We start from the raw sequence: 144,179 nt of genomic DNA on the forward strand, positions 1-144,179 counted from the left end.
GTGTACTCCAATAAGCTAAGCTAGCAAATGCATTAACTTGCAATCTTGGGGCTTCTTTGCAGCCATAAAGGATACAACTTTTGCCAGGTGTGATGGCACACGCCTTTAATCCTAGCACTCGGGAGGCAGAGGTAGGAGGATCCTTGTGAGTTCGAGGCCATCCTGAGACTATATAGTGAATTCCAGGTCAGCCTGGGCTAGAGTGAAACCCTACCTTGAAAAACCAAATAATAATAATAATAATAATAATAATAATAATAATAATAAAAAATAATAATAATAATAATAAATACAACTTTGAAAATGGTCATAAAATGATGTGATGCTTCTTCTAATCTCCTGAGTATCTGAGGGTAGGAGAGATGGGTCAGTGGTTAAGGCACTTGCCTACAAAGCCCACCGACCTGAGTGTGATTCCCAGTACTGATTGAAAGATGCACAGAGGTGAATGCCTCTGCAGTTCACTTGCAATGGCTAGCAGCCCTGGCATGCCCATTCTCTCTCTCTCCTTATATATAGTTAAAAAAAAAAAGAATATCTGAGACTGGGTACTCAGGTCAGAAAACCCAATGTTTATAAGTCCCTGCTCAAAGTGTGTACCTTTGTGACTTAAAGCTAATAACCTCTGTGAACTTCGTTTCATCTTCAGAAGTAGATCTTCCCCAATAAACCCGTCTGTCAAAGATGTTCCCATGGTATTGAGAGGCTGCAGCAGAAGGGTCTTGTCCCACCTCCCCTCCATGACAGACCTGATGCCATCACAGGGAAACCAGTGTGACTGTGGCACCTGGAACTCTTCCTGGGCGCTCAGGAGGCAGTCAGCAGTTGCTTAGCTCACGCGCTAGACTGGGGAAGCCAGGTAGGAATGTGTCTTGTGAGAAGACAAAGTTTATGGGAGAGCATGGGGCAGTAAAGCAAGTGCAGGATGTTGGCACTCTGAGGACAGAAGCATGTAACGGATGGCAAGGTCTTGCTGGGCAGCCAGTGGCACTATGAGTTCTGTGAGGTATGACCGTCCCAGGGGTTGAAGATGACTGGGAAGCAGGGAGGACCCCGTCTCCTGCCTCCCAGAGTTTACATCCGGGGAGGGAGCAGGTTAACTAGCAAAGAGCCGCTCAAGAAAAGTGCAAAGTGAAGAGGAGAGGCTCTGTGCACGTCAGCACTCCTGGGGAGGAGGAGAGCCACATTGGCCTTAGAGGAAATTGTCAGCAAAGGCCTACAGGGCAAGGAACTGGCTCTGAAGCCTTACAGAGGGTGACGGAGGCCGGCACAGCTGGGGCTCAGTGAGTAGCAGCCGTGTTGGGAGACGCCTTGAGAGGCAGGGGATGAAGGGCTTCCAGGGAACATGGGGCTGTGGTTCACAGAACTCTGCTTTCGGTAAAAAGGTAATTCTAGAGCTCAGAGCATCCCAGGGACGAAACAACTGCCTCAGCCGAGGGAGCTGCTGAAGGGGATGAGGTCAAGTCACCCAAATCTAGGCTTTCAGCCAAATGTTGAGGTAAATAAGCTGTGATTTACTGAAATGAAGAAAGTCAGAAAGAAACAGGTGTGAGGCTGATAGGGAGCCAGAAGTTTGGAATACTCATTCGATAACACCATGGACACATAAACCTGGAGCCCAGAGAGGTGAAGACTGAGGGACAGGAGGCCCCAGCAGCTGGAAAGGTGACCTGGAACCGTGGTCCTGGAACCTGGCCCATCAGACACACCACTGATGGATTCAGCCAGTGGTTTCAGTTACTGAGCAGTGATGATGGACTTAGGCGTCAAGTGCTCACATCCAACTGCTTTGAAAACCTAAGTATCACATTTCCAAGACAAGGAGGCATAAAATGGCAGATCTACAAAAAGAAAAAATAGCCATTTTAAAGTTGTTTAAAAAAAAAAAAAAAAAACACCTACTACCCTTCCTAACAGAAATGAACAGCCCAGCCCTTAGGGTTTGAGGAAAACATTTCAAAACATGCACTGCTCTTCAAAGTTTTGAAGCCTGGGCTGGAGAGACAGCTCAGTAGTTAAAGGCTCTTGCTTGCACAGCCAGACAGGGGCCCAGGTTTGATTCCCCAGAACCGACGTAAAGCCAGCCAGATTCACAAAGTGACACATGTCTGGAGTTTGTTTGCAGTGCCAGGAGGCCCTGGTGCACCCATACTCCCTCTCTTCCTCTTACTGTCTAAATAAAAGTATTTTAAACCATTTTGAAGTTGAATGTGGTCAAATACACATTCAAATGTGAAGTCATGTTACATTCAAAATCTACAATAAGGGCTGGAGAGATGGCTTAGCAGTTCAGGCGCTTGCCTGCTAAGCCTGATGACCCATGTTTGACTCTCCAGGTCCCACATAAGCCAGACACCAGGTGACACAAGTGCACAAGGCTGCACATGCCCACTAGGTGGCGCATGCACCTGGAGTTTCGATTACAGTGGCTGGTGATCCTGGAACAGCCATTCTCTCTCTCTCTTGCTCCCATTTTGGCTCTCTCACATAAAAAAGGGGGCAGTCTATTGTGCTTGCCTCAAAAATAAATAAATAAAAGAAAATCTAGAATAAGTTAGATATCAGGAAAAGCACCTCCTCCTTAACTTATGAAAAATTGACTGCTTTTTTTTTTTTTTTTGAGACAGAATCTCAGCCCAGGCTGGCTTCAAATTCATGGCAATCCTCCTGCCTCATCAGCCTTCCAAGTGCTGGAATTACACATGAACCATTATACTACTGATTTCTGCAACTCTGATTTCTAAGGAATAATTTCTAGGCAAGGAAATAATTAGAATTGATTTGCTTTCCTATCAAATTCACGATCATTTATTTAACTGTGGCTGGACAGAGGTTGTCCAGGTTGCTTCCTCCAAGCCTGAAGCCTTCCAATAATGCTACCCAGCTGAATCCCATGATCATCAACACCCATGACGAGGGCATGTGTGGCTGCTGAGAAGGCTGTTAGCTGGGCCTGTGACCACACCTCAGCAGGCACACCAGTGACTATCCCAGAAGCACTCACTCACCCATTCTGCCTTCCCAAACTAAGAACGTGCTGCATGCCTCTCAACTGTGTCCGATCCAAGAGCAGCTGTCCTGTCCAGCTTTTATGATGACAGTAAATGACAACTGAAAACCCACTAGCCTCTCCATTGTCTTTACACAGGATACAAGCTCTACTCTGGACAATCAGCTGTCAGACAGACGGAGGAGAGGAGGAATTTCTTAAGGGTCGAAAATTGTGTAATGGAAAAGAAAAAAATCACACCACAAACTCAGACACTTGGAGGCAATTAGCAGGATAAAGCAAGATTCTGCTATTTATACATATAACGGTAAGTTCAGTGAAAAATTCAGTTTATTTCTTAACATATCACATTAAAATATATGTTATATTTATTCAGAAAGTCATAATCAATGCAAAAATAGAATTCTCTTTTGTGTAAAAGTTAATACAATGTAGTGAGCTAGATACATGATATTTTGGTCAGGGCTTCAGGATTAACTTCTCAAAAAAATCTACAGTTATATACACAAAACTGATCATACAAAATATGTACAATAGTGTAATTTTGAGCCGGGCGTGGTGGCGCACGCCTTTAATCCCAGCACTCGGGAGGCAGAGGTAGGAGGATCGCCGAGTGTTCGAGGCCACCCTGAGACTCCATAGTGAATTCCAGGTCAGCCTGAGCCAGAGTGAGACCCTACCTCGAAAAACAAAAAAAACAAACAAACAACAAAAAAAAGTGTAATTTTGATGTAGAAAAATGAAGGTGCCAAAAAGAAACTAACTTGTAATTTACAAAAAAAGTGTATTAGAGTTGACTTTTTTCAAGGGCTTCACCAATTAGTCGGACCGCAATACTCTTGCCTTCATCTGTGTGAATGACAAGCAGAGCTGCAAATCTGCCTGCCGCCTCTGGTCTGAAGTGCACGGGGATGTGGATGTAGTGCCGGGCTCTGTGGAGAGAGGAGAATGGTGACAAGAAGTGACAGCAACAAGGGGTCACCCGCACAGCACAATGCTGACAAAGGCTTGAGGAAAGAATCAAGGCACCGCCCTAGCATCTATCAGTCATTTTGGTGATACTATTCAAGCCTGGAACAAAGGACACACAGATCCTAAATGGCCATGTTCCAGCGCAGAGCATTTGCCCAGCACACCTTAGTGCGGGGGTTCCATCTCCAGAGTTGTAAAACCAAACGACAATGGCCATAACCAAAATTACTCAACTAAACAACTTTTTATCTTTTGGGTCAGAGTCTCATGTAGCCTAAGACACTTCTAACTTGCTATCTACACAAAGATGACCTAGAACTTGAGTGCCCTACCTTCACCTCTTGAGCAGGACTACAGACACATTTATGGGTATGGGCAGGGCTTCCTGCATGATGAAGAAAGGCACAATACCAGCTGGGCTCCATCCCTAGCACCTCCAAACCTCAAATAGATTGGTATAGTATTGAAACTACATCCCTGGTTACCCAATACAAATGGAAAAGAGGAAATGAGAGGTCGAACCTACTGCACACAGGGTTCTGTGCTCATATCTGTAAGTGCAGACTGCTCTCCTTCTAAGAAACGTGGACCTTAAATGTCATGACTTCTCTCAACTAACTCAGCACTGCTACCAATCCTAAAGCAACTTGTGCAGTTTGTGGTGCGAGTAAAGGTGTGCGCCACCACACCTGGCTTGTAATACCTACTTTTGCAAAAATACTCTGTGCTTTAGAGCTGATAAACACCCATAGCCATGTAGCAGGACACAAAATAGACAGAAATCAGTAGGCTTCCTATATGCTAACAACAAACACACAGAGGATGAAATCAGAGAATCACTCCCATTCACAACTGCATCAAAAAAATAATAATAAAATAAGACTAGAGGGATGGCTTAGCGGTTAAGGCATTTGCAAAGCCAAAGACCCAGGTTTGATTCTCCAGGACCCACATTAGCCAGATACACATGGGGGTGCATGTATCTGGAGTTTGTTTGCAGTGGCTGGAGGCCCTGGTGCACCATTCTCTCCCTCTTTCTCTTTCAAATAAATACTAAATAAAGTACCTTGGAATAAAACTAACCAAGGAAGTGAAAGATCTCTACAATGAAAACTTTAAAACACTCATGCGACAAATTGCAGAAGACACTAGGAAATGGAAAGACATCTCTTGTTCTTGAATTCGAAAAATCAATATTGTGAAAATGGCAATCTTACCAAAGCAATCTACACAATTATTATTATTATTATATCATCATCATTATTATTATTTTGGTTTATTTTGAGGTAGGGTCTCACTCTGGTCCAGGCTGACCTGGAATTAACTCTGTAGTCTCAGGGTGGCCTTGAACTCATGGCGATCCTCCTACCTCTGCCTCCCAAGTGCTGGGATTAAAGGCATGCGCCACCAGCCCAGCCAATCTACACATTTAATGCAAACCCATTAAAATTCCAATGGCATTCATCATGGATATAGAAAAAAAAAACAAAAATTCATTTGGAAGCACAAAAAAAAATTTTTTTGAGCAACAAAAATAAGGCTGGTGGTATCACCCTATCTGATTTTAACCTATATTACAGAGCTATAGTAATAAAAACAGCATGGTACTAGCACAAAAACAGACATGTAGACCAATGGAACAGAGTAGAGGACCCAGAGGTAAGTCCAGATAGCTATAGCCACCTGATCTTCAACAAAAATGCCAAAAATACTCATTGGAGAAAAGTCAGCCTCTTCAGCAAATGGTGCTGAGAAAACTGTAGAAGAATGAAAGTAGATCATTATCTCTTTCCAAGCACAATAATTAAGACCAAATAGATCAAAGACCTTATGATTAGACCTGAAATTCTGAAACTGCTAGAGGAAAAAGTAGGGGAAATCCTTCAACATATTAGTCTTGGCAAAGGCTTTCTGAATATAATCCAATTGATCAGGAAATATCACCACAGATCAAACGCTGGGACCTCATGGAATTACAAAGCTTTTGTACAGCAAAGGACACTGTGAATACAGCAAAGAGGCAACCTACAGAATGGGAGAAAATCTTTGCCAGCTATACATCTGAAAGATGATTAATATCTAGGATATACAAAGAACTCAGAAAACTAAATAATAAAAAAAATCAAACAACCCAGTTAAAAAATAGGCTATGGAACTAAATAGAGTTTTCTTAAAAGAAGAACTATAGATAGTATGTAAACATCTAAAAAAAATGGTTCTACATCCCTAGCCATTAGGGAAATACAGATTAAAACTACACTGAGATTACAATTCACTCCTGTCAGATTGGCTACCATCATGAAAACAAATGACCATAAATGCTAGCAAGCATGCAGAAAAAGAGGAACCCTTCTACACTGTTGGTAGGAATGCAATCTGGTCTAGCCATGGTGGAAATCAGTGTGGAAGTTCCTGAGATAGCAAAAAAAAAAAAAAAAAAAAAAAAGATTTGCCATATGACCCAGCTACACCACTCCTAGGCATATATCCTAAGGACTCGTCTCACTACCTCAGAGATACTTGCTCAACCATGTTTATTGCCGCTCTACTCACAATAGCTAGGAAATGGAACCAGCCTAGATGCCCCTCAACTGATGAGTAGATAATGAAGATGTGGCATATTTACACAATGAAGTTCTACTGAGCAATAAAGAAAAAATGAAATTATGAAATTTTCAAGAAAATGGATAGATCTAGAAAGGATTATACTTAGTGAGGTAACACAGGAAAGCCAAACGTCACATGTTCTTTCTCATATGTGGAACCTAGCTACAAATGATTGGACTTCTATGTGAGTAGGAATAAAACTCAGTAGCAGAGGCCAGTAAGCTAGAAAGGGGATATAAAGGGAATAGAAAGGGAGGGAGGGGGGACTTAATAAGATGGTATTGTATATATGTAAGTAGAAGAACAGATTAATGGGGGTAAAAGGCATAAGTGCAGTCAAGGGAAGAGACTGAGTAAAGGAGAGATGGAGGGAGGGCTAATCAAATTCTAAAAGGATATAAGTAAGTCATATGGAAAACTACCTTTTTTGACAATGGAACAGCCAGAAGCCATAGATTATTATTAGAAAATTTTCAGTGCCAGGGATGGGATACCTTCCAGTAAGTTGTTGGCCAGGGAGGTCCCTGATGCCCCCTGAACACTACAGGCCATTACCAACGTTCTTGGTTTCCCACCAGGAACAGATAGTAAGACCCTATTGCTGAAGACTCCACATACTTGGGCTACAAGGTCACTGAGAAACCCTGCTGGAACTGAGCTGAAAACCTCCTCCATGTACACCAGCTGACAGAAAGCCGGAAAAAGCTATGTTGCATGCAGTTAAATGGGAGAGAGGGAAATAACCAGTAGAAGAACTCAACAGTGGACACTGCAAGCCTTAAATTTGGCCAGTCAGGCCAAATGAGCCAATGGGTGCAATAGTGGCATATCTGTTATGGGGGAAACCAACTGCTCTCTAATTGGACTGGAGGTCTGCTCCATGGGAGGGAATACATTCCTGATACTGAAAACCTACAACAGGGATAGCCATGAGCTCTAGGGGTTTAATGTCTGCTGCTGTCTGGCTAAATGTATATACTATGCTCACCAAACTGCCTGGTAAGCACTTCTCTTAATGTTCATACCCTATATTAATGCTACTCTCACTATGGTTAGAGAAGCTTCTCTTTTCAGATGGCAGTGACCTTGGGATGACTCAGAAGGCACCATAGTGCTGAGAAGAAGTGACAGAGGAATGCTCAGCACTGAAGTATCTCTATCATACCTTCCAAGGCTCAGGGTCCACTGCAGAAGAGGTGGCAAAAAGAATGTAAGAGACAAAGGAAGGGTAGGACTCCTTACAACGTGCTCCTCCAGACACAAAATGGCCTGGATATCCATGACCTCACAGTGCCTGACACTACCTGCACAAGACCATCATAATAGGAGGAAAAGATCAGGACATCAAAATAAGACAGACTGACTTAGAGGGGGAGGGGATATGATGGAAAGTAGAGTTTCAATGAGGAAAAATGAGGAGAGGGAGGCAATTGTCTATAATTATGGTAACTGCCAATTTAAAAAATTAATTTAAAAAAATATGTCCCCAGAACATACCTTTATGGCCATGGTAAATGATTTCTGCATATATCTTATGCAAAGCCTTATACATCATCATCAACTTTAGGTCTTTATCTTTTTTTGTGGGGGGGGGCATCCAGGCTGACCTGGAATTCACTATGGAGTCTCAGGGTGGCCTCAAACTTATGGCAATCCTCCTACCTCTCCCTCTCTAGTACTGGTATTAAAGGTGTGCACCACCACGCCCAGCCTTGGTCTTTACTATTTTAAAGTCGAAGTTCAGAACTTTGAGGTTTCTTGTCCTCATAGAGAAGGAAAGGACCTTCATCTCTTAGCCTCTTCTCACAGCAACACGATTTAAGGTGTAATTACTTACTGTGATATGTACTTCTTATTTTAAGTTTAGGGTTTTCTTTCATTTCTTCACTTTCTTTTTTAGGAATGGTCTCCCTCTAGCCCAGGCTGACCTGACACTATAGCCTGGCTGGCCTCAAACTCAGTGATCCTCTTAGCCCAACTTCTCAACTGCTAAGATTAAAGGTGTGAGCCACCATTTCCAGCTTGACATATACTCTTGTTTTTTAAATCTAATGTCTTTCTTGAAACCCAATCTTGGCTTATGGATGCATAAAGTATGTTGGGCTACAGATTTAGAAAAAGGTTTAGGTGTCTAAAGTCCTTTACTTGAATATAATTGATAAGAGTTTGTAGATCTTGGGCTGGAGAGATGGCTTAGCGGTTAAGCGCTTGCCTGTGAAGCCTAAGGACCCCGGTTCGAGGCTTGGTTCCCCAGGTCCCACGTTAGCCAGATGCACAAGGGGGCGCACGTGTCTGGAGTTCGTTTGCAGCGGCTGGAAGCCCTGGTGCGCCCATTCTCTCTCTCTTCGTCTATCTGTCTTTCTCTCTGTGTCTGTCGCTCTCAAATAAATAAATTTAAAAAAAATTTTAAAAAATAAAAATAAAATTTAAAAAAGAATATAAACACAATGTACTTTCTCATGCTATCTAAACTTGCCTACAGTGTTGAAATATTTTAATTTATAAACATTCTCTATGTTTCTAAGTTCCTTCAGAAGCAATGAGCATGACCCAGTGTGATGGGCTATCAGTATAATTAGCAAGCTTTCAAATCACCTAGGAGACAAGCCTCTGGGCATGCTTGTGGGGGAGTTTCTATCTATACTGTATTAACTGAGATGTAGAAGACCCACCACATCTGTGTACAGTACCATTCCATGGACTGAGGCACTAGACTGAGTAAAAAGGAGAAAGCTAGCTAATCACCAGCATGAAAATTCGTCTGTTTCCTGACTATGGACACAATGTCATCATCTGCTTCAGGCTCCTCCTGTCTTAACTTCCCCACGATCATGGATTGTACCCTCAACCTGTGAGTCAAAAGCAACTTTTCTTCCTTAAGCTGCCTTTTTCCTTTTTTTTTTTTTTTTTTTTTTTGTTACAGAAATGAGAAAAGTACCTGATAGCTCAGGCTACATACAAATACAGGAGTACCAGGTGTGGTGGCACACACCTTTAATCCCAGCACTTGAGAGGCAGAGATAGGAGGATAACTGTGCATCTGAGACCAGCCTGGACTAGAGCTAGAGTGAGAACTTACCTTGCCCATGTTGTTGCCCTGTTCCCCCGCCCCAAATTTTGTTTTTTTAAGGTAGAATCTCTCCAAGCTAACCTGGAACTCACTCTCTAGCCTGAGGATGGCATTGAACTCATGGCAATCCTCCCCTCCTGTGTGCTGGGAATAAAGGTGTACACTACCACGCCCAGCCCAGGGGCAAGTTTTTTACCCCAGAATGACACTCATTTATGATACACTCACCTCAAAGAATATTTGGAATGTTTGATGTAGAAAGGCTCTCTGGGACTTGAAAACTTCAGCTGGAATTTAACAGAAAATACTTAGTAAAGGCAGGAAAACGATACTTGTCACATATAAAACTTTGCATTAAAGATATAATGTATAAATTAAAGTATAGCCAAAAATAAAATAGGACAACTGCTCATATAATGAAAATCTATATAAAGGAGTTTTAACTACGTTTGCTTCAGTTTCAGCTAAGGTAAACACTATTCAGAAATACATGTATGAAGCTGGGCGTGGTGGCACACATCTTTAATCCCAGCACTCAGGAGGATCACAGGAGGGCACCCTGAAATCCAGGTCAGCCTAAGCTGACCCTACCTCAAAAAAAAAAAAAAAAAACACCAACAAAAAGAAAAAAACAACAACAAGGAAAGAAATACATGTGTGAAAGATACAAGAGAAAGAAAAAAAGTGTTAAAAATTAAAAATTTGTTTTTCCCAAGGTGTGGTGGCACACACCTTTAATTCCAGCACTTGTGAGGCCAAGGTAGAAGGAGAGCTGTGAGTATGAGGCTAGCCTGAGACGACATGGTGAGTTCCGGGTCAGCCTGGACTAAAATGAGACCCTTCTTTGGGGGGAAAGAAAGAAAGAAAAAAATTGATTTTCAAATAAAGGATCATGAACTTCCACTTCCAAGGAATTTCTTTCCAAATACAGTATTAAGGCACCTACATTTTTTTTTTCATTTTACAATGTAAATATAATCTAGAGAATATATTATTAATCAAAAAATGTTGGGCTGGAGAGATGGCTTAGCGGTTAAGCGCTTGCCTATGAAACCTAAGGACCCCGGTTGGAGGCTCGGTTCCCCAGGTCCCACATTAGCCAGATGCACAAGGGGGCGCACGCGTCTGGAGTTCGTTTGCAGAGGCTGGAAGCCCTGGCGCGCCCATTCTCTCTCTCTCCCTCTATCTGTCTTTCTCTCTGTGTCTGTTGCTCTCAAATAAATAAATAAAAATTAAAAAAAAAAAAGTTTATGAAAGTTGAATGGATTTACTCTTTGAAACCCCATAGCAACATTTTCAACTTACCAAGTGTGTATAAAAAGAATTGTTTCTCAAATTGACTTTCAACATCCTGGATTCCCCAACTTTGGTTGGCAGGAACATGTAGACATCTTTTGGGGCATATACTCCTCGTTGATTCAAATCATGCTGTCTGGTTTGAGAACAGGTTTACAATGAAGGACAACTATTTATAAAGTCTATGACAGGACACTATTTTTACATATCAAACTATATGGTACTGCTTTCATTTGTTTTCTCTCACAATTTACTGTGAAAACTCATACTATACCACTGCCTATCTATTCTATGTGAACGATGTCAGCAGGGAGGCTATTCCAGACTTGAAAGCATTGAGTGTGGCCTTCATCTTCTTTAAAGCCTGGCTTATAGCTTGTATTAGAGTGGCCTTTCTACGTCAGTTCTTGTCACTGGACTACACACACTGTGGTCCAAGCATTCTGAACTGTCCCGAGGAGGCTGAGCTCTTGGAGGACCTTGGCCTCAGCCTGTGGAGATAAGGCTTACTGAGTCAGCTGATCCACACAAGGCCCCTTTCTGCCACTCTGCTCCTTCACCTCTCTGCTGCTTTCTTCCAAGAGCTCAGCCTGGGACTTCCGAATAGCTTTCACAGCACTCTCCCCAGGCAGCCTTAACTGGGGGTGGGGGTGGGTGCCACAATACCCTACTTTCTGTGTTAGCTCATACTTTGCTCCTGGGCAATATACCCCATCTTAGTGAGGGTACAACTACCTGTCTCTGATATCTACAAGACACTCATAAGCCACAAACACTAAGTAAGCCTGTGGGCTTTCTCACACAGATCCTCCCCTTGTACTTGTGTTGCAGAGAATGGTCTGCGAACCCTGGTGACAATCTCTTCCCTCTCTCTCTCATCTCCTTCTCAACATCTAGTAGCTTTCAGGCTTTCTTCCTATACACCTTTCAGATCTCCAGTGTTTTCATGGGTCCTGACAATGTTTCTCACCTGGATTACTGAAGCCCCAGCTATGACTATCACCAGCTTGCGCAGACACTGGCTAAGGCCTGTGCAGGAATCTCCCAGAGCCCCTCCCTGACACATGTGTCTAAATGGCCAGCGCAGCTCGTCTCCTCTTCTGCCTCCCTCATACCACCTGACCCTTCCAGGTAGGGCTCTAGAGGCCACAGTCTCTGACACGTAGTCCTTTGAAGAGCTGGGAGCTTTCCTTACCCACCGCCTGGCCTGTGTCCACTATCCTTTACTTAATGTGTGAATGTTCTTCCCAGATACCACAGACCAAGCTCATTTGTCACATTTCCTGGTTACTTCTCCTAGTCCCTTCCAGGGCTTGTGACGAAGCATTCCAGTGTGAACATGGGAGTGCCAGGGCTCCTCTGTGAGAAGCCTGTGGAGGCAGGGCCAGGGCAATCTGCCACCCCTTCCCCTCCACCTCCGGCGCCCACTGGACTGTGAGTGAGTGTTAAGTAATAAGAGATGGACAGTGAGGGACAGCAGGGAGTGCCAAGAACACATATTCTTTAACAGCTTCTAATTTCTTCAAAACAGAACACATTGCTCCTACTGCTAGAAACTAAATGAACTAAACTAGACTATTCATTAGGTAGGATAAATATCATCATTAAAACAGTATAAACTGGCAGCATAAAATTTCATTTAAAACTGCTAAGATTTTTCAGGTGTGATGGCTCAAGGCTTTAATCCCAGCACTTAGGAGGTAGAGGCGGAGGATAATTCCTAGCTACTACGAGCAAGTTAAAGGCCAGCATTGGCTACACGAGACTCTGTCTCAAGAAACTAGAAAGACTTTATTTTCATGTGTTATTTGTGAGGATATAAAATGCTACAACCACTTTGGGAAAACAATTTGGCAGCTTACTTAATTTTTTTTGGCAGCTTATTTTTTAAAAGTTAAAAACATGCTTATGACTTTGACCAGCAATTTTATGTAAAATTGGGCATTTTTACACAAACTAAATGAAAAAATATATCCACAGAAATGTTCACAGCACCTTAATTCCTAATAGTCTCAGTTTTACCACACGTGAATGTCAATGGGAAGAAACCTGGTGTGGTGATGGCACACTGAACAGTGAAAGAACAAGACGTGAAGACATTAGAGAAAGAAGCCAGCCACAGTCATGACGAGCGCATATGCACATGAATTTAAAACTAATCCATGATGACAGACACCACCAGAATAGAAGAACTCCAAGGGTCACACCAGAACTTCCTAGAGCAAAGTCATGGTTGGAGTGGTAGTGGCCCAAGAAACACAGGCAGTCACTGAGTGTGTTAATGCCACAGCTACACCTCAACAACATTGGGGGCAAGCTCTCATGTGTAATACCAACAGTATACACACCCAGTATGCGCAGAGGCTTCAAGCACAGCATGCCTACGGGGCATCACAGCAGGATCTACTTTAATGAGGGTGTCCTTGGAAGAGTGTGCATCTTCAGGCCCATTTCCTGCTCTGATGCTCTGTATAGAAAAATCACAAGGTGGGGAGGAGAAATGAAAGGTCCAAAAAGCATTCAGACATTTACTTTTAGAATTCTATTTCCTTTCAAACAAAATTGAAAAGAGACATGGTTGTTAAATCCCCTCAATTGCAAACCCTATTCTGAGTACTCTCTCGTTATCCCTCCCCCAATACAATATGTGTGCATGCACATACACACAGACATTGACTTACATAATTAGGTCAACATTGATTCATGAGGTAGATATGCAATAGATCCAAAGGCAGATTACAAGAGATGGGGCTACACAGCAATTAGTAAAAGTGAAGTAATACTAGGAAATTCCTAGGTATTTTCAGATTTTTTTCACTTGAGCTTTTTAAAAAATATTTGCAGAAAAGAAAACTAATAAATTAAATTAAAAAAATATTTTTTACTTATTTATTTGAGAGAGAATGGGCACACCAGAGCCTCCAGCCACTGCAAACGAACTTCAGATGCATGCGCCCCCTTGTGCATCTGGCTTACATGAGTCCTAAAGAGTCAAACCAGGATCCTTTAGCTTGCAGGCAAACGCCTTAACCGCTAAGCCATCTCTCCAGCCCACTTGGGCTTTTTAATATACACACAATGGGAGCTAGGGAAATGGCTTAGCAGTTAAAGGTTGTTGCTTACACACAATAACTTGCTTGCATCTAGGACAACACTCACCTGACCAGACAGCTGGAATCTCAATGTGTGTTTCATGTGAGGCTCTTTCACTGGGTGGCATTCAACATCCCAAAACTGGGCATAATCTCCTCTATCTCTGGGCAGAAACATGATGGAGACCTACAAAATACACCAACTAGAGACATGAGGGCCTCTACATTATACATGTGCAGCTAGATTACAAATTCAAAGGTTTAACATGAGAAAAGTAAAGGTGGTCCTTTTATGGGTTTGTAAGTGTGATGACTGGGTGTCCACACATGGCATGTGCCTCCCACAAGCCTTGATACTAGTCAGCACATTATTTGTCTGTAAAGGAACAAATGCTTTTGCATTGGCTGGTTTTACTTCCAGCTGAAAAAGAAGCTGAACAATTTATTTTTAGTATCTCACAGTATACCAGATCCAAAATAGACTTCTGCATAAACATGTATGTAATTTACTCCCCAAAATACACAGTAAATGCTGTTTGGAGGAAAAAAGTTTTCAAAATACTGGAGCTCTCAAACACAAGGCCCCATGAGGAAAGTTCCTTCACAGAAACAAGCCAGACTTTCAGCCCATGCCTATGGCCTCCTGTGCTGGCCTCACAGTGCAGATGATGGTACAGAGATGGAAGAGTGAAGGAGGGTGAGGATGACAGGTGAAACACAGGTGTTAAATTATTATAGTTCCTATCACAATTCAAAATGCTGATCAGACCTGCTACCCTACCTACACAGGTCAGGTACATGCACAGCTTGCATGTGTACAACCTGGGAAAACTTCAATGATAAAGAAGATAATATTTTTAAAGTGCTCTGTAAAAGCTGAGCGTGAGGCTGGAGAGATGGATTAGCGGTTAAGCGCTTGTCTGTGAAGTGCAAGGACCGTGGTTCGAGGCTCAATTCCCCAGAAAACAAGTTAGCCAGATGCACAAGGGGATGCATGCATCTGGAGTTCATTTGCAGTGGCTGGAGGCCCTGGCGCAACAATATTCTCTCTCTCTCTTTCTCTCTGCCTCTTTCCCTGTTGCTCTCAAATAAATAAAAATTAAAAAAAAAAAAAAAAAAAAAAAAAAGCTGAGCGGGGTGGTGCACACCTTTAACCCCAGCACTTGGAAGGCAGAGGTAGGAGGCTGCAAGTTCGAGGCCACCCTGAGACTACATAGTGAATTCCAGGTCAGCCTGGACTAGAGTGACACCCTACTTTGGAAAAAAAAAATCCCTATAATACTAATGTTACAAAGCCTTATCAAAGGACTAAGAACAATGACCACTAATTAGCTTAATGAGTATATCTAACTCTGGCTTCAAAGTTAAAACAAGGAACTTTCTGCCCCTCTCCCAGCAGCAGGCGCACTGGTGGTGTGATTGACACCACATGTTTACTTTTGGAAATCAAGCTCAATATTCAAAACAAGACCCTAGGGAGATGCTTTGGCAGTTAAAGGTGCTTGCTTGTAAAACCTGACTGCATAGGTTTAATTCCCCAGTACCCACATAAACCCAGATATACAAAATGATGCATGTGTTTGGAGTTCATTTGCATTCTTTCTCTCTTTTCTTGCAAGTAAATAATCAACAAAAATATTTTTTAGGGCTGGGTGTCACGGCACACACCTTTAATCCCAGCACTCAGGAGGCCCAAGATAGAGGGATCACTGTGAGTTTGAGGAAAACCTAAGACTACATAGTGAATTCTAAGTCAGACTGGGCTAGAGTGAGACCCTACCTTGAAAAACCAAACAAAAATATAAATATATTTTTAGAGGCTGAAAGGATGGTTTAGCAGCTAAAGGCATTTGCTAGCAAAGCCTGAAGGCCTGGGTTCAGTTCCCAAGTGCCCATTTAAAGCCAGATGCAGGGCTACAGGGATAGCTTAGTGGTTAAGGCGTTTGCCAGCAAAGCCAGGACCTAGGTTCGATTCCCCAGGACCCACATTAGCCAGATGCACAAGGGGGCACATGTATCTGGAGTTCGTTTGCAGTGGCCAGAGGCCCTGGTGTGCCCATTCTCTCTCTCTCTCTGCCTCTTTCTCTCTCTCTGTCACTCTTAAATAAAAATAAACAACAACAATTTAAAAAAAAAAAAACACAGTGGAAGCATCACTGGAAGCCTAAATCAAGCAAAAAGTAAAGGTTTAGGAAATATTGTAGCCACAGACATTAATAAAAAGCTTGGTCACAATATCCAAGAGCTCAGGGACACAATCAAGGGACCAAATAAAAGAATTCAAGATGGGCTGGAGAGATGGCTCAGCAATTAAGGTGCTTGCCTTCAAAGCCTAAGGACCCAGATTCAGTTCCCCAGTACACATATAAAGCCAGATGCACAAGATGGCACATGCAACAGGAGGCCCTAACATGCCCATTCTCTCACAGTGCCCGACACTACCTACACAGGACCATCATAACAGAAGGGAAAGATGATGACATCAAAATAAGAGAGACTGATTAGGGTGGGGGGAAAGTATAATGGAGAGTAGAGTTGCAAAGGGGAAAGTAGGAGGAGGAGGAGGGGCTATTGTCTATAATTATGGAAGTTGTCAATGAAAAAAATTTAACTTTAAATTAAAAAATAAAAGAGAAGAAATGGGCACTTACACGGTCTTTCATAATTATATAAGTCCCTTTTCTACTCTGGAACTCTGCCATGGGGTTTCAAGATGCTGTGTGCAGTGCCCTGCTCTCTGCCTGAAGGATGAACTTTAGCATTGCCTAAGTGAGTCTGCCTCTACAACAAACTCTCATCTTTGTCTAAGAACGTTTTCCACTTCACCTTCACTTCTGAAAAACACTTTTATGCATGAGACTTTGGACTGTTGCACACGCACACAAAGTTTTGCTGGATACAAAATTTTTGGTTGACAGATTTAAACCTTTTTTAGCCAAATCAACGTTATCCCACTGTCTTCTGGCCTTCATTGTTTCTCGGGAGAGCTAGCTGTTACTCTTAGTGGTGCTGCCTTGCAGGGAAAGTTATTATCATTTAATTTGTCTCTTAAATCTTTCTTTGCTGTTTTTTTGTTGTTGTTTTTTGCATTTTCACCATGATGTACCTGTTTCCTGATCTGTTGGCATTTATCTTACTTGCCATTTGTGGAGAACTGTGGATATATAGATTAATGTTGTAAAATAAAGTGGGGACATTTTCAACCATTAAAAAAATAAGAAACATCTTAAAAAATGTTCAATATCCTTAGCCATCACTAAAATGCAAGTTATAACTACACTGAATCATAATATGTTGTCTACATATATGGAGGCTATCAATAAAACTACAATGAGATTCCATCTTGCCCAAGTTAGAATTGTTACCATAAAGAAAACAAAAGACAGGCCAGGTGTGGTGGCGCACATCTTTAATCCCACAACTCTGGGAGCAGACATAGGAGTGTCACTATGAGTCCGAAGCCAGCCTGAGTCTACAGAGTGAGTTCCAGTTCAGTCTGGGCTAAAGTGAGATCCTACCTGGAAAAGAGAGTGGGAAGAAAGGAAGAGAGAGAGGGAGGAAGGGAGGAAAGGAAGATTACCACGTTGTTAAGTATATCACTTCTGCACATGTACACCAAGAAAACTAAGCACACCACAGATACTTGCACGTCCATGCTTATTGAAGTAATAGTCATAATAGCTAAAATATATAACCATTCTAAATGCCCTTTACCAGGTACCAGATAAAGAAAATGTGGTATATTATACCAGCAATCACGTTTTATTCCACTAAGAATGAAATAATGTCATTTTCGGAGAAATCGACATGAAGATTATTATTAATCGATATGAAGATTATCCTATCAATAATAAAGTAAGCCAGACTCAAGATGAATACTGCATTTTCCCCTCTCGTAAGTAGAATCTAGATTTAAATGCACACATGTACACATACATACTTAGAAGGGGGACTACATGGAGACAAAGAAGGGGTCTAACAGGTGGAAGGACTAGTAAACACATGAGAGGGCATTATGGTTTGAATGCAACCTGCCTCCACAGACTCATGCTGTTGAACACTTGGTCCTTAGCTGGTGGCGCTTTTGAGCAGGTTGTGGAACTTTCAGAAGGTAGAGCCTTACTGGAGGTGAGAGACCAAATATAACCATTTTAAGTAAAAAGGCCCAGGCCTGATTTAGATAGAGAACTAGCCTGCTAATGTGCTGACCTTTGCTTCTGTAAACTTTGCTTGCTCAATTGCTGCCTTTCCCCCTAAAGTTTCTGCGGAATCTCCACTTCAAGGACAATGGAGATTACATTTGCCTGGAGTGCCCCCTAGCTTCTGCCCCCAACTTTGCCTGCTGAAACCCCAAGCCAATCAGAACTGTTTAACTCAACCAATCATGTATCTATCCCCTACTTCTTTGTTCGAATTCCTATATGAACCCCTTCCCCCAAAAGAAAAGCACTCTCTCCCTCACTACCGCTGTGCCAGGCTCTGTGGACGGAGCCCAGGCCTAGGCCTGCAATAAAGAAACCTGTTGCTTTTACATTCGAGTGTCTTGGCTTCTGCAGCAGTTCTCTGGGTAACCGGGGACTTGGCTCCTGGTCAAGGGTCTTGGCACAACAGAGGGAGTAGGGCATTAGAGGATAGCCTAGTCCCACTTCCTATTCTCTACTTCCTGACTAAAATGTGATACGCATGTTTCCTACTACTGCTATCATGCCTTCCCGACATGACAGAATGTGCCTTTTGGAACTCTGAGCCAAATCAAGCCCCTTCCTTAAGTTTCTTCTATCAGACACTTGCTAGTAACTAACACAGAAAACTGGTATCAGTAAGTGGGGTCATTGCTACTATATACCTGACTGTGTGATTTGCAAGCTTTTGACCTGATTCTACTTGCTGTTCCCTCTTTGCTTCCTGACTGAAATGTGGTCAGCCTGGCATGTCTTCTCTACCATGGTAGCTTATATCCTCTTGAAACATAAGCCAAAATAAATCATTTTCTTCCTTAAGTTGCTTCTGATTAGGTATTTATTTGAAGCACTGAAAGTAACTTCTATAGAGAATTGGTACTGGGAGTGGGGTCACCGCAGTGATAAACGTATGTGGTTTCTAAGTCTTTGGGCTGGATCTGCAGGAGGAATGTGGAGTAATCTGTAACTCTGGGCTAGACAATCTTTTGCGATGCTATATGCAGAGCTCACAGAGCCTTTCTGGTTGGAGTTTGGAAAAGCAGAATGCTGACACACATGAACAAAGGAGGTTTGGGATAGGGGAAAGGTTGGTGTTGAAAACTAGGCTACAGGCAGCTCAAGATATTCCAGCTGTGGTGTGGCTTCTGCTGACTGACCTTATCCAGAACTACAGCAAGAATGACAAGCAGAGTAAACATATATCAGAAGATGCAAAGTCTGTCAAGGAAAGAAGTAAGAGCATACTTAAAGCTTCAGACAAAGAGACTGCAGCCAATCAAGCAACTATAGTTGTTAAGGAGATCAGCACCATTAAAAAGAGAGGCTTCCTGCTCTGTATAGGGACAATAAGGAAGTTGCCCTGAGATAAGACCTTAGCCACAGAAGCTTAAGAGATAACCAAGATAAGGCTTGAAGGGCATATCCTGAAGGAGTTCCCTTCTCCTGGAAAGCAACTGTCCAGGAAAGTGTTCTTCCAAGGTCAGCCTGGAAGGTATATGGAAATGCTGCTACAAATGTGATTCAAAGGGGCCTGTCATCCTGATCTGGCAGAGGAATTTGGTAGCATTGTCCATATGGTACTGGTTTTACAGGCATAAAAAAAAAGGCAAGACTGGAGCTGAAAAGATGGCTCAGTGGTTAAGGTGACTGCCTGCAAAGCCTAATAATCCAAGTTCAATTGTCCAGTAACCACATAAAGACAGATGCACAACGTGATGCATACATCTGGAATTCACTGCAGTGGCTAGAGGACCTGGCACACCCATATTCATTTTATCTATCTCTCTCCCCTTGCAAATAAACAAACATTTTTTAAATGCAAGATTAAGGAGGCAAAAAAATCTTGTTCCATGGTTTGTGAGAGCTTCTGAGACTAAGCAATAGCAAGGTTGGATTCCCTGAAAGGAGGTCCTGAGAGGCCACAGTAAAAATGAAACCCAAGCTACAGTGGAGACCCCAGGATGCTGGAGATGCCAAGACAGGGGATGACCAGCAAGGAAAGCTATAGACTCCGAGTATAACATAGTAGTATTTGTACTAGGCAGCAAAGCTGAAGAGGTGGGACTGCCAAAGACTTTTGGAGCCCAGACAATTCCATCACAAATCCAAGATACCAGACATGGATCTGTAGTTTGTTCTTGCTTTGATCCAATCTTTCCTTGCTATGTCCCCATTCCTCCCTCCTTGAATGGAACTGTTTATTTTGTGTCATTATATGTGGGAAGTACACATTTTGCTTTTTGATTTTATAGAAAATGACAGTTAAAAGAGACTGTTGAGTCTCAGAGGGCTTTACATTTTGAATCATATGGGAACCATTAAAAACTATGGGAGGGGCTGGAGAGATGGCTTAGTGGTTAAGCGCTTGCCTGTGAAGCCTAAGGACCCCAGTTCGAGGCTCGGTTCCCCAGGTCCCACGTTAGCCAGATGCACAAGGGGGCGCACGCGTCTGGAGTTCGTTTGCAGAGGCTGGAAGCCCTGGCGCGCCCATTCTCTCTCTCTTCCTCTATCTGTCTTTCTCTCTGTGTCTGTCACTCTCAAATAAATAAATAAATAAAAATTTTAAAACAACAACAACAAAAAAAAAAACTATGGGAACTTGGACTGGAGAGATGGCTCAGCAGTTAAAAGCTGAGCCTACCATCCAGGTTCTATTCCATAGTGCCCGTGTAAGGTAGAGGCACAAAGTGGAACATGTGTCTAGAATTAACTTGCAGTGGCAAGAGGCCCTGGCATGCCTGTGCCCACCCCCCTCTGTTTGCAAATAAAATAAACAAACTGGGAACTTTTGAAGTTGGACTGAAGGCCTTTTGGATGAAACAGTCATGAGCCCATGGATCCCAGGGGTGGAATATTGTACCTTGAATGCAACAAGTGTCCCTAGTTGCTGGCACTGTTTAGGGAAGTTGTAGAGTCTTCAGGAGGTAGAGCATTACTGAAGGAAATAGGTTATTAGGGGGACCTAAAATTTTATAGCCTGGCCCCATTTCCTGTTCTATCCCTACTTCTTGACTGCACTATGACAAGCAAGCTTCTTGCTCCTGCCACCATGACTTCCCCACCATGATGGAATGTGTCCCTAAGGAACTATAGGATAAATAATACCTTTTCCTTCCTTAAGTTGCGGCTGTCTGATACAGACGGTAATGAGAAGAGGGGGACACACTACATTTTTATATGCAAAATCTAGATTTAATAATAGCATTTCTCTATACAAAAATGTATGTATAAATGAACGAATGATATGAAAGCAGAAGGGGGGATATTTGGGGGAGGAAGACAAGCAGAAGAGGAAAGTAGTAACAGGAGGAACAAATATGAGTGAAGTACCATGATATATTTATATAAAATGTCACAATGGGACCCTTTGTCTTTTTAGCCTGTACCCTACCCAATAATAACTACTTTAATGGAGAGGGGACAATGAGAAAATAGAAAACCTACTTTTCATGATATTCTTATTTTTGGTCCCCTAAATATTTATATAAATTTTAGGATCAGTTTATCAACCTCAAGACAAAATCAATAGGAAACAACACTATGGCATGAACATGGTGGAGAAGTGAAAGAACGCATAGAAGCTGGGTGTGGTGGCGCACACCTTTAACCTCATCCCTCAGGAGGCAGAAGGAAGAGGGTCACTGAGTTTGAGGCCTTAAGACTACATAGTGAGCAAGACCCTACCTCAAAAAATTTTTTTCTAATGATTTTTTTTTTTTTTTATTAGAGACAGGGGGAGAGAGTGAGTGAGTGAAAGAATCAGTGCATCAGGGTCTCTAGCCCCCACAAATGAACTCCAGACACATGTGCCACCTAGTACATCTGGCTTACATGGGACCTGGAGAATCAAACCTGGGTCTTTAGGCTTGCAGACAAGCACCTAACCACTAAGCCCTATCTCCAGCCCGCCCCCCAAATATTAAAAACACAGAAGTATATATAACTATGAAGCAAATGTTTTGTCACAGAGAAGAAAGAGACTGAAGCCTAAAAGAAAGAGGAAAGACCCCTTCTGTATCTTTCCTGCTTATTCTTCCAAATAATAATACATAGCTGGTTTCATCTTCATAGATTCTTATTGATGTCAACTTTATCCACTTTGCACTTAGTACAGTTAGTGATGGCATGACTATACGCCTTGTTTACATGACTGTTCAATGGCTAAAAGTAAGAAGGGGGGGGGGGGAGCTGGGTGTGGTGGCGCACGCCTTTAATCCCAGCACTCAGGTGACAGAGGTAGGAGGATCACCATCAGTTTGAGGCCACTCTGAGACTACACAGTGAATTCCAGGTCAACCTGGGCTAGAGCGAAACCCTACCTCGAAAAGCAAAAAATAAAAAACAGACAAAAAAAAAAAAAATGGGGGGAAGGAGGAAGAAGTGATTCTAAGGATCGTCTACAATCCATGATTTGAATGATCAACATCATACAGCAAGTAACCTATGCAGTGGTACCTAACTCAGCACAAGTGTGCCTGTGCTATGACCTTAAATGAAGACCCTGGTGATCCTGTCATGTATATTTCTAATCATAAATGTACCATCAAATGGGTAATAGATAATTATGGAAGCCCTGATTTTAATTTTAATTTCTCTGTTTTCCTTCAAACACCTTTCTCTGTTGCCACATCATTAAAAAGCCAAGCATGATGATCTATTTGCTTTACTGAGCTGAGGGTATGCTTAAATATACCTCCTTTTCTGAAGGGGGGTTTAAAAATATACAAAAATAATTAAATAAATAAAAAATAAAAATGAGAAGTTTTCCAAGCCCAGCTGAGGCTCTGACTGGGAGGATGCTGAATCTAGTTCAGTTCAGTGATTGCCACCATCTCCACCCCCATTCTAACTTTCCACTGCCACAGATGTCTTTATTTCTGCTTCCACCTTTTGGCAATCCTTTCTTGTGTGCTGAACTTTCACTGAACACACATATCCATCTATTCTCTTACTCTAGTTCTGATGTGGTTTGGAAGAGAATAAAGTATTCTTGGTAAATGTATGTTCTTCAAAAGTGAGAAGCACAAAAGGCCTGTTTCATAGCAATAATGAAGGGCTGAGTTTGAAGCCACTCCTACAGCTGCTCCAAGTAATCCATCTTGAGTTTCACAGGTACATCCTGGAACTTACTAGAAGTCTGGGAGAATAAATGTGCAAATGTGAGCAGTTTAAAAGAGCTCTAGCATTCAGATTGGAAAAGTATATTTTCAGGCCAAGCAAATACTAAGTGCCTGAGGGGACCATGACAAGTCTAGACCTCAGTTAAGGTTTAGAAGTTCACAGCATCTACAGCATCTGTTGCCCATGAAATATCCTGGTGACCATTCTATGAATACTGAGGTATTTGCAGTGCAGTGGCTGACAAGACAAGCTGTTGTCTTGATTGGCAAAGTGTGCTAAAAGCACTGGCAGCTGCAACCCCATCACCAAACATGGTGCTGCTTGCTTAGTAATTTCTGACAATTGACTTTCTGCCACAGCACAATGTAAGTGTGGTGACTTGCACCAAGGAGACCTTTCTCCAGTGGACAGCTGGCTGGGCTATGGGAGACAAATGGAAAGTGTTGGTCACAGAAGGCACTCCTGGTGGAGTAACATGATGTTCTTATCCACTACTTGTGACACATCTTCCAACACTCACCTTCTGGATTCCATGGCTTCCCAGTATACCAGAAATAGGAGAACATCTGAATGCTGTGTAGGTAGCTCTGAAAACATCTCCACTTTCATCAACATCCTGGAAAATAATCAGAAAACTCAGAATAGTATCAGGGCTGGAGAGATGGCTTAGTGGTTAAAGTGTTTGTCTGCAAAGCCAAAGGATCTCAGTTCGGTTCTCCAGGACCCTCATAAGGCAGATGCACAAGTGCATCTGGAGTTCGCTTGCAGTGGCTAGATGCCCTAGTGCGCCCATTCTCTCCCTTTCTCTCTCTGCCTCTTTCTCTCTCTCAAATAAATAAATAAGCTGGGCAAGGTCGTGCACGCCTTTAATCCCAGCACTTGGGAGGCAGAGGTAGGAAGATCAACATGAGTTCGTGGCCATTCTCAGACTACATAGTAAATTCTAGGTCAGCCTGAGGTAGAGTGAGACCCTGCCTCGGGGAAAAAAAAAAAAAATCAACAATGAAAAAAACAATAAAAAAAAATCAGGAGCATATGATCCAAATTAAATGTATTTGCATAGAAATTTTTTTAACTTTTTTTCCCATTTTTATTTATTTATTTTTTGGAGATAGAGGAAGAGGGAGGAGAAAGAGAGATGGGTTAGAGAGATGGCTTAGCAGTTGAAGGGAGAGAGAGAGAGAGAGAATGGGCATGCCACGGCCTTCAGCCACTACAAAAGAACTCCAGACACATGCACCCCTTTGTGCATCTGGCTTACGTGGGTTTTGGGGAACTGAACCTGGGTCCTTTGGCTTTGCAGGCAAGTGCCTTTACCACTAAGATTATCTTTCCAGTCCATTTTTATAGAAATTTTCTAATTTGACTCTAAAAACAAAAACCTAGTGAAAAAGACTAGAAACCCACCAACCCCGTCTACACAAGTGGACTATAGGGTCAAAGCACCAACCTATGTAGTTGTACTTGCGCTGGGTGGAAACAGCCCACAGAAAGACGAGCATTTACAGGACTGACCTTGACATATGGAGGAGCAAAAGATGACAGGTGCCACTTCACATCCGTGGGGCCATGATTCTTGAATTCCAGACAGTTCTCTGAAAGGAACAAATGCACCACTCATACTCTGAGAAGCTAGTGACAGGCCCTCTCTGTGACAAGCCTCACGACTTCATCATGGGGAGGGATCATAGTGAAAAGTACAGAATTTTCTAAAAAATAAGTAAATAAATCAAGTATGTCCAATATTCTATTTCAGGTTTTATTCAAGGAATATTTGATATTTGAAGATTGAAGCCATGGAACAAGATAATAATGGAATGGGAAGAAAGTAATGCCACTCATTCACATGGTAAAACTGAGGAGATGCAGTTCTGTCCTGAGTCCAACATATCTGTGGCACCTGAGAAACTCCTAGGAAAGTCAGGTAAGCACCTGGTGAGCACATCTATACACTTACCATCACCAGTCATGGCCAAGAGACCATTACTCAGGGAGAACAGAGAGACAGAGAAGGGCACAGGTGGGACCAGGGCCCAGATGTGACAAACTTCAGAAGCTGGAATGCAAAGGAGTTTAGCAGGAAATCTGAAAAGGAGTGAGGCAGGAAAATTCAGAGGCATCTATAGTACACTGGAAGCTGTGTTTCAGGAAGAAAGGAGAGGTCAACAATGTTGAGGGGTCACATAAAAAAGACACCTAAGAGTGACCATGGATGTGGCAAATCAAAGCTCTTCTGGAAGCCATGATAGAGGGCCATGTACAATGGTGACTGCAGGTTAACAGCCCAAGAAAGAGAAGACAGGGAGGAGGACCCTCCACTGCAGGGTGTGCTGGCTGATAAGGGAGGCTGCTGCAGAGAGAGATGGGGCCAAGGAAGGTGTACGTGGTGTGAGCACTGTAAGCTGATTAAAAGGCACCAAGAAAAAAAAAAAAAAAAAAAGGCACCAAGAAAGAGGGGAAAGTGGATATGGCCCAAGACAGAGAAAGGGCCAGAAAGTCCCTAAGGCAAAGTAGATGGGCCCAGATTCTAAACAGAGGGCTTCCTCTGTGACAGAATCATTTAATTTAGCCTACTGGCTTCTCTATTTCCTTGTGTGAGACAAAAGTTAAGAATTTAAAGTGAAAGGCACTGGGAAGGAATGTGTCTCTTAGAGAAAATGGACACATGCTAAGGGACAACCAGAAATTTGAATTTGACAGAAAAGCCTAGATGGTTTTGCCCAACCATGTCTTGCTGCTGAGGTCAGATTTGACTGGGAATTAACAAGAAGGCACAGTTAGAAGGGGAGGCAGTGATTATTATGGCAGGCCATTTCATTCAAAGAATCTAAGAAAATTCCTAGGAATGTAGAAAAGAGGGACCTGAGTCAGGTAGTGTTGTGTGAAGGTTTGAGGACCTCGGGCTAAAGGCCTCAACAAAGTTGGAGAGGCTGCAAACCCTGAACTGGAAGACAGGAGAGGTCAGGCTTGATTGAGTGAGAATAGAGTGAGCTACTGAGGTAAACAGCAAGGTCTAGGAGAGGCCCATAAAAGAAGAAAAACTGGACTAATGAGTCAACAAAATCAATGAGAGAAAAAGGGTGGTTCAGTGAGAGAGAGCTCCAAATCCTTTCTAATAGGTTTGTCTATTACTATTCATTTACCCAAGCCAATAGAAAAAAAGAAAGTGAGATACAAAGATAAAAGAAATTATGCCAGAACTTCTGAGAAGCATTGGCGATAGAGTGCCTAACTGCTTTACATACATAACTAGACGAATGAACGAATAAATCCACCTTCAGTGCCTCTGTGGAAGATTATGATTACAATGGCCACATGGACAGACAGAGCAGTATATCTAGTCTCTTAAGGACCTCAGACTCACATAAGGACAAAATTCCAGTTCCTCTCTTCTTCAACTACTGGTTTATTCATTCTCATTAGAGATTTGGTACAAGTTGGGGAGGGATAATTTTGACCATCAAACAAAACCTAAAATATCTGGAATTCACAGTTATTTGATACCTATAATTTCACATTTTAAGTTTTTAAATCCAGCCCATCATTGAAATGACTGCCAACTACTGCTTACTTTCTCCTTACGGAGGGGGAAATTTTGTACTTAATAACTTAAGGTTAACATAGAGCATTGGAGGCCATAAGTGTAGCTCAGTAGTAAAGCACTGCATGTGTGAGACAATGAGTTTAATCCTCAGCATGGCACAAGCAAATAGAAAAATACATATTAAAAAAAATCCCAGAAAAGGTCTACAGACACGAATCAGCAGTTAAGGTGTTTGCCTGCAAGGCCTAAGGACCCAGGTTCGATTTTCCAGTACCCACATTAGCCAGATCTGCAAGGTGGTGCATGCATCTGAGTTCATTTGCAATGGCTAGGAGCCCTTGCACACCCATTCTCCCTCTCCCACATCTGATCTCTCAAATAAATAGAGGCAGGAGAGATGTTTTAGCGGTTAAGGTGCTTGCCTGCGAAGCCTAAGGACTCATGCTCAACTCTCCAGGTCCCACATAAGCCAGATGCACAAAGGCAAGGCAAGCACAAGTTCATACATGCCCACTAGGTGGTGTAAGCATATGGAGTTTGACTGCAGTGGTTGAGGCCCTGTATGCCAATTCTCTCTCTCTAAAATAAAAAAATATTTAAAATTTTTCTTAAAAATTAACAAAAAAAATTACAATTTAAAAAAAAATCCCAGAACATCCAGGCATAGTGGCACACACTTTTAAATCCAGTACTCGTGAGGCCAAGGTAGAAGGACTGCTGTGAGTTCAAGGCCACTCTGAGGCTACAGAGTGAATTCCAGGCCACCGTGAGTTAGAGTGAGAACTTACCTGGAAAAAATCAAATCCTAGAGCATTTATATTCCATACAGCACTTGGAAACTGACCCACCTAATTTTGTGATACAATACCTGAAGTTTTACCAGGTTCTGTTGTAGGCAAAATAACCATCTTGCTTTTGAGCTCAACTTTTGTGGAAGGTGGTTTGGGTACGGGCTTTGTCAAATGACTAATGGAAGGCTCAGGTGCTGAGGCAAGCACTCCAAATGTGCTGGAGGCCAAATGAGAGAGAAGATCTTGATTCAAATCTTCTCGAATTTGAACTTTCACAATTTTCTGAAATGATCCAATAGAGGAAAAAAAACAAATGTAGTTAATCAGTTTAAAGGATACAATTGCAAAAAAATTACAGTAAGAAAATAAACTAATGAAGTACTGATGAGTTTGGAAATTAAAGATTATTCAGTTCTCAAATAAATGTTTGACTTTATCTTTTCTCTTCCTACTACCTTCCCCACCTTCCCCCTTTCTCCTTCCTTCCTTCCTTCAACTTCTTCTTTTTATCTTTAATTAATTAATGTATTTAAGAGAGAATATGAATACACCAGGGCCTCTTGCTGCTGCAATCAAATGACAGATGCATACTTTGTGCATCTGGCTTTAGTTGGGTACTAGGGAACTGAACCTGGGACAACAAGTTTGGCAAACAAGTACCTTTAACCACTAAGCCATCAACCAACCCTCTACCTTCCCCCTTCTAAAGCAATGATTAGTAATGATCCTTCACTCCCAGGGCTCCCCAGGATAATTGTTCAAAATCATGAAGGACAAAATTCTATCCTAAGTGCTCTGATTAAATAACCTAGTTTGATTTCATTTGACTTTTGAAGTATGATTTTAATTAAGGATTATGAAGCTGAAGCTACAAAATAAAAGGTTGGTTGCTCAGCGAAACACCTTACAAAAAAGTACCTTCTGTCCATTGTCAGAGTGTACATAGACCAAACCACTCCATGGGAACATTGACTGTTTCGAGGATAAGGAGGAATTAGGGCTCACAAGAATTTGTAGTTTGCTCCTTAAAAAAAAGAAATTAACAACAAAAAAAATTAACAATAAATACCAAGCATATTCTATACTTTCACAGCAGTAATGACAAGAACAACAAATACTGTTCTGCCAATAACCAATTAGTCCTGTGCTTGGGCAAGAGCAAAGAATATGGTTCAGCCCAATACCCCTGGAAAGCTGCAAAGCTGCAATTTACCTCCTGATAGTAACCAGGCTGTGTGCAGAGAGCACCTGTATGTGAACAGCTGTTCCTGAAAGACTCCACCCTGAACATTCTCTGTAGAAAATAATAAGCTAGGCTGTGACTCAGACATAGTTTAACTGACAAGAAAATGACTTTCATGCCAGGTGTGGTGGCGCACGCCTTTAATCCCAGCACTTGGGAGGCAGAGGTAGGAGATCACCTGAGTTCGAGACCACCCTGAGACTACATACTGAGTTCCAGGTCAACCTGGGCCAGAGTGAGACCCTACCTTGAAAAACCAAAAAAATAAAAAAAATAAAAAAAGAAAGAAAATGACTTTCAGAAGAAAGGAAGAACATACCTTCTAAACCAAGGTAGTAGAACCCCTGAGCATTGGAGACACCACCAACCCTCCACACATAGCTGGTTTTATTCCAACCTTGGGATCTTATGGGCAAACACTTGAGCTGGGCAGGGTGGCACATGCCTTTAATTCCAGCACTCGGGAGGCACAGGTAGAAGAATCACTGTGATTTCGAGGCCACCCTAAGACTACATACCGAATTTCAGGTCAGCCTGGGCTAGAGTGAGACCCTACCTTGAAAAACCAAAAATAAAAAATAAATAAAATAAATAAATAAAAATTTTAAAAAATCTTGATATTTTCTACTCCAACTGTTCTGTTCTACCTCAAACACTTACCTTGGTGTGAGTGTAACCTCTACTTCACAAAAAGAGTGAGCCTTGACTTCATGGTGTCTCATAAAACCAGGTTTGCACTATGTATAGTCAGTATAGGGCAAGCCTGTGCTTAATAATTTTACTGGGATTGAAGCCCAGAACCTTGCATATGCAAGGCAAACACTCCACCACTCTCTAAACACCAACTCTGAACAAATTATATGGACAATTTGGTCCTATGAAGTTATCGAGAGGCATTTGAATTAACACACAGAAGAAAACAGAAAATATACTTACTCTGGTGCAACGAATCCATGTTGGGGTGTGACTGTCAGACAATGTGCTGGCCAGTATAGCTCAAATTTCAAACATGTAACAGAATGATTTATAATCAGGAAATGTCCCGTTTTTATCATATCACCTATTGTAAAAGATTAATACAATGTTATTTATATTTAATAATGATGAAAATGACAATATTTGTACAAAAGTAAATCCTACATAAATATACTACCATAGGGCTGGAGGGATGGCTTAGTGGCCAAGGCACTTGCTTGCAAAGCCAAAAGATCCAGGTTCTATTCCCCAGGACCCATGTAAGCCAGAAGCACAAGGTGGCACATGCATGTGGAGTTTGTTTGCAGCAGCTGAAGGCCCTGGTGCACCCATATTCATTCTCTCTCCCTCAAATAAATAAAAATTTAAAAAACTAGAGACTACCATAATGGCAATTTGGCTCCCAAACTGCTCAATTACAGGAATTTTCAAATCTCCTAACAGCTCGACTTGATGACTCATACAAAATTCAAAGTCATCAGCAGCACTGAAGCAACGCAGCGAGAGCAGAAACCTGAAGAGTGCTGCTGTGTGCTTGAACTCTGACATACCTACATGCAGCAGGCTGCTCACACTCTGAACCTCTAGTCTCAGTGTTAGATTAGTAAGAAGCCAAGTGCCCACTGAACTTCTCAGGGGAGCACAGCTCAGCTGCTAGGTCTCCACAGAAGGCAGCTCTTGAATGAGCGAGCCATCAGTCCAAACTGCACATGTTTGTCCTGACTGAGCCATGGGTGCAGACACAGGCATGACTCTCAAAGGCACTTCTGACAAGTTGTTGCTAGAATACTCACAAGAAGAAGGAGCTAGAAGAATCAAGTGCTCAGGCTGAACGGCCCACATTTCCTCAGAAGGTGCTATGCCTGAAGATGGGTGGGCAGTGTCCGAGAGAAAAGGAGAACCTTGAGGACCTTTAACTGGCAAAACATCCAAAGCGACATTGCCACCGTGCTTACCAGCTGTTCCCAATTCACGAGGAAAGCTATTTAAAAACAGAAAGTGAGGAAGTTAAAAATGTTCATAAGTCAAATTATTTCACTCATTTCATATCAGTTTTTATAAAATAAAAACATTATGACAAAATGAAATGGGCACTATACTCCACGTATTTTTCAGAGTAAAAAGCCTCCTTATTTTATATGCTTAAAAGCAATAAGCAGGGCTTGGGGTATAGCTCTGAGGAATGGTGCTTGCCAAGCATGCAAAGTCATACTTTGACCTTAAACGTCTCAAGGGGAAAGAAGTAGTGTATAAAAAATACAAAGCCTGGTGTTCCTTAAATACGAGCACTCCAGAGGCTGATGTAGAAGAGGGGCTCACTGTGAGTTATAAGCTAGCCTGGGGCTATAGTATTCCAGGTAAACCTGGCTAGAATGAGACCCTACTTTAAAAAAAAAACAAAAACAAAGCCAGGCGTGGTGGCAAATGCCTTTAATCCCAGCACTCAGGCAGAGGTAGGAGGATTGCCAAGAGTTCGAGGCCACCCTGAGACTACATAGTTCATTCCACGTCAGCCTGGACCAGAGTGAGACCCTACTTCAAAAAAAAAAAAAAAAAAAAAAAAAGGGCTGGAAGGATGGCTTAGTGGTTAAGGCATTTGCCTGCAAAGCCAAAGGACCCAGGTTCAATTCCCCAGAACCCAAGTTAGCCAGATGCATAAGGGGGCATACACATCTAGAGTTTGTTTGCAGTGGCTAGAGGCCCTGGCAAGCCCATATTCTCTCTCCTTCTACCTCTGTGAAAGAGGGGAGGGGAGGGGAGGGAGGGGAGGGAGGGGAGGGAGGGGGGGGGGAAGGAGGGAAGGAAAGGAGGGAAGGAAAGGAGGGAAGGAAAGGAGGGGAGGAAAGGAGGGGAGGAAAGGAAGGGAGGAAAGGAGGGGAGGAAAGGAAGGGAGGAAAGGAGGGGAGGAAAGGAGGGGAGGAAAGGAGGGAAGGAAAGGAAAGAAGGAAAGGAGGGAAGGAAAGGAGGGAAGGAAAGGAAGGAAAGGAAAGGAAGGAAAGGAAAGGAAGAAAGAAGGAAAGGAAGAAAGAAAGGAAAGGAAGAAAGGAAAGAAAGAAAAAATACAGTGTAAGTTACACAATATAATAAACTTCTAAAATTTCAGTGATTATCTTTTTTTTTTTTTGTGTGCTTGATTTCTACATCTTAGATCCCCCTAAATATTTATAGGAAAATGATCCAATAGAAAATCCAAATTCTTGGGCTGGGGAGATAGCTCAGCAATTAAAGGCACTTGCTTTCAAAGCCTAAAGGCAGGGATTTGATTCCCCAGTATCCACATAAACCCAGAATCACACAGTTGGGTATGCATCTGGAGTTTGTTTGCAGTGGCAAGAAGCCTTGGGACACGCATATTCCACCCTTACTTCAAAAAATTAAAATTAAAAAAAAAATACAGAAAAATAAAATTCTTAACATATCTATAACTGCCCAATAATAACTGGTCTTATGACATTGACAACAGAATCTGTTAAGATAGCAAACATCTTCTGGGCAAAATGCTACAGTAAGAATGCTAATACAGTTTAGCAAGATTGTTTTTTAATATTTTATTTTTATTTATTTGAGAGAGACAATGAGTATGGACACACCAGGGCCTCCAGTTGCTGCAAACAAACTCCAAATGCATGCACCACCTTGTGCATTTGGCTTACATGGGTCCTGGCAAGTCAAACCTGGATCTTTTGGCTTTGCAGGCAAGTGCCTTAACAACTAAGCAATCTCGACAGCCCAGGAGATCTTTATTAGGTATTTTCGTTTAAGTCTCAGGTTATAAACAACTATATTTCAACTCAATTTTGTAATTGCCAGAGTACTTGACGTAACAGAAGCTTCAGCGTGCAGTGTCAAACTCTCCCACTACACAGGAGCACTCAAGCTTGATTTCAAATCAATATTCGGGAAGGAAGAGGAATGGGGAGAGGGGGACAAGAAGGAGACAGGGAGAGAACATGAATCAATTCCTGCCTCCTCTTCTTTTTTAAAAATATATTTTATAATTTTCTTTATTTATTTGAGGGGGGGGAGAGAAAGAGAAATAGGCAGGGAAAAAGACAGAGAGAGAATGGGTGTACCAGAGCCTCCAGACACTGTAAATGAACTCCAGATGCGTGTACCCCTTGTGCATCTGGCTTACATGGGTCCTGGGGAATTGAACCTGGGTCCTTTGGCCTTGCAGACAAGTGCCTTAACTACTAAGCCATTTCTCCATGCCCTGCCTCTTCTTCTTAACCTGGTCTTTAAATAAGACTTTTAAAGCACAGGACAAATTGAAAATTTAAAAAAAAAATTGATTTGATTCAGGAACATAACATCAAACTCTTACCTCCACATGCACACACACATGTACCTACACTCATATGAACATACATATATACATATATGCAAAAAAAGCTTAAAATGATTTCAACTTAAGCTAAATAAAACACTTTCAGAGAAAATACTATTTCACAGGAGAAAAATGATGATCTATATATGAGTCAATAATCTTGAACTTTGCTGAAAGTTATGTGTGTATCTGTTTTTACCTTAAGCTCGTTTCAGAAGAAGACCAAACATATTCTCTGCCAGAAGTGGAGTCTCTGAATTCTCCAATCACTGAAAGGACAATTTTACGCATGCTCCCATAAAAGAGCTGAATATCATTAGACCGTTGAGGAAGATCAAAAGCTGGGGGAAAAAATATTTTGAAACACATGAGTTCATATAAGCACAGCATAAAATGACAGATAATTTTATTATATTTTATTTTTGGTTTTGTTTTTAAATGTCATTGTTTTTATTTATTTACTTGAGAGAGAGGGAGAGAGAGAATGAGCACACCAGGGCCTCCAACTGCTGCAAACACCTTATGCATTTGGCTTATGTGGGTCCTGGGAAACCAAATCTGGGTCCTTTGGCAAGTGCCTAAACCACTAAGCCATCTCTCCAGCCCCTAAATTTTTAAAAATTTTTTTAAATTATTGACAACTTCCATAATTATAGACAATAACCCCCCCACACACTTTCCCCTTCACAACTCCACTTTCCATCAGATCCCCTTCCCCCCCATCCATCAGTCTCTCTTTTATTTTGATATCAACATCTTTTCCTCTTATTATGATGGTCTTGTATAGGTAGTACCAGGCATTGTGAGGTCATGGATATCCAGGCCATTTTGTGTCTGGAAAAAATGACAGATAATTTTATGTGCTAATAGCTTGGAGGTTGGTTCAGCAGGTAAGAGTAAGCATGAGGGCCTGAAAAGGCCTGATGTGCCCTGAGTTTGAGTGCCCAGCATCCACGTGAACAGCTGGGTGTAGTCATGCACATCTGTAACTTCTGTGTGGAGTAGAGACCAGAGAATCACTGGGGTTCTTTAGTTGGTCTGACTGCAAACAGCACTGTCAGGTCCTGTGAGAGATTGACTAAAGCAAATGAGCAGGTGAGCAATAGAAGATACCTGACATTCACTTTAGCTTCTGCATGTGAGCACATGGGGTGCACATGCATTTATACACAGACATACATGCTATATACACACTACACATACCATAAGCACACACACAAATTTCTTGTCTGGAGACATGGCTCAGCAGTTAAGACACTTGTCTGCAAAGCCTAATGACCTGGGTTCAATTTCCTAGTACCCATGTAAAGTCAGATTCACAAAGTGACATTTGTTCATTTGTAATGGCTGGAGGCCCTGGCACACACATTCTCACACTCTGTGTGTGTCCTCTTTCTGCTTATTTTTTTTTTAAATAAACTCTTTTTATATTATTTATTTGAGAGAGAGCATGAGAGAAAGAATTGGTGTGCCAGGGCCTCTAGCCCCTCCAAACAAACTCCAGATGCATGTACCCATTGTGCATCTGGCTTACATGGGTCCTGGGGAATTGAATTGGACCTTAGACTTTGTAGACAAATGTCCTAACCACTAAATTATCTCTCCAGCCCTAAAATAAATAAATAAATAAAAACTTCTTCATTAAGTATAATTTTCTTAGGTTTGATATGTGACATTTCAATTAGTAACATTACTCACTGGTATGAAATGACAGGCTGTCCTGTATCAGGTCTGATGGACTTGGAACCTGAATGTGAGCTACCTTTGGTAACTCACTCAACCTCTCTGAGTCATTTCCTCAAATATAAGCTGGAATAACAATCTACCTGGGGGATACCAAGCCTAAAATAGGAAAGTTTCTGAAGAGATATATGGTAACAAACACTTACATAGAGTTTACTGTAAACCAGATGCTATTCTACTTCCTTCATACAGAATTATTTTCAGGATAACTCTTTGTAGTAGATGTTAGTATCTCCCCTTCTAAGAAAAGGAACTGAGGCACAAAGAGGTCACGGGTACATGATATGTAAGTGAAAGACTCACAGAGAATGAATCTAAGCAAATATAAAAATGAGTCATGATTAGGAAAAATAAATATTTCTAGATTAGTAAAATAATGCTCAAGTTGAACATCTGGATTACACCATCCAAATGTAGGTACACAATAAAATTTAGAAATAGCCTTGCATTCTATTATCTTTTTTTGTTTTATTTTGTTTTGTTTTTCGAGGTAAGGTCTCACTCTAGCTCAGGCTGACCTGGTATTCACTATGTAGTCTCAGGGTGGCCTTGAACTCATGGTGATCCTCCTACCTCTGCCTTCCAGTGCTGGAATGAAAAGCATGCACCACCACACCTGGTTCTATTATCTTTTAAGAATGATACTTTAGGGCTGGAGAGATGGCTTAGCAGTTAAGGTATTTGCCTGTGAAGCCAAATGACCCAGGTTCAATTCCCCAGGACCCACATAAGCCAGATGCACAAGGTAGTGCATGTGTCTGGAGTTCACTTAGTCTTGGTGTACCCATTTGCTCTGTCTGCTTCTTTCTGTTATTCTCTCTCACATAAATAAATAATTTTTTAAAAGAATGCTACTTTAAATCAAAATCATAAAAGAATATAATGAATTTGTGGGGGTTTTTCTTGAGAAAGGGTTACATGTGGGTTAAATCTGGCCTTGAACTGCCAACCACCTCCCTCCACTACCCGTGCTGGGCCTGTATGAGTGTGCGCCACCATGCTGATAAGTATATTTACGTTTATAGTGACTGAGCTGGCTGACTACAACAGTTTAACAACTGTGAAAATAGTTGCTATGTAGTACCCATTTAAAGATTATTTTTAAATTTTTTTAAATTTTTATTTATTTGAGAGCAACAGAAAGAGAGAGAATGGGCACGCCAGGGCCTCCAGCCACTGCAAATGAACTCCAGACGCATGCGCCCTTGTGCATCTGACTAACGTGAGTCCTGGAGAATCAAGTCTCAAGCTGGAGTCCTTAGGCTTCAAAGGCAAATGCTTAGCTGCTAAGCCATCTCTCCAGTCCTAAAAATTATTTTTATTTATTTATTGATTTGTGTGTGTGTGAGAGAGAGAGAGAGACAGAGAAAGAGAGAGAATGAGTGTGCCACTGCAAATATGTCATTTTGTACATCTGGCTTTACATAGGTACTGGGAAATTAAACCCGAGCCAGCAGGCTTTGCAAGCAAGCACATTTAACTGCTGTCACTTAATACAAATTCACACCACTATTTAAAGAGCATATAAGTATTCTTCCCTGTATACTTGGGCATTTAGGTCACTTCTAACTTATAGCTCCTATGGCAAAATGCTATATAGGGGCTAGGCATGATGGTGTACATCTTTAATCCCAGCATTTGGGAGACTGAAGTAGGAGGATCACTGTGAACTTGCGGCCACCCTGAAACTAAAGAGTGAATTCTAACCTGAGCTAGAGCGACATCCTACCTCAAACAAACAAACAAACAAAAGCTATACATAAATTTTTTCCAGTTAGTATATGCTGCTGAATTTATTTTGTGTGAGTAATAAACTTAAATATTTGAAATGTTTCTCTCAGGCACAGCTAAGCATCTAGGTCAGTCACTTCACATGGATGTTCTGCAATTTTTAGTGTGTTTCTATGTGTGTGCAGGTGTGCATGCACATGTGTGCACACGCATGTAGAGACCAGAGGTTAACATCAAGTGTACTTCTCAATCATTCTTTACTTTATTTGACTAAGGCAGGGTCTCTCACTTGAACCTAGAGCTCACCAGTTTGGCTTGTCCAATGGGCCAGCTTGTACCGGGGCTCTCTTACCAGTCTCTGTCATCTTAGTACGATTTTAGGCAGACTGCCACTCCCATCCAACATTATGGAGGTGCCGGGGGTGCAAGTTCTGGTTCTCCCACTTGCATGGCAAACACTTTATCTACTGAGCCACTTCCCCAGCCCTATTTTGGATTTTTTTTATGCCAACACACCCTTGATAAATCTTACAGTAGACAAAGTACTCCAGAAATCTCAGAGTATAGTTCACAATTATGAAATCTGAAATAGTACTGAACATAAGTGTAATGAGCCCTTTTCTCCTGTTCACATACCTACCCAGAGTCCTTGTGATACATTGCTAACACCTAAAACATTTACAGAGCAAATCTCTTCCGTATGAGTCTAAAGACAGCTCTGGACAAATGAGAGGCTAGATGTTACTTTCTAAGAGAAAGAAACAGTCACACTGATGTGCTTTCTTCCAAAGCAGACAGCAAGAGTGGGACTCAGACTCAGCCCTACACCCCATTCAAACTAGCTCTCTTTCCTCCTCTCACCGCAAATCTAGATGATCCCACAGGTGACCCAGAAGACTCGAATCATGTCAACAGTCTCACCTTCGTCTACTAATAGTTCATCTTGAAACGCTTCAGCAAAGTTGATGCTATGCAGCACACTATGTTCTGGAAGTATCTCCTTCATGATCTCTGGTTTCTCCAACAGGGCTCTGCCAGAAGAGATTTTTAAATAAGTAACTCTTACATATAAAAGGGCCTTAATTTAATTTTAGGAAATTTGGCATATTTCACTAACAGCGTATTACATTAATACACATAACTCATGTCTTAAGTCCTAATACAAATACTGTTTAAAGAAAAATTTGTTTGGGAAAGATCACGTATAAGTTACACTTGGTACTGAAATCATTGGTTTCAGTTAAATGTTAACATTAAGACAAGAGCTTTCTGGGCTGGAGAGAGGATGGTTCAGTGAATAAAGCACTTGCTGCTTAAGCCGCGGTACAGGAGTTCGATCCCTAGACCCCACATAAGAAGTTGGAAGATGTGATCCCAGCACACTAACACAGAGGGCAAGATGGAGACAGGTAGGAATGAGCCAAAAGTTGTCCTCTAGCCTTCACATGTGTGCCATGGGGTATGCATGCCCACACTCACACACAAACATATACACACACTAAGAAATGGTCAGACATCAGGGAACTACTTATATTAGCACATTAACTGTTTACCTGACATCTTCCAAAGACATTTTACAGGGAGAAGTGAACTTCTCTATAATATTCAGATGTTGACAACCAAAGGAAACCTCATTACTGCACGGTAATTATAAATACAAGTTCTAAAACATTAATGCTGACTTTTACATCTCAGAAAATAGAAGAAAAAAGAACAGGAAACGGGGCCATCGGACTTCTCCAAAGGTCAATTTCTAATCTAAAATAACTAAGGTAAAAAGCCAGGTTTCGGCTGGGGAAACTGCTCAGTATTTAGATAAAGCTCTTGCCCTATTTGTAAGCATGAGTACCCAAGTTGAGAACCCTAGAAACCAGGTAAGAAACTGGATGCGATAGTTGATATTTGTAATCCCAGCCACACCTGTGGGAGAAGGGAGGCAGAAACAGCAGAAAATCCCAGAAGTGTGGGCGCCAGGAGAGAGTAGCAATGAACAACCCAAGACCTGGCCTTAAGGGGGGTGGACAGCAATGAGTGACACCCTAAGGTTGTCCTCTGACCTACACATGCACACTGTGGCATGCCTGAGCACCCCACACCCAGGCACAAATACCACATAATAATGAAACTATAAAAAACACAAGCATGAATAAGAGAGATAGCTTAGCACTTAAGGTGCTTGCCTATAAAGCCTAAGGACCCAGGTTCAATTCTCCAGTAACCACATAAGCCAGATGCACAAAGTGGTAAGTGGTACATGTATCTGGAGTTCATCTGCAGTGGCCAGAGGCCTTGGTATACCCATTCTCTCTTTCTCTCTCTCTCTCTCTCTCTCTTTGCCTCTTCCCCTCTCTCGCAAATAAAAATAAATATGGGCTGGAGAGATGGCTTAATGGTTAAGGCATTAGCCTACAGTCAAAGGATCCAGGTTCAATTTCCCAGTACCCACATAAGCCAGATGCACAAAGTGGCACATGTATGTGGAGTTCATGTGCAACAGCTGAAGGCCCTGGCACACCCATTTTCTCTCTCTCATCCTCTCAAAAATAAATAAATATTTAAAAAACAAAAAATAAAATATTTACAATAAAAAAATTGATAAGACTTAGAAAAAGAAACGAAGGCACTGTTTACTACAAGTTCTTCTGTTTTTATTTCTTTATTTGTTAGCAATGGGGGGGGGAGAACAGACATGCCAAGGTATCTAGCCACTGCAAATGAACTCCAGACGCATGGGATCTAGGGATTCAAACTGGGAACCTTAGGCTTTGCAGGTAAGTACCTTAACCATGTAAGCCATCTCTCCGGCTCATCCTACAAGTTTTTCCAATTCACATTAGGCCAACTTATCAGGCACACAAACATATCAAGATTTTTCTTCATTACTCACTCACTAATAAATAGTAAAATACATTCTAAAGTTTCCAAATCTCGTATCATTAAGTCATCATTGTTTTTACTAAACAGTTCTCCACACTATCCAAGATAAGTAATCTACCTTCGATATTGCTGTCTGGAAATTTCATCGCCACCAAAGAAGTATATAGTTGATAGCTCTGTTGCAGTTTTATAATCATTCTTTCTTTCTGATGGATTATATATTAAAGTAACATCCTGATGAGAAAAAAAAAAAATCGCAAGTGAACCTAGAGTATTTTTCCTAAGCTATCTCACTCTGGATACAGTATAATGAACTTAAAACAGTTAACACAGACAAATATACGTGTACAGCGCTTCTAAGAAGACCAGATAAGCAATTCTACTCCCAGATTACCTCCCAAATAATAACTTTACTGTTGGCAATAAAATACACAGCTATTAATCTAAAACTGAGCTCATCTTTTTTTTTTTGGTTTTTGAGGCAGGGTCTCACTCTAGCTCAGGCTGACCTGGATTTCACTACGTAGTCTCAGACTGGCCTCGAACTCACGGTGATCCTCCTACCTCTGCCTCCCGAGTGCTGGGATTAAAGGTGTGCACCACCACAGCCCAGCCAAATCCACCCTTTCAAGGTAGAAATTTTCACTTACTTCTTGTGTGTTTTCCTTGAGCACAAATTTATCTGGAACTATCCTCAATACTTTAGGATCCAACAAAACTTTTTTCTGAGAATCCTTAAAACCCACTGCTCTGACGAAAGCTGCTCGAGAGCCAGTGTTGCGGACAGAAAAAACAACCTTATTTTCTCTGCCAGGAATTAAACCGTTCACAGTTACCATGTAACTGTCGGATAATTTTTTAACATTTTCCAAAATAAGGTTACTCGTTCCTCCATATCCAGACAAAGGTATCTAAAAAAATACATAGATACATACACAATTATTTTTATATAAAATAGCAAAAGATTTGATTAGTTAGAAGAAATGTGTGATTGAAGTCACACTGGACTATTATTTGAACATGTGGGCCTTCTTTTCTTTCCTCCATGAGCCATCCCTTTTATCTGCCATTTCTCTGAATATATCTATGCACAAAGATGTAAATCTGTCCTAAAAATCATTCAAGGAGGGTTGAAGAAATAGCTTAGCAGTTAAGGCGCTGGCCTGTAAAGCCTAGGACTCATGTTCAACTCTCCAGGTCTCACATATGCACAAGGTGACACAAATGTGCAAGGTTATACATGTGCAAAAGATGGTGCATGCACTACAGCCCGATTGCAGTGGCTGGAGACCCTGAAGCACCAATTCTCTCTCTCATAAAAAAAAGCATGAAAAAAAAATTATACAAGAGCAGGGCATGGTGGCACACACCTTTAATCTCGCCACTCAGAAAGCAGAAGTAGAAGGATCGCTGCGAGTTTGAGGCCACTACAAGATGATATAGTGAATTTATTTATTTATTTTTTTTTTTTTGAGGTAGGGTCTCACTATAGCTCAGGCTGACCTGAAAGTCACTATGGAGTCTCAGGGTGGCCTTGAACTCATGGCGATCCTCCTACCTCTGCCTCCCAAGTGCTGGGATTAAAGGCGTGCGCCACCACGCCCGGCTGATATAGTGAATTTAAATTCTACTCTACCAATATTAAAGCAGTGGCTGTAACTTTTCATAAATGTCATGGGAGTGGAAAAAAGCAATTAACTCATCTTACTATAAATTTAATGCCTGGCTGTGATCGATTTCCGAGTTGTTTTATTTCTAGTTTAGCCAACATACAAGATAATCTTGTAGGCGCAAATAATACAGAGACGATCAAGTCTTCCTCTGGGCGAATTCTAACTTCACAGCTATTGGTCAATCGCTCTTCTGAGCCAAAAGTGCTCTGAAGCTACAATAAAGAACAATCATTGTATAAAACAAGACAGTAACATAAATAAAATACTTTTACATAATAATTGGTCTGGCCTAGAATGTAACTCTATCCCTGGATTCCATGCCCAGCACTGCAAACTAATAACAACAAAAGAAGCTGGGCATGGCAGTGCCTGCCTTTAATCCCAGCTCTCCACACCAGAAGCTGAGGTAGAAGGATTGCTATGAGTTCAAGGCCAGTCAGAGGCTACAGAGTTAGTTCAACCTAGGCTAGAGTGAGACCCAATCTTGGGGGTGGGAGGGAAGGAACAGCAGAAAGCAATTAGCCTGAATAGGTTCAATGTTGTGACTCAGAAAAAACCACAAGATGTAGCCAAGCATGGTGAGGTAGAGGTAGGAGGATCACCATTAGTTCAAGGCCACCCTGAGACTACACAGTAAATTCCAGGTCAGCCTGGGCTAGGGAGAGACCCTACCTCAAAAAAACCACCAAATGGAGGGTGGAGAGATGGCTCAGTGGCTAAAGGCACTTGCATGCAAAGCCTGAAGGCCTGGATTACATTCCCCAGAACCAATGAAAGGTCAAAAAAGGCATAAAACGGCACATGCATCTGGTGTTAGTCTGCAGTGGCAGAAGGCCTTGGAGTCTGAAGTACCCATACTCAGTCACTCTCACACTTTCTCTCTCTCTCTCTGCTTCTATCAAATAAATACATAAAAATTAAAAACACCAGTTAGAAGCTGGGTGTGATGACACATGCCTTTAATCCTAGCACTTGCAAAGCATAGGTAGGAGGATCACCATGAATTTAAGGCTACATACATATGGAGTACATAGTGAATTCCATGACAGCCTGGGCTACAGTGAGACCCTACCTCGAAAAAACAAAAAAACAAAAAGAACTCCATAAGTCAGAGACTAAGTGTGGCTGCACAGGGAATGGAGCAGGCAGGAGGCTCTTGAGTTCAAAACCAGTCTGGGCTATATAATAGGGCCTGTCTCAAAAAGAAAGAAAAAAAAGCCATACAAAGTAACTTCAAAGAAAAAAATCAAAGGCTTTATAATATGCACATATGAAAACTGTCAATGAAAGGCAAACAAAAAATTGTATGAAAAATGCTATAATTAAACATAATTATATCTGCATGGTAAAAATAACATGTACTATATATGTATATACACACATACAATATCAGACAAAGCAAAAGACTACATTCTCCAAACCTGAAAGCAGTCTTGATCTTGTCCTTTAATCAGTAGTCTTAAGTACTGGGTTGTAGAAGTAGAACCGCTTCGTAAAGCTAACTTCTGAAGCCTAAAAACAAACAGTTTAAACTGTGTTTTCTTCCACAGATATTGCTGCAGTGATAAAAACAAAGCCAGGTAATCAAACCTTAGGCTTTGCAGGCAAGCACCGTAATTAACTAAACCATCTCCAGCCCAAGAGTAGGTTCTTATAAAGCAAGACTAACCTCAAGTTTTGTCCTTCCACATAAGCACAGCTGCCTTTTGCATTTCCACCAAACCACAGTGCAACCATTAATAGCTTCATTCTGATTTTGGGTTTTTTTTTTTGTAATTTTAATATATAAATTATAACAGGTTTTACTCTTTTATTCCTCTCACCTCAACTCCATTACCCTGAGGGCCCACATCGGTAGAGTTATGGTATTCATTGTAGGGTCATGAAGACCTCAGTCAGTTCCTGTAAGATAGGAGGAGACTGTGCCTTGGGCTATTTCTGCCCACGTTGTGACTCTTAAAATCTTTCTGACCCCTCATCTGATTATTGCCTGAGCTATAGTGGGCCTGGTAGCCTATTCTTTTTAACTTATCCATTGATAACTGAACTAAACAGTTAAATTACGTTGGCCACATTCTACAGCACAAAACTTAGACCCTCAATTAACTATTTGTACATTTATTAGAACAGACCAAAATTAAATGCTTTGAGGAAAATCTTGTCATCCAGATACTACTCAAATAACCTGTAGAGAGCTTGAAAACCTTCCTTCATAAGCATATGCCTCACTCAGCCCTTTGGTATCTTTCAATCTTAATTCTATCTCACCTGAACTGTTAAAGTACAGGACATGCAGCTAACCATATGGAACATTATCTCAAACTTGGTGCCAGTCAGTATTTGTCAAAAGCCAAGTCCATCAGTTATTTATGCATTACTGAGACAAAATATCCAACCTGAAGCAACTTAAGGAAGGAAAGGGTTGATTGTGGCTTTATTTCAGAGGGTCTCAATCATGGTGGGAAAAAGGACAGCAGGAAGGAAGCAGGCTCACACAGTCACATCAGCATAAAGGAAGTAGAGAGAGCAAGCAGGGCTAAGCTGTAACAGCTCAAAGGACCACCTCCAGTGACGCATTTCCTCTAGCAAGGCTCACCTTCTAAAGGTACCACAACCTTCCCAAACAGTGACACCAACTGGAGATTTAAAAAGTCATGAGTCAGCCTGGGCTAGAATGAGACCCTACCTCGGGGAAAAAAAAAAAAAAAAAAAAGCCATGAGTCTATGGGGGATATTTTACCTGTAACATCACACGTAGTTAAGAGAAAGGTTTACAGCGCTGTTTCAATAACATTCATTAAAAGTATCTAGTACTACCACCAAACAACATGGATTTGACAAACCTCATTAAAATACTTTTGAGGTGTCCTGCATCCATGCCACATGGAAACATCAAATGGGAAAAAGTGCTAGGAACTTGGATGTAGCAATTGCTGTTCAGTGTATTTTTTTGTTTGGGGTTTTTCTTTGTTTGAGATTCAATAAATTACAGTTTTCTTGGGGAGAGGGGTTTTAAAGTAGGGTCTCACTCTAGCCCATGTTGATCTGGAATTCACTATGTAGTCTCAAGCTAGCTTTGAACTCATGGAGATCCTCCTACCTCTGCCACCATGCCCAGCCAGATTTGGAAGCCCAATCTCTGGAAGATGGACCTCTCAAGTCCCTAAACCAGGTGTCATGGCACACACCTTTAATCCCAACACTGGGGAGGCTGAGGTAGGATCAGCATGAGTTCAAGGTCAGCCTGGGTCTATAGAGTTAAGTCACTTAGTCAACCTGAGCTAGAGTGAGACTGCCTTGAAAAAACAGAAAAATTAGGGGTTGGAGATTTAGCTCAGTGGATAAGCACTTGCTTATTAGCAAGTGCAAGGCCCTGAGTTTGGTCCTCAGCACAGTAAATAAATAAATAAATAAATTAATTAATTAATTTAAGGCTGGAGAGATGGCTTAGTGGTTAAGGTGCTTGCCAGCTAAAGCCTAACAGCCCAGGTCCAATTCCGCAAAACCCATGTAAGCCAGATACAAAAAGTGGCACATGCTTCTGGAGTTTGTTTGCAGTGGCTAGTGGTCCTGAAAAGCCAATTCTCTGTACCTATCTCTCTTCTCTGTATTTCTCTCTCTGCTTGTAAATACACAAATATAAAAAAATAAAAAATTTAAATTAAAAAAATTTAGACTTACGGTTACGATGGCACCATAGGAACCATGCCAAAGCAGTCTAGGGGAGAAAAGGCCAAAAATTCCCCAGCAAAATGCACTCTTCTACTTAAAAGTGAGGTATATAGTCTGTATAGTCTGTGCTGTTTTTTCATTGAAAGTGTACATTGTTTAGTTAAATTTTAGAATCTGCCTGTATTTTGTTTCACTCAGCCTACTTGAATACTCTCATAGCAGGCAAACCCAATACCTAGGGTCACTTTTGTAGATACTCTGAGAGTCTTGAGAGCCACACCTAGCACCTTAAGCTCCTACCCTGAAAATATATAACATCAAATCAATTGATACAGCTAAGAATACCCAGCTGGCTAAAAAACCCAAGCATTAACTTAATCCAAGATGCAAAAATATGTATAACACAAGAAACACCAAAAATAAAGACAATATAAATCCACCAAAAAGTATTAATGCATCAGAAATGATCTCCAGTGAGAACAAGATAGAGGAAATGCCTGAAAAAGATTTCAAAAGAATGATTATAAATATGTTCAAAGAAGTCAAAGAAGAAATCAAGGGAATGAAAGAGGAAATCAAAGAAATCAAGAAGACATAGGACACCAATTTAATGAAATAAAGAGGTCAATACAAGACATAAATAAGGAAATAGAAATAATAAAGAAAAAACAGTCAGAATTACTAGCAATTACAGTTAATGAAATAAAAAACTCTGTAGAAAATCTCACCAGTAGAATGGATGAAGGAGAGGACAGAATATCTAAGTTAGAATACCAGGTGGCAGATCTAATACAGCCCAACAAAGAGAAAGACAAACTAATAGGAAAGTATGAATGGGAATTCGGGACATTATGAGAAGATCAAACGTAAGAATTCAGGGCATAGTAGAAGGAGAAGAATTTCACTCCAAAGGCATAGTAGGCATCTTCAACAAAATCATAGACAAAAACTTCCCCCAAATTGAAAAAGAGGTGCCAATGCAGATACAGAAATCCTTTAGAACACCAACCAGACAAAACCTGGAAAGAACCTCTCCTCGCCATATTATATAATCAAACTTCCAAACACACAAACCAAAGAAAAAATATTGAAAGCAGTTAGAGAGAAAAATCAAGTTACCAACAAAGGCAAGCCTATCAGGATCACAGCAGATTACTCAACACAAACTTTAAAATCCAGAAAGGCTTGGAGTGATGTATTCCAAGTTCTGAAAGATAACAACTGTCAACCACGGTTACTTTATCCTGAAAAGCTATCCATTCAAATAGACAGAGAAATAAGGACATTCCACAACAAAAGCAGGCTAAAGGAGTATTTGAAGACAAAACCAGCTCTACAGAAAATACTTGAAAGAATCCTCCACACTGAAGAGAAAGAAAAGCACACATATAAGGAACCTGGAAAAAACAATACTCAAATACTAGTTAACACAAAAGAGCAAAGGTAAAACCGGAAGAACTACAAAAAATGGCAAAATTACACACCTCTCAATAATATCTCTTAATATCAATGGCCTCAATGCCCCAACCAAATGACATAGGTTTGCAGACTGGGTTAAAAAGCAGGATCCTTCAATTTGTTGCCTCCAAGAAACCCAACTTTCTACAAAGGATGGACACTATCTTATGGTGAAAGGTTGGAAAGCGGTGTTTCAAGCAAATGGGCCTAGAAAACAAGCAGGAGTTACTATCCTAATATCTGACAAGGCAGACTTCAGCCCAACATTAGTTAAGAAAGATAAGGAAGGTCACTTTATATTGATTAAAGGCACACTCCAACAGGAGGACATTACAATCCTAAATATATACGCACCTAACATGGGGGCTCCCAAATTCATCAAACAAATGCTATTAGAACTAAGGTCACAGATAACACCAAACTCAGTGGTAGTGGGTGACTTCAACACCCCACTCTCATCAACTGACAGGTCATCCCAAGGCTCAAGATCCATTGCAGAAGAGGTGGCAGAAAGAATTTAAGAGCCAAAGGAAAGGTAGGACTCCTTACAACATGCTCCTCCCAGACACACAATGACCTCACAGTGTCTGACTTCCTACACAAGACCATCATAATAGGAGGAAAAGATCATGACATCAAAATAAAAGAGCGACTGATTGAGAAGGGGACGGTATATGACAGAGAATAGAACTTCAAAGGGAAAGTGGGGGGAGGGAGGGCATTACCATGGGATATTTTTTATAATCATGGAAGTTGTTAAAAAAATTTGAAAAGAAAAAAAAAACTAATAATGCTATAATAAGTAATACTTGAAGGAGTAACATTAAATAATTAAAAGCAAACTGTCAGCATTCTCAGATAGTTGGTGCACACTTACTGTGTTCTGCCAAGGGGTACACCTCCCCAAGTCAGAAACTGCTTATTGGACAAAATTGATGGAGTATCTGAAGAGGACGGTTCAGGTGGCAGAAGTTTACTTCCAGAAGAACTGACTTGGCCTTTTAATACTACTTCATACTGAGGTCCAAATGGCTGCACAAGTATTTTCAAGGTCCTAATAAAGAAGAAAGTATTAAGTCAAATGTCTTCAGTTGTTTTGACACTCATGCACAACCTATCCAAGAAACTGTGTGGGCAATAACAATAAATACAATGACATTCCTGTCTCTAGAGCTTAAAATGTTCCAGAGAAAAACACAGAAATAAGAGACAATCACAATAATGTCTACATGGCAGAACAACAACAAGTTAACAATGCTACAAGAAAACTATCCATGAGGAATTTGAGGAGTCTAAATAAGCTTCCCAGAAGGAGTTATCCCAGCATGATTGAAAGCAAGCAAGTTAGACAGAAGTCTTCACACTGGGCACCTTTTCTGCAAGTTTCCAACAACAGACTACTCAGATGCCATCACTGTTCAGCCCAAACTGGGGAAAGCAATCATGCCTCTGAGGTATGCTATAAGCTATGCTTATGCACTCAGCTTCTAAGAGTGTTCACGTGATGACTGAAAATTATTATTTGCTAATGATTTAGTGTAAAAATGTCATAAGCCTAGAGGACTGGATAATAGGCCTAAATTAATAAATAAAATGACAAGGCCAAGTAAATATTTCCAGGAAGAAAAGAAAAAGTTAATGAGAAACATCAAAATTTATGTTACATTATTTACTTTGGTCTGAATATATATGAAAACAGCAATTTCTTAATTTCCATTCAGCTAGATTAAAAGAAGGCTTTTGGTAACAAAGAAAATGATGTATGAGGGTTAGATGGATGGCTTAGCAGTTAAGGCGTTTGCCTGCAAAGCCAAAGGACCTGGTTCAATTCCCCAGGACCCACATTAGCCAGATGCACATGTGTCTAGAGTTTGTTTTCAGTAGCTGGAGGCCTTGATGCACCCATTCTCTCTTTCTCTCTCTCCCTCTTTATCTGTCAAATAAATACGTAAATGTTTTCTTTAAAAAAAAAAGTCCCACAGAGGTACATGCCAGGCAGTACCACACAGCTTTAGTGATAGCAAGGCAATGTTCTGAATTGGCCCTCTCCTCTGGATGGCGGTCGTTCTCACACCATGCCCAACTTTCCTCTCTCTGTCTCTCTCTCTCTCTCTCTCCCCCTCCCTTTCTCTGTCAAATCAATAAATAATAAAGCATTTTTAAAAAGAAAGAAAATCATGTATGAGGGGTTGGAGAGATGGCTTAGTGGTTAAGGCAAAGCCTAATGGACCCAGGTTTGATTTCCCAGTGCCCACATAAAGCCTGATGACAAAGGTGGCAGATGCGCCTGGAGTTTGTCTGCAGTGCCTAGAAGCTAGAGTGCCCATATAATCTCTCTTTCTGCCTCTTTCTCATCTCTCTCTCTCTCTCTCTCTCTCTCTCTCAAATACATACATACATACATACATATATACATACAAAAAAATTTAAAAACAGAAAACTAAAATCACGTATGAGGTGAAGTAAAACATGCACTTGCATATTCAGGCTGGAAGAGAAGAATACCTTAACCAAGTGGCTACTTTTTTCTGAGATGAGTAAAGACTTATCATTATAAATATCTTCATATTACCTTTCCTCACAGGCTGTGGGATTGAGATTCTTTGGTGTAAATGAAATAACCACCTCATGTTCTTCTCCAGGCTTGAGGAACAGACTCTCTGGGTCCACTGAAAAATGACTTCCTTGTTCTGAAACCTAAGCAATTATATAATAACCATTTAATGCTGGCTCCCATGTGCATGGCTCTCTCTCGGGTATTTCTGCCTTTCTTATTTACTAGGATATGATATGTGCTCTTTCCTCCTGTCCATCACTGTCCTAATTTGTCTCTCTACCTTTCAAAGGATAATTCTTCCTCCATCCCAAAGCTATCTGCTAGGCCATCTCAAATTGCAGGTCACAACTACCCTGACATTCATTCACACAGGGATCTCAGCAATAAAGCCTACACATGCAGGCCACTCTTGTCTAGTCAACACAGACGACCCAGACACTAATCAGATTTCTGGGTTTTCTATTCAAAGCATTAGGCTTCAACATTAATCACAGAACATATTTCAGACTAGTGAAGCCCCCAGCTTTTACAGTCTTGGTAAGGCATGAGTTTAATCCTCATGGCCCCCAGACAAGGTAGGCAGCACATTAGCCACCAGAAAGCAGGAGGCAGAAGAGAGACTACAGTGCTTTCCCAGGAAGTCTTACCTTGATATCTAAATAAACCTCAATATTCCCCGCATTTTTCAAAGGCAAATGCTGCTTGGCTGAGGAATTCATGCTGGCCAACAAATGCACAGTCTAGAGGGTAGGGAAAAACATGTAATTAAAAAATTGTCACAGTTAAAGTAATAGCAACCTGAGCACAAAGAAACAGAGACAGAGTTGAGGGTACCTGTAAGTCCCTGGGAGCATGAATCCTAGCTATTCCTGCTCTGGCTCGAAGACCCACACTTCTAAGGACTGGAGTAGGGTTCGGGCTGTCCACTTCTATATCCACTTTCGCCAAGAACTCTTCTGCTGGGTCTAAAATCTCTACAAAAGTTCACTCTTTTACTTCACTGACCAAAGAGTTTATCAATCCCAAATTTCACCAGTGGATCAACACAATGTGCTTAAAGGGTCATAAAAGAAGGTAGCAATAGACTTTTAAAGGATTAAAAGAGGAAAAGAAACAACTTGACAGAGAAAGGCAGAGACAAAATGGGTTTTCTGTGGCACTTGCTTAGATTACCTACACTTACACAGATTTGACCCAAAAGATCATGATATCAGCACAATTTTCTAAACACAGAATTCTTGACAAATTACCCTAAATATTCACATTTAATGCACAATAAGATAAGCTTTAAATTTTCAGTTTGCTTGGTCACAGGTTACAATTCCCACAAAGTGAAGATAAAATACCTGAGGAAGAGACTCGTTTCTTTGGACTATGGAAAAGAACCCAAATTATCAGAAATTCTGAATCCTATAAAATGAGAAACAAAAATTTTAATATATTAGTATTGAGATTTCAATCTTGATAAGGTAAAACCAGCTTGAAAACATAACTTCCTCTTTAATTTCAAATTAGTTTTTCAATTGACTCAGCCTACCTGCCCATCATAGCTGGCAGGCATCACATGGCTGACGACAGATGGGGCCACTAGCTGAGCAATCACACCCGCATAGGGAGCGGCTTTCAGGGATGTGTGGATGGGCTCCTTGGAAAAGGAGAAGCAGCGCCAGGCTGACGTATTCTGTTCAGAAACAGAAGGATCCGCATCAGAAACAGGAAACTAACCAATCGACGTACTCTGCAGGGAGTCTGGCATCTGTGCTGGTACTTACAGCATTAATAATCAGTCTGACCGGTATGGCAGCATGCGTCCGATTAATGAGTTTCAGTGGAAGAGCCTTCCAGCCTTCATAAGTCAAGTCACCGAAATCAAGGACTCCTTTCTTTTCTGTTTCTACCTAAGGATGAAAAACAAATGACTGACTTGTGAAAAGTGATCTATTAATTAATAAGTTATGTGCATATTATTGCCTCTTTTAGCCACAAATTAAGAGTTATTAGCATTATAGGTAAACTTAATCTAGGTTTTTCCAGACTATTTTACAACTGCTTATTTTCTACAAAACTAAACATTATATATTTTTGATGTACCAAATACACTATAGAATAAAGCAAAGTGGCAGCTGCTACACTGAAAAAACTATGAGATCTTAAGATGAGTTGATGGTTTTACATACCATAAATCTCCTTTGAATGACATCTACCATTAGAATATGATTTTCTTAATTCCTGTCACAATTATCACAAGTACCTTGGCAATTTCAGGTTCATTCCAGTACCGTGAAAATATTTAAAATGTCAAAAAAGATGTATCAGAAATTTAAAACAAGTTCCTATATAACAGACTTTATATCTTTAAACATTGGAGGACAACCTAATAGACCCTCATAGGCACACATATGAAATGCACAATATTTAAAACACGTTTTATTTCACTTTATTCTTTGCTCAACAAAACAACCAACAAGGAAACCAAAGGCAGATTAACAAGTGGCACCTGACATCCATGAAGACTCCCAAAGATCTGGGGTCCTCATTAAAACCCAAGGTAGTCTAACTTTTATACTGTTAGAAAGGAGTATTTCAAGTTCCTTGTCCAGACTGGAATGAAACGTGGCCTCCATGCATAAAACCTTGAAATTCAAAGTGTGTTTCCTAGAAGAGGCCTAAAAACCTATTTAGACACTCTCAGGGAAACAACAGGAAGCCTGCCCAGGGACGAGTGCACATGGAGGGATTGTATGTAGGAACAGGAAAGCTTGGCTTTAGACCATGGTGGAGACTCAGGGGGGCCTTGCAAGCCTCCTTGCACTTATGCATGTCTCTGTATTTCGGCAGTATGCTCCCAAGTAATTTACAGCACAGTACACATGGAAAGGAAGGAAAAAAAATTGGCTGAACTTTTAGGTGACATAATGAAAAGTTGTTAGAGATAGAAAATTAGTAAACAAACGACGCCATCAAAAGATCCATGTAAGACAAAACAGACTTCAGGGGAAAAAAAGGATAAAAAGAAATGACAACTTTAAGTAGTCTGGTTCACACTGAGAAGTCCTTTAGTGTGTTCAACCCAAAGCTCAGAAACAAACATCACTTGTTCTAAAGTTTGTCAGGGGAGTCTACTAGGCCACTTTTTGGGACCTAGTGCTTTACACAGCCAAATACCACTGAGGGGAGCCACTCATGATGTAGCAACTTTCAAGTATTGCAAAGTTCTGACTTTTTAACATCTGCTATAAGAATGTAAGTCAATTAATCAGGTTCCAAAGCCTTGAACATACTCATATACCAAAAAAATAGTCAACGGTCAGGTTTGGGGTTCAGGATAAGAGAACCAAGACAAATTGCTTTTTATTTTAGGCCCAAGAAATTTACTTTAGTGCCAGCAATGACCGGCAGAATCCAAAGCCATAGAGAAAAAAAAAGGAATTGGATCCAGAAAGCATCAGAGGGAGAAAGGGAGAGATCGGGAAGAGGAGGCAAGCAAAAGAGGGGAGTGTGTGGGCCAGTGGGAGCAAGAAAGAAGAGAGGGAGAGGGGAGACTTTTAAGAGTTACAGGAAGAGGGAAACTGCCCTGTGAGGAAGGGCCCTTAGGTGATGTGCTGAAGTGGCGGCTGGGAAAGTAGCATTCCCTCTTCTCAGTTTGGCCATGGGAAGGAGACATCCCGGGGATTCTTGCAATAACGTTCATTCTCAGTGTTCTTCAACAGTAAACCCAAGAATGTACAGTTTTGATTGTCTGAACTGGGGAAAGGGGTGTTCCTTATTCCAAAAGGCCAGGGAAAGGAATGAACATCCTACACTAATCAAGATAGGTCCCAACTCCCTGAAGAATTTTTTAAAAAATATTTTATCTTATTTTCTAGAGAAAGAGAAAAAGGCAGATCGAGAGGGAGAAAGGGAAGAAGGGTGAGAATGGGCATGCCTATGCCACCAGCCACAGCAAAGGAACTCCAGATGCATGTGCCACCTTGAGCATCTGGCCTTACATGGGTACTGGGGAATCAAACTTGTGTCTTAAGGCTTCACAAGCAAGTGCCTTCATTACTAAGCCATCTCTCCAGCCTATCCCTGAATAATTTTTGAGCCCAAAATATCAACAGCATTCACATTGACAACAGTAAGCACAGAAGAATTAGTAAAATGAATTAAATGGCAACAAATTGTATCATTAAGTTCCTGAGAACAGCTGCAAGCTGAACTTCCTCTCCTGTGTCCTAGAACAGAAGCTGCTAAAGGAAGTTACTAAATAGTTGCTATAGAAAGGCATAATGGGCCGGGCATGGTGGCGCACACCTTTAATCCCAGCACTCAGGAGGCAGAGGTAGGAGGATCGCCATGAGTTAGAGACTATGTAGTAAATTCCAGCTCAGCCTGAACTAGAGACCCTACCTTGAAAAAACAACAAAAGGCATAATGAGGCTAGAGACGGCTTAGTGGTTAAGACGCTTGCCTGTGAAGCCTAAGGACCCATGTTCCACTCTCCAGATCCCACATATGCCAAACACACAAAGGTAAGGTAAATCCAAGGTCACAAATGCCCACTATGTGGTGCAAGCATCTGGAGTTAAATGGCAGTAGCTGAGGCCCTGGCACACCAATTCTCTCTCCCAATCTCTTTCTCTGGTTCTCTCTAAAATAAAGTAAAAAATTTTTTAAAAACTATAATGAGAGCCTGGAGAGATGGCTTAGTTGTTAAGGTGCTAGCCCACAAAGCCTAAGGACCAAGGTTCAATTCCCCAGATACCATCTAAGCCAGATGCACAATATGGTGCACATATCTGGAGTTCAACTGCAGTGGCTACATGCCCTGGGGCACCTATTCTCATTCTTTCTCTCTCTCTCTTTCCCTCTCTCTCTCTCTGTCTCACCGTCCCTCTATCCTCGTCTCCCTCCCTCTTTCTAATAAATAAATTCTTTTTAAAAAATGTATACTGTGAAACCAAAAATAGTGGCCTTTAACCCTAGCACTCAGAGGTAGGAGGATCACTGTGAGTTCAAGGGCAGCCTGGGACTACAGAGTTCCAGATCAGCCTGGGCTAAAGTAAGACCCTACCTCAAAAAGAGCCCCCCCCCCAAAAAAAAAAAGCCTAATGACTCAGGTTTGATTCCCCAGGACACACATAAGCCAGATGCACTTGGTGGCCTATGCATCTGGAATCTGTTTGTAGTAGCCAGAGGCTCTGGCTTACCCATTCTCTCTGTAAATAAATAAATAGGAGATATTAAGAAGTAATATTTAGCTTGAGACAGTATATGACATATCTGTCCATAAACTCATTTTTCCCTAAATATTACATCTAAGGTTAAGCAGCCATCATTAAAATGTCAGCTATGGCAAAACATCGTTACCTCAACAGCAGGAGTCTCAGCAACAGCAGTGAGAATGACTCTGCTTCCCAAAGCTTCTGCTTGGACCACTGTCTCCACATCTGCTGAAAATGGCCAAGAAGCAACACTGAACATGCATCTGAAAATCCCAGGAGCGCAGGGAATAAAAAGTATTTTTATCTCTTCTGTGGCATGAGGTCTTATGATGACTTTATTCTTAAAAACTAAGCAAGGATGTGTTGGAAGATCCACCTATAAATAAAAGTGAAAGAGTTTGTTAGAAATGGCTGTGCCTTGAAAATCAAGAAGACAAAGCAAGAAATCACCTAGGTTAAGATTCTTTCTCCCTGTCACTGTAACTATGAAATCTAGACATTACCTGCTCAAAAATTTTCCAATCTTAGGCAAGCATGGTGGCATACCCCTTTAATCCCAGCATTGAGGAGCACAGGTAGGAGGATTTCATGGCCACCCTGAGACTACATAGTGAATTCCAGGTCAGCCTGAGCTAGAGTGACACCCTACCTCAGAAAAAAAGAAAAAAATAAGTGTGCTCCACCACGCCTGGCTCTTGGCTCTTTTTTTTTTTTTTTTGAAACTCAGAGTGATCCTCCTACCTCTGCCTCCCAAGTGCTGGGATTAAAGGCGTGCACCACCATGCCCAGCTTGGAGCACACTTTTTTTTTTTTTTTTTGCTTATTTTTCATTTTTATTTTTATTTATTTGAGAGAAAGAAAGAGAAAAATAGGCAAGGAGAGGGAATGTGCCTGCCAGGGCCTCCAGCCACTGCAAAGAAACTGTATACATGTGCCTCCTTGTGCATCTGGCTTCCAGGGGTCCTGGGAAATCAAATCTGGATCCTTTGGCTTTGCAGGCAAGTACCTTACCCACTAAGCCATCTCTCCAGCCCTAAAGGAACAACCTTTGATTTCATCAGTTTTTCTCTGCTTTGCTGATTTTTCTCTGTTTGTCTATCAGATGCAGTTGTGGTATGTCCCTTCTAGATGATGATGCTATTCCAGTGAATAAATGTAACTGTAACGATCTGTCCATTCAGCTGTTGGCAGAGTTTTGGATACTGCTAGAAGCAGAATGTCTCCATTTTTGGACTCTGATTGCCATTTTATTATAATTCTCTGTTTCCCAAGAGTGACTCAAACCACCCCTCGTAATTATCACTTCTCTGGTGTGGCCCAAACCCCAAAGCAAGGTGGACTGCCCTACAATTAAAGAATTCTAATGTCCCCACTGTCCCATAAGTGTCCCCTCATCTGTGAGAGAAGTTGCTTCTGATCTTGCCTGGTCAAAGGCCTTCTCAGGCTTTCTGGGAATAAACCTGCCTCAGCTATTGAGTTGAATCTTTTCTTTCATTTTATTTCCCTCTTTTCCTAACATTTGGTGCCGAAACCTGGGTCAGGTGCTTGGAGCAGGGACCCTCTTGCAACCCAGGGAGCAATGTGGAGCACACTTTTAATCCCAGCACTTGGGAGGCAGAGGTACGAGAATCACTGTGGGTTTGAGGCCACCCTGAGAAAACATAGTCAGCCTGAGCTAGAGTGAGACCCTACCTCAAACACATACACAACACACACACACACAAAAAAAAAACCAAACAAACAAAAACAAAAAACACAAGATTACCAGTACAAGGCCAGGATAAATTACAAGAGATGCTATCTCAAAAAAATAAATAAGAAGTTATGAAATTTACAGGAAAATGGATGGATATGGAAAGGATTATACTGAGGTTAACCCAGGCCCAGAAAGCCAAACATCACATGTTCTCTCTCATGTGGATCCTAACTACAAATGATTAGACTTCTGCGTGAGTAGGAAGAAAACGCAGCAGCAGAGGCCAGTAAGCTAGAAGGGAGATATAAAAGGACTAGAAAGGGAGGGAGGGGGACTTAATAGGATGGTATCGTATATATGTAAGAACAGATTAATGGGGGTTAAAAGCGACTAAATGGGGCTGAAGAGATGGCTTAGCGGTTAAGCACTTGCCTGTGAAGCCTAAGGACCCCGGTTCGAGGCTCGGTTCCCCAGGTCCCACATTAGCCAGATGCACAAGGGGGCGCACGCGTCTGGAGTTCGTTTGCAGAGGCTGGAAGCCCTCACGTGCCCATTCTCTCTCTCCCTCTATCTGTCTTTCTCTCTGTGTCTGTCGCTCTCAAATAAATAAATAAATAATTTTAAAAAGCAACTAAATGATGTCAGGGGAAGAGACTGAGTAAAGGAAAGGTGGAGGGAGAGCTAAACAAAATCTACAAGGATATAAATAAGTAATACAAAAATCTACTGTTTTGGACAATTAAACACACAAGAGCCATAGAATATCACTAGAAAATTTTCATTGGCGCACCCATCCTTTCTCTCTCCCTCTATATGCCTTTCTCCCTTTGTCTGTCACTCTCAAATAAATAAATAAAAAATGAACAAAAAAAATTTAAAAAGAAAATTTTCAGTGCCAGGAATGGAATACTTTCCAGTGAATTGTTGGCCAGCAAGGTTCCTGATACCGCCAAAACATTAATGAAAATGAAAAAAAAAACTAAGCTGGACATGGTGGTGCACACCTTTAATCCCAGCACTGGGGAGGCAGAAGTAGGAGGATCACTGTGAGTTCAAGACCACCCTGAGACCACATTCTGAATTCTAGGAAAGCCTGGGCTAGAGCAAGACCCTACCTTGGAAAAAAGAAAAAAAAAAAAAAACCAGAGGGAAATCTATCTGCTGGGCATGGTGGTACATACCTTTAATCCCAATACTTGGAAAGCAGAGGTAGGAGAATTGCCTTGAGTTTGTGGCCACCCTGAGACTTCATAGTGAATTCCAGGTCAGCCTGAGCTAGAGCGAGACCCTAACTGCAAAGAACAATTATTCAAAATGACTCAGGAGAATTGTTCTTACTATATGGGGACTTTGTCCCCCTGGACAATTTGGAAGCAAACATCTTCTTCTATATCCTAAAAGTCACTAAACAAGAACCATTTCACAGCTTCAGACCTCTCTCTGCGTAATGTTTCCTTATCCACACATGCACTATGGGGGGGGGGGGGGAGTCAGGCTGATTTCCAGACAAGTCCCTAGGCTGTGATTATGACCTTGATCATCTCTTTTTCAAAGTGACAATCTTCTGACTTGTCTGTCCAGACATAGAAAATACTATTAACAGACTCTTACATGTTCCTAAAAGTTCTCAAATCTTACCTTCTACCAGTAACCCTTTCCTCCAGTCACTTGCTTTACATTTAATCTAATGATCTGACAGTAGATGGAAAAATGGAGCTGGAAAGATGGCTTAGCAGTTAAGGTGCTTTCCTGTGAAGGCTTAGAACCCAGGTTCAACTCCCCAGATCCCACATAAAGCAAATGCACATTCTGGCACATGGGTCTGGAGTTCATTTACAGTGTCTAGAGGCCCTGGAGCACCCATTCTTTCTCTACTCTATCTTCCTGTTTCTCTCTCTTTCAAATACGTAAATATTTTTAAGTATTAAAAAAAAAAAAAAGCTGGGCGTGGTGGCACATGCCTTTAATCCCAGCTCTTGGGAGGCAGAGGTAGGAAGATCGCCCTGGGACTACATAGTGAATTCCAGGTCAGCCTAGGCAAGAGTGAGACTCTACCTCGAAAAAACAAAAAACAAAGCAAAACAAAAACAAAGCCAGGCGTGGAGGCGCATGCCTTTAATCCCAGCACTTGGGAGGCAGAGGTAGGAAGATCACCTAGAGTTCGAGGCCACCCTGAGATGACATAGTGAATTCCAGGTCAGCCTGGGCCAGAGTGAGACCCTACCTCAAGAAAGAAATATAAAAACAGATAGGCCAGGTGTGCTGGCACATGCCTTTAATCCCAGCAGTTGGGAGGCAGAATTAGAAGGATTATTATGAGTTCGAAGCCACCCTGAGACAACATAGCAAATACCAGGTCAGCCTAAGCTAGAGAAAGACCCTAAATTGAAAAACAATTAAAAAAAAAAAAACAGGAAAAGTAAAGAACATAAGAGATATGGGCTGGAACATGGCTCAGTGGCTTAGGTGCTTACTTGCAAAGCCTGAGTTAGATTTCCCCAGTACCCACATAAAGCTAGATGAACAGAGTGGCGCATACATCTGTAGTTAGCTTGCAATGGCAGGAAGCCCTGGTACAAGGGCATGCTCAGACTCTCTGCTTCCAAGAAAATAAATAAAAATAATTTTAGGAGCTGCAGAGAAGGTTTAGCAGTTAAGGTGTTTGCCTACAAAGCCTAAGGACCCAGTTTCTGGAGTTCATTTGCAGTATCTAGAGACCTGGCTTGCCCATTCTTACTCTCTTCTCAATTACAAAAAAAGGGAGGGGGAAGCCAGGCGTGGTGGCACACACCTTTAGTCCCAGCACTGGGGAAGCAGAGGTAGGAGGATCACCATGAGTTCAAGGCTACCCTGAGACTACATAGTGAATTTCAGGTCAGCCTGTGCTAGAGTGAGACCCTACCTTGAAAATCAAACAAAAATAAATAAATAAATAAGGAAGAGGGGGCTAGAGAGATGGCTCAGTAGTTTAGACACTTATATGCAAAGCCTAATAATCTGGGTTCATATATGTGTAGGTAGCGGAAAGAATGTAAGAGCCAAAGGAAAGGTAGGACTCCTTACAACATGCTCTTCCAGACAAAAAAATGGCCTAGATATCCATGACCTTGCAGAGCCTGAAACTACCTACACAATACCATCATGACTGGAGGAAAAGATGATGACACCAAATAAAAGAGACTGATTGAGGGGGGAGGGGATATGATGGAGAGTGGATTTCAAAGGGGAAAGTGAGGGGAGGGAGGGAATTACCAGGGATTATTGTCTATAATTACGGAAATTGTCAATAGAACAATAATAAATTAAAAAAAAAAGAGAACTGGAGAGATGGCTTAGCGGTTAGGGCCTTTGCCTGCAAAGCCAAAGTACCCCAGTTCAAATCCCCAGGGCCCACATAAGCCAGATGCACAAGGGGGCAACACATCTGGAGCTCATTTGCAATGGCTAGAGGCCCTGGCATGCCCATTCTCTCTTCCTCTGCCTCTTTCTCTCTCTCTCAAGTAAATAAATAAACAAATTTTAAAAAAGAAAAAGAATGTAAACTGGCCAAGGTGGCACACGCCTTTAATCCCAGCACTGGGGAGGTGGAGGTAGGAGAATCACAGTGAGTTCGAGGCCACCCTGAGACTCCATAGTGAATTCCAGGTCAGGCTGAGCAAAAAAAAAAAAAGAATTTAAGAGCCAAAGGAAGAGTAGGATTACTTACAATCCAATCTTGCACACATAAAACAGCCTTGACATTCATGACCTCACAGTGCCTGACACTACCTACACAAGACCTTTCATAATAGGAGGGAAAAAATGATGACGTCAAAATAGACGAAAGACTAATTAGAAAGAAGGGATTCAATGGAGGGTGGATTTGAGGGAGGGAGAATAGGAAAGGAGGAAATTACCATGGTTTATTGTCTATACTTATGGAAGCTGTCAATAAAGTTCAAAACATGGTGTTGTGGTTGAGGAGATGGCTCAATAGTTAAAACCACTTGCTTGCAAAGCCTGCCTGCCCAGGGTTCAATTTTCCAGTGATCCACATAAAGCTAGACAGGCATTTGTTTGCAGTGGAAGGAGACCCTGAAAGATGCACATGTGCAAATATATCATATTTTAAAGGTGAATGCTGATTGCGACCAGTGATACAAGTTTATTCTCTGGTATCTACATACATGCACACACGTACACAATCACAAATACACATATGCAACTTGCACATATATGAACGTACACACATATGCATGCATGCATACAAATATAATGCTGGGTATAGTGGTACCCACATAGAATCCCAACATTTGGAAGATGGACAGAAGATGAAGAATCAGAAAGTCATCCTCTGGCACGCAGCTAGCCTGAGTGACGTAAGACCCCACTGTCATCTCTCTTGTATTTAAAGGTTCTGCACATGTCCAACACACTAGTTACCATTTCACTACTGAGGCAAGATGCCTGTCTGACAAAAATCAGCTTAAGGGAGAAAAGGTTTGTTTCAGTGAAAAGTTCCAGGAACTAGTGCATCATGGCAGGGAAGGCGTGGTGGCAGGAGCTGGTTACCTTCAGTTCGGAGAGAGGAATGAGTGCAGCTGCTCAGTCAGCTCTCTCCTTTGAACACAGTCCAGAACGCAAGCAAATGGAATAGCACCACCCACACTTATGGGTCCTCCCACCTCAACTAATCCAATCTAGAAAATCCCCAACATACATGCCAATAAATTCAGTTCCATGGTGATTCTCAATCTTATCAATTTGACAAACTGTCACCTGGCATTAAATAAAAAAGAAAAAGGAAAAAAATAAGATCCTATTTGAGTGAGTAGATATATAGCCTTAGAAAGAAAAAGTTGGAAATAGAACACATAAAATAGGGAGTTAAAAAGCCAAGCGTATTTTCTCTCCATCTACACAATCTCTCTCATCAATTACAATAAAAAGTAAAAATGACTGGGCGTGGTGGCGCATGCCTTTAATCCCAGCACTCAGGAGGCAGAGGTAGGAGGATCACCATGAGTTCAAGGCCACCCTGAGACTGCATAGTAAATTCCAGGTCAGCCTGGGCTAGAGTGAGACCCTACCTCAAAAAAACAAAAAATAAAGAAAGAAAGAAATAAAAAAGTAAAAATGCCAGGCACGATGGCCCCCACCTACAACCCAAACACTTGGGAAGCAGAGACAGGAGGACGGTCCCAAGTTTGATGCCAGCCTGATAGATATAGCAAGTTCCAGGCTACCTAAGGCAACATGGAGAGACTATTTCAAAAAATAAATAAAGGGCTGGAGAGATAGCTCAGAGATTAAGGTACTTGCATGTAAAGCCCAAAGACCTAGGTTCGATTCCTCTGTACCCATGAAAAGCCAGATGCACAAAGTGACATATGCACAGAGTTCATTGCAGTGGCTAGAGGCCCTGTCACACCCATTCTTCCAGTCTGTCTCTCTCCTCTCTATCTCTCTGCTTGCAAATAAATAAAATATTTTAAAAACAAGGAAGGGCTGGAGAGATGGCTTAGCGGTTAGGTGCTTACCTGTGAAGCCTAAGGATCCCAGTTGGAGGCTCGATTCCCCAGGTCCCACGTTAACCAGATGCACAAGGGGGCGCATGCATCTGGAGTTCAATTGCAGTGGCTAGAGGCCCTGGCGTACCCATTCTCTCTCTCTCTCCCTATCTGCCTCTTTCTCTCTCTCTGCTGCTCTCAAATAAATAAATAAAAATAAATGAAAACAAATAAAAAAAATAAATAAGGGGCTGGGGAGATGGGGCTTAGTGGTTAAGGTGCTTGCATGAGAAGCTTAAAGGCTTATGTTCAACTACCCAGGTCCCACAACATGACACAAGCACGCAAAAACGCACATGCGCACAAGATGACATGTGTCTGGAGTTCAATTACAGTAGCTGGAGGCCCTGGGATGTCAATTCTCTCTCTCTTTCTCTCTCCGATATATATATATATTTTTTTTTTGATTAAAAAAAGGGGGAACTGGAGAGATGGCTTAGCAGCTAAGGTGCTTGCCTGCAAAGCCTAAGGATCCAAGTTCAATTCTCCAGGTCCCAAATAAGCCAGATGCACAGATGGCACATGCATCTGGAGTTCATTTGCAGTGGCTAGAGGCCCTGGCGCACCCATTCTCTCTGACTTCTCTCTCTCCCTCCCTCCCTCATAAATAAATAAATATTAAAAAATAAGGGCTGGAGAGATGTCTTAGTGGCTAATGTGCTTGCCTGTGAAGCCAAAGGACCCAGGTTCAATTCCCCAGTACCCAAACAAGCCAGATGCACAAGGTGGTGCATGCATCTGGAGTTCATCTGCAGTGGCTAAAGGTTCTGACATAGCCATTCATCCTCTCTCTCAAATAAATAGGGCTGGAGAGATGAATCTGCAGTTAAGGCTCTTGTCTACAAAGTCTAAAGTCCTGGGTTTGTCCCCAGTACCCACATAAAGTCGGATGCACAAAGGGTAGAGGCCCTGGTGTGCCTATTCTCACCCTGCGTCTCTCTTTGCTTACAAATAAATAAATACATAAATAGGAAGAAAAGGTGGGAGGGAAGACATGCACTTTATCAAAATTTGACTGCAAAGCCCAATGAAAAAGACAGGAAGCTTACTTACCTTTTCACCATCAATACTAACACTGAGAACCCTAATGCTGACTTGTAGCCAGCGATCAGTTGGGTTGAGTATGCTAAGGAGAGTCTGTGAGGCAATACCGACACAGCAAGCATGAGGAAACTTCAATTCCTCAGGGACTCTGGCACTCCCTGCAGAAGAAGTCAAAATGCAAGTTACATCAAAGACCTAATTAAAAACACTACTGATTAAATGGAAACTATTATGTAAGAATGGCTGTTTATACCCAACAGCTATAAAATAAATGCCGCAGACCTATAAGAATCTTTTTCTTATTTTTTTCCAGGTAGAGTCTCACTCTAGCCCAGGCTGACCTGGAATTCACTATGTAGTCTCAGAGTAGCCTCGAACTCATGGCCATTCTCCTACCTCTGCCTCCCAAGTACTGGGAATAAAGGTATGCACCACCACACCCAACCCTTTAAGAATCTTTTTGACACTGTACAAACATCAGTGGAGGCTGCCAATAATTTGACTGTTATCTCCAACAAAGCCTACTATTTTTTTATTTTTTTGTTCATTTTTATTTATTTATTTGAAAGCAACAGACAGAGAAAGAGGCAGAAAGAAAGAGAGAGAATGGGCACACCAGGGCCTTCAGCCACTGCAAACGAACTCCAGATGCATGCGCCCCCCCCCCCGTGCATCTGGCTAACGTGGGTCCTGGGGAATCGAGCCTCGAACCGGGGTCCTTAGGCTTCACAGGCAAGCACTTAACCGCTAAGCCATCTCTCCAGCCCAAAGCCTACTATTAAAACTGACAAAATGACAAGAAGGGCTCAGACTTGCTTATCCTTCTGAGCGACACAAGAAGTAAATAATAAAAATATCTTTCATGGCAAAAAAAAAAAAAAAAAAACGAAACGAGCCAGACCCTGCAGTTAAAGGTACTTGCTAGCAAGCCTGGCAGTCCAAGTTCAATTCCCTAGCACCTACATCTGGAGTCTCACAGGCCAGCTAGATGGGTGCACATGAAACAGCAAAAACAAAACAAGGGAAAGCCTGTCTCAAGCAAAGTGGAAGGAGAGAAGAGACACCCCAAGGTTGTCCTCAGACCTCATGTGTGCTCTGTCATCCATACCTACACACACAAACCAGTCTTTGACGCTTCTGCCATGGTACCCTTTTCCTCTCCCAAGTGATAAAGCATTGTCTTGCTAAAAAGAAGCCACAGAGGCTCCACTGGCTGGTGCTTGGCTACACAGGGTCTTGGCTTCAAGCTTTCCCCACAGTTCACAAGGTTACTCTGGATAGCAGACAAAAAGACCACATTCGGCGTGGTGGCGCACACCTTTAATCCCAGCACATGGGAGGCAAAGGTAGGAGGACTGCTATGAGTTCAAGGCCACCCTGAGAATAGATAGTGAATTCCAAGTAAGCCTGAGCTAGAGTGAGACCCTACCTCAAAAAGCCAAAATAAATTTTTTAAAAAGACCACTTTCAAGTAGGCTGCACTTATAGAGCCCAGCTCTACTGAGGTGATGGCTGGCATCAAGGGAAGTAGGCAAGGGATGGAAGCAGGATTACTGGGTCTCACCTCCACACCCTCCTGCACCTACAGTGGAAGGTAATGTTCATCCTACGAACTGACCCCAAAGTGCACATTTCCAAGGTGAAAGAATAACAAAACTCCACATACAAAGAAGGGAGAAAAATAGAGGACAAAAGCATGTCTATATGCACACATTTCAGTGTGGTTCTAAGAAACTTCAGTGACCCCTGCACAGAAATGTTATGATGTTCTCAATATAAGACAAAGGAAAAACTTATCATTAATGATTTCCAACCACTATCTGCTAGAAACATACTAGGGTTTTTTTTTTCCGATCCCATTTGAGAAAATCCAATTTTTAAATATTAACAGTAGAGAAGAAAATCATCTTACCAAGTTCTGCCATCGCCCCTGAGTCCCACAGTTCTGTTCCACCACTTGCACTACTGACAGAATGCACAGGAAAGGGCTTTGCTGTACTCCGCAGGTTTGGGTGTAAGGCATTAGAACACGGGTTGTAAAGAGAAGAGGGACCCATCAATCCAGAGGCATGATTTGGTCCTACACAAATCCCCAAGGCCATATGTTCTCCCGCAACAGCAGGGTAAGAAGAGCATCCTGAAATCCCACAGACGGAGGCACTGCCTGTGTAGCACTGAGTCAAGGTGGCATTCACAGCTGATGGGACTATCCCCAAATACTGTTGAACTAAGGGAGCTGTGTGAAGAGACTGTCCAGTCCAGAGAGGAGGACACACAGTTGGCATGTTCTGCACCTTAGCAACAGAATCATGACCTGGGATGTGGGGCGCAGGGATACACTGGTTTCCAGAGGTGCTCTGATTGGGTACTTGGACACCAGACTCACTGCTGCCAAGTGATGGGCCTTCAGAAGTTATTGTCTGACCTTGGTCCACAGTCTTGAGGCCTGCTACAGGCAGGCATGTTGCGTCTGACCCAGCCCAGTGGCTCAGACCTGGCTTGCTCAGGACAGCATGGCCAGTCAGGTCCTGTTCACTGCGGTCTGACGTCAGTTCCACCTCACTGGCATCCATGGGTTCTCCACTTTTGGAGGAAAGATCCTGACTTGATGTGAAGTTAGGTTCTCCACCTTCTGGTCTGCTACTTGTAGAAGTGGTTTCAGTCACTCTGTCCAAACTAGACTTTATCTGGGTAATACACGGCAGTGCTCTTTTTCCTCTAATTTGCACTTTAACTTGATTATCCAGCTTTTCCACAGTCTGTTCCTCTGATGGAGTTGGACTTGCACGAATAATTGTGGTGCTTAATTCATTGGTGACATCACTCTAAGTGCAACAATTAAGAAAGAGAGAGAGAAACTAAATACATCAGATTCAAACAATGCTAGAAAAATCTCAAGTGTTATAATGAATGTATATAACATTATCCTTCTGAAAAGGAGCTGAATTACACTAAGAAAAAAGGTTTGGTTTTATTTATGTGTGTGTATAGGTATGTATTGTGTGCACATGTGTGTGGGTACGTGTACGACAGCATGTGTGGAGGTCAGGACAACCTCAAAGTATTTGTGTGCTCAAATCCACTGTCTGTTTTGTTTTTTGTCTGCTTTGTTCTGTTTCTTTTTGAATCCAGGGTCTTTCTTGTTTTTGTTACTTCATATGCACCAGGCTAGCTGACCGTGAACTTCTAGATTTTCCTGGCTCTACCTCTCATTGACTAGGGGTGTTGGGATTACACATGTGCACACCACTTTGTGTCTGGCTTTATATGGATGCAGGAAGACTGACCTGACTTGCAAGCTATCAAACAATACGGACACGAAGTTGCAGTCAGCAAAACCCAGCTCTTAGGCCCTCCCACACCCATTATCTGTCTACCCTGTTGTACATATGACTGAATGTTTAAATTGTGTGTACTAAGCTTTTTCTAATTTCTAAGCTTCCATAGTGCTGTTTATTCCCTTAGTTGTAATGTACAACGTGAAAGGTGACTGCTACAGCTCTGCAGAACGGTCAGCTAGAATGAACATAAGTTCTGGAGAGGCTGGGGAGATGCCTCAGCAGATAAAGGGCTTGCTGCACAAGTATGAACAGCTGAGTTCGGCACTCCAGCACCCACACAAAACACTGGGTGCAGTGGTACATGCCTGTAATCCTACTATTTCCCAGGGCTAGTTGGCTACTTTGTCTAGCCAAATCAGTGAGCTGAGTGCAGAGAGGACCCCTGTCTCAATATAAGGTGGATAAGGTTAGAGGAAGACACCTGATAAACTCTGGCCTCAACACACACACATATACACACACACATCAAGCACACCCACATCCATGTACCCAAATGTATACAAACACACAGCAAAGAAAGAAAGAAAACACAGTTAACAAAAATGGTGGTAAACAGAGACTAGATTGTCAATTTTTAATAACTAACCAAAAGTAAGATTTCAGGTGAATTCCTAAGGGACAATCCTCCTCAGAGGTGAAGAAACAGGTTAGGGTGGCCCAGTACTCAGTCTGAAGAATGAGGAGACAAGTTGTACGGCTCCGTCATTTACCACTTAAAACAATGGACCAAGCCGGGCGTGGTGGCGCACGCCTTTAATCCCAGCACTCGGGAGGCAGAGGTAGGAGGATCGCCATGAGTTCAAGGCCACCCTGAGATGACAGAGTTAATTCCAGGTCAGCCTGGACCAGAGTGAGACCCTACCTCGAAAAACCAAAAAAAAAAAAAAAAAAAAAACAATGGACCAAGATAATAAAGAATCAGTACCTACCAACATCAGAAAGAAATCAGAAATGAAAATAATATTGTGTCTAACATTTACATCATATACATAATAACCCACAATAGTCCTACTTAGCACTAAAAAGCAGAATATAAGGATATGATGGAGAGTGAATTAGTGAAGGGGAACGATAGTAGGGGAGTGAATTATCATAATTTATTGAGACAGAAAGAGAAGGGGTGTACCAGAGCCTCCATCCACTGCAAATGAACTCCAGACACATGTGCCACCTTGTTCTTCTGGCTTACATGGGTCCTGGGACATCGAACCTGGGTCCTTGGCTTTGCAGGCAAGTGCCTTAACTGTTAAGCCATCTCTCCAGCCCAAATTTTTTTAAAAAGTTTTTTAAAAAGCAGATGTAATCACATTCCCAAAACAAGCAGACATATACACATAGAAATAGACACAGCAAAGCCAGGCATAGTGGGGCATGCCTTTAATTCCAGCACTTAAGAGGCACAGGTAGGAGGATTGGCATGAGCTCAAGTTCACCCTGAGATGACATAGAGAATTCCAGGTCAGCCTGAGCTAAAGTGAGACCCCACCTCGAAAAACCAAAATAATAATAATAATAATAAATAAAATAAAAATAGACATGTCAACACTCACTTGTCTGGAAGAAATACTAAGATCTCTCTCCTTATCCCTCCACCTGCTACCTAGAACTACACTGTCTCTTACCTGAATAACAACAGCTTCACTTGAAATCTTCTAGAACTAATCTTGCTCAATATAACCCCTCCATCACAAGGCTATTGAAATAGTTTTAAAGAAAATCAAAACAGCCCAGTGTGGGAGCACACACCTTTGATCCCAGTACATGGGAGGCTGAGGAAGGAGTATCACTTTGAGTTCCAGGCCAGCCTCATATTACATAGTAAATTCCAGGCCTGCTAGGACTGGAGTTGAGACCCTTCCTCAAAAAAAAAAAAAAAAAAAAAAAAAAGCCAGGCTGGTGGCATATGCCTTTAATCCCAGAATTCAGGAGGCAGAGGGAGGAGGATCACCATGAGTTCAAGGCCACCCTAAGACTACATAGTGAATTCCAGGTCAGCCTGGGCCAGAGTGAGACTCTACCTCAATAAAACAAACAAACCAAAAAAAAACAATAACAAAAAAAAAAGTCTGGCATGCAATTTGACAGTGTTATCGTGAGAAGATACCTGATGTGATGTATTTCTTCTGTTAATATTGGTCACCATGCTAAAGTGGTGTCTGCTAGGATTCTCTACTATAAACTTAACATGTTTTCCTTTATTATTACTAAAGATTCACTAGAGATACTTTGAGACTATGCAAATGTCCTGTTTCTGCTTAAAATTTGCCCACTCCTCTTACTATCTATTGGCATATCTTACCTTGTGACAGTTACTGTGCTGTTCTAGTGGTAACTTTCTATTTCTCTCACTTCTACATTTAATAATTGGGATGTAGCCTCCGAATTTATATTTTTTAATTACAATAAGATATTCAGGATAGGTATAAGATTAGATCTTATGGATGTAAACCATATTAACATGATTTCAAATGCTACTATCAATGAAAAGAAAGCTAAGTTGTTAACATGTCTCAGAATGTCATGAACTTAAGGAAAATAGTATTTATGATTTGCAAAATTTGTTCAGTTTTTTATAAAATATTAACTTGAAATTGAAATTAGTTTTCTTTAGAAACTGCACATCCAAACTTTTTAACAATGTCTAAATTTATATTACTTTGGGGCTCTTTTTTTTTTTTTTTTGGTCAAAATCTTGAATAAAGTTACCTATACCTGGCATGATATAAAAAAATAAACAAATTAAAAAAAAAAAAAAGTCCAGCATGGTAGTACAAACCTTTAATCCCAGCACTCAAGAGGCAGAGGTAGGAGGACTGCCATGTGTTCAAGGCCATCCTGAGAGTACAGAGTGAATTACAGGTCAGCCTGGGCTACAGAGAGACCCTATCTTGAAAAGCCAAAAGGAAAAAGAAGGCTGGGTGTGATGGCGCATGCCTATAATCCCAGTACTCAGGAAGCAGAGGTAGGAAGATCACTGTGAGTGCAAGGCCACCCTGAGACTACATAGTGAATTCCAGGTCAGCCTGGGCTAGAGTGAGACCCTACCTTGTGGAAAAAAAAAAAGAGCCAAGTGCTTAGTGCCGGATTTTGTGCCTGGCTTAAACCTGAGCTGGCTGACTTTGCAAGTAAGTGCCATTTACCACTGATCCATCTCCCCAGCCACCCAGTGTCCAGCTTTAATAGCCCTCTAACTTCCAACTTCTACATGCAAGACTCACAACACTGTCTTCTGCATCACTCTTCTCTTGTCTTTCTTTTCCATGAATAAGATCCACTAAGCTAACTATGACAATGACACTTGGAGACAGAAGAGGGAGTGTTGTGAGTTCAACCTGTGCTATGCAGAAAAGTCCTGTCACAAGCACACACAGTCACAGCAGTCATTCTAAGCTTCTTGGAGTGCTTCCAATGAAGCACATCATTCTTTTTCTTTTTTGGTTTTGCAAGGTAGGGTTTCACTCTAGTCTAGGCTGACCTGGAATTCACTCTGTATTCTCAGGGTGGCCTCGAACTCATGGCGATCCTCCTACCTCTGCCTCCCAAGTGCTGGAATTAAAAGCGCTGGCCACCACGCCCAGCTCACATCATTTCTTTTTTTTTTAGTTTTTCGAGGTAGGGTCTCACTGTAGCCCAGGCTGACCTGGAATTCACTATGTAGTCTCAGGATGGCCTTGAACTTACAGCGATCCTCCTACCTCTGCCTTCCAAGTGCTGGGATTAAAGGCGTGCGGCTCACATCATTTCTTAATTCAGTATCTTCCTCTATCTATTACCTGGCTCCCTCCCAATTTGAGTCCAAGTAGATCTGCAAAATAAGGCTTCAGTACATTATTCCTCTCATAAACTTTTTCTAAACCATCTTCCACTGCTCTGAAAGCAGATTTTTAATCACCTCCTTATGATGACCCAGGTGGGTTTCACTACAAAGCATGTCTTCCAGTTGGGCTTAGTAGTATGCAGCTGTAATCTTAGCATTGGGGAACAGAATCAAGGCTAGCCTCAGATACTACAGAAAATATAAGTCAAGTCCACGCAACCTGAGACCCTATCTAAAAAAGGAAATAAGGGGGCTGGAGAGAGAGAGCTCAGCAATTAAGGCAAAAAGCCTAACAACCAGGGATCGATTCCTCAGGACCCATGTAAAGCCAGATACACAAAGTAACACATGCATCTGAGTTCACTTGCAGTGTGGCTGGAAGCCCTAGCATACCCATTCTCTCTGACTCCTGTCTGTCTGTCTCTCTCTTTCTCTGCTTGCAAATAAATAAATAAAAGTATTAAAAAAAAAAAAAAAAAGGACTGGAGAGGTGGCTCACCAGTTAAGGCACTGATACCAGGTTCAATTTTCCAGTACCCACATAATGCCAGATGCATAAGGTGGCACAGGCTGGAGTTCATCTGCACTGACTAAAGGTCTGGCATGCCCATGCTACCTCTCTCTCTCTCTTTCTCTTATAAATAAATATTTTTTAAAAATAAAAATGAAAAATGAAGTACAGAGCTGAGCTTGGTGGCATATGCCTTTAATCCCAGCACTTGGGAGGCAGAGGTAGGAGGATCGCCATGAATTCCAGGCCACCCTGAGACTCCACAGTGAATTCCAGGTCAGCCTGAACTAGGGTGAGACCCTACCTCAAAAGATTAAGAAAAAAAAAAAAGTAGTAGAAAGCATGTTTTCCACCAAAGAACATTTTTTATAGCTTACTATTTTGAAAAACTTCCAAAAATATAGACAATATACCATGATCACACAGTTAACTTTATTCAGAAAACTTTTGATAATATACTGTGATCACACAGTTAACTTTATTCAGAAAATTTTGAGAGCCAATACAAACATGTTTCTACCTCCAGTTCCAATGCCAACATGAGCAGCACTTTCACATGTGATGTATTAGCTATACATACACAATTCATTCAAGATAGCAACACAAAACTTTAACAAGCCGGAGCTCTACTCTGAGTCAAGCACCAATACCACCTCAGGTCATGAAGCCTCACTAAGAAATAGTCAAGATGGCACCCACCTTGCAGCCCTGTGGGTCCTCGTCAGCAGCTGAGGTAGGAAAAGTACTTCTTTGCTCAGATACATATGTCAATCTACTCATATCAGTATGGGAACATGCCAACTGAGACAACTCACTCTCACAGGGGAGGTTCTGACGATGGACTGAATCCAGAGACTCCAAAGCACACCTGAAAGAGAAACAGGAACTTCAGACTGGAATCTGTATCAGCAAGTGACCACTCAGCAAGTAACTCAGACTAAAAGTCCCTATTTATATTTAATTATCTAAAATAAGAAATCAGCCGGGCATGGTGGCACACACCTTTAATCCCAGCACTTGAGAGGCAGAGGTAGGAGGATTGCAGTGAGTTCGAGGCTACCCTGAGACTACATAGTGAATTCCAGGTCAGCCTGAGCTAGAGTGAAACGCTACCTTGAAAAAAAAAAAAAAAACTATAAATAATATTACTACTAATAACCTAATGAGTTACCCTTAAAAACGTGATAATTGAAATAATAAATACCATGTACAGACATATAACAATTAGCTATTTATTTAGTAAAATAAGTGAGTACCTGACAGACCAGTTAATAAAAGCATTAAAAAAGTCCTGCCCTTGGGCTGAAGAGATGACTTGGCAGTTAAGCGCTTGCCTGTGAAGCCTAAGGACCCAGGTTCCAGGCTCGATCCTCCAGGACCCATGTTAGCCAGATGTACAAGGGGGCGCACGTGTCTGGAGCTTGTCTGCAGTGGCTGGAAGCCCTGGCGCACCCATTTTCTCTCTCTATATATCTGCCTCTGTCTCTCTCTCTCTCTCTTAAATAAATAAATAAAAATGAACAACAACAAAAAAAAGTCCTGCCCAGAGCCAGATGTGGTGGCATATGCCTTTAATCCCAGCACTCCGGAGGCAGAGGCAAGAGGATCACCATGAATTCAAGGCCACCCTGAGACTACATAGTGAATTCCAGGTCAGCCTGAGCAAAAGTGAGCCCCTACTGAAAAAAAAAAACAAACAAAAAACCACCTCCCACCCTTCGGGCTAGGGAGATGGCTCACTAGTAAAGGCAATTGCTTACAAAGTCTCGTGGACTGATTGCAATTCCCCAGTACCCATGTAAAGCCAGATGCACAAAGTGGTGCATGCATCTGGAGTTTGTTTGCAGTGGCAAGAGGCCCTGATATGTCCTTTTTTTCTCTCTCTCTCTCCCCCACCCACTCTCTTTCCCTTCTAAATAAATGAGTTAATTAAAAAATAATAATTTGGGTGGTTAGGTGTGGTGGCACACACCTTTAATCCCAGCACTTAGGAAACAAAGGTAGAAGGATTGCCATGAGTGCAAGGCCACCCTGACTATTGAGTGACTTCCAGGTCAGCCTGGGCTAGAATAAGACCCTACCTTGAAAAACCAAAACAATAATTATAATTATTATTTATTATTAATTTATTATTATTATTATTATTATTTGGGGCTGAAGAGATGGCTTAACTGTTAAGGTACTTGACTGCAAAGCCAAAGGACCAAGATTCAATTCCCCAGGACCCATATAAAGCCAGATGCACAAGGTGGCACATGTATCTGGAATTCATTTACAGCGGCTACAGTACTGGTGTGCCCATTCTGTCACTTTCTCCTTCACTCCCTCCCTCTCTCTCTCCCTCTTTTTCGCTCCTAAATAAATGAATAGCCAGGCATGGTGGCATATGCCTTTAATCGCAACACTCAGAAGGCAGACGTAGGAAGACTGCCATGAGTTTGAGGCCAACCTGAGACTACATAGTGAATTCCAGGTCAGCCTGAGTGAGACCCTACTCTTTTCAGATGGCAGTGACCTTGGGATGACTCAGAAGTCATTATGGTGCTGAGAAGTGACAGAGGAGTGCTCAGCACTGAAATATCTCAATCACACCTTCCATGGTTCAGGGTCCATTGCAGAAGATGTGGCAGAAAGAATGTAAGAGCCAAAGGAAGGATAGGGCTCTTTGCAATGTGCTCCTCTAGACACAAAATGCCCTGGATATCCATGACCTCACAGTGACTGACACTGCCTACACAAGACCATCATAATAGGAATAAAAAATCATGACATCAAAATAAAAGAGGGAATGATTGAGAGGGGGAGGGGATATGCTGAAGAGTGAAGTTGCAAAGGGGAAAGTGGGGGGAGAGAGGGAATTACCATGGGATATTATTTACAATTATGAAAGTTGCCAATAAAAAATAAATAAATAAGTAATAAAATAAAGACCCAGTTTTTTATTATTATTTTTACCTATTTATTTGAGAAAGAAAGAATAAGGCAGAGAGAGAGAAAGAGGGTGGGTGAAAATGGGTGCTCCAGGCCTCTAGCCACTGCAAACAAGTTCCAGACAAATACGACACCTTGTGCATCTGGCTTATGTGGGTGCTGGGGAATTGAACCTGGGTCTTTGGCTTTACCGGCAAATGCTTAACTGCTAAGCCATCTCCCCAGCCCCAGAGCTTTTATTAAATGTCTTTAAAAAGTCAAAATCAAAGACAAGATCAGGGGCTAGAGAGATGGCTTAGCAGTTAAAAGTGATTGTCTATGAAGCCAACCCAAGTTTGATACCCCAGTACCCAAGTAAGCTAGATGCACAAGGTGGCACATGTGGCTGGAGTTTGTTTGCAGTGGCTGGAGGTCCTGAAGCACCTATTCTCTCCCTCCCTCTCTCTGGCTTTCTCTCTTGCTCTCTTTCTCTGTCTCCTAGCTGCCTTTCTCTCTCAAATAAATAAAAAAAATATTTTTTTTAAATCAAGGTGAGATTGTAAATTATACAACATATACCTTGCGGAAAACACTATCAGGAACCCAGAGAAAGAAATGTGGAACAGAATGAAAGACAAATGCCAAGAAGCTATGCCACTGTAGTACCAGGTTGCTCAGAAGTCCCCAGTGTAGGGCAGAGGTGTGAATTCATACCAGTGGTGAAAAGAAGCTGATTGCCACCAGCCAGCAAAACCTGCCAGCACACTGCTTATGGGGATGGAACCACTGCAGAAATGGGACCTCTCTGTGAAGCCATAAAATTTCAACACTGAACATTTTTGGCTGTTTGTTTTATTTGTGGGGGAAGTGGTTTGTTTTGAGGTAGGGTCTCACTCTAATCCAGGGACCTGGAATTCACTATATAGTTTCAGGGTGGCCTCGAACACACTGCAATCTTCCTATCTTTGCCTCCCAAGTGCTTGGATTAAATGAACACCCCACCACACTCAGCTGTTACGTTTTTTAAATTAGGGAAAAAAAATAAATGCAGAAGTCAAAAAGACAGAGCCCACAAATGCATCATGAGAGTGCCCTAAAGCAGAATTCATGCCTGAACCCTCCCAGTAAAACGGTACACTGTGTGACAGGGTAGAGAAAAATGAAGAGATACTATAGCAATGCAGGTTAATAAAATTCTTAAGACCTGAAAATGAAGACTGAAAACCTTGCAAAATGATCAAGTCCGTCCAAAAGCACAGAGAACGGGGCTTGTCCTGATTCCTCCAACAACCCACAGTCCCAGGTTTGAGGAAAGTACATATCTTAGAAGCATACCATAACAAACCACAGCCAGATAATCTTCAGATCTAGTTGGGTTAGATGGCTTCTGAGGCCCTTTAAATAAGTATTACCTATGAAATATGTATATATTAAAGAGTATTTGACAATGAGGCATCTGCACTGAGTAACTAGACCCAGGCTTTCCACTGCACTAGTTGATCTTACGTTTCAGGTGGATACGTAAAACTCCCATACACCAGGAAAAATAGAGCCTAGATAGTTCTGAAATTCACTATTTAACATTTTTATCACTTCAGTGGAATGACAACATTTTTAATTTATTAGTGTATTTTTTTAATTTTTGGTTATGTTTTATTTATTTGCAAGTGACAGAGAGAGAAAGAGGCAGATAGAGAGAGAATGGGAGTGCCAGGGCCTCCAGCCACTGCAAACGAACTCCAGATGTATGCACCCCCTTGTGCATCTGGCTTATGTGGGTCTTGGAGAATCGAGCCTCGAACCAGGGTCCTTAGGCTTCACAGGCAAGCACTCAACCTCCAAACCAACTCTCCAGCCCTATTAGTATTTTTTTGTTTGTTTTTACAGGCTTTATAAGAGTCCTACAAAACAAGTCAAGTGAAAAAAGCACACTGCCAAGAGCCAGGTATGCTGGCAAATGCCTTTCACTCAGGAGGCGGAGGTAGGTGGATTGCTGTGAGGTTGAGGCCTCTTTGAGACTACATAGTAAATTCCAGGTCAGCCTGGGCTACAGTGAAACCATACCACAGAAAAACAACAACAAAAAAAGTTGTAAATAAAAACTTTTAAAAAGCCAGGTGTCAGTGGCTCAAGCCTTTAATCCCAGCACTTGAAAGGCAGGAGGATCACCATGAGGTCGAGGCCACCCTGAGACTACATAGTGAATTACAGGTCAGCCTGGGCTAGAGTGCGACTCTACCTTGAAAAACCAAGAAAAAAAAGAGAGAGAGACTGACTATGCCTGGCACTGTGGCATGTGCCTTTAATCCCAGCTCTGGAGGAGGCTGAGGAGGAGTTTGAGGCCAGCCTGGGTTACAAAGTTCTTAGTGTGAAATCCTACCTCTCAAAAACAAACAACAACAACAAAAAAAATCAGGTAAAGTTTGCACAGAGAAATGGAAAGAAATCCACAAAATATTCCCAGTGATTACCTTTGACAGTAACCTAAAAATGAGCTCTTTTCTTCTTGATGCATTTTGCTAATCTTACTAGACACAATATATTGTTTAGCTTTTTTTTTGTTGTTGTTTTTAATTTTTTTAATTTTTATTTATTTATTTGAGAGAGAGAGAATGGGTGTGCCAGAGCTTCCAGCCACTACAAACGAATTCCAGACGCATATGTCCCCTTGTACATCTGGCTAACATGGGTCCTGGGGAATCAAGCCTTGAACTGGGGTCCCTAGGCTTCACAGGCAAGTGCTTAACCACTAAGCCATCTCTCCAGCCCCAGTGCTTAGTTTTATCTTAAAATATTAATAAAGAATGTAAACATTTACCCTGATAAGCTTGCTCCAGAAATTTCACTAGGAGAAGAATGGCTGAGTGGAGAAGTGGATGGTCTGAAGCTGTCCTGATCCTCCTCCAAGCCAAATCCATCATGCAGAGGAGAGGTAGTCTTCAAATCTATAAGAAACAGAGAAGTTGCCGGGCGTAGTAGCGCACACCTATAATCCCAGCACTTGGGAGGCAGAGGTAGGGGGATCGCTGTGAGTTCAAGGCACCCTGAGAATACAGAGTGAATTCCAGATCAGCCTGAGCCAGAGCAAGACCCTAACTTGAACAAAAAAGAGAGAGAGAGAGAGAGAGAGAGATATTTTCCAAATGACAATAGAAAACAAAACAACAAGGGCTGGAGAGGTGACTTAGTGGTTAAGGTACTTGCCTGTGAAGCCTAAAGACCCTGGTTCGATTCCCCAGAACCTATGTTAGCTGGATGTACAAAGTGGCACATGCATCTGGAGTTGGTGTGCAATAGCTAGCGGACTTGGCATGCCCATTCTCTCTCATAGATCTGCCTCTTTCTCGCTCTCAAATAAATAAAACATGAAAAATATTTTATAGAGCCAATTTTTTTTAAATTTTTTATTTATTTATTTGAGAGCAACAGACACAGAGAAAGACAGATAGAGGGAGAGAGAATAGGCACACCAGGGCTTCCAGCCTCTGCAAACGAACTCCAGACGCATGCGCCCCCTTGTGCATCTGGCTAACGTGGGACCTGGGGAACCGAGCCTCGAACCGGGGTCCTTAGGCTTCACAGACAAGCGCTTAACCGCTAAGCCATCTCTCCAGCCCATGAAAAATATTTTAAAAAAAGAAATAACAAAACTACCACCGCTACCACACATATTAAATATGATTCATCACTCAGGCACTTACCACCACTTTGAGGCAAATCGATGCAACGCTCTTCAAAAGTGACGTGCTTGTCACTGCTGCTTACTTCACTGCCAAACCCTCTGTGCCCACAGTTTTCTCCATCTTCCCGTATTTCGTCACATTTTTCTAAGAGGCAAACAGATGGCATTCTGGGCTTCTTTACTGCTAAGTAAGTACTGGATGCTGGAGTGGAAACTGAGGTAGCAGTCCCACTATTATGGACATCTGATAATATGTTGTCCATGAAATATGTCTTTATGTCAATGACTGTACTTTTATTATCTCTTGTATTTCTAAGAAGTGAACTTGAGGAATTTGTTGCTCTTAGTGATTCTTGAGTCTCACTCTCTCCATCTTCACCATAATTAACAGTTGCTATACTTGCTTTTGATACCCTTCTATTAGCAGCACATGACTTCATCATACATACGTCTTGAAGAGTCTGTTCTTTACACAATGATAAATCACAAACATCAGATGCAGTAGCACTTGGAAAGCTTTCCAATCCATCTTCACATTGACCAACGTCTGTCTGTGCAAGGTACTTCTCCATATCAAATGTGCTGGCTCCATTACTTTGTTCTAAGTCACTAGTTAAGCAATGGGACACTGTGGGACAGTGTATTCGTTTGGCATCATTCTGAGAAGTCTTGCCTCGGGTTTTATTGGTCAGGGTCTTCATCAAGTTAACAAGCTGGGCAGGATCAGTACTCACTGACACATCAGCAATGGCTGATGCAATGGTACTTATCCTGAGTACAGAATCTCCACTATCAGACAGCTTGTCTTTAGACACCTGGAGGCTCTTATTCCCAAATAAAGTGTCCTAGGAATAAGAAAAGGTATATCAAATAAATATACTCCACTTTCACTGACATGTATGTATTAAATTAATATTAATGTAGTGGGTACACCATCTTCTCCAAGAATATCTGTCGTAAGGCACAATGGGTACTCAAAACCACAGGTAGCACCAAACTGTTACACAAACTATGTTTGTTCCTAGTCAACATACATAAGCCTTAATTTATAGATGAGACTTCTTCCTAGACAAAATACATAAAGCTTAATTTATAAATTAGGCATTGTGGAACATTAATAATAACTATACATGTTTAAGCAAAACAGAAACTGGAACAACAGGTAAAATCTGGAAATGGACTCACCAGCAAAGAACCATAAAACTAAGAAAAACAAGCCAGGCATAGTGGCACACATCTATAATCCCTGCAATCAGGAGGCAACAGGAGGAGAGCACCATCAGTTCAAGGTCAGCCTGAGACTACATAGTGAGTTCCAGGTCAGCCTGAACTAGAGTGAGACCCTACCTAAAAAAAATAATAATAATAAAATAAAAATAAAAATGTGGGCTGTAGAGATGGCTTAGTGGTTAAGGTACAGGCCTGCAAAGCCTAAGAATCCAGGTTCGATTCTCTAGGTCCCACGTAAGCCAGGTGCACATAGTGGTGCATGTGACTGGAGTTTGTTTACAGTGGCTAGAGGCCATGGCATGCCCATCTCCCTCTATCTCTCTCTCTCTCTCCTCTGTCTCAAATAAATAAATAAATAAAATGTGTGCCGAGCATAGTGGCACACAATTTTAGTCCCAGCACTTGGGAGGCAGAGATAGGAGATCTCTGTGAGTTCGAGGCCACCCTGTGACTTCATAGTGAATTCCAGGGCAGCTTGAGCTGGAGTGAAACACTACCTCACAAAAACAAATAAAATAACTAAAATTGTATGTTGAGTCTTCCCTCTCCAGCAGGGCAGGTGACACAAATTAACCAATTGCTGAGAGCAATTAGAACTGAGTAGAACACTAAGCTGGGTTGGTGGCATATGGCTTTGATCCTGGCAATCTGGAGGCAGAGGCAAGAGGATCGCTGTGCGTTCAAGGTCACCCTAAGACTAGTGAATTCTAGCACAGCCTGGGCTACAGTGAAACCCTATCAAAAAAAAAAAAGAGCCGGGCGTGGTGGCGCACGCCTTTAATCCCAGCACTTGGGAGGCAGAGGTAGGAGGATCACCATGAGTTCGAGGCTGCCCTGAGACACCATAGTGAATTCCAGGTCAGCCTGGGCTAGAGTGAGACCCTACCTCGAAAAACCAAAAAAAAAAAAAAGAAAAGAAAAGAAAACCACTATGTACGTATGTGGCAATTATCATTTTAAACAATTTAAAAAAAGAACACTTAATATGGGCAAATTAAATATGGTATTAGGGGCCAGCACGCTAATGCAAGAAATAGGGTCTAAGAAAGAGCACAAAAATTGTTTCCAGGGCTGGAGAGATGGCTTAGTGGTTAAGCGCTTGTCTGTGAAGCCTAAGGACCCTGGTTAGCCAGATGCACAAGGGGGAGCAGGCATCTGGAATTCGTCTGCAGTGGCCGGAAGCCCTGGCACGCCCATTTTCTCTCTCTCTCTGCCTCTTTCTCTGTCGCTCTCAAATAAATAAATAAACACACAAAAAAATTTTTAATTGTTTCTGGATTATTGGAAATATTGTTTTTCTTTTTTTCTTTTTTTTTAAGGTAGGGTCACTCTAGCCTAAAGTGACCTCAAACTCACTCTGTAGTCCCAGGTTCTCCTCAAGCTCACAGAAATCCTCTTACCTCTGCCTCCCAAGTACAGAGATTAAAGGCATGTAGGCACCACCACACTTGGCATCTTTTTTCTATTTTTTCATGGTTCTGGGGATGTATGTAGTGATGGCCTTCCTGCTGTAGTCAAGAGGTGAATCATATGGGAACAAACGGAATGAGTAAGTAGGGCTGGAAAGATGGCTCAGCAGTTAAGACGCTTGCCTGAGAAGCCTATAAACCCATGTCTGTTTCACCAGGTCCCACACAAGCCAGACGCACAAGGTGACGCAAATTCACGAGGTCACACATGAACACAAGGTGGCACGTGCATCTGGAGTTTGAATGCAGTGGCTGGAGACCCTGACGTGCACTCTCTGCTCTCTCATCAATTAAAAATAAAAATTAGGGCTGGAGAGATAGCTTAGCAATTAAGGCATTTGCATGCAAGGCCAAAAGAGCGCGGTTCAATTCCCCAGGCCTCACATAAACCAGACACATGCTGGAGGGGGGCATGCACCTAGAGCTCGTTTGCAGTAGGCCCTGGTGCACCCATTTTCTCTCTCCCTCTCTCTGTCTTTCTCTCTATCTCAAATTTAAAAAGTAAATAAATAAATGCCAGGTGTAGTAGTGCACGTCTTTAGTCCCAGCACTCAGGAGGCAGAGGTAGCAGGACTGCAGTGAGTTTGAGGCCAACCTGAGACATGAATTCCATGTCAGCCTGGGCTAGAATGAGACACTACCTCGAAAAATTAAAATAATAAATAAATAAATAAATAATTTTAAAAAGTCACTCTGGCTGGGCGTGGTGGCACACACCTTTAATCCCAGCACTCAAGAGGCAGAGGTAGGAGGATTACCATGAGTTCAAAGACACTGAGACCACATAGTGAATTCCAGGTCAGCTTCAGCTAGAGTGAGACCCTACCTCAGAAAAAAATAAATAAATAAAATAAAAGGCCACTCTGTTGTTTAACTACAATATACACAGTTGGACAAATTGTGATCTTTCATTCATTGGCTACAGTCTGCTTTATAAACAATTTTGTATATAATTAAAAATTGATTAAGAAGGGCATGGTGGCACACACCTTTAATTCCAGCACTCAGGAGGCAGAGGTAGGAGGATCATTGTGAGTTCAAGGCCACCCTGAGACTACATAGTGAATTCCAGGTCAGCCTAGACTAGAGTGAAACTCGAACTTGAAAAACCAAAAAAAAACTGATTAAAAAATATATACTTTAGGGCTACAGAGATGGCTTAGTGGTTAAGGTGCTTTCCAGCAAAGCCAAAGAACCCAGGTTCCATTGCCCAGGACCCACATAAGCCAGATGCACAAGGTGGCACAAGTGTCTACAGTTCATTTGCAGTGGCCAGAGGGCCTAGCACACCCATTTTCTCTCCCACCACACCTCCTGCCTCTTTCTTTCTTACTATCTCTCAAACAAATACATATTAAATGTGTGTGTGTGTGTGATACTAATAAAATCAAAGCCAGGAAAATAACCACATTTATATTTCAGAGGTGATCTTGCTTTGTCTTATTCAAGAACTATATACCAAAGTTGCCAGGCATGAAGGTGCATGCCCTGAATCCCAAGTACAAGAATCACCATGAGATCGAGGCCACCCTGAGATTACATAGTGAATTACAGGTCAGCCTGGGCTACAGCAAAACTCTACCTTCCAAAAACAAAAAACAAAAAACAAAACAACAAAAAAAAAACCTATGCCAAGAAAGAGCTAAGCAAATGACTCTGTATTTGGCACATAAGCATGATGAAATCCCTAGTACGCATACAACAGCTGGACACTGAAGAGCATGTCAGTAATCCCAGCATGCCTAATGGTGGAATGGGAGGCGGAGACAGCAGTCAGATGCCCACAGGCCAGCTGGCCTAGCAAACACAGTGATGATCAACAAAGACCCGACTCAAACAAGGTGGAAAGGCAAGGACCCTGACGGAAGTTGTCCTGTCATCTCCACAAAAGTGCTGTGGTCCATATGCACATGTATGTGTGAATGCGTACACACACAATCATACAAACATGACAGATTAGAGAACTATGGTGAGATCATCTTAAGTGTTCCTTCAGGGAAAGGCTTCCATCACCTGTGCCTGGCCTTGGTGGGCAGTTAGTGTCTCATCCCTGTCCTCTGCCTGGGAAGGGCTCTGCAGTGCTTCAGCCTGAAGAGTAACCGATCCTTCACTTAGCTGTGTTTGGGATCCTTCATTTAAATCTCCTGTAGGACATAAATAATAAGCAAATTATAATATGAACTATCCCTCATAAATAATCTGGGAAAAGAAAGGGACACTCAAAATGAATAAATAAGCTAGGCATGGTGGCTCAGGCCATTAATCACAGCACTTGGGAGGCTGAAATAGGGGGAACTACAGAGAGAGATCTAGGTAAGCCTGGGCTAGGATGAGACCCTGCCTCATAAAAATAACAACAAATGGCTGGAGAGATGGCTTGCCTGCAAAGCCTAAGGACCCAGGTTCAATTCACCAGGACCAACATAAGCAAATGCAAATGCACAGGGGCTGGCATATACGTCTAGAATTTATTTGCAGTGGCTGGAGGACCTGGAGCACCCATTCTCTCCCCTTCCCTCTCTCTCTCTCAAATAAAAAAATAAATATTTTTTCAAAACAATAAAAAATTTAACAGGCTGGAGAGATGGCTTAATGGTTAAATGCTTGTCTATGAAGCCTATGGACCCTGGTTCGAGGCTCAGTTCTCCAGGACCCAGATTAACCAAATGCACAAGGGGGCGCACACATCTGGAGTTCGTTTGTAGTGGCTGGTGGCTCTGGCATGCCCATTCTCTCTCTATCTGCCTCTTTCTCTGAATCTGTCCATAGCTTTCAAACACATAAATAAATTTTTTTAAAAAAAGATTATCAAGGAAGAATCACTGTACTGCAAATATCGAGAACATTTACATGTACACCCACTCTTGAACAAAATATAAACTGTGGGGTTGGAGAGATGGCTTAGCAGTTAAGGCCTAAGGACCCATGTTCAACTCTCCAGATCCCACACAGGCCAGACAAACAAGGTGATGCACACAACTGGAATTCAATTACAGTAGCTAGAGGCCCTAGCGCACCAATTTTCTCTCTCTCCTTTCTCTCATTTAAAAAAAAAAAAAAAAACAGAATCTTGGGATTTTGCTTGCCTTCTTTCCACTTTAACTGTAAAAGAAATGTGAAGTTTCAATATAAAGAATCAAAGGCAAAACCAATGTTGAAAAATTACATAGTAATATATACATCTTTACCCATATGATCACACAATTACTATAATACAAGTTAAAGCCAGACATGGTGACTCATACCTTTAATCCCAGCACTCAGGAGCCAGAGGTAGGAGGATCAGTGAGTTCAAGAACAGCCTGAAACTACACAGTGAATTCCAGGTCAGGCTGAGCTGAAGTGAGACTTTACCTCAAAAAACTATAAAAGAAAAAAGAAAAGCAAAACAAAAAAAAGTTTCCCTAACACACATAAACCATTACCTGAAAACAGACCATGGTTAAGATGAGCCATTTCTTTTTCCAAATTACTTCTTGACATATCAGATTTTCTTAATAAAGCAAAAGGTTCTCTCTTCTCTGGTGATCGAATAAAATAACCAAAGGACGGCTGCAAAAATAAAACTAATTAAATTTCTGCTTTGAGAAATTCTAGGCTATTTAATCTAATATACAGAAAATTGGCTTAAACAAAAGTATTCTTTCTGGGCCAGAGAGGTGACTTAGTGGTTAAGGTACATGTCTACAAAGCCTAAAGACTCAGGTTTGGTTCCCAGTCCCCACATAAAGCCAGATGCACAGGGAAAAGCCCATTCTTTTTCTCTCTCAAATAAATAAGTATTTTTTTAAAAACTATTCCTTTCTATTAATCTCAATTAACTAGAGATGAACATTAAAAGTCCATTTAGAACGTTTTAGATAGGAATGTGGCTCAGTGGGAGAGTACTTATCTAGCATGTGGAAAGCCCTGGGTTCTATATCCAGAGAAAAAGAAAAAGCAAGCAGCAGACAGACTCTTCTGTGCCTTTAATGCTAGCTGCCATTTAATCATTAGAACTGACATTTTTAATATCTTCATTTATTTGCAAGCAGAAAGACAATGAGTATGGGTGCACCAGGGCCTCTAGCTACTGCAAACAATTCCACACTCGTGCACTACTCTGTGCATCTGGCTTTATGTGAGTACTGAGAAATCAAACTTGAGCAAGCAGGCTTTGCAAGCAAGCACCTTTAAGCACTGAGCAATCTCCCTAGTCCAAATAACCTTACTTTAAAATACCTAAATTAGGGCTGGAGATATGGCTTAGTGGTTAAGCGCTTGCCTGTGAAGCCTAAGGACCCCGGTTCGAGGCTCCATTCCCTAGGACCCATGTTAGCCAGATGAACAAGGGGGCGCATGCGTCTGGAGTTCATTTGCAGTGGCTAGAGGCCCTGGAGCACCCATTCTCCCCCTCTCCCTCTCTCTCTCCTTCCCTCCCTCTTTCTCTGTCACTCTCAAATAAATAAGAAGAAACAAAAAAATTTTTTAAAATAAAATAAAATACCTAAATTAATGGTTTAGGCACTTGCTGCCTGTGAAGCCTAAGGACCCAAAGTGCCGCATGCATCTAGATTTCCCCTGCCCTCTGTCTCAAATAAAAATAAATTTAGCTGGGTGTGGTGGCACACGCCTTTAATCCTAGCACTCGGGAGGCAGAGGTAGGAGGATCGCCGAGAGTTCGAGGCCACCCTGAGAATACATAGTGAATTCCAGGTCAGCCTGAGCTAGAGTGAGACCTACCTCGAAAAACCGAAATAAATAAATAAATAAATAAATTTAAAGACAAAAAAAAACCTGGGCGTTGTGGTGCACACCTTTAATCCCAGCACTTGGAAGGCAGAGATAGGCGGATCACTGATAGTTCAAGGCCACCGTGACACTACATAGTGAATTTCAGGTCAGCCTGGGCTAGAGTGAAGCCCTACCTCAAAAAAAAAAAAAAAATGCCGGGCATGGTGATACACGACTTTTAATTCCAGCACCAAGAAGGCAAAGGTAGGAGGATCGCCGTGAGTTTGAAGCCACCTGAAAGTACATAATGAATTCCAGATCAGCCTGAGCTAGAGTGAGACCCTACCTCAAAAAAAAAAAAAGAGAGAGAGAGAGAAAGACACATGTGCCACTTTGTGCATCTGGGTTTACATGTGCACTTTGGAATCAAACCTAGGCCACTAGATGTTGCAAGCATGTACCTTTAACCACTGAGTCATCTCTCCAGCCCTGTTTTCTTTTGTTGTTGTTTTTAAGATTTTTATTTATGAATTTGAGAGAAAAGAGAGAATAAGCATGGGCATGTCAGGGCTTCTTGCACCTGCAAATGACACCCAGATGCTGCATTACTTTGTGCATATGGATTTATGTGGGTGCTAGGGAATCAAACAGCAGGCTTTGTAAGTTAGCACCTTTGCCCACTGAGCATTGTCCTCTCTCCCTCTCTCTCTCTTGAGACACGGTTTCCCTGTGTAGCCTAGTTTGGCCTGGAACTTATTATGTAGACTAGACTGGCCTAAATGGCCTCCTGCCTCAGATTCCCAAGTGGTAAAACTTGTAATCTTCTGTGGTGGGGGGTTCAAGGTAGGGTTTCTCTCTAGCCCAGACTGTCCTGTAATTCAATATGGAGACTCAGGGTGGCCTCAAACCCACAGTGATCCTCCTACCTCTGCCTCTAGAGTGCTGGCGTGTGCCACCATGCCTGGCTTGAACTTGTAATATTTGAACATTTCACTCTATCTGCCCTTGTCCCTAGACCCTCACATTAGCTGTCTGTCTTCCATGGAGCATCCTAATTCCAAGCTCTGACACTCAAACAAATGGTCTTCCATTGCTGGAACACTGGTTTCTCCAGAACTCTAGACCGCTGGCTCTCTTTCTTCATGTGCTGTCATGTCACCCCTCTGAACAGCTCGGGCAAAGCAGGTCATTCTCCTCACTCATTCTTTGCAGTACTTAACACTGTTTAAACTACCTCTATCTTAAAATTCCTATACGTGTTACAATTTATTAAATCAAAACATTGCTACATTTCAAAACATCTCTGCAGGCAGATGGAAACAGTAAGTCTTGGAATTCTTCCAAGCAGTAATACAACCAATACCCAGTACATGTCAGTGTTAAATGCTTGGCTTGAATCAGCACAGTCCAATCGTACAACACCTTGTAAGGAGCCCTCCAGTTTGGAAATGAAGAAATGAAGGCACATAGGGTGTTCATTAAACTGTTAACCAATTAAAGGGAAAAATCAGAACTGGTGTCAGGTCCAACTCATCCTAAAACATAAGATTTTAACCACTATTCTATCAAGTCCCTACTCCATCTCTGCTTTAAAGTTAGTACACTCTAGTACACTAATCACAAAATTCAAATCTAACAAGGTGATTTGAATGTGGTTTGTCCCCAGCAAAACTCATGTTAAGATCTGGTCCCCAATGGAATGGTATCAAGATGTGGTGGGGCTTTAAGATACTTTGGGGGGCTGGAGAGATGGCTTTGCAAGCAAAGCCAAAGGACCTTGGTTTGATTCCCCAGGACCCATGTAAGCCAGATGCACAAAGTGGTACATGCATCTGGAGTTCCTTTGCAGTGGCTGGAGGCCCTGGCATGCCCATTCTTTCTCTCTCAAATAAGTAAGTAAATAAATAGGAAACTTTCGGGTAAAGAAGGATATACCCTCATGAAAGGATTAGAACAGATCCTAGGAGAATTACTACCTGCTTATGGTAAAAGTGAGTTACCATCAAGTAAGTTTGGCTCCCTCTGATTTCTCATGCTTACTGCCTCTTGCAAACATGCCTCTCTCATGTGTACTTGCTTCTCTACCATGTCTCCATACAGAGCTGAGCAACAAAGTCTTTTTTCTGTACAACTTATCTAATCTCAGTTATTGTGTTATGGTAACACAAAATGGACTAAAACATCAGTGATTTGTACCATGTCTAGCATATCTCATACTTACTCTTTTTACACTGTTCCCACCACCAAGGCAACCAAGAGCTTCAGATCTTTCAGCAAAGAACTCTCCTAATGACAAACGTAAATAACTGGCAGCATCTTTGTCAAATTCTGACGGGCTGAGTGACTTCTTCAACAGATTATAATTAACTGTAGCGAGCCAGGATGCGTCCCCTAGTGCAGCCGAAGTGTTATTAGCGTCGATGTTTTCTTCCTAGGAGAAAATAAAGTCATGGTTTCCTATTTGTTTTGTTTAATAAACTATCTTATGGGTCTCTAATATGTGCAACAACAAAACAAAAATTAAAACTTTAAAACTATTTGTTTAGTCACAATTTCTGGTCTTGGTGCTGGAGAGATGACTCAGTAGTTAAGGCATTTACCTGTAAAGCCTAATGACTCAAATTCGATTCCCTAAAGTACCCACATAAAGCCAGATGCACCAAGTGGCACATTCATCTGTTGTTCATTTACAGTGGCTAGAGGCCTTAGTGGGCCCTTTCTCTCTCTCTCTCTCTCCTTGCAAATAAATAAATAAAAATATTTTCACTAAAAAAAAAAAAGAAAAAGAAAAAGATTGCATCATTTTTAAACTATAGAAATAGCCAGGCATGGTGGCAAACACCTTTAATCGTAGCACTTGGGAGACAGAGGTAGATGGACTGCCATAAGTTCAAGGCCAGCCTGAAACTACATAGTGAATTCCAGGTCAGCCTGGGCTAGAGTGAGACCCTACCTTGAAAAACCATAAAAATTAAATATATAAATAAAACTACAGAAATAGGACTGAAGGCCTGGAGAGATGGTTTAGCAGTTAAGGCACTTGCCTGTAAAGCCAAAGGGCCCAGGTTTGATTCCCCAGTACCCAAGTAAAACCAGATGTAGCTGGGTGTGGTGGCATAAGCTGGACATGTTGGCACACATGGGCCTTTAATCCCAGCACTCAGGGTACTCGGGAGGCAGAGGTAGGAGGATTGCTCTGAGTTCAAGGCCACCCTAAGACTGCACAGTGAATTCCATGTCAGCCTGGGCTACATCAAGACCCTACCTTGAAAAACAAACAAACAAACAAACACCCTACAAAAATATCCATGCAGGTGTTTGCGGTGGTTTAGATGTAATATGTCCCCCATAAATGCCTATGTTTGAATACTTAATTCTCAGTTGATGGTGGTATTTGGAAAGACAATGGAACTTTTTTTTTTTCATTTGCAAGCAGGGTAGGCAGTGGGGGAGCAAGATGAGAGAAATGGCACGCCAGGGCCTCCAGCCACTGCAAACTCCAGGTGAATGCACACCCTTGTGCATCTGGCTTATGTGGGCACTGGGGACTTGAACCCAGGTTGTTAGGCTTTGCAGGTAAGCTCCTTAGCCAGGATGCATCTCTCCAGCCCAGACAATGAAACCATTAGGAGGTGGAGAGTTGCTATAGGTCGTCATTTGGGGTGGGCCTTGCAGTTTTACAGTCCAGCCCCACTGGGTGTTCTTGTCCTCTGTATGTCCTGATGCTGAGGAGAAGATATGGCAAAGCCTTCCTGCTCAGGCCTGCCATAATAGTCTATTCTCCTTGAAGCTTTCAACTCCTTCCTTATTATGCTGTGCATAGTGGCACAAGCCTTTAATCCCAGCACTCAAGAGACAGAGGTAGGAGGTTTACTGTGAGTATGAAGCCAACCTGGGACTACAGAATTCAAGTCGGCATGGGTAGAGTGAGCCCTTGCCTCAGAAAAATAAAAAAAGAAAAAAGAAATAAAAATCTCAGAGAAAAGTGCTTACAACTTAGGAACAGAATCCAAGGTTTCTTTCAAATGTCTTAGGCAAATGCTCTGTTACTAAACTACACTCCTCCTACAAAATTTATTTTCATATGTCAGTTTTCTTCAATGACTAATTTAGAAAGAAAAAGTATGAACATGAAGAAAACATAAAATAATTTTTTCTAACTATTTTGCAATAAATAAACAGTTTGTTTAACTTTGGTTAGAGTAAATAATACAAACCTGTATAAACTGATGTTCTCTATTAAATTCTTCTTCACCTTGTGCTATCAAATCCAACGCTTCAGCTTCAAAAACAAAAAGTTTATACAGTTACATTATACTAGCATGAAACAATTAATAAAAAGAAATACTAAGGGGACACATGGTTTAAAAACTGTGAAAGCTTCCACTCACATGATTTATGCTTCCATATAGGTATGTAAGCCTACAGTTGTTAATGTTTCACTAATGATCATCTATTATGACTGATTTCATCACTTACCAATTTGCCAGAATTTGTCGAAAGGTTTTACTTTTTTTTTTTTTTTTTTTTTTTGAGACAGAGAGAGACAAGAGAGAAAGAGGCAGACAGAGAGAGAGTATAGGCATGCCAGGGCCTCCTGCCATTATAAACAAACTCTAAGCGTATGCATCACTTGGTGCTTCTGGCTGCATGTAAATTATGGGGAACGGAACCTGAGCTGGATTTGTAAGCAAGTGCCTTTAACTACTGGGCCATCTCTCCAGCCCTGGGTTTTTCACTTTTTACTTGTTTAAGATTCCAATGTTGGCATGTGCCATTCCGGGTCTCTGCCCGATAGTGTAGGGTTATGAAGGACAGGAAAAGAGTGAACCCAGAAGGGACAGTCCATTCATGAAACACCTTCCCCACTCTCATATGCCCATCAGGGACTAATTACATCATGAAGAGGCTTCTGGACATTAACAGTCCGACATTAACAACACAAGACACAAAATAAGAACAAACACATGAAATTGCTTGAAGTCAGGAAAATCAGAGCTTGAGATTCTTACTGCCAGAACAGTGCTAGTTCTGTACCTGGTAAAATAATCATTCCATTTTGTTACATTTCCCTGTGACTTATTGGCAGTATTATTGTTGTTGTTGTTTTGTTGTGTTGTGTTTTGTTCTGTTTTTTTTTGAGACAGGTCAAGTTGGCCATAAACTCAGTATGTAGCTTAGGATGATCTTGAACTTTGGATCATTCTGCCTCCTCTCCAAGGTGCTGGTAATTATAGGAATGTACAACCATACCATATTCTGAGGTGCTGGGGATCTAGGAAAGCTCACTACCAAGACATTCATTTCAGCCCCAATCCTGAAGCAATAACTTCTTAAATTTTTTTTTTTTTTTTGTTTATTTTATTTATTTGAGAGCAACAGAGAGAAAGAAGCAGACACAGAGAGAGAATGGGCATGCCAGGGCTTCCAGCCACTGCAAACGAACTCCAGACATGTGCCCCCCTTGTGTATCTGGCTAACATGGGTCCTGGGGAATTGAGCCTCGAACCGGGGTCCTTAGGCTTCACAGGCAAGCGCTTAACCACTAAGCCATCTCTCCAGCCCAAGCAATAACTTCTTATGTAAATACTTTACCTAGGGCCCAGGGCCTATGACTGAGCATCAGGAGAACTAGAAAGCCCATGATATTAGATGTAAAATAGTATATTTTACAGTTATGTTTCTGTAGATCTTTTATTCAAATTAAGTTAAGAGCACTGTCCCTTAAATGTCAACGCATCAACCAACCAAATCTAAGAGCCAAGAGAAGGGACGTAGGAAACTTGGTCCATAAGGTAACCCAGAAGAAGCTTAAGTTGATTGCATAAGTTGAGCATCACTGAATAGATATATCAAAATGCTTTTCCTCTAAATTTTAATTAACACTTTAAAAATCCTTAAACGGGGAACTGAAAAGATGGCTTAGCAGCTAGGGAGCTTGAGCACAAGGCCTCGAAGTCCAGATGTGCTTCTCCACTACGCACATAAAGCCAGATACGCAAAGTGACGCACGCACCTGGAGTTCGCTGGCAGCAGGTAAAGGCCTTGGTGCTCCACTTCTCTGTTTCTGTCTCTTTCTGCTTGCAAATAAATCAATAAATAAGCCCTGCTGTGCCCATTCTCTTCCTATCTGCCTCTTTCTCTCTTAAATAAATAAAGAAATGAAGTATTTTAAAATAAAGTAAAACAAAATAAATTTTAATAACCCTTAAAGGGTACTTAAATTGAACATGTACAACACTGAAGTGCTGCCTGTTCTGCTCCTAGAAATTAGTCACATTCAGGAAGCAACGCTTCCTCTTTAATATAAAAATCAGCATCTGACCCAGGTGTGGTGGCACACACCTTTAATCCCAACACTTGAGAGGAACATGTAGGAGGATTACCATGAGTTCAAGACCACCCTGAAACTACATAGTGAATTCCAGGCCAGCCTGGGCTAGAGCAAGACCCTACCTCAAAAAAAATAATAATAATCAGCATCTAATTCTTGCCAAACTACACTAACAGTCCTCACTTGTCACCTAAATTTTTCATTGATTAAACTTCAAAGGAGCCCTAATGTCTTTCACCTCTCCTCAGCATTTAAATCCCAGGCCATAGGCTGGAGAGATGGCTCCTTAGTTCAAGGCTCTTGCTTGCAAAGCCTGCCATTAACAGTTAGATTCCTCAATACCCATGTAAAGCCAAATACACAAAGTGGCACAGGTGACTAGAGTTTGTTTGCAGTGGCAAAAGACCCTGGTGTGTAAATGTGTAGGTAGGTGGGTATGGGCACAAGCATGCACTCTCAGTCTTTCAAATAAATAAACAAAAATTTCCTTTTAATTTTTAAAAATAAATCTTGGACCATAAGCTGAAGAGCTGAAATAGTATCAAAGCTCAGACAGATGGATGTCAAAAGGGGCAAGCAGGCATGGGGAAGACTAGAGCATTGCTCTTAAGTCAATCTTCTGAATAATGCTTGTAGGTAGACACATTTTCATTTCAAATGACTTGACATTATAAAATTGTACCCTAAGTCCAACTTTCCTCTATCACCTTTTTAAACATTCTTAAGATGCCATCTACTTTCCAATTAAAAAATAATCAATCTCTCATTTCCATTCCTCCAACCTAATTCATCTTTAAAATAGAGAGAGAGAGAGAGAATGGGAGCACCAGGGCCTATAGCCATTGCAAACGAACTCCAGATGCATGCTGCACTTTGTGCATCTGGCTTACATGGGTCCCAGGAATCAAACCTCAGTCCTAGGTTTCACAGGCAAGTGCCTTAACTGGTAAGCCATTTCTTCAGCCCTAGTTCATCTTCTTATTTCCTCTAACAAGCCTTATTAATATTTTCCATATTCTTTGAGCTGAAGAACTTCCAGGACATAATTATATTCCAGAAGGGATTGACTTGAGACTGACCAATACAGACAGAATAATTCAAGAACAACATCAGGAAAAAGGAATCTAGCTGGGGGTGGTGGCGCATGCCTTTAATCCCAGCACTGGGAAGGTAGGAAGTTGCCATGAGTATTCCAGTTTAGCTTGACTAGAGAATGAGACCCTACATTGAAAAACCAAAAAAAAAAAAGAAAGAAAGAAAGAAAGAAATCTGGCATAACGCAAGTGTTATCTGTGTACTTACAACCAGATCTGAAGTCTTCATTCATTTCCTCATGTGGAGACATCTGTAACTCCTGCTCATGAGTGAAAGATGTATAATAGGCAAGGTCAGTGACCCACCTGCCCTCTTCATTTTGATAGACCACATTCTGTGAGACATCTGTTTCTAAAAATAAAAGTCCAAAACCATCCAATGACCACATATGACAACTAAAATAATAAGACACCTTCAAACAATTCGTTTAGTTGACCACTTTAGTCACCTGCAGTGCACATCTGCACACAATTGGTTAGAAAAAGGAATATCCATCTCCCAAAAGACAAATATCTCTGATAGCAGTAAGCTCACCTTAATCCCACTTGTGGAACACAGAATGAGCAATGTAAGGGAGACTTAAAACTGCACATTTCAAGCCGGGTGTGGTGGCACATGCCTTAAATCCCAGCACTCGAGAGGCAGAGGTAGGAGGATTGCCTTGAGTTCGAGGCCACCCTGAGACTCCATAGTGAATTCCAGGTCAGCCTGGGCTAGAATGAGACCCTATTTGGAAAAAAAGAAAAAGTCATATTTGTACTAGACCTCTGCCTAACAATATAACTTCTAATAAACAAACTGACAGTAATGTACTTCAAAATCCACAAAACATTTAATTAAACATGAAAAAAACATTGGTAAGTTCCACAGGAAAATTGAGCCTGTACAAAACAGCACCTATTTCTTTTTTCTTTTTTTTCTTCTTTTTTTTTAGAGGTAGGGTCTCACTCTAGCCCAGGCTGACCTGTAATCAGGCTGGCCTCAAACTCCAACAATCCTCCTACCTCTGCTTCCCAAGTGCTACGCCACCATGTCCAGCTTACAGCTATTTCTTTACTTCTACTTAAGAAGATAAAGGCTACTTACGGTCTTCAGGTTTTGCAGAAGATTCATGAAGGTCACATGCTCTCCTTTCAGAAGTTGGTGACCAGAGATGATTGGTAGAACTAGTTCCATTGTCACTGTTGGGCTTCAAAGGTGCAATACCCACATTTTTTTGAATAGACACTGTAGGCGTCTCGGTGTCTAAACATCTGTCTGGGTTCAAAACTGCTTTTGAATCTGAAGCCATGGATTTACATGACTGAGAAGACTGTATCTTCTGTTTTATGGAATCACTCAAGTCAAAACCATCTTTATTAGCTCTTGTATCAGGAATACAAATAGGGAGAAGTTTCTCATTGGCAGCATCAAGAATCTTCAACAGATTATCCTCTTCTGAACTTTCCTTTTAAAATAAGTAAAAAGGGGACTAGAGAGATTGCTTACCAGGTAAGGTGCTTGCCTGCAAACCCTAAGGATCCATGTTCAACTCCCCAGATCTCATGTAATTCATATGCACAAGGTAGCACATGCATCTGGAGTTCGATTGCAGTGGCTGGGGGCCCTGGGACACTAATTCTATTTCTTTCTCTCTCCCTCTCTCTCTCTCTCTCTCTCTCTCTCTCTCTCTCACACACACACACACACACACACACACACACACACATAAAGGTACATGCCACTGTGCCCAGTTTTTAAAAAAATGAACAAAGAAAAACTAAGTTTTATTTTTCAAAGCATTTTAAAACTCTATGGGAAAAACAATATAATGAATATAAAATATTTCTAATACAAAAGAACAAACTACATTCTAGATTATATATAAATCATTATTAAGTAGTTTACTAAGACCCAACTTCACTTATTTCTGGGGGGTAGAGTGGCTGGAGGGATAGCTCAACTGTTAAAAGCACCTTTCTTACAAAGCCTGACAGCCCAAGTTCAATTCCCCAGTACCCATGTAGAGCCAGATGTGTAAAGTGGCACATGCATCTGGAGATTGTTTGCAGTGTAAAGAAGCCCTGACCATGCCCATTCCCATTGGCTCTCTCTGTGTGTCTCTCAGTTTGTAAATAAATAGAATTTAAAATAAAAAAGAGGTAAAAAATAAATAAATAAATAAATAAATAAATAATAAAAATAAAAGAAGTAAAGCCAGTTGTGGTGACACACAACTAGAATCCCAACACTTGAGAGGCAGAGGTAAGAGGACCATCATGAGTTTGAGGGAATCCTGAGACCACATAGTAAATTCCAGGTCAGCCTGGACTAGAGTGAAACCCCACCTCAAAAAACCAAAAAATAAAAAAGATATAGGCTGGAAAGATGGCTTAATGGTTAAGGCACTTGCCTGCTAAGCCAAAGGGCTTCAGTTCGATTCCCCAGGACCCACGTAAACCAAATGCATAAGGTGGCACATGCACGTGGAGTTCATTTGCAATAGCTGAAGGTCTTTGCCTCTACCCCCCACCACCTTTTTCTCAAATAAAAAAGTAAAATAAAATATATTTTTTTAAAAAAGCAGCCAAGGTGGCACACACTATAGGAGATGGAGAAGAAAAGGTAGAGGAAGAAGGATCAGAAGTTCAAGGTCACAGCAAACAGGATGACAACTTTGGATACATAAGACCTTCTCAAAAAGCAAAAGAGTGCCAGGCGTGGTGGTGCATACCTTTAATCCCAGCACTCCAAGGCAGAGGTAGGAGGATGGCAGTGAATTTGAGGCCACCCTGAAACTACATAATAAATTCCAGGTCAGCCTGGACTAGAGTGAAACCTTAACTCAAAAAACAAAAAAAAAATAAAATAAAATAAAAAGAATGCTGGGCATGGTAGCACAAGCCTTTAATCCCAGTACTCAGGAGGCAGAGAAAGGAGGATTGCCGAGAGCTCAGGGCCACCCTGAAACCGCATAATGAATTCCAGGTCGGCCTGAGCTAGAATGAGACACTACCTCAAAGAAAAGAGGGTTGCAAAAATGGCTCAGCAATTAAGGCATTTGCCTACAAAGCCTAACAATGCATGTTGGATTCCCCAGCACTCATGTAAAGTCAGATACAAAAAGTGGTGCATGCGTTTGGAGTTTATTTCCTGTGGCCTTAGTAAGCCTATTCTATCCCGCCCCCTATCCCTCTCTCCCCTTATAAATACATGAACAAAAATAAAAAAATTTTAAAAATAAAAACAATCAAAAACTATTGGATGGAGTGTTTGGTACACTGTCCTGTTGTTGTTGTCCACCTGATGTTGGCCAGGAGATGATGTCCACCCTCTGTTCATACCATCATTTTCCCCCACCATCATGGAGCTTCCCCTTGAGTCTGTAAGCCAAAATAAACTCGTATCTTCCCACAAAAAAAAAAAAAAAAAAAAAAACTATTGGCTGGAGCGAAGCCCCACCTCTTAAGGGTTCTACAGCCTTCCTGAATAGTGCCACCAGCTGGGTGTGAAGTACTCAAACACAAGAGTCCCACGTTCCATTCAAGTCACCACATGACCCCTATACTTCAGAATACAGAAGTCTAGTATTTTACCAGTCTGGCATAGACCTTTCCCTTTGTTTTTATAAGTGGTCTTACTACATCTGGAATGCTTTATGATTCATTTTCTCATGGTTTTCAAATAAATTGCAAGTTTAAGTTCTTAAAAAAAAAAAAAAACTGTTGGATGGGGGCTGGAAAGATGGCTTAGAGGTGAAGGCATTTGCCTGCAAAGCCAAAGGAGCCTGGTTTGATTCTCCAGGACCCAGGTAAGCCAAATGCACAAGGGGGCACATGCATCTGGAGTTTGTTTGCAGTGGCTGGAGACCCTGGTGTACCCATTCTCTCTCTCTCTCCCTTTTTCTCTCTCTCAAATAAATAAATTAAATTAAAAAAAACTATTAGAGCTGGGCATGGTGGTACATGACTTTAATCTCAGCACTCAGGAGACAGAGGTAAGAGGATAACTGTGAGTTAGAGGCCAAAAGTGAATTCCAGATCAACCTGGACTAGAGCTAGACCCTGCTTTGAAAAACATTATATAAAAATTAAAATTAAAAATAAATTTTAAAAAATTACTATTGGGAGTGAGAGTATATAGAGCCGTAAAACTAAAAAGGGACTATGATATAAGAAAAAAGAAGCCTTCCAGATACACAAGGTGGCACATGTTTCTGCTGTTCCTTTGCGGTGACTAGAGGCCCTGGCGTATCCACTCTCTCTCTTTATCTGTATCTTTCTCTCTCTCCCATAAATAAATATTTTTTAAAGCCAGTCAGATATAATAAAACACACAAAACTTTAAAAGAAGAAGAAGAAGCTGGGCGTAGTGGTGCATGCCATTAACCCCAGCATTCGGGAGGCAGAGGTAAGAGGATCACCTAAGTTCAAGGCCACCCTGAGACTACATAGTGAATTCCAGGTCCTGAGAAAAAGGAGAAAGAAAAAGAAAAATGAGGCCTTAAAAGAGGGGGTGCACTGAGGATGGTGGCACATGCCTTTAATTATAGCACTTGGGAGGCAGAGGTGGGAGGATCACTCTGAGTTTGAGGTCACCGTGAGGCTATGTAATGAATTCTAGGTCAGCTGGAGCTACAGCCAAGAACCTACCTCAAAAACTGCCCCTCGAAAAGGGAGGGAGGTGAGGAGCAACAAAACACATGTGATTTGGAAGTAGGAAGGGGAATACTAGGAGGCAGAAAAGGCTTAGGCAGAGAGGGCATAGGGAGATGCAAGAGAGGAGGAATGAGGGGAGAAGCTGGACAAAGCCCAGTATGTACCCAAATGTCGTAAGGAAACTTGACACTCTGTAAGCTAGTAAAAATATTTTTTCGGGCTGGAGAGATGGCTTAGTGGTTAAGCACTTGCCTACGAAGCCTAAGGACCCTGGTTCGAGGCTCAATTCCCCAGGACCCACATAAGCCAGATGCACAGGGGGCGCACACATCTGGAGTTTGTCTGCAGTGGCTGGAGGCCTTGGCATGCCCATTCTGTCTATATATCTGCCTCTTTCTCTCTCTGTCTGTCACTCACTCTCAAATAAAAAAATAAAGATAATAAACAAAAAAATTTTTTTTAATATTTTCTGAAGAGATGGCTTAGCAGTTAAGGCAATCACCTGAAAAGCCTAATGACCCAGGTTCAATCTCTCAGAACGCACATAAACCAAGTACTCAAGGTGGCACATGCATTTGGAGTTTGTTTACAGTGGCTAAAAGCCATGACATGCCTATTCTATCTGTCTTTCTCTCTCTTTCTCTCTCTCTCTCAAATACATAAAATAAATAAAAATATTTAAAAGAAAACTGGTATCATAGCTGGGCATGGTGGCACAGGCCTATATCCCAGCACTCAGGAGGCAGAGGTAGGAGGATCGCTGTGAGTTGAGGCCAGCCTGAAACTCCATAGTGAACAGGTCAGCCTGGGCTAGAACACGACTCTACCTTAAAAAACAGAAACAGAAAAAGTGGTATCTTATATACACAGAAGATTCCTTATTTCTTTGGAAAGTTGAAATAAACTCACTCCGCTTTTATCAGGAATATGATCTTTCATACTCCCTACCCTGTCCATCTTGGTTCTCCAGGAATCAGAGAAAAACTCTTCCTGCCTTCCATTGCCTCGAGTGTCTACAGAGTTACCTGAAAAATAAAGAGAAAAGGTTAATGGAACAGTCACACTTTGAGTAATCTAATGAAATAACTGCTTCTTGTACATCCATTTATTTTATGCAAGCTTAATATCCACCTAACAAACCTAGTAACTTAAAATAGAGAAAATAAGCAGCAGTTAACAGGCAATAAACATAAGATACATGTAACCAGAGAATTCATTTCAAACGTCTAAATAAAATACCATTACTTAAAATAATCAGTCCAAGGAGACCATACCATAGTACCAGTTCACTAAGGTATTGTAGTTACTTCTGGTGTCTCTATAACAAGGAACTATGTTGAAACCAAGCCCTCCCCCCCCCCCAAAAAAAATCACACACTTGCATATAAACCACAACCACTCAGAAACAACTTTAAGCAAAAAGGTACATGGTCTACTAGGGCATTATTAAAGCTTTAGGCTGAGGATTTGAAGAAATAGTTAACAAACAACAAATCACAATATGGAATGAAAATTTTCTATTACAAGATAATCACAGATTTAAGAACAAAGGAGAGCTAGACATGATAGTTCATACCAATACCTATAATTTTGGTACTCAGGAAGAGGAATCGCTAAGTTTGGGGTCAGCATGGGCTACACAATTCCAGGGTAGCCTGGGCTACAGTCTCAAATAAATAAACAGAAAACATTATACTTCAACACTTACTGGTCCCAGGCAGACAAACATGGCCTTCCTCAGACTCTCTGTGAGTTGTTCCAGAACTTCCTGAAGAGTGTGCATCCTAAGAAATCAGAGAGCTGTTATTTTCTGATTGAAACTTACAGTTGAAGCCACTGTCTTCATTCCCCTGTTGAAAAGATGCTTTTGGCTGGAGAGATGGCTTAGCAGTTAAGGTGCTTGCCTGAAAAGTCAAAGGACCAAGGTTCGATTTTCCAGGACCCACGTAAGCCAGACACACAAGGTGGTACATGTGTCTGAAGTTTGTTTGTAGCAGCTGAAGGCCCTGGCATGCACATTCTCTATCTGCCTCCCTCTCTCTAACAAATAAAATAAATTTTTTTTAAAAAGGTATCTTTGCTGTATTAGCCCAACTGCTGTAAGTTAGAGACCATCCTGACACTACATAGTGAATTCCAGGTAAGCCTGGGCTAGAATGAGAACCTATCTCAAAAAGCCAAAAAAAAAAAAAAAAAGGTAGATAGTAATTTTTAATGTCAAAGTTCAAAGAAATCTCAAAGCTTGGAACATACCTGACTATGATCACTTGAAGGTAATTTAAAATCTTTTTGTGGACACTCCTGTCTTTCTTCTACATCTTCATAGATCATTCCTGGAATTGCCAGTTGTTCAAAATAAGCTTCCAAATGAGCATCATAAAATTCTTCATCATTTATATCATCATCTATTAATAAAGTAAAGGAAAAAATAGGTTTTCAAATAGAAGCTGAAGTACTATTCAATCAAAACAGTTGATAAAGGGGCTGGAGAAATGACGTACTGGTTAAGGCACTTGCCCGCAAAGCCGAAGTACCCAGGTTCAATTCCCCAGCACCCATGTTAGCCAGATGTACAAGGTGGCACATATGTATGGAGTTCATTTCCAATGGTTAGAGGTCCTGGCACACCCATATCTATCTCCTCTCTCTCTCTTTCTATCTCTCTGTTTGCAAATAAATATTTTTTTAAATGGGGGACTGGAGAGATGACTTAGCCTTTAAGGCGTTTGCCTGCAAAGCCAAAGGACCCAGGTTCAACTCCCCAAGACCCACGTAAGCCAGATGCACAAGGGGGCACATGCATCTGGAGCTCATTTGTAGTGGATGAAGGCCCTACAGTGCCCATTCTCTCTCTATCTGCCTCTTTCTCTCTCCTTCTCTCACTCTTTCTCAAATAAATAAATAAATTTTTTTTTTTTTAAATTTTTTAAGTTGGGGAGTCAGGCATGGTGGCACACACCTTTAATCCCAGCACTTGGGAGGCAGAGCTAAGAGGATCACTGCAAATTCAAGGCCACCGTGAGACTACATAGTGAATTTCAGGTCAGCCTGGGCTAGAATGAGAGCCTACCTCAGAAAAAAAGAAAAACAAAGTCAGGTCTGGAGAGATGGCTTAGCAGTTAAGGCATTTGCCTACAAAGCCAAAGGACTCAGGTTCGACTCTCCAGGACCCACATAAGCCAGATGCACAAGCCAGGCACATTCATCTGGAATTCGTTTGCAGTGACTAGAGGCCGTGGTGTGTCCATTCTTTCTCTGTCTGCCTCTCCGCCTCTCCTCTCTCCTCTCCCCTCCCCTCCCCTCCTCTCCTCTCCCCCTTCTCTCTCAATCTCTCTGCTTGCAAGTAAGTAGTTTTTTTTAAAAAGGTGCTAAAACAAATACTGCCTCCTCATGGAAACAGGCTACACCCTGCCATCTAGTCACATGGAGAAACCAACTCTAGGCAGGGGCAGGCTCCTCCACATACCCCCAGTCACACAGACAGACCAGTGAGTGGTGGAAACAGGATTCCCCTAGCCCACCTGGCCCACAGAGACATGAGTGCCCACAGTAAGAAGGTTCTGCCCAGCCCACTAAGTCCCATAGAGACACTAGTGCCTGGTGGAAGAGGTACTGCCCAGCCCACTGAATAAAAGAGAAACCAGCATTCAGCAGGATAGGCTCCACCTAGTCATGGAAAGAGACCACCATGGCAAGAACAAACTCTGTGCCCCAAGGTGGACTGTGCTGAGCTCAGAAGTCTCCCTGGGCCGCAGCCCTCCCCACGAAGCAGCATCAATTCTCTACAGATGAACTCCACTCAGGGTCACAGGGTGCACAAGGTCTTCTACAGCAAGGCATAATGAGAACTGCTGTGGGTGGGGAGCACTACTACTAGTGAAGAGGCCTGGAAAACAAAACAAACTGCTAACCAGTGCTGGGAAAGTGGGAAGTTAGATCTGGAAGTCACATCCATCCCCACAGATGAGAGAGCAACAAAGAAACACAGACTATAGCAACAACCCACCATGACCAGTTCCCACCCTCCCAACTACGCCCTAACAAAACACCAAGACAAAGAGAAATGTCAGAGAAAAAAATTCAGAATCCTAGATCTTTTTTTGTTTGCTTTTTCGAGGAAGGGTCTCACTCTGGTCCAGGCAGACCTGAAATTCACTATAGATAACATTGATAAGTTTCTAAATGCCTATTACCTATAAAATTAAAGCCAGAACATGTAAATAATTTAAGCAGACTCATAACAAACAATGAGGTTAAAACAGTAATTAAAAGTCTCCCCACAAGGCTGGGCTTGGTGGCACACACCTTTAATCCCAGCACTTGGGAGGCAGAAGTTACAAGTATCACTGTACATTCAAGGCCACCATGAGACTACAAAGTGAATTCCAGGTCAGCCTGGGCTAGACAGAGAACCTACCTCGAAAAAACCAAACCAAAAACAAGGGGGGGGAACAAAAAACTGTACCGACATATAATAAACAACATGAATCAGCAAAGGAAAGGCACAGTGATTTGCAGTACCAGAGGAGTCCTCCAAGCTCGTCAGTGCTACAAGTTTCTCATTTTCTAATAAGCTAGTACCGCCGCAGTCACTGTTTGGAGTCTTGTCTTGGAAATTTCCTGTGTCAGCCACAACAATCTAAAAGAAAGAAAATAGCAGGTGAGAGGAGCACATTCACTGATAGGACAAACACAACACAAGGCTATGGAAAGCACCAAACATTTTCTCCATCCTCAATGTGGTTACTGATACCAGTCTATGAAGAACTAGCGATTTTACATTAGTAACTTCCTTCCTGCCCCCCTCTACCACACTCCACTGAGCCACGCAGGAAAACAATCTTAAAATTCATGACCTCTTCCACATTGTCTGCCCTTACTTGCAGGACACAGGAACATAGTTATTACATTAATACACACTTTATTTGAGCCATACAAAGCTTGAAAGAGGAAGTCCAAGAGGAATATACTAGGAAAAAAACAAGAGCAAGTAACCTTTTATCTAAGCCTATCATTACATTAAAACTTCCTGGGCTGGAGAGATGGCTTAGCGGTTAAGGCATTTGCCTGCAAAGCCAAAGGATTCCAGTTCGCCTCTCCAGGACCCATGTAAGCCAGATGCACAAGGGGGCGCATGCATGGAGTTTGTTTGCAGTGGCTGAAGGCCCTGGCACACCCATTCTCTCTCTCTTCCTCTCTTTCTCTCCCTCAAATAAATAAATAAAATATATTTAGAAAAAAAAAAAAAAAACTACCTGCTCCTCACCTCAAGGACCATACAACCTTAAAAGGCACATGGCAATTTGCTAAGACCACTCAAGGTCCACAATGAAGATATAACATTTCCCTGTGTCAAGTTTATTTCACACCAATACTAAATGTATACTAAGAACAACTGATACCAGCTTAAGAGTTAGACTGCAAAATAGACACATTATTAAAAAAAACAATGGGCTGAGAATGTTGGCACATGCCTTTAATCCCAGCACTCAGGGGCAGAGGTAGGAGAATCACCCTGAGTTCAAGGCCACCCTGAGACTACATAGTAAAATACAGGTCAACCTGGGCTAGATCAACACCCTTACCTTGAAAAAAAAACAGAAAGCAAACTAAATAAACAAACAATGGGATATCAATGTTTTTATCTACAGATTAGTGCTGCCATCAACTTTGGTTAGAGAAGTTTCATTTTGCTGAACAGCAGGAAGTAGACACCGATTAAGGCGCTAAAAATAAGGGACTGTTGCATGCTCAGTAAGCAGGGATCTATACCATCCCCGTCCAAGGCTGAGGGAACATCGAGGAAGAGGTGGCAGAAAGAACCTAAGAGCCAGAGGACAGAGTGGAGTGAGGGAGACAGCTAGTTTCAGAGCATGACCTCACCAAAGCAACCTTGAGCTCACAGAAGTTGTGACTGTAGAAGTGCAACTGAGCCCTGCAACCCTGCAACACCCCATCATGGGAGAGAAGACACCACTAGGCCCTGACCTCCCCTGAGGTTTGACAGGCAGGTAGTGACTAGGGAAGGAGGACTCACAAGCACCCAATGCTCCTGAACAACTATAGCAGCTGGTAAGGAGCCCACTCCCCTACAAATAACTCCTCATTCAGGATCCTGTGAACAAGCCTGTTCCAAGTCACTAGATTTCATCGGAAGAGGAGGAAGAAGGAAGGAAGAAAAGGACAAAGAGGAGAAGAAAGAAAGGAGGAAGAAGGGGAGGAGGCAACATGGAAGTAGAAGGGAGACTGGATGGGAAGAGGGAGGGAGTAGCAGAAGGGGGGGGACAAGAGAGGATAAATGGCAGAGGAGGAGGCTGAGTTTGGTAAATTACATTGTAAAGGGCATTTTCCTTTTGCTGAGATAAAACCCCTGACCAGAAACAGCTTATGGAAAGAAAGGGTTTATTTCAGCTTACAGTTCAGACAGGAAGTTTCTATCATAGCAGGGGAAGTGCACTAAGAGCAGACAATCAATGTCAAATCTTCACATCAGCAGAAAGTAGGAATCATAAAAGCAGAAAGCAGGACTAGACCGTTACACCTCAAGACCCTCCCCAATGACACACCACTTCCAGCATGACTCCACAAACATCCCCAACAGTGGGACTGAGATCAGTGTTCAAACACATGAGTCTATGGGGGACATTCCACCCCTGGCCCTCAAGGACTCAAGGCCATCTCATAATGAAAAAGGCATTGAGCTGGACATGGTGGTGCACGCCTTTAATCCTAGCACTCAGGAGGCAGAGGAAGCAGGCTCATCATGAGCTCAAGGCCAGCCTGAAAATACAGAATGAATTCTAAGTCAGCCTGCACTAGTGATACCCTACCTCCAAAAGAAAAAGGGGGAAAAAGAAAAAGGCATTCAGCCCACCTTTAAAAGTCCCCGTATGGGCTGGAGAGATGGCTTAGCGGTTAAGCACTTGCCTGTGAAGCCTAAGGACCCCGGTTCGAGGCTCGGCTCCCCAGGTCCCACGTTAGCCAGATGCACAAGGGGGCGCACGCGTCTGGAGTTCGTTTGCAGAGGCTGGAAGCCCTGGCGCGCCCATTCTCTCTCTCTCCCTCTATCTGTCTTTCTCTCTGTGTCTGTCACTCTCAAATAAATAAATAAATAATGAACAAAAAAATATTAAAAAATAAAAGTCCCCGTAGTCTTTGCCAGTCCTAATACTACTCAAAGGTCTAACGGTTCATTTTAGACTGAAGACAGTCTCTTAACTGTGAGCCTTAAAAAATTAAAACACAGTGACAGATTTTCTGGAATTAATATAATAGGCATGCATCACAATGTCCTGCTAAATTCTCACTTTTACTGAAGTTCTGCTCTATACAAACAAGACTTGTAATGATTATTAATATGTACACATGAAATGTCAAATTTTCACTTCCCTGTAACACTCCAGAAACTGCTATTTATATTTATTACCTTCTGTTCCTGATTATTCATCCATGGTTGCAAGTGAAGATCAAGAGATGAGTCTGTTTAGAAAAAAAAATGCAAAAACTAAAATGACATGTTACTTTACCAACAAAATCATACTTAAAAACAGCAAATTCAGCCTGGGCTAGAGTGAGACCCTACCTTGAAAAACCAAAAATAAAACAAAACAGCAGACTAATATTATGGGGCGTTGTTTGTTTGCCAAGGTAGGGTCTCACTCTAGCTCAGGCTGACTGACCTGCAGCTCCCCCTGTAGCCCCAGGTTGGCTTCAAACTCCTGTAAGAATGAAAGAAAAAAGCAGGGCAAGGATTGGCAGTGTTCATCTATAACCCAAGCACTAGGGAAGATTGAACAAGTTTAATGCCATCTTTGGCTGTATAGCAAGTATCAGGCCAACCAGGTCTACAAAATAAGACATTGTCATCAAAAAATGAAAAAACTGGAACTGGCGAGACAGCTCAGTAGTTAAGGCACTTGCCTGCAAAGCCTAATTACCCAAGGTTTGATTGTCCAGTACCCACATAAAGCCAGATGCACAGGGTAGCACCTGCATATGGAGTTCATTTGCAGCAGTTGGAGGTCTTAGCATGCCCATTCTCTCTGCCTATCTCTACTATCTCTCTTTCTGTTTGCAAACAAATAAAAATATACTTATTTTTTTTAAATGATAAAAGGGGGAAGAGAAGCCTATGGAGATAGCTCAACCCTAAGTAACCTCACAAGCATGAGTACTTGAGCTCAATCTCCAGAACCCATTGAAAAATGCTAGGTGTAGAGGCATGTACCTTTTAATCCAAGCATGTGGAAAGTGGAACAGGAAGATCCTTGGGGCTCACAGGTCAGCCAGTCTAGCCTAACTGGCCAGCCCAGGTCAAGGACAGACCCTGTTTTAAAATGGTGGGTATGGGCTGGAGGGATGGCTTAGCAGTTAAAGCATTTGCCTGCAAAGCCAAAGGATCCCGGTTCGATTCTCAAGGACCCACGAAGGCTAGATGCACAAGCGGGTGCATGCATCTGGAGTTCATCTGCAGTGGCTGGAGGGCCTGGCACACTCATTCTCTCCCCCTCTCTCTCTCACTGCTTCTTTCTCTCTCTAAAATAAATAAATAAATAAAATATATTTTAAAACTTTATATTTAAAAAAATGTATATGTACATTGTAATTTCCAGGTCAGTCTGTGCTACAGTGAGACCATCCCTTGGAAAAAAAAAAAACAGGTGGATGAAGGATGGATGGCCAGGCATGGTGGTGCATGCCTTTAAGCCCAGCACTCAGGAGGCAGAGGTAGGAGAACTGCCATAAGTTCAAGGCCACCCTGAGACTACATAGTGAATTCCAGGTCAGCTAGGCTGGAGTGAAACCCTACCTCAAAACACCAAAACAATAAAAAGATGGATGGAGCTGAACATGGTGGCACACACCTTTAATCCCAACACTTGGGAGACCAAGATAGGGTCACCGTGAGTTCAAGGCAACCCTGAGACTACATAATGAAATCCAGGTCAGCCTGGACTAAAGACCCTACTTTGAAACACCAAAAAAATAAACAAAAAAACAAGTTATAGCATTCCTGAATAAGGTTGCACTCTGGTTTCCACACACACACATCAAGAAAAAAAAAAAGAGGTTATAATGCAGTCTTTCAGATACAAAATGGCCTGGAAATCCATACCTCGCAATGCCTGATACTACCTACACAGGACGCTCATAATTGGAGGAAAAAGATGATGACAACAAAATAAAAGAGAAACTAATTGAGAGGGGGAGGAGATATGATGGAGAGTGAAGGGGAACATATGGGAGGGGAGGAAATTATCATGGTTTATTGTCTATAATTATGCAAATAGTCAATTAAAAAAAGCTTACAAGAAAAGAAGAGGGCTGGAGAGGAGAGATGGTTCTGCAGTTAAGGCACTTGCCTACAAAGCCTAACAACCTAGGTTCAGTACCCCAGGCCCACATAAGCCAGATACGAAAAGTTGTGCATGCATCTGGCATTCACTTGTAGTGGCTGGAACCCTGGTACAAGTACTGGCTTCCCCTCTCTCTCTCTGTCTCTCTCTCTGTCTACATACATATATGTTTGCAAATAAATGAATACACTTTTAAAACTTTTTTTTATTTTTATTTATTTATTGGGTGGGGAGAATGGACATGCCAGGATGCCAGGGCCTCCACCCACTGCAAACGAACTCCAGATGCAAGCACCACCTTGTGCCTCTGGCTTACATGGGTCCTGAGGAATTGAACCTGGGTCCTTTAGCTTTGCAGGCAACTGCCTTTAATGCTAAGCTATCTCTCCAGCCCTAAATAAATATATTTTCTTTTTTTGGTTTTTCAAGGTAGGGTCTCACTCTAGCCTAGGCTGACCTAGAAATCACAATGTAATCTCAGGGTGGCCTCGAACTCACAGCGATCCACCTACCTTTGCCTCCCGAGTGCTGGGATTAAAGGTGTGTGCCAACTCGCCCACCTTAAATGAGTATTTTTTTAAATGATAATTTAGTCAGGTGTGGTAGCTCATGTTTTCCACACAGCACTCAGGAGGCTAAGATAGCTGAATTACCCTAAATTCAAGGCCAGATTGGCAATAGAGTGAGATCTTGATTCAAAAAGAGACACTCTAAGCCAGGCGTGGTGGTGCACATCTTTAATCCCAGCACTTGGGAGGCAGAGGTAGGAAAACTGACATGACTTCAAGGCCACCCTGAGACTTACATAGTGAGTTCCAGGTCAGCCTGAGCTAGAGTGAGACCCTACCTCAAAAAAAAAAGAGAGAGAAAAAAGAGAGAGATAGAGAGAGACAGACTCTAGAGTACTACAATAGAATCTGACAGTAGAAGCCTGCCATTTTTTATAATAATTCCCTGACATTTTCCCAAACTCCCATAACTTAATTTGAAAGTAATTTCTGAACTGACTCGCCTTTGAGTATTTCCAAAGTACAAACTTGGTTTCTTAGAATTTCCAGTTCATTCATTATATAAAACTAAGCTTAGGTTGGTGAGTGGAGATTTGAAAAAATCACAGGGGGGCTGGAGAGATGGTTTAGTGGTTAAGCGCTTGCCTGTGAAGCCTAAGGACCCCTGTTCCAGGCTCGATTACGTTAGCCAGATGCACAAGGGGGAGCACGTGTCTGTAGTTCCTTTGCAGTGGCTGGAGGCCCTGGCGCACCCATTCTCTCTCTGTCTGCCTCTTTCTCTCTCTGTCGCTCTCAAATAAATAAATAAAAGTAACAAAAAGAAAAAGAAAGAATTTTAAAAAAAAGAAAGAATGAATGAATCACAGGGATTAGGACCCCTGTCCTAAATATCAGCAATGTCCCCCAGATGGCATGGCTTTCAGGGGAAAGGAGATGTTAACTTATACAAGCCATGAGAGTTCTGAGACTAGTTAAGAGAAGTATGCTACATAAGTATTCCAAATAACTTACTGGGTCTATGTCGCATCAGAGCATTTTTAGCTTACAACATACAATAAATATCAGCCCAACAGTAGGAAAATGAAGAATATTAAAATACATACATTTAGGCTGGGCGTGGTGGTGCATGCCTTTAATTCCAGCACTCAGGAGGCTGAGGTAGGAGGATCGTCGTGAATTTGGGGCCTCTATGAGACTACATAATGAATTCCAGATCAGCCTGGACTAGAGTGTGACCTGTGGTGGTTTGATTCAGGTGTCTCCCCATAAACTTAGGTGTTCTGAATGCTACAATCCCAGCTGATAGAGATTTGGGAATTAACGCCTCCTGGTGGCAGTGTATTGTTGGAGGCAGACTTATGGGTATTATAGCCAGTTTCCCCTTGCCAGTGTTTAGCACACTCTCCTGTCCCTATTGTCAACCTGATGTTGGCCAGGGGGTGAAGTCTACCCTCTGTGCTCATGCCGTTACTTTCCCTGCCATCGTGGAGCTTCCCTCTCGAGCCCGTAAGCCAAAATAAATTTTCCCCACAGCTGCTCTTGGTTGGGTGATTTCTACCAGCAATGCGAACCTGACTGCAACAGTAAAGTGGTACCAAGTAGTGAGATTGCTGCTAGACACCTGACTGTGTGGCTTTGGCCTTTTGGAGCTGATTTTCAAGAGGAATGTGAGCAGATTTAAACCTTGGCCTAAGAGACCTTGCAGTGCTGTAAATACAGCTTGGTTAACTATTCTGGTCAGAGTTGAAAGGCCTGAATGCAGTAAGAACTATGGACTGTGAAGTTTGGCTTATGAGGGTGAGAAAGAGCTTTGCCTGGACTGGGCTAGCAGTTCGCAAGGGAAACTTGCTGCTATGCCTGGGTCCTGAGAAGTTATGTAGGGTTGCTTTGTGAAGAAATGAACTTTGAGCAGAGGGACATGGCACAAAAAGAAAAATCTTTGGGTGAACTGCTGCCCATTCAGCTGCAACTGAGAGATTACAACCTTTGAGATTAGGCCAGCTGACCTGCACTGGGGCAACAGGAAGAATGTAGACTCTTTTGAAAGGGCCTGAGTGCTCAAGGAATGTCCTGTTCTTCAAGGTCTGCTTTATTCCCCTCTGGATTAACAAATTGGCACCCTACCTGGCATTGTGGAGTATAAGAATGCAGGAAAGAGGGTCATTGAGTTTGCAACACAGTCTTTCTTGTGTTTGGAAATGACCATGGGCAGTGTGAAGCAGGTTTGCTGGAAGCCTGCATGGAGACCCGATGGAATGGTGAGGATGAACCGTGGGTTGCAGTGGAGACCCAACAGAGATGCCGAGACCATGAAACTGCTGCCAATGAGAGCTGCCAGTTCCAGATGAAGTTTTCTAGGACTGTGAGTAACCTAGCTAGAGGGGTGGAATTGGAACGTCAGAGACTTGGTGCTGCTGGTTAGGATTATCGAACTTGGAGACTTGTCACTGGCTAAAGTTGTTGGACTAGGAGCTACAGAGTTTGATGTTTGCCCTGGTTGTTTGTTTTTTTAAAAAATATTTTATTTTTATCTATTTAACAGATTAAGAGGGAGAGAAGCTGGGAATGGTGGCCCAGCACTCGGGAGGCAGAGGTAGGAGGATCACTGTGAGTTCGAGGCCACCCTGAGACTACATAGTGAATGCCAGGTCAGCCTGAGCTAAAGTGAGACCCTACCTTGAAGAAAAAAAAAAAAAAAAGGAGGGAGAAAGAGAGCGAGAGAATGGGCACACCAGAGCCTCCAGCCACTGCAAACAAACTCCAGATGCATGTGCCACCTTGTGCATCTGGCTAATGTGGATACTGGGGAATTGAACCTGGGTCCTTTAGCTTTGCAGGCAAACGCCTTAACCACTAAGCAATCCCTCTAGCCCATTTCCTGTTTGTTTTAAATTTTGTATTGGTTGAATATTTCTTTGCTATGCCCAATGCCATCTTTTACAGTGTGAATGTTTATTCTGAGCCATTATGGGATTTGGGGGATTTTTTTTTGGTATTATGGTTCAGTTTAAAGTTATGGGGATGTATGAACATCATTGGAATTGATAAAAACTATGGGGACTTTTAAAGTTGCACTGAATGCATTGTATTTTATATCATGTGTGGATATCAGTTTTGAGGGGGACAGGAGCAGAATGTGGTGCTTTGCTTCAGGTGTCACCCATAAACTTAGGTGTTCTGAATGCTAGGTTACCAGCTGATAGAGATTTGGGAATTAACGCCTCCTGAAGGCAGTATACTGTTGGGGGCGGGCTTATGGGTGTTAAAGCCAGTTTACCCATGCCAGTATTTGGCACACTCTCCTGTCCCTGTTGTCCACCTGATGTTTGCCAGGGGGTGCTCATGCCATCATTTTCCCCTGCCACCATGGAGCTTCCCCCTCGAGCCTGCAAACCAAAATAAACTTCTTTTTCCCACAAGCTGCTCTTGGTTGGGTAAGTTCTACCAGCAATGTGTACCTGACTGCAACAAGACCCTACCTTGAAAAAAAAAAAAAAAGACATACATTAAAGACTTTTGAATAGTTAGTACCTGGTACTTGTTCCCGTGGTAAAACCCTCTCCACGTGATGCTGACCCTGAAAGGGGGCTGGAGTGTTGGCTTGCTCCTCTTTTGATCCTGGTTGCATGGCACCATGTGACAAATGTGCACATTCTTTGTAGTTCTTTTTCCTACAAGGAGAACTTTTTTTTAGAAATAAAGATTTTTGACAAAGTGTTAGTTATCTTAAGTAAATCTATAAGCATCTATGAATCAGTTCTGTACATCATCTTTCACAAAGGAAAATCATAGGGGCACACAGAGAAATCAACACCCTGAAAATGGAGCTGGCACTGCTTTTGGGTTTCCTGGGGACTGATCAACAGGCTAGGTCTAACAACAGCAGAGAGCGTCTCAGTGTTAAGTCTGCCTCTGAAATAAAAAGCTTACTATGGGCTGGAGAGATGGCTTAGCGGTTAAGCACTTGCCTGTGAAGCCTAAGGACCCCGGTTCAAGGCTCGGTTCCCCAGGTCCCACGTTAGCCAGATGCACAAGGGGGCGCACGCATCTGGAGTTCGTTTGCAGAGGCTGGAAGCCCTGGCACGCCCATTCTCTCTCTCTCCCTCTATCTGTCTTTCTCTCTGTGTCTGTCGCTCTCAAATAAATTAAAAAAATTAATAATAAAAAAAAAAAACTTACTACCACCTCATGCATCTGACTTACATGGGTCCTGGGTAATTGAACCTGGGTCCTTTGGCTTTATAGGCAAGTGGCTTAACTGCAAAGCCATCCCTCCAGCCCACTACTGTTTCACATATGGATAAAATTATGTTTACCAGGGCTGGAGAGATGGCTTAGTGGTGAGGTGCTTTCCTGTGAAGCCTAAGTACATAGGTTCGATTCCCCAGAACCCACAGAAACCAGATGCACATGGTGGTACATGCATCTGGTGTTCATTTGTAGTGGCTAGAGGGCCTGGTGTGCCCATTCTCTCTCTCTAATAAATAAAAAAAAATAAAATATTTTTAAAAAAATATTTTCCCAACGCACTGCAAATACTAGGTCTACAGTAGCTCACCATGGCAAGAGTGAAGATTAATACACAGGGAAAATTCACTATCTGACAGAGTCCAACAGATAGGCTTAAATTCAGTCAGGATGCACAAAAAGAAAACAATGGAAGAGCTACAGAAAATATAGGCACCAAATTAAAATGGCAAAAGTTCTTCCATGTTTCTCCAATCTCAATGTTTGCCCTAGATAGCTCTTAAAACAACAATTTATTTTATATCTTCTCTATCTCATTATTGGGGCTGTCGTATGTGAAGCCTAAAGATCCTGGTTCAAGGCTCAATTCCCCAGGACGCATGTAAGCCAGATGCAAAAGGTGGTGCGTGCATCTGCAGTTTGTTTGCAGTGGCTGGAGGACCTGGCACGTCCAATCTCTTTATCTGCCTCTTTCTCTCTCTCTCTGTCACTCTCAAATAGATAAATAAATAAAAAGAAAAAAAAGAAAAAGAAAAAAGAAAGAACTTACTCTTCACCCTCGAAGCTCAGCTGCAATCTCTCTCTTAGTTCACTGTCACTCTGGCCACTGAGAGATGACTCCGACGGGACTGAAAATCTCTCTTCTACTAAGTATGATGCCTGCACATCTGGGTACCTACAAAAAATTAAGATTGAAATGATGTACACTTAAAATTCACAGTGTTGGGCTGGAGAGATGGCTTAGCAGTTAAGGCGTTTGCCTGCAAAGCCAAAAGATCCAGGTTCGATTCTCTAGGACCCATGCAAGCCAGATGCACAAGGGGGCACATGCATCTGGAGTTCGTTTGCAATGGCTGGAGGCCCTGGCACACCCATTCTCTCTCTCTCTGCCTCTTTCTCTCAAATAAATAAATAAAATATATTTTTAAAAATTCACACTGTCACCTTTAATCCCAGCACTTATGAGGTGGAGGTAGGAGGATAGCTGTGAGTGTGAGGCCTCCCTGAGACTACATAGTGAATTCCAAGGTTACAGTGAGACCCTACCTTGGAACAAACAAAAAAAGAAAAAAAATCACAGAGCCAAGCTGGGAATATAGCTCAGTTAGTACAATCCTTGCCTAGCATGAAAGAAACCCTGGGTTTGATTAATAGTACTTATAATCTTAACATTCAAGAAATGAAGGAAGAAAGATGAGAAGTTTAAGGTCATGTCCAGAAAGTTTAGGCTACATAAGAACCTATCATTTAAATTAATTAATTTGTTTAGTTATTTAGCATGACACGGGGCTGCATAATCATAAAACTAACCAACAGGGAATAAAACCAAAAAGGAGCCCCAGTGTTCAAAATAATCATCCTCAGCCAAGCATAGTGGCACACAACTTTAACCCCAGCACTCGGGAAGCAGAGGTAGGACGATGGTCTTGAGCTCAAGGCCACCCTGAAACTACATAGTGAATTCTAGGTCAGCCTGGGCTACAGCGAGACCCTATCATGAAAAACTACACACACACACACACAAAAAAAAAAGCCAAAAACAAAATAACCATCCACTGTGCAAAATCCCATAAACTTGTGAGTTAACAGAGGCCAGTAAGCTAGAAAGGGTGGGGGGCAGACCTAATGGGATGGTATTGTATATATTTAAGTACAAGAATAGATTAATGGGGGTGAAAAGGCCTAAGTGAGGTCAGGGGAAGAGACTGAGTAAGGAAAGGTATAGGGAGAGCTAATCAAAATCTAAGAGGATATAAATAAGTCATATAGAAACCTACATTTTTGGACAATGGAACACACAGGAGCCATAGATTGTTACTAGAAAAATTTCAGTGCCAGGGATGGGATACCTTCCAGTGAGTTGTTGGCCAGGAAGGTCCCTGCTGCCCCCAAAACATTATAGGCCATTGCCAAGGCCCTTTGTTTCCCACCAGGAATAGATGGTAAGACCCTGTTGCTGAAGACACCACATACTTGGGCTGCAAGGTCACTGAGAAATTCTGCTACAGCTGAGCTGAAAACCTCTTCCATGTAGACCAGCACACAGAAAGCTGGAAGAAGACATTCTGCATGCAGTTCAATGGGAGACAGAGAAATCATCAGTGAAGATACACAACAGTGCACACTGCAAGCCTTAGATTTGGCCAGCCAGGCCAAATGAGCCAACGGGTGCAATAGTGGCACGTCTGTTACAGGGGAAACCAATCGCCCTCTAATTTCACTGGAGGCCCTCTCCATGGGAAGGAATATATCCGATACTGAAAATCTACAACAGGGGTAGTCATGAGCCTTAGGGGTGTAATGTCTGCTGCTGACTGGCTAAATGTATATACTATGCTCATCAAATAAGCACATCTCTTAACGTCCATAACCATATATTAATGCTATTCTCACTTTTGGCTAGAGAACCTTCTCTTTTCAGATGGCAGTGACCTTGGAATGACTCAGGAGGCACCATGGTGCTGAGAAGAAGTGACAGAGGAGTGCTCAGCACTGAAATATCTCAATCACAACTTCCATGGCTCAGGGTCCATTGCGGAAGAGGTGGCAGAAAGAATGTAAGAGCCAAAGGAAGGGCAGGACTCCATACGTGTTCCCTCCAGACACAAAATGGCCTGGATACCCATGACTTCACAGTGCCTGACACTACCTACACAAGACCATCATAATAGGAGAAAAAGATGATACAATAAAAATAAAAGAGACAGACTGAGGGGGGAGGATAAATGATAGAGGGTGGAGTTTCAAAGGGGAAAGTGGGGAGAGGAAGGGAATTACCATAGGATATTGTTACCATTACAGAAGTCATCAATAAAAATATTTTTTTTAAAAAGCCAGGAAGAAGGAAAAAAACTGAATAAAGTTGGGCATGGTGGCCAAGCCTTTAATCCCAGCACTCGGGAGCAGAGGTAGGAGGAACACTGTGACTTTGAGGCTAGTCTGGGACTACAGAGTGAGTTTCAGGGTCAGCTTGAGCTAAAGTGAAACCCTACCTGGATTTAAAAAAAAAAACAGCTGGAGAGATGGCTTAGTGGTTAAGCGCTTGCCTGTGAAGCCTAACGACCCCAGTTCAAGGCTCCATTCCCCAGGACCCACATTAGCCAGATGCACACGAGGGCACATGCGTCTGGAGTTCATTTGCAGTGGCTGGAAGCCCTGGCACGCCCATTCTCTCTCTCTCTATCTTCCTCTTTCTCTCTCTGTCTGTCGCTCGCAAATAAATAAATAAACAAAAAAAAAAAAAAAACAATGGGCTGAAGAGATGATCAGTTTCCCAGTGACCATGTAAAGCCAGATGCACAAAGTAGAACATGCATCTAGCATTCATTGTAGTGGCTGAAGGCCCTGGAGCACCCATTCTCTCTCTCTGTCTCTTTCTCTCTCTCTCTCTCTCTCAATCTCTCTCTCTCTGTCTTTGTATGTATCTGTCTCTCTTTGCAAATAAGTAAATATGTGTGTGTGTGTGTGTGTGTATGTATATGTATGTATATGTGTGTGCATGTATGCATATATGTGTGTGTGTATATATATATACATATTTACATTTATATGTGTATATATATATACATTTAAAATACATAATTAACCAAAATATATCTTTAAAAAATTTTTTAAAGTAAATAAAGGCTGGTTTGATTCTTAAGAATGAGAAACTTGATCCGAGGAGTTAAAAATTACTAGGCTATAAGCTATATTACTTCAGAGGCATCCAACTGACTAAAGGCTAGCAAAGAAAGGTAGCTACATCAGTCCACTCAAGTATGAAGCTGGCTGAAATGAAATCAACTGGGAAAATGTCAAAGCCCTAAATAATGCAGTGACCCCAAACCACAGTTACAGGTTAAGGGAAAGACACAAGTGCTTAATTGCCTTCTGTGGCTAGAAAAAGTAACACATCGTCTCAAGTCTCTATATTACCATATTCCAGGACAGCAAAAAGGAAAGCATGTAAAGCCAGTGAGCTGAGCTGAGAGAAAGAGAAAATGAGGGTTACACAGAAAGAAGCATGTGGAGAGCCAGACCCACATCCCGATGTGTCTCAGACCCAGTTCTCTTCTGCCAGTATGTTCAAAGATTGTTTTATATTTTATTTATTGTTTGAGAGAGAAATAAAGAGGCAGGCAGAAAGACAGAGAATGGGTATGGCAAGGCCTCCAGCCACTGTAAATAAACTCCAGACACATACACTACCTTGTGCATCTGGCTTTATGTGAGTACTGGGGCCGTTGGCTTTGTAGGCAAGAGCTTAACTGCTAAGCCATCGCTCTAGCTCAATGCTCAATATCAGAGATTTTTACACATCTGAAAAAATAATATCTATTCAATAGCTGGGCGTGGTGGCACACGCCTTTAATCCCAGCACTTGGGAGGCAGAAGTAGGAGGAGCTCCGTGAGTTCAAGGCCACCCTGAGACTACATAGTGAATTCCAGGTCAGCCTGGGCTAGAGTGAAACCCTACCTCGAAAAAACAGAAAAAGAAAAAAAAAATCTATTCAAGTAAGTCTTACCTGTTAGCTCGGCTGGATCTATGCCTAGCAAGTGTGGAAACAGCAACAGGCAATCCAAGATTTGAGAAAAGAGTAACATTTTCCAAAATTCCACTATTGCTAATTAATGAATTGGTGTAAAAGCTGGGAAATGACTCGTCCGCTATCCCTCGAAAGTCTTCCATCTCACTGCAACAACAACAGTATTTTTATATAAGTTGACTTATTACCAGAAATAAATCATGAACAGAAAAAAAGAAATCAAGAAATGAAATGGTTAGGAATACAGGTATGTACCACCAAACCTGGATTCTTCTGTATTTCTAACCATTTCTCTTCTTGATTTCCTTAAGCACTTTTAAAGTTCTATCTCAGGATGGAGAAGGAAAAAAAATAGAAGATATATATGTGTGTGTGTGTGTGTGTGTGTATACACACACACACACATATATATATACACATGCACACACACACATATATACTGCCAGATCTTTTAATTCATTTGCCGCCATCTCCCACCTTCCTTCACAGGCAGTGTCCAGGAGCCCACTCCATAGTTACTACTTATGTCCCATCTAACATTCTTCCCTTATCTATTCCTCACATATGGCAATTCCTAAGAGACCTAGGCCTCACTCTTACATGATACAAATTATAGCCTACATATTACAGACCATAAACATAAATTCTTTTCAGACCTAGCATGGTGGCGCACGCCTTTAATCCCAACACTCAGGAGGCAGAGGTAGGAGGACCACTGGGAGTTCGAAGCCACCCTGAGACCACACAGTGAATTCCAGGTCAGCCTGGGCCAGAGTGAGACCCCATATCCAAATTAAAAAAAAAAAAAAAAAAAAAAAAACACCATTGATGAATACAACCACATTCCGAAAGCTTTCCCAGAAGAGGAAAAGTCCCCCAATTTCCCTCTGTAATCCATTATCTACCCTTCCTCCACCATCTAATGTGAAGATAATACAATGTTTCTTTTTTTCTTCTACCATATTGGAACCAGGCAGACATCTTTGCCATTTCTCTTAAAATGCTGACCTCAATTTTCACTAGTGGGTTTACTTGTATTTAATCACTTTACTAACATTCATAAGTACAAAAAAAAGGATTTCCTGGAGTCATTATAGGTATATATACACATACATACACATTTAAAAACACATGCTGGGGAACCCAAAACCTAGTCAAACTTGCCATCACTCATCATTTGCCCTGGCATTTTACCATATGTCAGGATTCATCTAGTATGTAACTTTTTAAAGCTTACCATGAATTTTGTCCACAATACTGAAATTTGTAGAAAAAGTTGATTTGGGAGCAGTAAAAAGACCAGAATAATCTCAAAATGGTTACTGCAAATGGAAGTATTGTCATATAAACAGCTGTCCTCCAAACGACTGTGTTGAAAGGGACCACATGTTTTAATACACAAAGTCTGAAAATAAGAGCAAAGCAAAAGTAGGATAGTAAACATTATTTCCGTTTAATGCTAGCTTTTAAAAATAAACAAAGGAGACTGATTGAGAGAGGGAAGGGATATGATGGAAAGTGGAGTTTCAAATGGGAAAGTGGGAGGAGGGAGGGAACTACCATGGGATATTGCTTATAATTATGGAAGTTGTCAATTAAAAAAATTAAATTAAAAAAAAAGAAAGACTGGGAGAAAAAAAAAAGAATGTAAGCGCCAAAGGAACAGTAGGACTGCTTACAATGCACTCTTCCCGACACAAAATGGCCTAGATGTCCATGACCTCACAGTGCCTGGAACTATGTACACAAGACCCTCATAATATGAGGAAAATATGATGACATCAAAATAAAAGAGACTAACTGAGAAGGGGAGAAGATATGACTGAGAGTGGATATGTGAAAGGCAAAGTGGCGAAGGAAATTATCATTGTTTATTGACTACAATTATAGAAGTTATCAATAAAAAAGCTATGAAAGGGCTGGAGAGATGGCTTAGCGGTTAAGCGCTTGCCTGTGAAGCCTAAGGACCCCGGTTCGAGGCTCGGTTCCCCAGGTCCCACGTTAGCCAGATGCACAAGGGGGCGCACGCGTCTGGAGTTCGTTTGCAGAGGCTGGAAGCCCTGGTGCGCCCATTCCCTCTCTCTCCCTCTATCTGTCTTTCTCTCTGTGTCTGTCGCTCTCAAATAAATAAATAAATAAAAATTTAGGAAAAAAAAAAAGCTATGAAAAAGAAAAAAACAAATAAAAGTTTCCAAGCAGGAATTAAATGAAAAGTGAGTAATCAGGTGATACAACTGTCCTTATAACATTAAGAAACATTACTTCCTTGGTCAGAGTTTTAAACAAAAGGAAGTAAATGGCTTTAATATTCATGAGATCACATGGTCTCCTGCTATCACACAGGGACTAATTGAGGCCTTCATGACCCCACAGTGAAATACTATAACTCCACTGAGGAGAGCTCCCAGAGCAACAGGAGCTGGAGCAAAGGGATAAGAGTATAACCTGTTATAATATATATAAAATAATTTTTTGTTGTTTTTTTGTTTTTCAAGGTAGGGTCTCACTCTGATCCAGACTGACCTGGAATTAACTCTGTAGTCTCAGAGTGGCCTTAAACTCATGACGATCCTCCTACCTCTGCCTCCCGAGTGCTGGGATTAAAGTTGTGTGCCACCACGCCCAGCTATATAAAATTAATTTTTAATTTTTTTCAAATTACAGAACCAACTTAAAAAACATTAAACAGACGCAGAAAAAATGGCTTAGTGGTTAAGGCCTACGAAGCCTAAGGACCCAGGTTCAATTCCCCAGTACCCAAGTAAGCCAAATGCACAAGGTAGTCCATGTGTCTGGAGTGTATAGTGACAGGAGACTGTGGTACACCTATTCTCTATCTGCCTCTCTCTCTATCTCTCTTTCTCTCTCTCTCAAATAAATAAATAAAACATATTTTTAAAAAATTTAAACAGGCCAGGCGTGGTGGTGCACAACCACACCCAGGAAACATGGACATATTTTAGAATAAGAATGGATTTGTGGGGCTGGAGGGATGGCTTAGCAGATAGGCCTTTGTCTGCAAAGCCAAGGGACCTAAATTCAATTCCCCAGGATCCTAGTAAGCCAGATGCACAAAGGGGCACATGTATCTGGAGTTCATTTGCAGTGGCTGCAGCCCTACTGTGCCCAATTTTTCTCTCTCCCCCTCTCTCCCTTTCTCTTTCAAATACATAAATAAAAATTTTTAAAAAATAGATTTGTAAGGCATAGAATTGTTCCAAATGGAAAGAGATGGAGATTTTAAAAACAAGGTTAAGGGGCTGGAGAGATGGCTTAGTGGTTAAGCGCTTGCCTGTGAAGCCTAAGGACCCCAGTTCGAGGCTCCGTTCCCCAGGTCCCACGTTAGCCAGATGCACAAGGGGGCGCACACATCTGGAGTTCGTTTGCAGAGGCTGGAGGCCCTGGCGCGCCCATTCTCTCTCTCTCCCTCCCTCTATCTGTCTTTCTCTCTGTGTCTGTAGCTCTCAAATAAATAAATAATTAATTAAAAAATATTTTAAAAAAAAAAAAAAAAAAAAAAAACAAGGTTAAGGGCTGGAGATGGCTTAGCAGTTAAGCACTTGCCTGTGAACCCTAAGGACCTAGGTTCAAGGCTCAATTCCCTAGAACCCACATAAGCCAGATGCACGAGGGGGCAATGCATCTGGAGTTCATTTGCAGTGGCTGCAGCCCTAGTGCGCCCATTTTCTCTCTCCCTCCCTCTTTCAACCTTTCTCTTTCTGCAATGGCAGAAAGCCCTGATGCACCTATACTCACTCTCTGCATCTTTCTTTCTTTCTCTAATAAAATTTTGTTGGGCTGGAGAGATGGCTTAGCGGTTCTTGCCTATAAAGCCTAAGGACCCCAATTCAGGGCTTGATTCCCCAGGACCCATGTAAGCCAGATGCACAAGGTGGCTCATACATCTGGAGTTCATTTGCAGTGGCCAGAGGCCCTGGCGTGTCCATTCTCTCCTTCTGCCTCTTTCTTTCTCTGTCTGTTGCTTTCAAATAAATAAATAAAAACAAACAAAAAAAAATAGATTTGTAAGGTAAAGAACTGTTCCAAATGGAAAGAGGTAGAGATTTAACAAACGAGGTTAAGGGCTGGAGAGATGGCTTAGCAGTTAAGCACTTGCCTGTAACACCTAAGGACCCCGGTTCGAGGCTCTATTCCCCAGGACCCATGTAAGCCAGATGCACAAGGGGACACATGCATCAGGAGTTCATTTGCAGTGGCTAGAGACCCTAATGTGCCCATTCTATCTCTTTCTCTGCCTCTTTGTCTGTTGCTCTCAAATAAATAAATAAAATTTTAAAAAAACAAGGTTAAGGGCTGGAGAGATGGCTTAGCAGTTAAGCGCTTGCCTGTGAAGCCTAAGGACCCCAGTTCGAGGCTTGGTTCCCCAGGTCCCACGTTAGCCAGATGCACAAGGGGGCGCACGCGTCTGGAGTTCGTTTGCAGAGGCTGGAAGCCCTGGCGCGCCCATTCTCTCTCTCTCCCTCTATCTGTCTTTCTCTCTGTGTCTGTCACTCTCAAATAAATAAATAAATAAAATTAAATATATATATATATATATATATAAAACAAGGTTAAGATATGTTGTATAAAGGTTATGAGAGCTAAACAGAAAGAAAACTGATACACTTATAATGAATTTGGCTATTATTAAATTTCTAAGGTCAAAATATTAATGAAGCCTGGCATGGTGGCACACACCTTTAATTCCAACACTTGGAAGGCAGAGGTAGGAGGATCACTGTGAGTTCAAGGCAACCCTGAGACTACACAGTGAATTCCAGGTAAGCCTGGATTAGAGTAAGACCCTACTTGGAATACACCAAAAGAAAAAAATTGTCAATGGTGTAAAATAAAACACCTGATTGTGTTTTCAACCATAAGGTTTTCTTCAATATTGTCCGGCTCCTGTAATGTTTCCAAAAATAACTAAAATTAAAAGTTCTGGGCTGGAGAGATGGCTTAGGAGTCAAGGCACTTGCCTGCAAAGCCAAAGGATGCTGGTTCGATTCCCCAGGACCCACATTAGCCAGATGCACAAGAGGGCGCATGCGTCTGGCGTTCTTATGCAGTGGCTAGAAGCCAGGGCGCACCCATTCTCTCTCTCTCTCTCTCTCTCTCTCAATTAAATAAAACATATTTTTTATAAGTTTTATGTTGTGTGTGTGTGTAATGACATCAAAATAGAAGAGACTAGTTGAAAAGAAGGGGTTCAGTGAAGGGAAGGGCGGCGGGGGAGGAGGGCATAGGGTGGTGAGAGGGGATTATGATCATGGTATGCCTATATTTATTGAAGTTGTCACAAAAAAGTTAAAATAAAAAAAAAAAAGAACAGATTCCCCCACCACCTCCATCATTAGATAAGAGCATGGTGCCAGGGGTGAAAAAAGAAATTCTACAGCAAATCTCCGAGGCTGTACGTCCCTCCGGAGTGACAAGTCACCCGTGAGCGGGCGGAGCAAGGATGACCCCGCCCCAAAGCCCCCAGCCCGGCCGAACCTGGGACACAAGCATGCAATTGCTCTCCGTGCAGCCCGGTTCGGAGCCGGTGCCCTCCACCAGGCCCAACCGTCCCCGCCCCCGCCCCGCAACCGCGCGTGGATATCCCAGCCTCCCACCAAACACCCACCTGGACCCCGACGTCCCCTCTCCTCACCTCGGCTGAGACGGGAGCCGAGCAAAAACGTCCACAGAACGGGCGGCCCGGCGGCGCTGCAGGGGCGCGTGCGCAGGACGCCAGCCCTTGCAGGCTTCCCCAGCGGGCCGTACCGCGCGCCCACAGGTTTACGTCAGCTCGCGACACGGGGTGGGAGGCAGTGATTCAGAATCGGCTACTGATTGGACGGCGCGGAGAGCCGGCGCGGCTCGGAGCCAGTGATTGGTGGGAACGGCGCATCCCCTGGATTTGAAGGCAGGAAGCCGCGCGCCGGCAGAACAGAAGGGAAATGAAGCCAGGCAGAAGTTACCAACCGTAGCTGAACTCAAGGCGCCAAGTTGAAATTGAGGCAGACTTGAATCAGTTTGGGGGTCCCCAAACGTACCGCCAGTCGCCTTGTATCCAGGGAAGCACTCGTGAATGAATGGGACTTTATCCTACCTTCGTTTAGTAGACCCAGGGACCCCATCATTTAATTTCAACAAAGTGGGGTCTAATCGCCTCTGTGACAATCGGAATTCAATGGGTGGAAAGACGATGAGATGCAATTCCGTAGCCACGAACCCCATTCCGCTGTCTGCTCTGCGTGAACACTTTACGGAGACAATCCAGGTAACTCTTTGAGACCTTCCACTCAAAATTTATCTCCAGCCGGGCGTGGTGGTGCACGCCTTTAATCCCAGCACTCGGGAGGCAGAGGTAGGAGGATTGCCGTGAGTTCAAGACCAGCCTGAGACTACAAACTGAGTTCCAGGTCAGCCTGGGATAGTGAGACCCTACCTCTAAAAACAAAAGAACAAAAAAGGGTTAAAGTAAAATGGTGCCAACTAATCTGAATTAAAAGGAAAAAGCAGTGGCAGTTTAAGGAGACGGTGGTATAGCAGAACGAGTGCTGTGTGTAAGAGGCAGAGAAATACCAGCATCTTAATTTTTTTAAGATTTTTTTTTTTTTTTTGAGGTAGAGTCTCACTTTGGCACAGGCTGACCTCGAACTCACAGTGATCCTCCTACCTCTGCGGTCCGAGTGCTGGGACTAAAGGCGCATGCCCCTACACCCGGCTGGCTAGCACTTTTGTCATATGTAAAACGGAGATAACTTTGTGAGAATTTAATAAAATTAAACACGCATCTAGAAAAGCACTAGCACATGGGAGTACTGAACAAAAATTGGCTCCATTTCCAACCTTAACTTGCCCATGGGAAGGGAACAATAAATCTCCACTGTAGGGCTGGACAGATGGATTAGCCCTTAATGTGCTTGCCAGCAAAGCCAAAAGACCCAGGTTCAGTTAACCAGTACCCACATAAAGCCAGAGGCAGAAGATGGCACATAAGTCTGGAGATCATTTGCAGTGGATAGAGGCCTTGGAGCACCCATTCTTTCTCTCTCCAATATATTATTTTTTTTAATTCCACTGTAATTGCAAACCTCCTTAGTCACTGGGTAGATCCAGCAGAGGCCGTAGAGACCTTGTACCTTTCTAAGAGTTATAATTGATGCCCTCTGATAGAGTGAAAGTACACTGACCAGATAGGGGCTGGGACAAAGTGCCTTTAATCCCAGCACTTGGGAGGCAGAGGTAGGAGGATCACCATAAGTTCGAGGCCACACTGAGACTGCATAGTGAATTCCAGGTCAGCCTGAGCTAGAATAGACCATACCTTGGAAAAATTTTTAAAAAGGCACTTATGTGCTGGAGATGGTTTAACCATTAAGGTGCTTGCCTGTGAAGCCTCGGGATCCATGTTCAACTCTCAGATCCCACTAAACCATACATACAAGATAATGCAACTGCAAAAGGTGGCACATGCGCACAAGGTAGGATATGCAGCTGGAGTTTAATTGCAGTAGCTGGAGGCCATTGCACAAGTCTTTTCCTCTCAAAAAAAAAAAAAAAAAAAAAAAAAGGCACTTAGTGCCAGGGATGTAATCCCAGCACTTGGGAGGCAGAGGTAGAGAGATTGCTCCATGGGAGAGAATACATCCCTGATACTGAAAGCTTAAAACAGGGTTACTCATGAGCCCTAGGGTTGTAATGTCTGCTGTTGTCTGGCTAAATGTATATACTACATTTATCAAACTGCCCAGTAAGCACTTCTATTAATGTTCACACCCTTATATTAATTATATATATTATATTAATTAATACTTTTGGTAGAGAATCTTCTCTTTTCAGATGGCAGTGACCTTGGGACAACTCAGAAGGTATCATGGTGATGGAAAGAAATGACCACAGTGTTCAGTACTGCAGTATCTCTATCACACCTTCCAAGGTTCAGGGTCTAATGCGAAGAGGTGGCAGAAAGAATATAAGAGCCAAAGGAAGGGTAGGACTCCATACAACATGCTCCCTCCAGACACAAAATGGCCTGGATATCCATGGCCTCACAGTACCTGACACTACCTACACATGACCATCATAAGGAGGAAAAGATCATGACATCAAAATAAAAGAGAGACTGATTGAGATGGGGAGGGATATGATGGATAATGGAGTTTCAAAGAGGAAAGTGGCAGAGGGAGGGTATTACGATGGGCTATTTTTTTATAATCATGGAAGTTGTTAATTTTTTTTTTTTTTTTTTTTTACAACCAATAAAAAAGAAAGATTGCTGTGAGCTTGAGGCTACCCTGAGACTACATAGTGAATTCCAGGTCAGCCTGGGCTAGGACAAGACCCTACCTAAAAAAAAAAAAAAGGCTGGAGAGATGGCCTAGCCGTTAAGGTACTTGCCTACAATGAAAGGACCCACCCAAATTCAGTTCCCCAGTACCCACATAGAGCCAGATACATTAAGCGGTGCATGCATCTGGGGTTTGTGTGCAGTGGCTGGAAGCCCTGGTGTACCCATTCCCCCTGTCCCATACCTCTCTTTCTTTTCGGAGAATATTTAAAATAAGTATCTTTTTTTTAAATTTTTTTTATTTATATATTTGAGAGTGACAGACACAGAGAGAAAGACAGATAGAGGGAGAGAGAGAGAATGGGCGCGCCAGGGCTTCCAGCCTCTGCAAACGAACTCCAGACACGTGCGCCCCCTTGTGCATCTGGCTAACGTGGGACCTGGGGAACCGAGCCTCGAACTGGGGTCCTTAGGCTTCACAGGCAAGCGCTTAACCGCTAAGCCATCTCTCCAGCCCAGTATCTTTTTTTACATTTATTTATTAATTAGGTTGAGAGGGAGAGAAAGCAGATGGAGAATGGGCATGCCAGGGCCTCCAGTCACTACAAATGACCTCAAGATGCGTGCATCTGGCTCACATGGATCTTGGGGAATTGAACCTAGGTCATTTGGCTTTGCAGGCAAGCACCTTAACTGCTAAGCCATCTCTCCAACCCTAAAAAAATACCTTTTAGGCCGGGCATGATGGTACGCGCCTAGAGTTCATTTGCAGCAGCAAGAGGTCCTGACACACTTACTTTCATTCTCTCTTATCCTTTCCTTCCTCCCTCCCCCCTGCCACAATAAAGAAATATATTTTAAAATACAAAGTAGTAATTCACACATTCTAAGGCCAGTGCTTGGTAGGCAGAGGTAGGAGGAAGGCCTTGAGTTCAAGGCCACCGAGACTACACAGCGAATTCCAAGTCAGCCTGGGTAGAGAGAGACCATACCTCAAAAAAATAAAAGGGCTGGAGATATGGCTTAGCAGTTAAGGTATCTGCTGCAAAGTCAAAAGGATCTGGGTTTGATTCTCCAAGATCCACATAAACCAGATGCACAAGGGGGGCGCATGCATCTGGAGTTTGTTTGCAGTGGCTGGAGGACCTGGCGCGACCATTCTCTCTCAAGCAAATAAATAAAATATTTAAATTTAACAAAAAAAAAAAAAAAGAGAGAGAGAGAGACCTGAGCTCAAGTACGAATAGACAGAAGAACAATGAGCCAGGACATAAGTATTCCCTTCCAGCCACAACAGGCAAATGTACAGACACCGCGTGGATACATACAAGTGCATACACCACGCACATAAAATATGTATTATTTTTATAAGGCAACAGACTCATGTGTTTTAAAACATTTTTATTAAATAATACTTAGACAATAATTACAAAAGCTTTAAACAGTAATTCCAGGTAGTGAAAGACAATTCCTTTTTAAAAAAAAATTAAACCAGAAAAATATTATGTCTTGATGCTTTATACAAAGGAATGATTTACTTTACATTCTCACCATTTGCAACATTAACCTGTAGGATTCAAACCACTTCCTAGTATGTCTCCAAGGCTGAGTGAACTCCACAGTGATATGCTTTTACATTAATCAGTAGGTCAAAGAAATGTAACTCTATTACAGCTCAAAATAAAATGAACCAACAGGCACTTTGCAATCAGATGCTGTGACTCTTTCACAATGAAGTCTGCTTGTTCACAGCTCTTTTATCAAAGGTAATCAACAAATGAAAGCAATGTTCCTTAGACAAGATGTACAAATGGTTTAGGTTCCAAACACTGCATTTGTAATACATACAAGACAGATCCTGAATAAGAAAACTTCTTCAGAAAGAAAATGAAGAAAATCAAAAAGCAGCCTGGGATGAAAGCATTTACAAGCATTTGAGTAAGGAGGCCTTTGAGTCAGCACTTAAACCCCTTCATTCTCAGGTAAGGGATTAAGAGGCCGAGAGAGATACCCTCTGGGAGGATGAGGATACTGGAGGTTGGCAGTGTCGGCATCACAAGAGTGCTCTACCAGAGGAGCAGGAGGAGGAGGAAGGAGCTGAGAAGAACTGGACCATCTTGATCCAGCCCTTGGGGAATCCAGAGGGGGAAAGAAATACCTGAAACAATGAAGACAGGAACAAAACACCAAAACAAAAACAGGGAGGGGGGGAACAGAAGAAAAAGAGAAAGTAGTAAATACAAAGAGAACCAAAGAGAAAACACATGCTGGAATTTAAAGAAAAAAAAAGAAGCTAGTATATTCATGCCCCAACTAACAGAACATAATAAAAGCACAAACCAAGACCACTTAAATCAACTGCTGAAGTACACAAACTTAAAAACACAATCTCTTAAACAGAATGTCAAAAAAAGTATCAGTATGTTACAAAGACATTAATTTTATAAATTTAAAACATTTTCTCATCTTCTTACACATTTGATGTTATTCTAAAAGTTTACATATCCTCTTTTAATTTCGAGCAATGCCACATTGTAGTGAGGGTAGGCACATATTTTCAGTGTGAACATGATACTGAGAACTAATTCCAATACACTTTCACAAAGTCAAGCTGACTACTGTAACAGCTTTTGAAGGAATATAATCATTAAACACTTATAGTTCTGCAAAGACCTTAGAATCGTTACAGAATTTTGACTAGTAAAAAGGCTGAAAGAATGATTATGCCCTGTTATTCCACCATCTTATAACTTACCCGTAATGTTTATGTATCTTAGTAAATGGAAAATTTTAATAGCATTGTCATCAGAGTTTTAGAGGACACGAACTTACTGAAACAGCAAACTAAAGAAAATCCTAAGATGTGGAATGTTAATTTCATGCACTTTTAACAAAACTTCTGATACTTCAAATTGTATATTAAAGAAAATCAAGTCATAGTTACACCATAAAAATAGTCATGCACATACTAGAAGCATCAGCTCTATAATGAGTCAAGAGCTTCACACAATATTTCCACTATTTTACTACCACATAAAACAGGACCAGATGCAATGCTCTACTGGGCTGCGAACTGTACATCCAAATCACTCTCATCTCAACCCCAGAGATACTTGAATAACTTACTCCTTTACTAAAACTAAAAAATAAAATTACAAAGAAAATGACAGTTGAATGGAATAATATCACATATAAAGCAATTCTACAAAAGGTAAGCAATTAGCACTCAAAACAATCTTTATGAAAAATATTTATTCAATCTTCAAATTAAAATTACAAAAGTTCATTACTTTAGCTTATTGTTTTAGAAAATGAAATACACCTATATTCTCCAAACGGAATAAAATTATGTTTTCCCTCCTCCCAGCTGCCTATCATTTCAGTGTTTAAACCCAAGCTAGTTTTAGGTACATTTCAAAAAATGGTTTTGGTGATGAATTCTCAACAAAAAACAAAAACCTCTCTAAATAGTGTCAATAAACTGACTAGTACAAAAACTGATATGCACTGTCTTTTGAAAGGCCTTTTGGGCTGGGTTTAGTAGTGAGCAGGCTGCTGGTGTATCTTGGGAGAGGTCAAACGGCGCTGGGGAAGGGGAAAGGAGTTGACTCTCCATTCCTGTCCTGTGTGCATGCAACAAGCAGCAAAACACCCGAGTTATCCAGTTAGCTGGCGCTCAGCTGTGCTTTCTGTTGAAGGACACAATACAAATGGTAAAGGGAAAATGCATCACAGAGCCAACACAGACAGCTACTGGCACAATGAGAACACAGACCAACATGCCAACTATTTACAAGGGAAAATTCACACTACAGGCAGCCAACCTAAAATCAATTTTGGTTTGGTTTGGTTTGGTTTGGTTTTGGTTTTACAAAGTAGTATCTCACTCTATCTAGTCCACGCTGGCCTGGAACTCTGTAGCTTCACAGTGGCCCCAAACTCAAGGCAATCCTCCTACATCTGCCTCCTAAGTGCTGGGTGGGATTAACAGCATGAGCCACCATGGCTGGCTAAAATCAGATTTTTTTTGTTTTAATTGGGCTGCAGAGATGGCTTAGCAGTTAAGACACTGCCTGTGAAGCCTAAGAACCCATCCATGTTCGACTCCCCAGATCCCACATAAGCCAGATGCGCTAGGTCACACATGCGCACAAAGTGGCACACGTGTCTGAAATTAGATTACAGTGGCTGGAGGGCAATTCTCTCATTAAAAAATGCCAATCTGTTGGGCTTGCCCCCAAAAATATAACTAACTCATTTAGTGTTCTTTGCTTGATGAAATAAATCATCTGTATACTCATCTTCTATGGTAACAAGGAACTGTTCTAATGAATGTAAGATATCAAAGTCAAATAGAATTTCTTTATAAATAGCAGTAGTAATAATAAAAAAAAAATTTTTTTTAAGATGTAGAATTGAAAGCACAACTTTCTTCTCTTTTTCCCCCCTTTGGTTTTCCAAGGTAGGGTCTTCACTCTAGCCCAGGCTGACCTCAAACTCACAGCTTACCTCTGCCTGGGTTTAAAGGCCTCCCTGTCCAGTCCTTTCTTCTTCTTTTATTTAGAATAACAGCAAGATAATCACAAGACAGTTTTAAGGATGGGTTTTGAAGTTTCCTAAACTTTATTCCAAATTATTCACAAAAGCCTATCAATATGCATGACGGCGCATGCCTTTAATCCCAGCACTTGGGAGAATTGCTGGAGTTCGAGGCCACCCTGAGAATACAAGGTGCACTCCAGGTCATCCAGGGCTAGAGCAAGACCCTACCTTGAAAAATTTAAAAAAGTGTTCAAATGTATACAAAATACACTAAAAAAAAAAAAAACAAGATCTCAGATTTTATCATTTCTATTAAAACCATTGAAATTTTAAACGCAAAGTCCAATCATATGACTTCTATACAGTCATAGCTTATTTATTTAAAATTTTATTCTGATTTGATATAAAGGCCACACTATAAGCACTAAGACATACGAATGCTTAGCTAAGATGAAAACCTAGGCAGGAGAGATGGCTTAATAGTAAAAGCGCTTGCCGGTGAAGCCTAAGAACCCAGACTCGATCCTCCAGGTGACACACAAGCCAGGTGCACAAGGTGCAGCCTGTGTCTGGGGTTCGTTTGCAGTAGCTAGAGGCCTTGGCACACCCATTCTCATTCCCCCCACTCTCTCTCCGCCTGTCTCAAATAAAATTTTTTTTTTATTTTGAAAACCCATTAAAGCCAATCTCTTCTTCCTCTGTCTTCTGCTGCAGAAGAAACACAAAGCTATGAATCACTAAATTCCAGAATATAATGTAAAGGTCTTACAGTCTAACTGTAGATAGTATGACCAAACAGACCAAGTAAAGAATGATTTTTTTAGAGAAGGAGAATTGGCCAGAGCCTCTGCCATTGCAATCAAATGCTAGACACTTGCACCACCTAGTGTACATGTACAACCTTGCACTTGCATCACCTTTATACATCTGGCTTAGGTGGGATCTGGAGAGGTCAACACGGGTCCTTAGGCTTTGCAGGCAATTGATTCAACTGCTAAGCCATCTCTCCAGCCCAATACTGAAATCTTTTTTTTTTTTTTGCTTTGCATGTGCATGTGTGTATGATGTGCATGCATGTATGCATACTGTGTGTGGAGGTACACATATATATGCGCTTTGAAGGCCAGAGGTTAACACCAGTATCTTCCTCAATCGCTGTCCTCTTATTTTTACTGAAGCAGGGTCTCACACTTGAGCCCAGAGCTTACTGATTCATCTAATCTGTCTAAGCAGTTTGCCCGGGGGATTCTCTGTCTGTCTCCTATAGATACACTGGGATTATAAACTGCTGCCATGCTAAAAATCCACTAGTCGTCATGCTAAGCCATCTCCCCAGGCCCAAGAGAAAATTAAAGAGTTCATTTTTAGTCTAGAGAGAGAGATCAGTGGTTAAAAGGAGCTTGTGAGCCTGCCAAGCTGAGTTCAAGATTCAAAAGAAGTGTGTGGGCCTTTAATCACAAGTCACAGCAACAGAAGGCAGGCAAACCCAGGAGGATCCTAATGCTCTTAGGCCAGCTCAACTGACATACTTAGCAGCAAGTGGCCCTGTCTCAAACAACAGGGTGGAAGGCAAGGACTACCACCCTGAGGTTATCCTCTGACCTCTACACATGGTGTTGTATGTGCACACACATATATAAAAACAAACAAAAAAAATTTTAATTAAAAGTGAATTTTAGTTCGGGTAATAATTATGTGTGAATTTTTTCACTCAATCCTAAAGTTCATGAAATAGCACTTTTAGTATAACCATCAGGATAATTTAAAAGATAGTCTCTGCTTTCCCATGAATAGCCTACCTGCTAGCAGAAGATCCATTTAATGAATTTTGGAGATTTGGAATAGTTGAGCCAAGGGAAGGAGTTGAATTTCCCTGTTGAGAATTCCCATTAACTGGGCTCCCATTACCTTTCAATATACCAGTGCACTTCCAATTGTCCATATAATTCGCTGAAAGAAAAATAGCCAAATAAATCACATGATTAGGAATTATATACTATGTACATACTATACAATGTCACAAATCTATAACCCCTCTAATAAAAAGACTGGTAAAGAAATGAGACAAGAGCCAGGCGTGGTGGCGCACGCCTTTAATCCCAGCACTCGGGAGGCAGAGGTAGGGGGATCGCCATGAGTTCGAGGCCACCCTGAGACTCTAAAGTTAATTCCAGATCAGCTTGGATCAGAGACCCTACCTCAAAAAACCAAAAAAAAAAAAAAAAAAAAAAAAAGAATGGGAGGCAGAGGTAGGAGGATCGCTGTGAGTTTGAGGCCACCCTGAGACTCCACAGTGAATTCCAGGTCAGCCTGGGCTAGAGTGAGACGCTATATCGAAAAACCAAAAGAAATGAGACAGAGGGCTGGACAGTGGGCTAGTGGTTAAGGCACATGCCTACTAAGTGTAAGGATCTAGCTAGGTTTGATTCCCCACTACCCAAATAAATGAGATGCACAGGGTGGAACATACATCTGGAGTTCATTTGCAGTGGCTATAGGCCCTGGCACACCAATTCTCTATCTGCCTCTTGCTCTCAAATAAATATATATATTTTTAATTTTTTATTTATTTATTTGAGAGCGATAGACACAGAGAGAAAGACAGATAGAGGGAGAGAGAGAATGAGCGCGCCAGGGCTTCCAGCCACTGCAAACGAACTCCAGACGCGTGCGCCCCCTTGTGCATCTGGCTAACGTGGGACCTGGGGAACCGAGCCTCGTAGGGGGGTCCTTAGGCTTCACAGGCAAGCGCTTAACCGCTAAGCCATCTCTCCAGCCCTCAAATAAATATTTTTTGAAAAAAAAGAAGAAAGAAAGAAACTAAGGGATAGAGGAAATGGCTAGATTCCCCAGTACCCGCATTACCCAGATACACAAAGTACAGCAAGTGTCTGGAGTTCATCTGCAGTGGCTAGAGGCCCTGGTGTGCCTATTCTGTCACTGTCACTTTCCCTGTCTCTAAATAAATGCATAATTTTTTTAAAAAAGAAAAAGAAAATGAGACACAGAAACCATAGTAGATGACATTTCTTTCCAGTTAAACATTAAAAACAATTTTTTTTTGTTTGTTTTTTTGTTTTTCGAAGTAGGGCCTCGCTCTAGTCCAGGCTGACCTGCAATTCAGTATGTAGTCTTCGGGTAGCCTCAAACTCACAGCGATCTACCTACCTCTGACTTCCAAGTGTTGGAATTTAAGGCATGTGCCACCACGCCCAGCTTAAAGACAATTTTTAGGTGAAAGGGATATCTCATTTTTCACATTTTTTTTTTGTTTGTTTGTTTGTTTGTGTTTTTCAAGGTAGGGTCTCACTAACCCTAGGCTGACCTGGACCTCCCTCTGCAGTCCCAGGCTGTCCTCAAACTCACAAGGATCCTCCTGTCTCTGCCTCTTAAGTTCTGAGCCAACACCCCTGGCCCTGAGTTTATAATTTAAGTGAAAAATTCTAAAGTAGCTATATAAAGCAGAATTTAAACCCTCTGCTAAAAAAAAATCTTACCTTTCCACAATCTTACACAGCCATCATCTCCAGAAGATGCTAACACTGTTCCCGTTATGTTCCAGCTCACCCTCCAGACTTGGGAATTATGATTATCAAACTGAGCCACTATATGAATTTCAAATTTTGTTGGCCCACCAGAGGAAGTAAGCTCTTTCCTGTTAATTTAAAAAGAGTGAAGTTTTTGTTGTTGTTGTTTTTGTATTTAATTTATTTATTTGACAGAGAAAGGGGGGGAGAGAATGGGCATGCCAGGGACTCCCGCCACTGCAAACGAATTCCAGATGCATGTGCCCCTTGTGCATCTGGCTAATGTGGGTTCTGGGGAATTGAACCTGGGTCCTTTTTGCTTTGCAGTCAAATGCTTTAACCACTAAGCCATCCCTCCAGCCCAAAGTTAAGTTTTTTTTTTTTAATATGTTTGTATACATATATATACTTAATATTTATTGATTGAGAGAAGAGGAAGGGAGGGAGAATGGGTATGCTAAGGCCTCCTCCCCCTGCAAATGAACTCCAGACACATGTCACTCTGTGCCTCTGGCTTTACATGGGTACCAGAGAACTGAACACAGGCCATTGGGCTTTGCAAGCAAGTGCCTTAAACCTTGAACCATATCTCCAGCCAATTATTTATTTGTAAGAAATACAAATGTATTCACCACCTTGTTTTATAACAATATGCACATCCATGTCCCTCCCCTATCTCTCAGCCCTTGAGCTAGACTAGTTTCATTTGACTTCTCCCAGACCTGAAGTAGTGTTCCCACCGCATAAATGATACTAAGATTGTTTTAGGGAAAACAGATAAGGGTGTCATTCCACCTAGCAAAGCTCAGAAATCAAGTACATATAATTCTGAAAGAAAGAACAGCATAAAGAAAGCACAGAAACAAAAAGAGCAAGTTTAAAATTAATTCCCCATTCCAAAAGGTTACATGTAAGATGTTCAATCAACAATCTAATCTTCAGAACATGACCTTAACTATGTTCACAAACAAAAATAGTCAGGAGGAATACTCACCTCACAGGCTTTAATGTAAAAATTCTCACATCTTTGGTTGCTATTGCTAGAATGTGGAAAGATCTTCCCAAATTTGGAGCAAATGCAATATCATGAACAGGATCAGTGACTGTCATAAGAGTTTCAGCTTTTGCATATTTCCTGTTAAAAAAATCTCACGTTCAATTTTCAGAAATAAAACTTGCATACCCTCATGAATGTACCTCAATTTTTTTAAACTGCTCAATCCAATCAGTACTTGCCTCTGTGATAGCCTGAATAATGACCCCCAAATTATGTCACCAAAAATCTCTCCCTGACAACCAGACTTGCCCATACATATGCCTATTTTATATAATGCATTGATTTGTGACTCTCCTGCTAATAACCTCTATGAAATATATTTTTAAAAGTTATAAGCCTATGAATATAGGCAAAATATGCAAATGTTTGGGGGATTAATGGCCCCCAAATTGTATGTCTAAATCCTAACCTCAACACCAAATTACGATTGACTTCTCCGTTCCCTTTTTCCATCACTGTCCACATCCAATCAATAACCAGATCCTCTTGATACTACCTCTTAAATTATTGTCAAATGGCCCATTTTTCTCCATCCCCAGTGCTCCTACTTTATGCCAAAGCCACAGACACTCCTACCTGGGCTGATATAACTGCATTCTTACCCTGAATCCACTGAGGTTCATTATCATGAGATCCTTTTCACCCCATTCATATAATTCACAAGATTATTCTACAGCCAGGTGTGGTGGTGCATGCCTTTAACCCCAGCATTTGGGAGGCAGAGAGAGGAGGACTGCAGTGAGTTCAAAATTCAAGGCCAGACTGGGACTACAGAGTGAGTTCCAGATCAGCCTGAGCTAAAGTTAGATTCTACCTCAAAAAGACCAAAAAAACAAAAATAAAAATATTCCGCTACACAGGTCTCAAGAACTGCCTACTCACCAACCCCCTTCTACTTTGCCTGTGAGGTCCAACACTACCGTAAATTGGCTGTGTCTTGTTTCCAGCCCTTTACTACATGGCATCTTCCTCACCTGCAGGGCTTCTAGCCTCCTTGTCTAGCTAACTCCTGTCTCCTCTGAGGGAACATTCTCAACTAACCCTTCCACTAGGTTCCCCCAGGTATAAACCCTTCAACATCCTGAATCTTTTAGCTTGTGACATTTGCCCCATTTTGTTTTTAATATTCTGCTTAGGTTTTTTTGTTTATTTTTATTTATTTATTTGAGAGCGACAGACAGAGAAAGAGGGAGACAGAGAGAGAAAGAGAGAATGGGCGTGCCAGGGCCTCCAGCCACTGTAAACGAACTCCAGATGCTTGTGCCCCCTTGTGCATTTGGCAAATGTGGGTCCTGGGGAATCAAGCCTTGAACCGGGGTCCTTAGGCTTCACAGGCAAGCGCTTAACCACTAAGCCATCTCTCCAGCCCTTGCCCCATTTTTTAACACTACTGTTCATTCCCCAGAAGACAGGACATACTGGGAGATCAAGTACTTTCGCTTCTTTTATTCTGCATTATCAGAGTGCAGCTCAAAGTGGGCATGTGCCAGATGGCTGAAATGGGAGCCAGGTGTACACCTGTAATCCCAGCACTTGGGAGATAGAGGCAAGAGGATCAGAAATTCAAGAATTAAAAAAAAAGAAAGTTAAAAAAAAACCCTGGTGTGGTGACGCACACCTTTAATCCCAGCACTCGGAAGGCAGACGTAGGAGGATCGCTGTGAGTTCAAGGCCACCCTGAGCTCCACAGTGAATTCCAGGGCAGCCTGGGCGAGAGTGAGACCCTTCCTCAAAAAATCAAAAAAGAAAAAAAAAAAGAAATTCAAGAATATATCCAGCCAAGCGTGGTGGCGCAAGCCTTTAATCCCAGCATTCAGGAGGCAGAGGTAGAAGGAATGTTAAAGGTAGGAGGCTACCCTGAGACTATATAGTGAATTCCAGGTCAGCCTGGACTAGAGTGAGACCCTACCTTGCAAAACAAAAAATAATAATAATAAATAAATAATAGGTTTGGGCAAGGGAGGGAAGGCTAAAGGATGAAATTTGACCTCTTGGTTCAAGAACAACTTGGCACACCTTTAATCTCAGCACCTGGAAGTCATTGGTAGGAGGGTCACTGTGAGTTCTAGGTCAGCTTAGGCTAGAGTAAGACTCTACTTTGAAGAAAAAAAAATCTATATATCTATTACATCATACAATGAATGATATACAACTCAGTTAAGGAATAAAGGAGTATTGTTTTTAAAATTAAACGCAGTACTGACCTGGTGTTTTCATTGTATTCAAAGATCTGAACCTTGGCCATTGCATTTGGACTACTGTCATCACTTCCTACAGCTATCATGGGGGAGTGGGCACGAGAACTAGAAGTGAAAAGTAAGCACATTTAACATGATGAAATAAACAACTGAATTTAGATCACTAAAAAACAGAGCCAAACAAATAGCAACCTATAACCAGCCTGTCCCAAATGTGACATTTATATCACTATCATACCCATACAGCCACATCTGTGTGCTTGAAAATGTCACACACAGTATGACACAGGACCAAGTTTGATGCACAAAGTGGCACATGCATCTGTAATTAAGAAGCCATGTCACACCCATTCTCATTCTCATGTTCTCTCTCTCCTTCTCTCTCAAACAAATAAATAATTTTTTTAAAAAATGAACTGGACTAGGAAATAAGGACAGCATCGTTGAAAGATTAAACCATCAAATTCTCAACTTAAAAATTATCCGCCTAAACCAGGCATGGTGGTACATGCCTTTAATCCCAGCACTTATATATATATATTACTATTGTGTTGGTATTTTGGTACAATTATGTTACTGGAGATATGATGTGTAAGCTTACCTTGAAGGGTTCCAAGAAATACAACTACAGCTTAGTTTACAGGAGACCTCGTGCTGCAGAGACCACTGGCTGAGATTCATGACATCTGGTGCCTCATATATTCTTACTATACCATCTGCTGAACAGGTTGCTAACATAAGACCCATATGCTTGGGAGCAAATTTCACATCAGTAACAGATGTTCTGCTATCCACTAAAGTCGTCCTCTTCACCTGAAACAAACAAACAATTTATATCATACACAAAAACAAAATAGATCTGGAGGAACATGTGTTTTAAAATCCCACAGTAAGTGTCCGCCATTAACTAGTATATATCCTTGAATAAGCTATTTAAAAACTAGAGGGAGGGAATTACCATGGGATATATTTTATAATCATGGAAAATGTTAATAAAAATTAAAAAAAAAAAAAAAACTAGAGCAGAGCGTGGTGGTGCATGCTTTTAATCCAAGCACTTGCGAAGTAGAGATAGGAGGACCACCATGAGTTCAAGGCTAGAGTGAATTCCAGGTCAGCTAGGGCTTGAGTGAGATGCTACCTCCAAAAAAAAAAAAAAAAAACACCACCTGTCTCAGGGACTGAAGAGATGGCTCAGTGTTAAGGTGCTTGTCTACAAAGCCTAAGGACCCAGGTTCGATTCCCCAGTACACATGTAAAGCCAGATGCACAAAGTGGCACATGTGTATGGGACTTGTTTGCTGTGGCTAGAGGACCTGGCGTGCTCATATTCACTCTCTGTCTACCTCTTTCTCTGTCTCTCACTCCTTTTCTAATAAATAATAAGTAAATAAATATTTTTAAAAATAAAAAGCTGGGTGTGGTGGTGCATGCCTTCAATCCCAACACTTGGCAGGCAGAGAAGAGGATCACCTTGAGTTCGAGGCCATACTGAGAATACATACTGAATTCCAACTGAGCCTGGGCTAGAGAGAAACCCTATCATGAAAAACCAAATTAAACAGAAAATAAAAAAATAAATAAATAAAAACTGGGCTGGAGAGATGGCTTAGCGGTTAAGCGCTTGCCTGTGAAGCCTAAGGACCCCGGTTCAAGGCTCGGTTCCCCAGGTCCCACGTTAGCCAGATGCACAAGGGGGCGCACGCGTCTGGAGTTCGTTTGCAGAGGCTGGAAGCCCTGGCGCACCCATTCTCTCTCTCTCTCTATCTGCCTCTTTCTCTCTCTGTCTGTCACTCTCAAATAAATAAATAAAATAAAAATTTAAATAAATAAATAAATAAATAAATAAATAAATAAATAAAAACTGTCTCAAAGCTGGAGAGATGACTTCATGGTTACGGTGCTTGTCTGCAAAGCCTAAGAACACAGGTTCAATTCCCCAGATCTCACATGGGCCACATGCACATGGTGGCACATGTCTGTAGTTTGTGTGCAATGGTTAGAAGTCCTGACTCACCCATTCATATTCTCTCTCTCTCTCCCCCCCCCTTGTGCAAGCGCATGCACACAATAGTAAATAAACTGCCTCAGACTCAATTTTCTACAAACACTTTACAAAATACCATGTATACATAATGATCAGTAACACATTAGTGAGCTATAATTATTACCTTAAAATAGCATGGCTGGCTCCTAAACTTCCAGGTTCTGGTAAGCCTTCCCTCAGCTGGAGGCTCTTTACCTGCTCCTGCCCTCCAAGTAAGGAGCTCTCTGCACTCTCTTCTCTTTCCTTCTCTTTTTTTCCCCCTCTCCCTCTTTCTTAATTACTCCTTTTTTGTTTGGGGAGGGTGGTTTCAGGGTAAGGTCTCACTCTAGCCCAGGCTGACCTGGAATTCACTATGTAGTCTCAGGGTGGCCTCAAACTCATGGTGATCCTCCTACCTCTGCTTCCCAAGTGTTGGGATTAAAGGCATGTGACACCATGCCTGGCTTAATTACTTTTTTAAATATATATTTTTAAATATTTTATTTTAATTTATTTATTTGAGAGAAAACTAGGCAGAGGGAGAGAGAGAGAGAGAGAGAGAGAGAGAGAGAGAGAGAAAATGGGCACGCCCGGGCCTCCAGCCACTACAAATGAACTCCAGATACATGCACCACCTTGTGCATCTGACTTACATGGATTCTGGGGAATTGAACCGAGGTCTTTTGGCTTTCCCAGTAACCCACCTCTCCAGCCCCTTAAATGTATTTTTTAAATTTTCGTTTATTTGAGAGAGAAGACAGAATGGGCACACCAGAGCATCCAGCCACTGCAGACCAACTCCAGACGCATGTGCCACCCTGTTCATCTGGCTTATATGGGTACTGGGGAATCGAACATGGGTTCCTTAGGCTTTGCAGGCACACTCCTTAACTGCCAAGCCATCTTTCCAGACCCCCCTTCCTTCTCTCTTTCTCATTTTGGTTTTTCAAGGTAGGATCTCGCTCTAGCCCAAGCTAACCTGGAATTCACTATGTAGTTTCAGGCTTACCTTGAACTCAAAGCGATCCTCCTACCTCTGCCTCCCGAGTGCTAGTATTAAAGGTATGCGCCACCATGCCCAGCTCTTTCCTTCTCTTACTCTAATAAGTCTCTCTAAACCTTAAAAACATAATATAAATTAAGCCAGGTGTGGTGGCACATGCCTTTAATCCCAGCACTCGGGAGGCAGAGGTAGGAGGATCGCCAAGAGTTCAAGGCCACCCTGAGAATACAAAGTGAATTCCAGGTCAGCCTGAGCTAGAGTGAGACTCTACCTTAGAAAAAAAAAATAATAATAATAATAAAATAAAACAAAGTAGAAAGATAACCTTATTACGCAAGCAACCTCACTTAAGTGAAATGGTCACAGTGTCATAAAATATTACAATTTTCATGCACCAAGCTTTGTTATGAAAAGCATGCTGCAAGCAAGAACTAAGATTTCTGGGCTGGAGATACAGCTCAACAGTTAAGGCACTTGCCCATAAAGCCTAACAATCTGAGTTCAATTCCCTAGCACCCAGGAAAAACCAGGTGCACAAAGTGGCACATGCATCTAGAGTTCATGTGCAGCACCACAGAGTCTGGTGCACCCATGCTCCACTACCCCTCTCTTTGTGGTACGCCTGGGGGCACACACCTTTAATCCCAGCACTCTGGAGGTTGAGGTAGGAGGATTGCTATGAGTTCAAGGCCAGCCTGAGACTACATAGTGAAATTCCAGTTCAGCATGGGCTAGAGTGATACCCTACCTTAAAAAAACAAAAAAATGGGCTGGAGAGATGGCTTAGCGGTTAAGCGCTTGCCTGTGAAGCCGAAGGACCCTGGTTCGAGGCTCGGTTCCCCAGGTCCCACGTTAGCCAGATGCACAAGGGGGCGCACGCGTCTGGAGTTCATTCGCAGTGGCTGGAAGCCCTGGCGCGCCCATTCTCTCTCTCTCCCTCTATCTGTCTTTCTCTCTGTGTCTGTCGCTCTCAAATAAATAAATAATAAATGAACAAAAAATATTTAAAAAAAAAAAGAAAAAAAAACAAAAAAAATATTTTAAAAAAACAAAAAATAAAAAACAATTTAAAATTCCAAAAACTAACCAGATGTGGTGGTGCACAACTTTAATCCTAGCACTCAGGAGGCAGAGGTAGGAGGATCAAATGAGTTTGAGGTCACCTTAAGACTATATAATGAGCCGGGCGTGGTGGCGCACGCCTTTAATCCCAGCACTCGGGAGGCAGAGGTAGGAGGATCGCCATGAGTTCGAGGCCACCCTGAGACTACATAGTGAATTCCAGGTCAGCCTGAGGCAGAGTGAGACCCTACCTCGAAAAACAAAACAAAACAAAACAAAACAAAACAAAACAAAAAAAGACTATATAATGAATTCCAGGTCAGCCTGAGCTAGAAAACCCTACCTTGAAAAACCAAAAAAAAAAATAAAAATAAAAAATAATAAAAACAAAAATATACAAATATGTAATGGCAGATGCAAAGCAAATACTCTAGGTTCATCATTAGAGTCACAGTGGTGGTTCTGAGCACCAGTGCAAGCCAAGACAAAAAGAAATCAACAGAAGAGCATGCAAGAAACGACTGCAGGAGGGTCGGTACAGAGGGCAGTGGTGTCCACACATGAGGTGTTCTTAGAAGGACTGCTCCTTGATCGTTCACAATCCCAACTCCCTAAGGATATTGACAAATGTCTCACCCAGTGACTCTGTCCTCGCAGTTTATCATTGGACTCTCCTACTATTTCTTCCCACACAGCAGCTGTTCGATCAAAAGAACAGGAGGCCAAAACCTGTCCAAACTCAGGATGAGCCCATGTCACACGCCATACAGATCCACTATGTGTCTGGGGAAGTTAAAAAACAAAACAATGGAGTTTACTCTTACATCATACAGATTACGGTTTTACTTGAGGAAACAGATTCAGATACTTTCACTTCAGTAAGAGAAGACAGACACAGCTGGGCGTGGTGGCGCACGCCTTTAAACCCAGCACTTGGGAGGCAGAGGTAGGAGATCACCATGAGTTCCAGGACACCATGGGGCAACATATTCGAGGTCAGCCTGGGCTAGAGTGAAACACTACTTGGAAGAAAAAAAAGAGAGAGAGAGAAGAAAGATAAACATTTAAGGGCTGAAGAGATGGCTTAGCAGTTAAGGCATTTGCCTACAAAGCCTAAGGACACAGGTTCGATTCCCCAGTACCCACTTAAGCTGGATGCATATGGTGGCACATGCATCTAGAATTTGTTTTCAGTGATGGAGACCTGGCACACCCATATAAATAAAAATAAATGTGCCTTCTCTCTCACTGGTGGGACTTTGTTCCTGCCATTCCTGTCTCTCTGCCTCATGAGGACATCTTGTTATATGCTCCTGTAGCTATAAGCTCTGGGGGCTAAGTAGCCATATAGTAACCCTCTGACACTGTGAGCCAAAATAAATCTTTCCACCTCTAAGGCATTCTTTCAGACATTTTGTGCCTCAGTGACTATATTCTCATAAAATTTCTATAAATAATGAAACCATAGAGACAGAAGAATGAGTCGGTAGATGACTGGGGTCTAGAGCAGGAACAGAACCTACTGCAAATGGACGGACACAAGGGAAACTTTGAAGCTGATGTTCTGAAGCTGGGATGTGGTGACAGCCACATAGTTGTTCACTCAGGAGGCAGAAGTAGGAGGGTCATTACTGAGTTCAAGGCCAGCCTGAGACTAAAGAGTAAATTCCAGATCAGTCTGGGCTTGAGTTAGACCCTGCTTTCGAAAAATTATATATAGAACTACATGTAAATTTTATAATTTTGTGGGGAGGGGCCTTCTTTGTTTGGGTTTTTAAGGCAGGGTCTCACTCTAGCCCAGGCTGACCTGAAATTCACTATGTAATCTCAGGGTTGTTTCAAACTCATGGTGATCCTCCTACCTCTGCCTCCCAAATGCTGGGTTTAAAGGTGTGTGCCACCACATCCAGCTTTAATTTTTTTTTTAATTTATTTATATTTATTTGAGAGCGACAGACACAGAGAGAAAGACAGATAGAGGGAGAGAGAGAATGGGCGCGCCAGGGCTTCCAGCCTCTGCAAACGAATTCCAGACGCATGCACCCCCTTGTGCATCTGGCTACCATGGGACCTGGGGAACCGAGCCTTGAACCGGGGTCCTTAGGCTTCACAGGCAAGCGCTTAACCGCTAAGCCATCTCTCCAGCCCCCAGCTTTAAATTTTATAATGTTTTCAAACCAAATAAATAGTAAGCATTTGGGGGGGAAAACATTTCAATTTTCTTAAATCACTGTAAAAATAAGTACCTTCAAAAAAAATTAAATAAATACCTTCCAGCTAGCGGTACAATGCCAATCTCCACTTTCACTTTTGTCCCAGACCTGTAAGAAAATAAAAAACAACTTACTTTATACAAAGAAATCTTAAAAGCTAATGCCAAAACAAACCTGTAAGACAACTTAAACTTGCCAAACTACTTGAACTTACTCATGCCAAAAAAGTAAATAACCAGTAAGGAAACATTCACACCTTCAATGAAATGGTCACCAAAAACTGTGCCAGACACCAGGCCAACTACCAAAGACTCTAAGAACCTGAGCTCTCTCAAAGAACAGAGACAGGAGCTGAAGAGATGGCTTAGTGGTTAGAAATGGCTTATCTGCAAAGCCTAAGAACTCATGTACAACTCTCCAAGTCCCACATAAGCCAGACAAACAAAGTGATGCAAATGCACAAATTCACACATTTGCACAAGGGGGCCACCCACACCTCTGGAGCTCAATTTCAGGGCCTGAGGCCCTGGCACACCAATTCTCTCATTTTTTCTCTCCGTGTGTCTGTCTCTGTCTGTCTGACTGTCTGTCTGTCTCTCACACACATTAAAAAAAGTCAATCTGTTGGGCTTGCCTCAAAAAAAAAAGAAAAAAGAAAAAGAAAACAAAGACAGTTACACTTCAATTCATTCCTTCCTCCTCTGGTTATTTTATTGTTTTAGAGAGAGGAGTTTGCACTAAGGACTGAACCTACGACCTTGTGCATGCTAGGCAACGTCCTACTACCAAGCAATAACCCCAGCTCTGTCCTGTCAAGTCACCTTGACTGCTGAAACAGTGCTCCTGACAGCTTAGGTTCCGGTCAAGTCACCTTGACTGCTGAAACAGTGCTCCTGACAGCTTAGGTTCCTGTCAAGTCACCTTGACTGCTGAAACAGTGCTCCTGACAGCTTAGGCTCCGGTCAAGTCACCTTGACTGCTGAAACAGTGCTCCTGACAGCTTAAGTCCCTGTGCGCATCTGCTCTGAACAGTTTCATGTAAAGCTGTTTCACAGGTTTTGTTTAGACGCCTTATTTAATATGCAGTGTTGATTCATGAGCATTAAACTCACAGCCAACAGTACTGTAACTCATGCCTAAAGGATGCATTTTATCTGTGAGGCACTCACCCCTTGCTTCTGCTTTGGAACACTAGAAAGAAGTTAAAAACACTGTCCATGGAAAACGTATTGAAGCTATGAGTGCACCAACACAGAAAGAACAAGAAAATGAAAAAATCCTGGGACTAAATACATCATGAAAAAAATCTGTTTGCAGTAATAAGCCAAGTAAAAAGACAAGCACCGGGCTAGAGAGATGGCTTAGAGGTTAAGTGCTTGCCTGTGAAGCCTAAGGACCCCGGTTCGAGGCTCGGTTCCCCAGGTCCCACGTTAGCCAGATGCACAAGGGGGCGCACGCGTCTGGAGTTTGTTTGCAGAGGCTGGAAGCCCTGGCGCGCCCATTCTCTCTCTCTCCCTCTGTCTTTCTCTCTGTGTCTGTCACTCTCAAATAAATAAATAAAAATTAAAAAAAAAAAAAAAAAAAAAAGACAAGCACCTTGCTTCATCTCAGCCAGGAAGGTGTGTCAAGGGAACTCGAGAGAGGTAGAGATGGAGAGTTTATAGGTACAGTGTTAAATTACAAGGATGACACTGGTAAAAATGGACAGCCATCCTAAACATCAGTAAATGGCTGCAAAAACACAGTGGGTATTGTTAACTTTGGAGTTACAAATATAAAGTTTAATCACCAGTAACTTGGAACAATGGTACATGTAGCCAAAGCTAAAGCAAAATATTCAACTTCATCACCCCTCAAAATTATGGATTGCACGGCCGGGTGTGGAGGCGCACACCTTTAATCCCAGCACTCGGGAGGCAGAGGTAGGAGGATCGCCAAGAGTTCAAGGGCACCCTGAAAATGAATACAGAGTGAATTCTAGGTCAGCCTGTGCTAGAGTGAGACCCTACCTCGAAAAAAACAAAAATTCACAGTCAGTGAACCAGGAATGGTGGCGCACGCCTTTAATCCCGGAATTTTGGGGGCAGAGGTAATAGGAGCACCATGAGTTTGAGGCCAGCCTGAGCTAGAATGAGACCCTACCTCAAAAAAATAAAAAATAAAAATGGCACAGCAAGCCAGGCATGATGGCACACACCTTTAATCCCAGCACTTGGGAGGCAGAGATAGAAGGATCACCACAAATTCAAGCCAGCCTGAGACAACATAGTGAATTCCAGGCAAGCCTAGGCTAGAGTGAGACCCTACCTAGAGGGGGGTGGGGAATGGAAGGTCACAAGAGCCAGGCATGGTGACACACACCTTTAATCACAGCACTTGGGAGGCAGAGGTAGGAAGACTGCCATGAGTTCAAGGCCACCCTGATACCACATAATGAATTCCAAGTCAGCCTACACTAGAGCAAGACACTACCTCAAAAAACACAACAACAAAAAAGACATGTTAAATGCTAAGTTGATGATTTTTTAAAATTTATTTATGAGATGGGGGGAGAACGGATGCACCAGCCTCTAGCCACTGGGGGGGAAAAAAAAAAAAAAAAAAACTCCAGGAGAATGCACCACCATGTGCATCTGGCTTATGCTGGTTCTGGGCAGTCAAACCAGGATCCATAGGCTTCACAGGGCAAAGGCCATAACTGCTAAGCCATCTCTCCAACCCTCATTATACTACTTCTGACAATATACAAACTAAAGAATTCAGTAACAAGAGGACAATGCAAAGAATGTCAGTTGCATTAACAGACATTAATAAAGCCCTTAGTAGTGGTAATTATTAAGAAAACGTTCCTAGCCGGGCGTGGTGGCGCACACCTTTAATCCCAGCACTTGGGAGGCAGAGGTAGGAGGATTGCCATGAGTTCAAGGCCACCCTGAGATGACAGAGTTAATTCCAGGTCAGCCTGGACCAGAGTGAGACCCTACCTCGAAAAACCAAAAAAAAAAAAAAAAAAAAAAAACGTTCCTGGGTCTGGAGAGATGGCTTAGTGGTTAAGGCCTTTGCCTGCAAAGCCTAAGCACCCATGTTCAAATCTTCAGGTCCCACATAGCCAGAGGGACAGTGACACAAGCACGCAATGCTACACATGTGCCACAAGGGGGCGCACACACCTGGAGCTTTTTTGCAGTGGCTGAAGGCCCTGACACTCCCATTCTCCCTCTCTCCCTAAATAAATA

General features: G+C 42.0%; 2 protein-coding genes and 1 pseudogene across 6 annotated transcripts in view; 1 reads left to right on the plus strand and 2 right to left on the minus strand.

Moving 5' to 3' along the window:
• Positions 1-3,382: 3,382 nt before the first annotated feature.
• Cep192 (centrosomal protein 192) lies at positions 3,383-120,788 on the minus strand. Of its 4 annotated transcripts, none has more exons than XM_045143083.1 (46): positions 120,691-120,788; positions 116,275-116,442; positions 115,017-115,184; positions 111,059-111,184; positions 109,573-109,712; positions 103,603-103,655; positions 100,698-100,815; positions 98,430-98,581; positions 97,885-97,960; positions 97,086-97,201; positions 92,626-92,986; positions 91,747-91,890; positions 88,328-88,392; positions 86,332-86,541; positions 82,823-82,949; positions 81,411-81,541; positions 76,718-77,543; positions 75,835-75,961; positions 70,806-70,974; positions 64,350-65,262; positions 62,447-62,595; positions 54,294-54,524; positions 50,714-50,839; positions 50,479-50,622; positions 50,288-50,351; positions 49,776-49,915; positions 49,589-49,681; positions 48,957-49,081; positions 47,262-47,438; positions 42,676-42,766; positions 41,290-41,466; positions 40,232-40,492; positions 39,700-39,815; positions 37,626-37,735; positions 33,430-33,571; positions 30,697-30,884; positions 29,864-29,987; positions 28,603-28,708; positions 27,762-27,966; positions 24,865-24,944; positions 23,870-23,965; positions 14,115-14,234; positions 13,304-13,422; positions 10,965-11,091; positions 9,888-9,946; positions 3,383-3,942 (listed from the first exon to the last, which is right to left on the minus strand). In XM_045143083.1, exons 2-46 carry the CDS (start codon positions 116,379-116,381, stop codon positions 3,798-3,800), a joined length of 7,644 nt encoding a protein of 2,547 aa, XP_044999018.1. In that variant the 5' UTR covers positions 116,382-116,442; positions 120,691-120,788; the 3' UTR covers positions 3,383-3,797. The 4 variants fall into 4 exon arrangements, with proteins under 4 accessions (XP_044999018.1, XP_044999019.1, XP_044999016.1 ...); XM_045143084.1 differs by having other exon boundaries at positions 97,125-97,201; positions 109,573-109,724; XM_045143081.1 differs by having other exon boundaries at positions 109,573-109,724.
• LOC123459190 lies at positions 14,332-14,429 on the plus strand (annotated as a pseudogene).
• A 3,913-nt stretch (positions 120,789-124,701) lies between the features above and the next one.
• Seh1l (SEH1 like nucleoporin) overlaps positions 124,702-144,179 on the minus strand; it is a 23,969-nt gene continuing 4,491 nt past the window's right edge. The window contains exons 2-9 of one of the 2 annotated variants that reach the window (XM_045144225.1): positions 141,001-141,051; positions 139,367-139,513; positions 135,241-135,452; positions 134,646-134,744; positions 132,379-132,519; positions 131,355-131,512; positions 129,657-129,807; positions 124,702-125,473 (exon numbers count right to left, since the gene is read on the minus strand). In XM_045144225.1, the coding sequence (XP_045000160.1) occupies positions 125,278-125,473; positions 129,657-129,807; positions 131,355-131,512; positions 132,379-132,519; positions 134,646-134,744; positions 135,241-135,452; positions 139,367-139,513; positions 141,001-141,051 (1,155 nt within the window). In that variant the 3' untranslated portion in view covers positions 124,702-125,277. Of the gene's footprint in view, positions 125,474-126,549; positions 127,005-129,656; positions 129,808-131,354; positions 131,513-132,378; positions 132,520-134,645; positions 134,745-135,240; positions 135,453-139,366; positions 139,514-141,000; positions 141,052-144,179 lie in introns of those variants that run through there. The other variant, XM_045144226.1, reaches the window with a different exon arrangement.

This window comes from Jaculus jaculus, chromosome 2 (genome assembly GCF_020740685.1).
Source record: "Jaculus jaculus isolate mJacJac1 chromosome 2, mJacJac1.mat.Y.cur, whole genome shotgun sequence".
Taxonomy (NCBI): Eukaryota; Metazoa; Chordata; class Mammalia; order Rodentia; family Dipodidae; genus Jaculus; species Jaculus jaculus.

What these genes read in the sequence shown, in the direction of transcription:
- Cep192 (XM_045143081.1), bottom strand. Translation starts at nt 116,381, where the DNA reads ATGACAATACTTCCATTTGCAGTAACCATTTTGAGATTATTCTGGTCT. An exon ending in TCTGGAGCAAGCTTATCAGG is followed by an intron (nt 70,975 to 75,834) that starts GTAAATGTTTAC and finishes TTTCTCTTTCAG; the next exon opens with GTGTGCTTTGGAGTCTCTGG. An exon ending in AAGATCAAGACTGCTTTCAG is followed by an intron (nt 41,467 to 42,675) that starts GTTTGGAGAATG and finishes TCTTTATTGTAG; the next exon opens with CTTCAGAGCACTTTTGGCTC.